Source organism: Dipodomys merriami, unplaced genomic scaffold (assembly GCF_024711535.1).
Source record: "Dipodomys merriami isolate MVZ:Mamm:240054 unplaced genomic scaffold, mDipMer1.0.p SCAF_9, whole genome shotgun sequence".
NCBI lineage: Eukaryota > Metazoa > Chordata > Mammalia > Rodentia > Heteromyidae > Dipodomys > Dipodomys merriami.
Genome location: NW_027206512.1, coordinates 24,292,481 through 24,419,283, shown reverse-complemented (window position 1 = coordinate 24,419,283; position 126,803 = coordinate 24,292,481). Strand labels below are relative to the sequence as shown.

The window sequence follows — 126,803 nt, the reverse complement described above, 5'->3', positions numbered from 1 at the left end:
AGTTCAGGCCCACGACCAACAACAACAAAAAATATGTAGCTGAACAGAATGGTTCACACTTCTAATCCTGGCTTCTCAGGAGTGGAGATCTGGAAGATGGCTGTTGAAAGACCAGATTGAGCAAAAAGCTGATGAGACCTCTGTCCCTAGCTCTCCCCCCCCCATTTCAACAAACAAGCTGGGCATTGTGGTTCCTTTCTGTGTAATCAGGCACAGGGGTGGTTTAGAATGACATGGGCAAAATACTTAGCAAACCCTATCTGAAAAATGAACCTAAAAAGACTGAACTGTGATCCTCAGATCTCAGGGTCCTGAGTTGGTAAGACTGCAAGGATATGGCTTAAATGGTAGAGCATCTCCCTAGCAAGCACTAGCTCCTGAGTTCAAACCCATTACTAATATATATGTATATAAGTTTACATATTTTATTAGTATGTTTAAATTTACATTTATATAAATGTATATAATTTTTTATGTGAGTATGTCATGGTAGTATTCTATGGATGTAATTACAGCACTCAGGAGGCAGCAAGATTATATGGATGAACCGGGCGCCGGTGGCTCACGCCTGTCTGTAATCCTAGCTACTCAGGAGGCTGAGATCTGAGGATCGCGGTTCAAAGCCAGCCCGGGCAGGAAAGACCGTGAGACTCCTATCTCCAATAAACCACCAGAAAACCGGAAGTGGCGCTGTAGCTTAAGTGGTAGAGTGCTCGCCTTGAGCTGAAGAGCTGAAAGACAGCGTCCAGGCCCAGAGTTCAAGCCCCACGACCGACAAAAAAAAAAAAAAAAAGATTATATGGATGTTAGCTGAGCTACACATAAGGACACATAAGTTTCAAAAATAAACATACCAAGAACCCATGGCTCATCTCCTGACATGAGGATCACAGTTCAGAAGTTTTTTGATACTCCTATCTCCAACCAGCAAAAACCAAGCTGGAGGTGTGGCTCAAGTAGCAAGAGCATCAGCTGAGCAGGCAAGTAAATGAGAGTACAAGGTCCTAAGCTCAAACCCTAAAGGCTGGCAAAAGAGAAAAACATAGGTTAATGGTAGGGAGTTTGGCCTGGAGAGGGAGATTGAGTTCAAATTCTGCTCCACAGTAATTGCCAGTTACTATCATTAATCCATTAAAATTTCTTGTGTTAATTTCTCTTTGGTTCTACCATAAAACATTCTAAAATACCTAAGCATCCATTGGTTAAGTTTAAAGTGCAGAGTCTTCCATGCAGCATGTTTTGACTTGGTCTGCTAGTGGTACTCCCAGTGGTCCCTGTTTTAACACAATCCACACTGGGTTTTTGTTTACTATTAGCTTAAAACATTTAAGCTATATGTAAAGGAAATAGGATGTATTACTGTGAAACTACAAAACCTCAAAGGCTGCCCTAGACCCATACAACAGAGCAGACAGAACATTGTAAATATCCATAGGTTCTTGCACTTGCTCAAGCCCAAGATTTTAAGTACAAAATACAATGTCTTTACCCTAAAGCACTGCTTTAGTTGGATAGTGTTAATGTATAGGCCAACAGGTTATTTTTAACATGAGTACAGAGGGAAATAATTTAAACTGAAAATAGCATATTGGTGCCTAGAATAGTCTCTTTTTTTCTTTTAAAAATTTTTATCTTTTTAATGGAATTTTTTTGGGGGGGTCGGTTGTGGGGCTTGAATTCTGGCTGGCTTAATCGAATATTCTTAAGTTTAAGTGACCTCTTGTTTACTATTATATGAGATCAGACTGATGAGGGTTTTTTTTGAAAAGCCAAATAAAGTTCATATTCAGTCCAGCTTTCCAGTATCACTTCTATTCAGGATCTCTGATGATCACGGAATCAAAGAAATTTTGATAATATCTTTAAAAGAAGCAGGGACTGCGAATTATTTAGAGGAATACATTTTGTAACCAGGAGCTGGTGGCTCACTATAATCCTAGCTACATAGGAGGCTGAGATGTGAGGATCATGATTTGAAGCCAACCTGGGAAGTAAGGTCCATTGGACTCTTATCTTCAATAAACTTCTCAGAAATAACCAGAAGTTGTGCTGTGGCTTAAGTGGTAGAGCACTAGAGTCCGAGGACTCAAGGAGGGCAGGGGGGTGGGAAAGGGGGAAAGATTCGTGCATTGTAAAATGGAGAAATTCAAGTATGTCAACTTTGGAAGAAAACATGTTAGTAGAGCAAACATATTACAACTAAAGCTTTAAAAAGATGTTACTGGACGTCAAAAAAGCTATGACCCTCTAGCCTCTAGGTAGAATAAAGTCAGCAAAATCTTGGTAGGAAGAGGTGGAAGGAACAAGTGTGTGTTAAAGTTTAGTTGAAGGCAACAGGTGATACAAAATAAGAAGATAACATGAGACAGGAAGGGACTAGATCATCAAAACCTTAATAGGCAGTTAAAGAGCTCAGGTTATATCCCATATATAGAGAGACCAAAAAAAATTTTTAGTTTTTTAAAAAATTGTTATAAAGATGATGCGTTAGGTGAGGCATTACAGTTACATAAGTGAGGTAATGAGTACATTTTTTTTGTTGTTGTTGTTGGTCCTGGGGCCTGAACTCTGGGCCTGGGTGCTGTCCCTCAGCTCTTCAGCTCAAGGCTAGTGCTCTACCACTTGAGCCACAGCACCACTTCCGGCTTTTTTCTTTTTGCTTATGTGGTGCTGAGGAATTGAACCCAGGACCTCAGGTATGGAAAGCAAGTGCTCTACCACTGAGCCACCTTCCCAGCCCCATGAGTACATTTCTTTTGGGCTGTGGAACCCCTTCTCCATTTTTCCCTCTCATCCCTACCCACAGGTTGTATAGTTTATTTTAACATAGTATCTAGATTACCACTGCTGCATTTGTTCACCCTTTGTTTCTGTGGAGGCCATGATTTTTAAGAAATGGTATGAGGGGCTGAGAAGGTGGCTCAGTGGTAGAGTGCTTACCTTACATACATGAGGCCCTGGGATGGATTGCTCAGCACCACATAAGCAGAAAAGGACTGAAGTGGCGCTGTGGTTCAAGTGGTAGAGCTGAGGGACAGTGCCCAGGCCCAGAATTCAGGCCCCATGGCTAACAAAAAAGAAGAAAAAGAAAAAAAAAAAAAAAAGGAATGGTATGACATTAGATCAGCCAGGTGCTAGTGTCTAACCCAGTAATCCTAGCTTCTCAGACAGATACCTGAGGATTGGGATTAGGAAAGTCCATGAGACTTAGTGCAGCTGTGACTCAAGTAACAGAACTCTAGCCTTTATCAAAAAGCTGAGACAGAACCTAGGTCCTGAGTTCAAGCCCCAGTACTGGCACAAAAAAAGAAACAAGTAAACTTCTGTACTCATTCTGGAACTGCAAGAAAACTGGAATGGATTAAACCAGTAGAGAAATCAGCCATGAAGCCTTTGGCAAAAAGAAATGAAAAATTAAGGCAGAAATGACAGACTAAAGAATGGATTAGAAATCTAGAAGAGAATTTAGAGAACATAAGAATTGAAACAAACAGGACAAAGTCCAAAGGTAAGTAAAAGCAGCTATTCAATAGTTTAACATTTTTAATAAACACTAAATTGAAATTTTGGTAAAGGTCATAGAGGTCAGTCCTCTTGAATTATATTTCATAGGTTTTAAGGAATACAACTTCGTTTTGGTAGATCTTTATTTTTAAAAAAAACAACACCTACTTAAGCTGGAAACCAGTGGTTTATCCCTGTGATCCTAACTACTCAGGAGATTGAGCTCTTAAGATCATGGTTTGAGGCTAGCCCTGGCAAGAGAGTTCGTGTGGCTCATCTCCAATTAACCACCAAAGAATCAGAAGTAGAGCTCTGGCTCAATTAGTAGAGCACTAGCCTTGAGCAAAAAAACTCAGAGAGGGGTTGGGAAGGTGGCTTAGTGGTAGAGTGCTTGCCTTGCATGCATGAGGCCCTGGGTTCGATTCCTCAACACCACATAAGCAGAAAAAGCCAGAAGTGGTGCTATCGTTCAAATGGTAGAGTGCTAGCGTTGAGCTGAAGAGCTTAGGGACAGCACATAGGCCCAGAGTTCAGGCCCCACGACCGACAAGAGAAAGAAAGAAAAAAAAGCTCAGAGACAGTGCTCTGCCTTGAGTTCAAGCCAACGACTGGTACCAAAAGAAAAAAGAAAAAAATCCTGGTCGAAGTAATATGTAAGCTTTTCTTTTTGTGTTTGTTGGTACTGGAGCTTGAACTCATGGCTCAGCACTCTTGCCTGGCTTTTTCTTTTTTTTTTTTTTTTTGTCGGTCATGGGGCTTGAACTCCGGGCCTGGGCGCTGTCCCTCAGCTCTTCAGCTCAAGGCGAGCGCTCTACCACTTGAGCTACAGTGCCACTTCCGGTTTTCTGGTGGTTTATTGGAGATAGGAGTCTCACGGTCTCTCCTGCCCGGGCTGGCTTTGAACCGCGATCCTCAGATCTCAGCCTCCTGAGTAGCTAGGATTACAGGCGTGAGCCACCAGCGCCCGGCTTTGCCTGGCTTTTTCATTCAAGGCTGGTACTCTACCACTTGAGCCATAGTTCTACTTCCAGCTTTTTGCTGGCTTATTGACGATAAGTCTTCACGAGTTGGTTTTGATTCTTAATCCTCAGATCTCAACCTCCTGAATAGATGGGCTTATAGGCATGAACCACCAGAACCCAGGTTCAACATGTTTAACATAAAGTCTTAAGTTGACTACCTTGCTTTCAAATAAGACTTTCAAGTAATACACAATGTAAAGCAAATTATTCAAGAAAACTACTATTTTAGAGTCAGCCTGAAAAAGAATATAACCTTCTCAAGTGATTATTCTTGCTGATTCCTGGCATTGAAAAACATATACAAAAAATACAGTATCAGCTATGACATTAATATCTAAAAGCCTTGTAATAAAATACATTAAATATTATCAAGATCACAAAAAGACAGTTGAGTGCTGTGACTCATACCTGTAATCCTAGCTGAGAACTGTGGATCAATGTTCAAAGCCAGCCTAGGCAGGAAAGTCCTTGAAAAAAAAAAGCCAGAAATGGAGCTGCAGCTTAGTACAGCACTAGACTTGAGCAGGAAAGCTAAGTGATAATATCCAGGCCCTAAGTTTAAGTCTCAGTATATACACACACAGAATCACAAAAACAGTATTTAAAAACCAAACATGGCTGGGCTGGGGTGTGGTCCTTATGGTACAGTGCCTGCCCAGCAAGCATGAATTCAAGCCCTAATACCAGTAAAGATAAACAGAAACAAAATGAGAATAATTAAAACTATATAAAGAGGCAACTTACTTTGTTTCACAAGAATATTAGAAGAGCTAGATTCTTAATTATAGTGCTTAGGTTTTTGTCACTTCAAAATTACAGGAAGATGCTCTATATTTTCAAGAAGGAACAGCATGTTTAAGCTTGTTTGTTTTTTTTATAATCTTGGCTTAATAGCTGAGTCAGCCTATTACGTCACTGAAGCTAATGGGTAGCTGTAATTATATTATTGATCTAAAAGCTAAAAGCATGAGAAACTAGAAACCATGTACCTTTAAAGAGAATTCACAAATAGCCTTGCCTGTCATTTTTTTCTTTTTCTTTTGAGTTCCTTTTTATTTTTTTAAATTGTGAAAATACCATACAGAGGGCTTACATTTACATGAGCAAGGTAATGAGTACATTTCTTATCAAGCATTGTGCCTGTACATTTTAAACGACTGGCATTTCAGCCTATTACTCATTATCCTGCCACTTAATAATAAAACATAGAACCCCTTTTCAAAGTAGAGGGGCATGGTAACCCAATATGCTACAAGATTCCATAGTATGTTTCCATAGCTATCTGGGCCTTAAGAAAGGAGATAGCTGACAGCATTTAACTAGGTAGCATTTCGTATTTTGGCTTATAGTCTACTTACAATGGGGTAAATGTAGATTCTTGCCAAATTTGAATTCTTTTTTGTTTGTTTTATTAGACAGGACCCTCCCTATGTAGACCAGACTGACTTCATGTGATCTTCGTGCCTTAGCTTCTAGAGTGCTAGGATTATAGGCGTATACCCCTGTGTCTGGGCAGATTTTGGGCAAATTCTGGGCAAAAGGAGCCTGACAAGAACATAATGATCCTTGAGAATTTCTGCATGTGAAAATGGATAAAAGGTCCAGTTAAGCATAAGTATTACAGTTCTATGTTGGGCGGAAGGTGGCTCAGTGGTACAGTGTTTGCCTTGCATACATGAGGCCCTGGGTTCGGTTCCTCAGCACCAAATAAATTTTTTTAAAAAGCCGGAAGTGGCACTGTGGCTCAAGTAGAGCGCTAGCCTTGAGCTGTTCAAGCCCCACGACCATCCTAAATGGCAAATAATTTTGTTGAGACACTTTCACAAAAAGATTAAAATAAAGCCTGTCATACGTTGCATACCTATAATCCCAGCAGTAGGATGAATGAAAGTTTGATGACAGCCTAGGCTCCATGCTAAGACTTTGTAAATAATAATAATAATAAATAATAATGATAAAGTCAAAATGTTGCAAGATGTTCAAAAGCTTATTAAAAGACATAATAAGCTTCCCCCAACCTGTCAACCTAGTTTGTTTTTAAATTGTCCAAACCATGAAATCTAATAATTAACCCTGTGAGGGACCATTTTTTTTAAGTCTTGTGTTTTTTAACTCTCACAACATCTCTGAATAAATAATATAATCATTTGACAAAAGAGGACAAATAACTTACTCAAGTAGGACTTGGATCAACAGGTCAGAGGAATGCTAGAAACTTAAGCCTCCTAATAAAATTTCTAAGGTTGCTTGAAGGCAGCTTCTTATAAACATTTTCCTTTTAGATATTACATGTTTAAAAGACTTGGTGAGGGATAGCATTTGGAGTTTTACTCAAGAGTATAGTAATAACAAAAAGATTTCCTTTGCTTTCCAGAGAAGTTTAACTTGGAAGTAGATGGTCAAAATGTTACACAACAGTGATTTTTTTAACTGATTCAACATAGATTCTGTGTCAGCACTTTGCTCCGCATACACAAAGCTCATCAGCTAGGAATCCAGCATAAAATATAGCTGTGGCCTTAGGATATAGCTCCGTGGAAGAGAGCTTGCTTTTGCATGCTCCAGACCCTGGGTTTGCTCCCCAGCTGAACCATGAAAGCAATCATAGTAACTGGTGAGTCTCTGAGAAAGAAATGGGTTACTTTGAGCAATTCTGAGTCCGTGAACACTGAATCAAATATCCGAAATAAAGCCACAAGGGCTGATCACTAACAAAACACAGACGCTGGGAATCTGCAAGCATTCAAGTGTCATCCATCCTACACGTGTTGGCTTAAAATGCGCTCCGGGGGGCCAGTCGGCCGGGGTGGGAGACGCCTGAAACCTCAGAAGCACTCCGAGAGGAGGCGGCAGGAAGAGCGCGGTTCCCGCCAGCCGGCCGGGGCGACACCGGCAGCGGAGGCCCGATCCAAGTGCAGATAGATGAATACCACTTACAACGCCCGGGAAGACCGGGAAACCGGAGCCAAAGCAGACCGGATCTCTACCCCACGCACCCCTCTCCGGCTCGGCGTGGGAAGTGCTCAAGAGTCCAAACCACGAGCGAACCGTTGAAGTCTGTGAATGGCGAGGGGCACAGTTGACTGCGCGGGGAGGGAGGCCCTTTCCACCTCACCAACGCCGGCCTTCCCCACCCCACGTGTCCCCGCGCCTCCGGGCTGCCCGGCGGTTACACCCCAACACGCCGCCGGCCCCGGCCTCCCACCTCTCCAGCACCCCGGGCCCGGCACACCAGTGCGTCCCGCGGGGAGGGAAGGGTCCGGGGTGGGGTCGCCCGGCGCGGGGCCGCGGTAGGTGCGGACGGCGGGGAGGACGCTGCCCCCTAGGGGAGCCGAGCCGCAGGCCCAGGCCCGGCGGGAGGGGCGGGCGCAGGAGGCGGCCGCTGGGAAGGCCGCGCCGTCGGGCGGGGCGGTCCCTCCAGCGGGCCGGGACCCGAGCGGCGGCGGAGGAAGGTGGCGGCGCGGCGGCGACGTCGGCCGGGACCGGACGGGGCGGGGGATCCGTGGCCGTTCCTGGCTGTGACCCTCGGCTCTTCAGCCCAGGCGCGGCGGCCGCGGACGGACCGAGCATGGCCGAGTCCCCGCCGCCGCCCACCGCGGATGCTGAAAGTTGCAGCGGAGAGCTGGCGAGCGGCGGGGAGCGGCGGCCGGAGGAGCCGCCCGGCGCGGCGACCCGAGAGGGCGAGGCGGGGCACTCGGAGCCCGGCTCGCCGGCGGCCGCCCCCTTCTTCCTGCTCTACCCGGGCGATGGAGGCGCTGGCTTCGCGGCGCGCCCGCCGCCGCCGCCACAGCGCGCCTGGAGGACGCCGCCGTCGCCGGGCTCCCCGCTGCCCTTCCTGCTGCTGAGCTACCCGAGCGGCGGCAGCGGCGGCGGCAAGCACCGTGAGTGGCGGGGCGCGGGGGGGGGGGGACGGGGACGCCGGCGGGGATCCGGGCACGGGTCCCGCGGAGCTCCGCCTCCCGCCGGGACTCGGAGCCGGGCGGGCGGACTGGCGCACGGATGCCGAGTGGCGGGTCCAGGCCACGGGCTCCCTCCCTCGGGCCGCGGCGCTCGTGCTCCGCGCCCCCCACGTGCTCGGCCGGGGAGGGGGAACAGGTCGCGCGCGGCCCGCGGGGGTCGCAGGCCCGGGCCGGGCCGCCCCTCAGCGCCGCCCTCGGGGCGGGGGGTGGCGGGGGGTGCGCCGGGAGCCGCGGCGGCTGTGGTAGGTGTGGCTGTGGGGCGCCCCCGCCGCCGCCGCCGCCCGGGCGGCCTCCGCTCTGCTGGGGAATTGATTTTTACGAGCTTTCTCCAGTAAATGACAGCTCCCGTCGCTCTCCTGGGAAGGGAAATCCCGAGCCAGGAGGAAACGGAGGGAGAGGGAAGTGTGGCTCGGGCCGGGCACCTCCCAAGGTGGGGTCTTTTGTCCGGAAGCGGCCTCCCCGTGGGAAGGCCTCTGTCACCCCGAGGTCCCCGGGCGCGGCGCGGCCCAGCCCACCCCGGGCCGGGTCTCCTCCGCCTGGCCGCGCGCGCGCGCCCTGAGCCGGGCCTCGGGCTGGAGAATGCATGAGGACTCTTGGAAGTGTACGCGACCTGGCTTCCAAAGACAAGATGTCGTGTGATGGAAATGTGGCTGGCGACCCTGAGTGGGTTGTACACGCCAGAAACCTTGCTGAAGGAGTTCTGAAAGAGTGAGGAACTTGCCCCGGGGCGGCGGGGGGGGGGGAGGCTCCTCCCCGCACCCCTCTATTTTTAAAGCTGGCCAGTGCCAATCTTTTCACTGCTCTGCCCTGCCAGGAAACTCTGACTTGGCTTTCTCAAAGGCTTGGGTCCAACTCCTAGGCAAAGATAAGACATTGCTGGGTATGTCCTAGGCTGTGTGATTAGCATGCTTAATATGTCTCTGTAGTCCTATTAAATATGGTGCCCTTTTTTTTCAGATGAAGACAGACACCCAGTGATCACATAATGTGTCGTTAGTAACAGTTTAAAAAAAAAAAAGGAATGAAGTGACCCAAATTCCGTATCCACCAAAAGCCAGGTTCCTTAGTCATCATCTTACAGAGGTCCAAACCTTGAGTCAGGTTAACAGTAAATGGCCCCTGGATTCAGCTGCCCATAGTCCAAGGTTCCTTCACTTCACTGCTGACCTAGAGAGTGGACCAAGAGGAGCATTGGCTAAGAAGCTTAGTAAAACAGAAGTCTTTGGGAGTGCTTTGCACTAATCTCCAAATGGGGCTGAGCCTCTAACTCACTCAGAGCTGAAACAAGTCTTTTGAATAGCAGAGAAGACTGGCACATAAGGATATTCTCAATGCTGACTACTTTCCATTTTCTAAGTAATCAGCTTTCTGCTTTAAGCACAACCTTTTTGCTCTCCTTAAAAAAATCTACTTATGGGGGCTGGGAAGGTGGCTCAGTGGTAGAGTGCTTGCCTCCCGTGCATGAGGACCTGGGTTCGATTCCTCAGCACTACATAAGCAGAAAAAAGCCAAAGAGGTGCAGTGGCTCAAGTGGTAGAGCACTAGCCTTGAGCTGAAAGCTGAGGGACAGCTCCCAGGCCCAGAGTTCAGGCCCAAAACCGACATTTCCCCCCCCCCCCAAAAAAAATTCTCTTTCTGTGTAATCTGCTTATTAACCACATCACTATACAATGAAGATACTCCTGTCTGTACTCTGTGCAGCAACTGTGACACAAAATTTGATATAGAAGAATTTTTCAACTATTGGCCAGTATTGGTTGTAGGTACTGTCAAGTATTGTTGGAAATTTGGACCTACATATGATAACAACAGGAATGGAAAACTGTTATAATCTCTTACTGTGACTCAGAAAGTATATGGAGTGATTACTCAGCACCCAAAAGTTTTCTGACTGTAATTTCAGTAGATTTTGGGGGGGGGTTGTTTTGTTTTGGTGATACTGGGGTCTAAACTCAGGGCCCTGCACTTATTTGCTAGTCATGGTTGAGGGTACAACCTCCAGACTTAGCACATGAAAGTTTTAGAATTTTCTCATGATCTTTATTTCTGAAATAGTTGATCAATGTGTAAGTATTCAGAAAAAACAAGATCCATTTCCTCTGCTTTAAAAAAAAACAGTCACGACTCACTACGTATATATACTATATATAGTCACTAAAGACTCACTATATATTTATAATTTTATTGTATTTATATAATTGACTTAAAGTACTTCTTGTTTGGAACATTGAATTTTTTATCTTATATGATATCTTTTGTAATTTATAACATACCTAAAAAGGAATACTCTAGAGGGTATCCTGCTGTCCTCTCGTATTTCTTTCTATAATGTACCTGAGGTCTTCAGACTTTCCATTTATTTATTTTGAAGCAGGATGTTATGATGTAGCCCAAGCTGGTCTCAAACTCAATTCTCTTGCCTCAGCCTCCCTGGTGCTGGGATTACAGGCATGCACTCAAAGATTTCTCACTTTAATTACCAAGACACTTCTTGAATTCAAATCCAACACCAAATGAGAGCTGAGGATCACAATTCAAATCCAGCCCAGGGAGGGAAAGGCCATGAGACCCTTAATCTCCAATTAACCACTAGAAAGCCGGAAGTGGCACTGTGGCTCAAGTGGTAGAGCACTCGCCTTGAGCTGAAGAACTCAGGGACAGACCCAGGCCCAGAGTTCAAGCCCCATGACCGACAAAAAAAAAAGAGTTACACATAGGTCTCTTCTCATTGCTTAGGAGCTTTATAATATAAAGGTACATTGTACAAAGTACTTTCTTTGTGAACCCCAGTCCCACCATGCTCACTTGTTCCTAATAGGAATCTTCAAGAGGCTGGGAAGGTGGCTCAGTGGTAGAGCGCCTGCCTTACATGCATGAGGCCCTGGGTTCGATTCCTCAGCACCACCTAAGCAAAAAGAAAAAAGCCGGAAGTGGCGCTGTGGCTCAAGTGGTAGAGCGCTAGCCTTGAGCTGAAGAGCTGAGGGACAGCGCCCAGGCCCAGAGTTCAAGCCCCAAAACCGGACCCCCCCCCAAAAAAATAGGAATCTTCAAGTGCCATGAATTCAAATTCACAAACACAAAATTGTATTATTTTGTGGTGCCTTTTACCTCTTGGTATATGACCTTCCATGCCAGTTTCTCATCAACTATCTAAAAATTAGCTAATTGCATGCCATCATGCCATATTTTAATAACTTTCTTTCCCATCTAACATTTGAAATCTGCTTGTGAATGGACAGATGAACAAACAGTGCTTAACTTAGTGTTGGATGGAAGAGACATTCCTGCTCTTTGCCTGGTTCACAGCTTCCATTTACAGTTACTCTCCTTCCAACTCCTAGAGCACTATTTGTGTTCAAGCCAGTGCCATGCAAATAGTCCACATTTCAGCTTTTGTCTTTTCTCTTCCAGTTGCAGCAGTGTACAGAAAGTATCCACTTACAAAGAAGGAGCTTTCTTACTCTATTTGTGTGCTTTGCAATGGGAAGGGGATAGAAAGAGGAATAGGAAAAACAAAAAAAAAGACTAGTTAGTTGTGTTACTATGACTACCCAGTCCGGAGTATACTAAGCAGTGAAAGCTATGGTTGACTCCTAGGTAGTAGTATATTGAAAAGGATGTGAGTGACTGTCACACATGCCCTTGAAGAATACATCATATGGGGCAGGAACTCCGAATTTACCTATAAACCCAGGACTGAGTGTTTACAGGAAGAAAACTGTTTCTGCATTTACAGTTTTATGTTTGTATATCTTTTGTATTTATTTGTTTGTAGTTTGACTTAACTGTAGTTACATTTGAATAATTGTGAAAAGGCCCAAAATCTTCTGAAAACTCCCAGGACTGCTGGCCAAGGTGGTGTTCTTCTTGGAAAAGCCATTTAATAACTGCGTGGATACAAACTTGAATGCTATTCTTACCAGAAAGCCAATGCAGCTAATCAACCTTGATCTGGTATCTAGCCAGAAAGTAATTCAGGCAACATGCTAATGCAGTGAAAGTGACTGGAAAGTTGAAATATACTTTGAATAGACTGAAAGCACTCTTGTTTTGCGTAAGAATTGCAGTGTTCAATGGAGAGTGGAAGAGGCTCACTGAATTACATTAGATCCAGGTTTACTGCCCTGCGTGGGTAAGTTAAAGGCATGTTGTTAGAAATATTTGTTGCCCCACCTTAGGCTAAAGAAAAGCCTATCTATCATTCATCATTAAGTGAATAGAGTTCTCAAACCCATTCTTGTGACACTCAAGACCTTGGGGAGGGGGGGGGCAACCTAAGACTGGCTGAAAGTTTATTATCAGTATTCTCTGAGTCCTTTTTATCTTTCTCCATTTCAGGTTTCTTTGACATTTTCCCTGTGCGTATGGCTAGCTGTCAACAGTACTCGGTGGACAGGATACTCAGCATGAGTGTGGGGAAGGGAGGTGGATGGAGCAGAGATGGGAACATTGTACGAAAGAGTTGTCAGGATTAGACAGCAAAGCGGCACACAGCAGTTTTTAGCACATCTCCTTTTAGAAGATGTTCCTTTCTTCTAACCTCACAGTCTGCTTTGGGATTCTCCATATTTGTTTACCTTCTTCTGTTGTCTTTTTTATGAATTTAAGAAATCTTGTAATCTAGTTTGAATATTTGGCTTGGCAAAATCCCAACTCTTCTTGCTCACAAACTGAGAAACAAGTTTTTTATTTGTTCAGCTATCCTTTTAACTTTTCCGTCAGTCTCATAGCATTAGTCTTTGTAGACTTCCAGGTAATTACAGTCATGTTTTTTGTGTTTCTAGAACTCTGAAAAGCAGAAGCCTGTATCACATCTCTGCACTTGGGGGAGGATGAGGGTAGGAGGATTGTGAGTTTTAGGCCAGCTTGGACTGTGTAGCAATACCCTGCCTCAAACCGAAGACAAGGGGGAAAAAAGCTTCTGTCAGTATTACTTTTGGTTTTTTATTTGTTTTTGAGAAAAGGGCTCACTCTGTAGTTTAGGCTGGCTTCAGACTCAAAATCCTCCACTTTCCAAGTGCTGGGATTACAGGCATATACTACCATGCTCAGCAGAAAGACCTTGATTGAGACATTAATACAGTTGGATTTGGTAGAACTGAATTTTTTATGGCTTATTTTTTATGGTTTTTGAGGTTGAAATCAGAGAGTGGGAATATAACAGTACAACAGTATAGAATGTTGTAGAGTTATCTCTCTGTACTAATGAACGTCTGTTAAGTCTTACATTTGGTAGGTACTCTTTTATAAGTGGTGTGCAGAATGCACAAAATGTTCCCATGGCAGCTATATTCTTTGTGAAGCTAGTTTTTTAGTTTCATTTTACAACTGAATAAATCGAGGTAAGAGGAAGATAAATTTCTCATGGTCATCTAGTAAATTGATAGCTTTGCTTCTGTAAATCATTGCTTATTACCATTGAACCATGAAATCAGATTTACTCTTTTCTTGTCTTATGTCAGTTATTTTTAAAAATTGAAAGAGGATGGATTGTAGTATTCCTAATGTTTGGTTTCTAACAAAAACTCAGCTTTTCGAGTGTTAATCATTTCATAGCTACTTTATGGTTATCTGGAGTCAGTATCTGTAGAGTGATACTGAGCCTCCCAAGTGTGTAACTCCAAATTAGAGAACTCTCAGAATCAGAAATAGACACAATGGATTTTGGTTCTGTGTGAGGAAAGGTGGCAGAGGGAAGAAAAGAAGTACTGTGATACACAGGAACATCATCTGGGAAATAGAGGAAAACAGTGGACTAGCAAAGACATAAATGACATGGACCTTTTCCCTCAAACCTGGTGAAAAGAAGTATGCCTGAAAAAAAAATCTGTTTCTGAAAATTAACTAAAAATATCATTTAAAGTGGAAAAAAAGGAAATGAATGTCTTATATACATGAGATGGAATGTAACTCCTCTCTCTCATATATATATATATATATATATATATATATATATATATATATGTTGCAGATACTAAAAGGGGGAAAACTACAGCATGAATGAGTCTTAGAAAATGCACTATTGAGTAAAAGGCTTACAAGTTTTTGTGTGTATCATGAAACCCTTATAATGTTCAAAACACTGAAATAAAATATGTCGTGTAGGCATTCACATATTGGTATGTGTGTATACACACATGCATACACACACATATATACAGAGCCTCTCTCACTCAACTTCTGTTCAAGGCTGGGGCTCTGCCAGTGGAGCCATACCTCCAAGCTAACATTTGTAAAGTAAGATAATGATCTCCATCAATTTAGAAGAGGTTACTTTAAAAGGGAAGGCAGACGAGAAACACAATTTTTAAGTTGTTGGTGCAGTTCTCCAGTGAAACACTGGTCTCGTGAATAATGGTTAAATCTTTAAGGAATTAAAATTATACATTGAGTTTTATCTCTAAAGAAGTCTGCAATGAGTCATTTTAGAAAATGAGTCTACCTTTCTTTTTTTCTACTTACAAGTTTATCAAGTGTTTGTGCTGGTCCTGAGGCTTGAACTCAAGGCCTGGGCTCTGTCCCTGAGCTTTTTTACCACTTGAGCTACAGCTCCACTTCTGACTTTTTGGTGATTAATTGGAGATAAGAGTTTCATGGACTTTCCTGCTAGGGCTGACTTTGAACTGTGGTCCTCCCATCTTAGTCTCCTGGGATAGCTAGGATTGTAAGCCTGAGCCACCAGCACTCAGCTGTATCAAGTATTCTTAGTGCTGAAGTCTAACCTGGTAAGTAATTGGTAACCATTTCACTGAGATAAATGTCCTTTTAGCTTTGTCTCTAAAGTCGTAGTAGAGTGAACCAAATCATAGTATCCTTCCTGCTATCTGGGAAATACTTTCTTTACCATTTGCTACCATATCACAGGAACAATCTGCAATGAGCTATTCATTCCTCAGAAAATTCCACTTAGGAAAAGCCTGAACTACATGTGTAAGTCAGGGTGCTAAGTGGAAGGTATGATTTGTGAAGCATTAGGCACAAAATATAAAACTGATCAAAAAGTCTTCAAATCAATTAATCTATCTCTCTATCATCTGTGTGGTACTAGAATTTGAACTCGGGGCCTTATACTTGTAGACAGGCGCTCTGCTCTTTGAATCCCTTAATGATTTAGTTATTTTTCAGCCAGGGCAAGCTTAGACCACAATCCTCCTAGGTACATGCCACTGTACTCTGCATTGGTTGACATGGGATCTGGAACACTTTTTGGTCAGGCTGGCCTTGAACCTCTCATCTCTTGATCTCTCAGCCTCCTTTTAGCTAGGATTACAGCTGTAAGTTAAATTCATGTTTAGGAGCTTTTATGTTGATTTGCTTTGATCATTTTTATTTCCTTTGAGTGATGTTTGATTTGAAGAAATAATTGGGGTGGAGTGCTCAAGATACAGAAGAAAATGGACTAGACAGAAGAATAACAGATCTGACTGCTAACCATGTGTTCCTGAGCCAGTTATGTGGCTCCTTGGGATTCCTTGTAAGAATAGGTATTAATATCTACTTTATTGTGTACTTGTAAGGATTTGAACTGATATTTATAAAACACCTAACATTAAATAGAAGTTCAATAAATGACAATTGAATAATTATTCCACACCAGATAACTTGAACTTAAGCTTGACAAACCAGTCATTGTTTTCTAATAATTGCAATTTACCATCATTGTCCTTTGAGAGCAATATAACCTCTTATCTTGAAATATTTTTTTTACTTTGAATCAACTGTAATGTAGAAAAACCAAGCTGTATAAGTAGATAAAACACAGTTCATAGTATATGGTTTATTATTTATTAAACTACATAGGCTTATTAATTCTATTTTAAGATCACAGACTATACCTTGTCTTTCTCACAGCCATCTTTAAAATATGTGCCGTTGAGCCTGGTATCAGTGGCTCTGTCTGTAATCCTAGCTGCTCAGGAGGCTGAGATCTGAGGACTGCGGTTCAAAGCCAGCCTGTGCAGAAAAGTCTGTGAGTCTCTTATCTCCAGTAAATCACCAGAAAACTAGAAATGGCACTGTGGCTCAAGTGGTAGAGTGCTTGCCTTGAGCTGAAAAGCTGAGGGACAACACCCAGGCCCAGAGTTCAAGCCCCACAACCGACAAAAAAAAAAAAGTGCCATTATTGATAAATGAGTTAAGATGAAAAAACGTCAAGGTCTGTATGTCTTACTGAAAGCTTACTATTATCTTTATGTGCAAAGCTAATAAGTTTATTTAGTGAAGCCTCAAATGTAAAAACAGTAGCAATATTTACAATTATATGAATGTAGTTTTTTTTTTTTTTTTTTCCGGTCGTGGGGCCTGAACTCTGGGCCTGGGCGCTGTCCTTCAGCTCTTCAGCTCAAGGCTAGCACTCTACCACTTGAGCCACAGCGCCACTTCCGGCTTTTTTCTTTTTGCTTATGTGGGGCTGAGGAATCGAACCCAGAGCCTCGAGCATGCAAGGCAAGCGCTCTACCACTGAGCCACCTTCCCAGCCCCATTAATGTAGTTATTTTTATTAATCTTCTACAGACAGTTTTGTTATCCTCAAAAATCCATTGTTTATGAACCAAGTGAATAACTGTACTGAATACAGTAAGTGTTGTTTATCTGAAGATCATGTATACCTCTTACATAATGAAGTACAGCTTTTCTTACGTATCCACAGTCCTTATTTCTGAAATCACTACCTATCTTGCGGGTAGATAAGAGAAGCTGAAGGGTAACCAGTTTTTGGCTTCTTCCCAGAGTTTTAGTTGCTTTGTGTCTCTGTGTCTGCAGCTCTGCTCACTGTCTGGTTCTCCTCTGTCCTTCTGGAGAGGGGTTGGGAAGGATCTTTAGAAGGGATGTTAGCCAAGTTTCTTTCTTAATAATCTAGATATTCCTGTTGTGCTAGTGTGCTGTAATCAATCCTGTTCTTCTATTCATGGTAGTAAATACTGAGTAATTGGTGGGAAAATTGCTTGTTGTGGTTTATGTCAACAGTGAATTCAAGTAAAGTAGTCCTCCCTTAATCTGTGATATTACTTTCAATGTTTTCATTTACCTCTTATCTTAAAACACCAAATGGAAAAAATTCCAAAATTGACAATTCATAAGTTGGATTTTGTTATTTTGGATGGGAGATATGTACTGAGGTTTTGAACTCAGGATCTCTTTCTTGTTAGCCAGGCATATTTCTACCCTAGCCATTGCCTCTAGCCCTTTGTGCTCTGCTCATTTGTTTTGTGCTGGTTCTGAGGCTTAAACTCAACCTGGTCACTGTCCCTTAGCCTTTTTGCTCAGGCTGGCACTCTACCACTTGAGCTATAGCTCTACTTCTGGCTTTTTGGTGGTTAATTGGAGATAAGAGCTTCACGGGCTTTCCTGCCTGAGTCCAAACAGCAGTCTTCAGATTTCAGCCTCCTGTGTAGCTAAGATTACAGGCTTCAGCTACTGACACACTGATTGTTCTGGTTATTGTCAGCTATGGGGCTTGAACTCAGGGCTGAACTGAGCCCTTTTGTGCTCAAGGCTAGCATTCTACCGCTTTGAGCCATAGTGCCACTTCCGGTTTTCTGGTGGTTAATTGGAGATAAGAAGATCTCATGGGAACTTTTCTGCCCTGGATGGCTTTGAACCTCAATCCACAGATCTCATCCTCCTGAGTAGCTAGGATTATGGTTGTGAGCCACCCGCACCTGGCTTGAGGTAGAGTCTCAGTTATTGCCCAGGCCAATCATGGCTAAGGTGGCTGGCATGAATGAATTTTTTTTCTGTTGAGTTGGGGATCTCACAAGCATTTTTTTTTTGTTCCAGCTGACCTTGAACTGCCACCCTCCACCCCCAATGTCGTTTCCCAACTAGCTAGCATTATAACAGTATACCACTGCATCTAGCAACAGTTCATAAGTTTTAAATTGTATACTACCTTAAGTAATTCATTGAACTCTTGTGCCTTCCTACTCTGTCCTGCTTGACACATGAGTCATTTTCTTTGTTAAATATATATATATATATATATATATATATATATATATATATATATATATATACTGTAGGTGTTGCCTCCCCCCCACCCCCCATTGGCAGACCAGTCATCCTGCTACTACAAAGCTGGTACTCAAGCAATTTTTACATAGTAGCCTAACAGCGTCACACTTCCTCCATCGCTCCCTCACTAGTCTTTGTAGCATGACACATCATCACAAAGAGAAATGTGAGTTCAGTGCACTAGGATATTTTCAAACAAAGATCACATTCACATAGCTTTTACTGTAGATATAGTGATTTTTTTTACTATTATTATTGTTCATCTCTTTTGTGTGTGTATGCATGCATACGCAGGCACGTGTGTGTGTGTGTGTGTGTGTGTCTGTGTCTGTGTCTGTGTGTCTGTGTCTGTGTGTGTGTGTCTGTGTGTGTCTGCTTGCTGGTCCCTGAGATTTGAACTGGGTACTGTCACTGAACTTTTGTGCTCAAGGCTAGCACTCTACCACTTAAGTCACAGTTCCACTTCCAACTTTTTTGGTAGTTAATTGGAAATAAGAATCTCCAAGACTTTCCTATCCTGCCTGGTTTTAAACCATGGATCTTAGATCTTAGCCTTCTGGGTAGTTAGGATTACAGGAGTGAGCCATTGATGCCCAAATTGTTTATCTCTTACTATCTTAGTTTATAAATAAGTTATCATAGGTATGTATGTACAGTATAGGGGGAAAATAGTACATAGAGCTCATTTGAAACTCACCTCAAACATCCGTTGAAAACTTGGCCCATCTTCTCTACTGATTTTGGGGAGCTATTCAGTATTCTTTGTTGTATACTTTAAGAATATATCCATGATCTAAGCTGGATGCTGGTGGCTCACGCCTATAATCCTAGCTACTCAGGAGGCTGAGATTTGAGGATAGTGGTTCAAAGCCAGCTCGGGCAGGAAAAGTCCATGAGACTCTTATCTCCAGTAAACCACCAGAAAACCAGAGGTGGCGCTGTGGCTCAAGTGGTAGAGCACTAGCCTTGAGCTGAAGAGCTAAGGGACAGTGTCCAGGCCCAGAGTTCAGGACCCACGACCATCACCACCAACAACAAAAGAATATATCTGTGATCTGGAGTCTTCTTTGTGTGTTTACCAGTACTGGGGCTTGAACTCAGGGCCTCTCACTTGGTGTTTGTTTTTTTTTTCTCAAGGCTGGTGCTCTACCACCTGAGTCACCCCTCCATTTCCAGTGACCAACAGTGTTGATCTCACAGATAGCCAGGGCTATTTAAAATTCGGATTCTAGGAACAATATTCTTTGTAATTTAAAAGTTTTAGGGTCTGGGAAGGTGGCTCAGTGGTAGAGTACTTGCCTTGCTTGCATGAGGCCCTGGGTTCAAATCCTTAGCACCACATAAGCAGAAAAAGCTGGAAGTGGCTCTGTGGCTCAAGTGGTAAACTGCTCGCCTTGAGCTGAAGACCTCAGGGACAGCACCCAGACCCAGAGTTCAGGCCCCACAACCTAAAAAAAATAAATAAATTTTTAATGGCAGGTTTTATGTTTTGAAGTACTAGATGGTATAAATTATAAACCATTTCCTTATATGGTTTTTTCCTTCCTACTGTACTGGGGATTAATCTTAGGGCTTTACACTTGCTAGGTAGGTGCTTTACCACTCTAACCATACTTCTAGCTTCAGTTTGCCTGGGTTATTTTTGAGGTAGTGTTTCACTGTATACCTAGGTCCTCCTATTTATGCTTTCCATGTCACTGTGGATGACAGGTGTGCTCAGTTGAGATGGAGTCCAGAAATTTTATGTCTGGGTTGATCCTGACCCATGATTCCCCAGGCCCTTCCTCCCAAATAGCTAGTATTATAGGCTTGAACAACCACCTAGGCCACCTTTGTGTTTTAATGCACAAATTGGAAATGTATTTGAATAAAAGGGAACTCTATATATAATTAAATATGAAGCCGGGCACCGGTGGCTCCTGCCCTAGCTACTCAGGAGGCTGAGATCTGAGGATCACAGTTCATAGCCATTCCGGGCAGGAAAGTCTGTGAGACTCTTTTTTTGGGGGGGTGGGGGTGGGTCCAGTCGTGGGGCCTGAACTCTAGGCCTGGGCGCTGTTCCTCAGCTCTTCAGCTCAAGGCTAGCACTCCACCACTTGAGCCACAGCCCCACTTCTGGCTTTTTTCTTTTTGCTTATGTGGTGCTGAGGAATCGAACCCAGGGCATCAGGCATGCAAGGCAAGCGCTCTACCACTGAGCCACCTTCCCAGCCCAGTCTGTGAGACTCTTATCTCCCATAAACCACTAGAAAACTGGAAGTGGCGCTGTGGCTCAAGTGATAGAGAGCTCACCTTGAGCCGAAGAGTGCAGGGACAGTGCCCAAGCCCAGAGTTCAAGCCCCACAACCGACCAAAAAAAAAAATAAATAAAATAAATATGAATATGTTACATGAAGAATTTTGTCTGCATTTGGGTCTCTAAACTCTGCGGTGAATCAGGCTTTTATTTTTTATTTTATTTTTTATTTTTATTTATTTATTTTTTGGGGGCCCGGTCGTGGGGCCTGAACTCTGGGCCTGGGTGCTGTCCCTCAGCTCTTCAGCTCAAGGCTAGCACTCTACCACTTGAGCCACAGCGCCACTTCCGGCTTTTTTCTTTTTGTTTATGTGGTGCTGAGGAATCAAATCCAGGGCCTCATGCATGCAAGGCAAGCGCTCTACCACTGAGCCACCTTCCCAGCCCCCAACTCAGGCTTTTAATTTAGCTAATTGGGAGGCAAAGATAGGGAGCCAAGGATGTTAGTTCAAGCCTGTCCAGACATAAAAGTTTGCAAAAACATAAAAGTTTCATGTCATCACAGCTACAGGAGAAATAGAGTGACTGAGTGGTCATCCCGTGACATGGTGAAGCACGGGGAGGATTGCAGTCCAGCGTGGTACAAAACCATCAAGTAAAATCCTCCCTCTGAAAATTACCAGTGCCAAGGGCTGAAGCTACGGCTAAAGTGGTAGAGCCACTTTCTAGCAAGCTCAAGGCTCTGAATCAACCCCCAGTACAGAAGAAAGAGGAAGAGGATGAGGACGAGGAGGAAGAAAAGGAAAAAGGGGAAGGAGGTTGGGGGGGGGGGGCGGGAAGAAAGACACTGCATCAGCATACCTAGTGCCTGGATCAACAACTAGCATCTGGAGAAACTGTCAGTGAATATTTTGTGAATGAGTAGTTCTCACTCCCAATGTGGGATAATACTGGGGAGACTGAAATAGGAATAAATGAAGCACTAGTATTTTATTTTCCTTAGTAACATGCTGGTTTTCTTCCCAATTATAAATAATCATATATATATATATATATATATATATATATATGCATAGATATATATAGAGAGAGAGAAAGAGAGAGTGTCCCTGATTTACAATTTTTTGACATTACAGTGGTTTGGGAGTGATACATGTTTGGCAGAAATTGCATGTTGAGTTTCAAAGTTCAGTCTTTTCCCAATCTAGCCATAAGCAGTGAGTTGCAGCCCCTAATCAGCCCCATAGTAATGAGGGTAAACAACGAATACTCCACAGAGTGCTAGTACTCCTTGGCTTAGGATGAGGCTACATCACATAAACCCATCGTAAGTTGAAAGTACCTAAGTATATTTAAAGATGGGAGTATATAGCTCAGTGGTAAAGCATGTTCTTAACATGTAAAAACTCTTTTTGTTCTTACTAAGGTGATGTACAGAGGGGTTACTGTTTCATAAATCAGGTAATGAGTACATTTCTTTTGGGGGCAAGTCTTCCTTTGTTCTCTTTTAGTTCCTGCCTCCTGGTCCCCTGCCCACAATTTGTCTAAGTTCATTTTCAACATAGAGTTGACTGAGTACCACTGCTGCATTGGTGCTTAACATTTTGGGGGCTCAGCATTCAACCTGTAGCACCCCCTAAAAATGGATATAGTAAGCCTAAGCTATTAAATAGCTAGCACTGAGCTGTGGCTCAGTGGTAGAGTGCTAACTTTGAATAAAAGGGCTCAGAAGCAGCGCCCAAGCACTGGGACTAGCAAAAATATTACACCGTAGAATATCAGTCATGTCCATTGGTGATCATGTGCATGGCAGAACTGTGACTCATCACTGCTGCCTAGCACATCAAAAAAGCATTCATATAACATACAACCAGCTCAGGAAAGATCAAAATTTGAAATATAGTTTCAACCAAACATATATTGCTTTTGTCTATCATAAAACTGTACATTAAGCCATCATAACTCAAAAATTGCATTGTGTTCCTGGGCCATGATACTTTGGCAGGTTAGATATATTAATTGCATTTTGACTTAAACTATTTTCTACTGAGGATGGGTTTATTAGAACATAGCCTCATTAAAAATCAACAGAATAAATCAGAGTATATGCAGTTTTATGTTACACTATTCTACCTTCGCAGGGCTGGGAAGGTGGCTCAGTGGTAGAGCGCTTGCCTTGCATTCATGAGGCCCTGGGTTCAATTCCTCAGTACCACATAAGCAAAAAAAGAAAAAAAAAAGATTTACTATTCTACCTTCGCTTTCACAACACAAAAGTGCTTTTTCAGTCTCAAATTACAATTAATCATTGATTTAAATTTTAATATTTAGGGGATTTTTTTCTTAGTTTTTAGAAATTTAAGTAAATTAAGGTATCTTTGGTAGGAGTCCTTAGAAGTGAGTAGTCTTGGAATTTCCTTCCTTCCTTCCTTTCTTTTTCTCTTTCTTTCCTTCCTTTCTTTCCTTCTTTCTTTCCTTCCTTTCTTTCCTTCTTTCTTTCCTTCCTTTCTTTCCTTCCTTTCTTTCCTTCCTTTCTTTCCTTCCTTTCTTTCCTTCCTTTCTTTCCTTCCTTCCTTCCTTCCTTCCTTTCTTTCTTTCTTTCTTTCTTTCTTTCTTTCTTTCTTTCTTTCTTTCTTTCTTTCTTTCTTTCTTTCTTTCTTTCTTTCTTTCTTTCTTTCTTTCTTTCTTTCTTTCTTTCTTTCTTTCTTTCGTCATGGGGCTTGAACTCTGGGCCTGGGCGCTGTCCCTGAGCTCTTCAGCTCAAGGTGAGCATTCTACCACTTGAGCCACAGCAACATTTCCCATTTTCTGGTGGTTAGTTGGAGATAAGAGTCTCAGGGACTGCCTGGGCTGGCTTTGAACCTCAATCCTCAGATCTCAGCCTCCTGTGTAGCTAGGATTACAGGCGCGATTCCCCAACAACCGACTGGGATTTATTTCTTGATATTATATGTTTCTCCTTGGAACTGAATCCCTGAAGTTGAGAGAAAAAAGGTTTCTTTCAATTATCAAATGCATTTTCAATGAATGTCATTAGTATTCCTCTCGTTACCATTGTGTAGCTGAGACAACCCATACGTGTTTGCACTTTTGCTATCAAGGTATAAATACCTCATTGGAAAATGTAAGTCCTCTGTGTATATGTTGGTTCTTTGTTCTTCGATCTAGATAATTTGGCTTCACTACATTCCAAGATGGGAAGATTTCTTAAATACGACAGTTTTATCTTCTGCTTAGAAATATATTTCATGCGTCCTTCAGAAACATACATATATATGTATATATATGTGTATGTGTATATATATATATATATATATATATATATAAGCAGTATACAGCAGTATCAAAAGGGAGGAGACTGCCATTAATCAGGAAAGTTCAGTCTTTTATTACATTTCTGCCAAGTCTTAAAAGTCAATTCTTTATATCTTGGAGAAACAAATCATAAATACTTCAGAATAAGATACCTATACTAAAAATCTGCTTTAGTTTTTTTAAAAATATCTCTAGTATCTAAAATGATTTTAATAGCTATGTAACTAAAGATAGAAGTGAATTATGAGCTTGGTAGGTTAGTCTAATTGCCTTTTGTATGATCTTTGCTGAGGAGTACTATCTGGTATTAATTGCCTTCCTATTATTCAGCTCTTCTATGTCACAGTGAGAGAAATTGATGAGAATATGTGCATTGTGTTATGTCTGATCAAGGTTTGACTAGCACAGTCTGGAAGTGGGTTGTGCAGGATGAGAGAGCAGCCTAATTGCTCTTCCCGCATCAGCAGCATCTATAAAGCATCCTGGGAATTGCTTGCCCTGCGCTCAGAGCAGCTGGTCACATGAGCCTGAATTTTCAGTTCAGTTCATTAGTCAGCCATTTTGGTCAACACCCTGCTTACTGCGCACAACCAATCCTGTTAGAACTCAGCATCCTGGCTCATCTCAGCAGATCCTGGAAGTGCTTTCTGCAGTTCAAGATTTTTTTTAAGCAAAATTGAAAATACAAATTTATTTTTCATTCATTTTTCTCCTTTTGTACTTTTTTTTCTGCACAAAGAAGGAGGAATTTTTCTTTCTTTCTTTTTTTTTACTTAATTGTGCTGAGGCCAGTTTCTTTAAAGGCAACATTGACTGGTTGTGCAGGGTTTAAAGCCTGAGGGAAAAAGGGGTAGAGAAAGAAGATAAAAGGAGAGGACGCTGGGAGAAGACAAACATCATTTTATTTTGCTACGTGGTAGGAGCTATCCATAAGAAAAGATAAGTGTACACTTACTTACTTTGATTAGTTGGTTCCATAAGGTATTTTTTCCTTGTTTTTGTTTTTCAAAGCTTCCCCTCCACCCCTTTTCCCTGAACGCTTTGTTTCAAAGCTTCAGATCTGGGATTTTTGTTGAGAGGATTTTATTTATTTTGTGTGTGTGTGTGTGTGTGTGTGTGTGTGTGTGTGTGTGTGTGTATTGTGGTCCCAGCTGAGTCATCATGTCCGCTCTGACACCTCCGACCGATATGCCAACCCCCACCACTGACAAGATCACACAGGCTGCCATGGAGACCATCTACCTTTGCAAATTCCGAGTGTCCATGGATGGAGAATGGCTCTGCTTGCGAGAGCTGGACGACATCTCACTTACACCTGACCCAGAGCCTACACATGAAGGTATGGTCAGATCCTCTCCCCACCGCCAGTGTCTCCAGCATCCTCATTGTTGTAGGGGAGGGAGGATAAGGAGAGGTCGGAAGAACCTACATGCTAATTGTTAGCAATATTGAAAACATTTCATCCTCACTTACCACTCTGTTCCCCCTCTCTTGCTTACTGAGGGGAAGAAAAAATTCCTACTCCTGAGGTCTCCTTTCAGAAAGATACTTGTGCTCCTTTAGAGTTCTTTGTCTTTAAGGCTCTAAAAAGAACATCTGAGACCACTTGTCACATCTGATCCTAACCCAAAGTGAACAAGCTATCAACTTTGCACCTATGTTAAAATAGTATAGTAATTGTAGTTTTTCTTAATAGTAAGTTAGACAGTAAGACTATGATTATAGGATACTGCATGATGAATACAGCAGCAACACAAGATCTCTAGAATATAATAGTCCTTTCATCAGGATATTATGTTAAGCAGGCTGTGCCATCTAAAAGATATTTGAAAAAGCATTCTCTTGTTTAATAATATGTATTAAGTTAAATGAAAATGCACTTTATATTCAATACTCATTTCATGAATATAGAATAAAAAAATTCATGTCTTAAAAAGGCTATCCATGAACGCTGTTGATGATTATTTTTCACAAGTTATTCTTTCATATTTACTACTATGACTCATTTGAAATTTCACTGTCTTCAGTATTTTTGTGGTCTCTTGACTTACTTTCTTCCAGAACTGTTCCTAAATTGTGTGGTGTTTTCAGCTCCTACTCTTTAATTTTCTTAATGCCATGCTGAAAATTGATTTGTTTTTAAAACAGTGGCTTCTCATCTTATGTCTATTCTCTACCCTTAATTAATAAAGGTAAAAAATGCTTGTATGTAAGGAGAAATTTAGGCATATCTATAGCACAGAGAGACCATAAAGTAACATAACCAATTGAGTCAGGGAAAGTGATTCCTTGCCCTTGACCTTATGTTGCAATTTTATCATGACCCAGATTTCACCCACTAGGTTTGATAAGGATTTTTTCTCCCCAGACTTAACCTTAAGAAATTTTTAGAGATTACCAACATCACTGAACACCAAACAGTCAAGTATATGACTTAAAAACAAGGTTTCAGTCATTTTTCTTAACACCTTTTACATCTGTTGGATTTAATAAAGTTGGTTTTTCAATCAGCAATATCCTTCAGCCATGTTTCTCAGAATATCCCAGGGGTCAGAAATTATCATCTAAAATTCCATACAAGGCCAATACTGTCTAAAACAGGCTAAGGCTTTAATAATTTTTAGGAAAGGAAAATGAGATTGAAAGTTACCAAGAAGGCTTTTAGCAAGTGCATGTTTACATATTTTATTTGAGAAAAATCCCCATCCATTTTGAAAGTCATACAATGTAAAATATTCCTTTCATTATAAAACCCAGGGCTGGGAAGGTAGCTCAGTGGTAGAGTGCTTGCCTTGCATGCATGCGGCCCTGGGTTCAATTCTTCAGTACCACATAAGCTGAAAAAAACAAAAGTGGCGCTCTGGCTCAAGTGTAGAGTGTTAGCCTTGAGCTGAAGAGCTGTGGGACAGTGCCCAGACCCAGAGTTCAGGCCTCACTACTGACAAAAATAAATAAATAAAAATAAAAAATTATAAAACCCAGTTTCTCAATGTCTCAAAAAATAATTCGTAGTAGTTTTATTTATTTATTATTTTTTCCAGTCCTGGGGCTTGAACTCAGGGCCTGGGCACTGTCGCTGAACTGCTTTTCTCAAGGCTAGCACTCTACCACTTGAGCCACAGCGCCACTTCCAGCTTTTTCTGTTTATGTGGTACTGAGGGATCCAACCCAGGGCATCATGCACGCAAGGCCAGCACCCATTCCCAAGGTGAGCCACAGTCCCAGCCCACTAGTAGTAGTTTTGGTACAAGAGTCCTATGGGTTAGCAAAAAGAAGCAATTTGGTCCATATAAACATTTGTAATGGTGCTATGTGAATGCTTTATTGTTGCCATAGATTAAAATACAGAAATGTTGAAAAATGTAGAGAACTACAGATTAAGATGTAATTGTCATAGCTTTGATGAAGGAAGTCAGAAAGGTTTCCATGGCCTTAAATCAATTGTAGAGGATGTGGAAGAAAATAGAGAAAAGCTGATTTTGGAGATTTTGCCTGAAGTTAGTCAAAAAAAGGAGTTATATCAAATGATTAGAAATGGAAAAGCACAAGGCCATAAAAGCATATGTAACTATAATAATCTAGGAAGTGCTTGGCAGTACTTGGGAGCAGGGGTGTATTTTTTTGCTCTATTGGCAAACTGAGTATCTATAAATAATCATTTGGAGCCAAGAAATATCTATTTTAACATTGATACCAGTGATAATAGATTTAACTTAGCTGTAAGTATTTAAGTACTGGTAAGTGATTATGTGAATACCATAAAATGGAACTCCTGATGCCTAAACCCACAGAAGTATGTAGGCCACTTTTTGACTGATTCATAGAGAAAAAGTTGGAACAGTCATATAGGAGGGGCACCTGTCTGCCTAGGCAATGTTATTATCCCATTTACAAAAGAGGAAATTGACATTTTGGGATGTAGTTAATGGTTATAACTAGGAATAAAATCTTCGGCTAAGGGGCTGGGAAGGTGGCTCAGTGGTAAAGCGCTTGCCTTGCATGCTTGAGGCCCTGGGTTTGATTCCTCAGCACCCATAAGCAAAAAAAAAAAAAAAAAAAAAAAAAAAAAGCCAGAAGTGGCGCTGTGGCTCAAGTGGTAGAGCGCTAGCCTTGAGCTGAAGAGCTGAGGGGCAGCGCCCAGGCTCAGAGTTCAGGCCCACGACCGGACCCAAAATAAAACAAAACAAAAACCTTTGGCTAAGACTCAACCCATTCTCAGCACTCTGACTCCAGAAGTCAATAATAATAATAATAGTCCAAAAATAGACTTGCATGCAATAAGGAATGTCTTCCTGCTCTCTTTAGACCCCTTTCTGACATACCATTATGAGCTGAAATTTTGGCCTCCACACGAGACCAAAAGCATGCCATTTGAAACATTCTTGTTTATTGTCATCAATTAAATGGGAGTATAGCCACCTGAACCTTTTATCCACTCATTCTCTTTCTACTCATTTCTGTAAAGTACTCAAAAATACATCTGTGTAGATATTGCTGAACAGAAAAAATGGCACACTGCTAAAACTGACCTGGTTTTCAGGCAGCACTTCTATAGGCTAAGTTGAAAATGTTTCTGATAAGACTGTATAAAAGTCATGTGAAAAGCTATGGGAACAGGAATGTTTATGATTATCGGTTGTCTGGAGGAATAGTAACGTTGAGTTTACTTTAGCCAAGCATTTCTGTGCTTTGCTTCTAGTGATTTTATTTATCTAATGTATTTATACATCCTTTTAATATACTTACTATTCCAACACCCATTTTGCTGTTACACTGTGATGAGATTCTTCATGCCAATGTTCGATCTAGAAAACTACTGTCCCCCTTTTCTACAGATCTTATCTCAAACTGGCACCCTTCCTTTCCTAAATCACTGGATATTATCTGTATCACTTATTTAAATACGCTCAGAATCTTTCAGGTATTTATTTATTTTATTTTGTCAGTCATGGGGCTTGAACTCAGGGCCTAGGTGCTGTCCCTGAGTTCTTTTGCTCAAGGCTAGTGCTCTACCATTTTGACCCACAGCACCACTTAGGGTTTTCTGGTGGTTAGTTGGAGTCTCACAGACTTTTTCTGCCCTGCTGGCTTCAAACCATGATCTTAAGATCTCAGCCTAGGATTACAGGTTCGAGACACCTAGCAATAACTTATTTTAAAGGAAAGGATTATTGGAATACCTTCCCTCTTTTTTTTTTTTGGTCGGCCGTGGGGCTTAAACTCAGGGCCTGGGCGCTGTCCCTCAGCTCCTCAGCTCAAGGCGAGCGCTCTACCACTTGAGCTACAGCGCCACTTCCGGTTTTCTGGTGGTTTATTGGAGATAGGAGTCTCACGGTCTCTCCTGCCCGGGCTGGCTTTGAACCGCAATCCTCAGATCTCAGCCTCCTGAGTAGCTAGGATTACAGGCGTGAGCCACCAGCGCCCCGCTTACCTTCCCTCTTTTGCACACAATTTAATTCATGGTATCTTGTTTTCTTATTTGTTTCGTATTGTAGACATATCTATTTGGATTACTATAATATATAGCTTCTTATTGTTGTTGGGTTATTGGGGTTCTTTGTTGTTGTTTTTTCTTCTTCCAGTCTTAGGGCTTGAACTCAGGGTCTGAGTGCTGTCCCTGGACTCCTTTTGCTCAGGGCTAGCACTCTACCGCTTGAGCCACAGCACCACTTCTGGCTTTTTCTGGCAATTAACTGGAGATAGGAGTCTCACGGACTTATCTGCCTGGGCTTGCTTCAAACCTCGATCCTCAGATCTCAGCCACTTGAGTAACTAGGATTATAGGTCACTAGCGCTTTTATTGTTTTTAAATATATGCATTAACAATACTCAGGGCTAATGGGCATATGTAAAGACGACTTTGGGCTCTGCCAGTAGGAGGACTTATTAGAAATCACTTTATCAATATAAATCAAGGATGTATTCTTAGGAAAGTAGTTCCCAAAGACCAAATGTGATATCTATCCAAAGACGAGGAATGGAGGCACTGGCAAAACATTTGCATATGTTTATTTATTACAGTGTTCTAACAGCAAAACCTCAAAAGCTACTTAAATAGACTGAAAATTGTTCAATAAATTGTAAAATATCTATACAAACTCGAAACCTATTGTAAAAGAATACTTTTTGGCATAAACTTCAGAATATATTATTTTTAAAGCTGTCTCAAGCCTCCTGTGCATTATGCCCACAATTTTTAAGTGAAAATACATATAAATACAACTAAAAGAAAAGGTATCAAAATGTGAAAAGGTTATTTTTATATTCTTAATACTTCTTTATGTCTTCCAAATAGTCTACAAGCATGTGCATTATTCTGATCAGAAAAAGGCTAATCAGAAGTCCTAACTAATGTTCTGTCTTCATTAATCCATCTGCCTTCCATGACAAAAGTTTCATACATCTCTAAACAGAAACATTCACATGAGAGTGGAGCTGCTACTTTGGATTCAATTTCCAATCTTAACTCTTTACATTAATATTAGATATATTTGAATGTCATAGGCCTGTGTGTATTTCAAGTATGCTTTGTTCTCACAGCTTTTGAAAATACTGTATTCAGTACTTAGGTGACCCACAGTTGTCTAAATTTAGAAGCGTTCAGTACAGCCTTGGATATATTCTTTTCCTAAGTGGTCAGAAAAGAAAACTTGAATCAAGATTGATTTTACAGATTGAATTTGTTATTCTTTGCTGCAGCTGTGATTCTCCCCAATTTTGTAATCATACTTTGGTGAAGTTAAATATCTGTTGCCTCAGACTTACATTGTCAAGTTCTCAAAGTTGTAGTCACATGTGCACAAGGCTATTTTGTAATTTTTCAACAGGCAAAGGCTATACAGTATCAGAAGCCTCAGGGCAGAGGCAAAGTTCTTTGGACAAAGTTCCTATTTTCTGGTTGCTCTTCCCTGAGAACAACCTGTCTAGTCACCTTTTCAGGATTAAGTTTTACCCACCTAGCCTCTACGATTTTATAAAATCCTCAGTGTGGGTGAGAAGTTATTAGTAGATTTGTACGTGTACCCCAGTCCCTATTCAAAACACAGATGAGTTGCATGGAGCCTCTGAGCTGACTGACATGCTGTGTATAAGATCAGGTTTGACCTTCCAATTTCAGTTTCTTCCTGACTCTGATACACTTGCACTGCTATCTGCTTTAGAGCACCTGCTGTTTACAGTACTTTACAGTCTTTGCTCGTTAGTGGTAAGCTTTTTCAAAGCCTTTCTACTTTGATCTTTTAAGTTCCTTTTTTTAAAATAATGTTATTGTTATTATTAAGGTATTGTACATTAAGGCATTTCATAAGTCAGGTAATGAATTCATTTTATTTTTGGATGATGTCACACCTTCCTTTACTTCCCCTACCATTCCTGCCCACAAGTTACATAGGTCATTATCCATAGAGTATACCAAATAGCATCATTGCATTTGTTTATCCTTCTTCCCTTCCTTTCTGTACCCCTTCCCTTTACTCACCCACCCCCAGAAGAAAAAAAAAAGCAAAACAAACACCACTACAAGGAACAACAACAACAACAAAAAAAACCACCATGTTTCCATTTCCTGCCATTTATTTCCATAAACAATATTTAAAAGGTTCAGAGAAGTTACACCTGACTGTGTGGATGCCTTAGAGTCTGTATAGATTGTCATGTCCAGTTATAGTTTAGATCTAGCTTCTATATATGAGAGAAAACATGCACCCAATTGCCTCTCTGAGCTTGGTTTACCTCACTTGGCATGAAATTGTACTTTCTTAATCAAGTTCATATGAACTCTTTTTGGGGGTGTCAGTTTCTAAAAATGACCTGAAAGCTATCTGCCCTAATCACTGAATTATGAACACTTGCCAAATATATCAGGTTAGATAACTGTTGTACAGTAGAGTTCAGAATGAGATTCAGAAATGATCATTTTGTGTAGAACTACTGGATAAATGGTCAAGGAAATCTGCTTTAAGGCAATGATATGTAAGCCAAGCTCCTTAAAGTTGAAAAATAGCCTGCTTTGAACTAATAAAATTAATTTAGGTAAAACTGCTTCTAGGAAAATGAAAGATTTGGGTAATTTTATTTTTATTTATTTATTTATTTTTGGGTCCGGTCGTGGGGCCTGAACTCTGGGCCTGGGTGCTGTCCCTCAGCTCTTCAGCTTAAGGCTAGCGCTCTACCACTTGAGCCACAGCGCCACTTCCAGCTTTTTTTTTTTTTTTTTTTGCTTATGTGGTGCTGAGGAATCGAACTCAGGGCTTCATGCATGCAAGGCAAGTGCTCTACCACTGACCCACCTTCCCAGCCCCAGGTAATTAAAAAAAAAAAAAAAAGAAAAACAAATATCAGATTACATCTGGTTTCAATTACTGTGAGATTTGTCTAAAATTTTGGTTTGGAAGTTAGAATGCTGATGTCACAGTTTGAATATAAATATACCTGATGTGTTGAACACTCAGTCCCCCACTAGTGGCACTATTTGGGGAAATTCTAGAAGTATTAGGAGGTGGGAGGTGGGGTCTGGCTGGAGCGGGTCACTGGGGCAAGCTTTTGACCTGTCTGCTATGAGATGAGAAGTCTCTTCCACCACCCGCTTCTACTTCCATCCTGCCCAAGCACACAAAGCCCATATGTGAGCTGAGCACTCGAAAACCATTAGATGAAATAAATCTTGGCTCCTTTCAACCTTTTTTTATTGGGGGGGTGCAGGGGAGAGAGCTAGTCCTGAGACTTGAACTCAGGGCCTGGGCACTGTCCTTGAGCTTCTTTGTGCTCAAGGCAAGCACTCTACCATTTGAGCCACACCACTTCTGGCTTTTCTGTTTATGTGGTACTGAGGAACCGAACCCAGGGCTTCATGCATGCTAGGCAAGCACTATACTATTAAGTCACATTACCAGCCCTTTCAAGCATTTATGTCAGATATTTTGATTATTGATACAGCCCATAAGCATAAACTAATTCATAGTTTATGTAAAAATGGTATAAGACTATCTGAGCCACTCTATAAGGGTAAAATGTATTTTTATCATTTTTAGTCAGAATGGATTGGGCCACAAAAATTGAGGGACAAAGGGTGAACAAATGCAGCAGTGTTCTCACTAGACACTATGTTGAAAATTATACAACTTGTGGGTGGGGACAGGAGGGAAAAACTGGGAGAGATCAAGGAAAGGGGTGACATTATCAAAAAAAAAAAAAAAAAAAAAAATCCGGAGCTGGGAAGGTGGCTCAGTGGTAGAATGCTTGCCTTGCATGCCTGAGGCCCTGGGTTCGATTCCTCAGCACCATATAAGCAAAAAGCCGGAAGTAGTGCTGTGGCTCAAGTGGTAGAGCACTAGCCTTGAGCTGAAGAGCTGAGGGACAGTGCCCAGGCCCAGAGTTCAGGCCCCACGACCAGACCCCCCCCAAAAAAAATCCGTATTACCTGACTTAAGTAACTAACTCTTCTGTACATTACCTTTATAGTAACAATAAAAATAATGAATTTAGCTAACCAAATTAAGTCATCCTTTATCCAACAACAACGACAACAAAGGACCTGGATGAAGGTGATTCATACCTGTAATCCTCACTATGTAGGAGGCTAAGATCTGGAAGATCTGGGTTTGAGTCCAGTTGAGAACATAGCTCTTAGAATCCATCTCAAATTAATCAGCAAAAAACTGGACTGGACATGGCTTAAATAGTAGAATGACAGCCAAGCAAATATGAGATTCTGAGTTCAAACATCAGTACCAGCAGAGAGGAAAAATTAACATCCAGCCTAGTGCCAGGGCTCACAACTGTATTCCTAACTACTTAGGAGACTGAGATCTGAAGATTTGTGGTTCGAAGCCAGCCTGGGCAGGAAAGTCCATGAGATTCTTATCTCTAATTAATCACAGAAAAAGGTGAAAGTGGTGCTGTGGTTCAAAATGGTAGAGTGCCAGCATTCGGTGAAAAAGCCCAGGGACAGCATCAGGCTCTGAGTTCAAGCTCCACACACTGACAAAAAAAAAATCCAGATTGATTGTCAGAGTCCCTAAGCCTGAATACCAGGCTCTGGCTGGAAAGAGGACAAGTAATATGACAATATCCACTGTACCCTCTACTTTTCAGGTGATGATGTTTTTGGTTTTTTTATGGGGGTTTTCTTTGAAGTGGGGTAGGAGTCTTGCTGGTATCAGGGTTAAATTTATATCCTTAACTCTCATTCAGCTTACTTGTTTGGCTGGCACTCTACTGTTTGAGCCATGGCTCCAGCTCTACTTGTTGCTGGTTGTTTTGAAGATGGAGTCTCATAGTCTTTTCTCTTCCAGCTGAGGCTGAGCTTCCATTCTCCAGACCTCAGCCCTTTGAGTGGTTAAGATTACAGGGGTGAGCTGCTTGCACCTTGTTCCTTTGATGAGATTTTACCCGTTTTGGGGTTTTTGTTTGTTTTAAAGACAGTGTCTTTCTGTGTTGCCTGTCTGGCCTCAGACTTGGAATTCTTCTGCCTGCTTTCTGAGTAGTTGGGCTAAATGCTTTTGATTTTGAGTGCAGGACAGTAAATTCTAAAATGTGTTCCTTTGTAAATTTAAATTTTTCCAGAAAACAAAATGGATTTAATGAGCATAGAAACACTTGTGTATTTGAACAGTGAAATAGACTTGTTTCTAGACAGCTCTTTAGTAATTTTTTCATCATAATTATTTGTCATGAGATTTTTTTGTATTTTTTATATTATATTTAAGTACAAAGGAGATACTCTCTTTGAAGTGTTAAAAGCACTTCTTTGAAGAGAAAGAACTTCAGTCTCTCTTCAAGAGAATAACCTAATCATGTAGGAGCCATGGCCATGTTGAAGTGTAGTGCCTTGAATCCCAGCTGTGTATAAACATCACTGACAGCGCCCCTCTGCCAGACCACACTATCACTCTTGAGTTACCATGTACCTTAAGAGCAAATTGGTTACTGTGCCACCCGATTAAATATCTCCAGAGCTACACAGACTGTTGTTTTATTGTCCTTCGACCTGAAACAAAATGATAGCCAAGAAAGATAGTTAAGAAAACCTTATCTGAATTATGCTTAGATAAGGAACCCTGTACAGTTCCAGTTTTGTCTCTTATCTCTTGACTAAGAAAAGTTATATTGCATATGCACCTTAAAAATAAGATTACGAGCCGGGCGCTGGTGGCTCACGCCTGTAATCCTAGCTACTCTGGAGGCTGAGATATGAGGATTGCGGTTCAAAGCCAGCCCAGGCAGGAGAGACCGTGAGACTCCTATCTCCAATAAACCACCAGAAAACCGGAAGTGGCGCTGTAGCTCAAGTGATAGAGCGCTCACCTTGAGCTGAAGAGCTGAGGGACAGCGCCCAGGCCCAGAGTTCAAGCCCCACGGCCGACCAAAAAATAAATAAATAAGATTACGAAATTCTGTTAGGAGTACTTTTTCTTTAGAAAACATTAGCTGTGTAAAGGAGGTTTTATTGTGATATTTCTATACGTACATGCTGTGTTTCCTGACCAAACTCACCTCTATATATCTCCCTTACTCCCCATTCTCAAACAATTTCAGTTTATTTCAATGTTCTGTTTTTTATGCATAAAAAAACTACTATAGCTGTATTCATCCTGTTCTTCTCCTTCTCCATTAGCCCTTTCCTTTCCCTCTGGTATCCACATACCCCAAAGAGCCTATTTTACTTTCCTATCATTCTTTTTTTTAATTAGTATTCATTAATTTTATCAAGAGATTTCACCATGATATTTCAGATAGCATATATATTTTAATCAGAATAAAGTTTTTGCTTGTACTGGGGTTTGAACTCAGGGCTTCATACTTGCTAACTAGTCAGGTGTACTACCACTTGAACCACATCCCTGTCCCTTTTTTTGTTTTAGTTTTTGGATAGGGTTTCATGTTTTTCCTAACTTGTTCTAGATCAGGAGTGATGATTCCCTAATCTCTGCTGTGATTTTTAGGCTTGAGCTACAACATCCAGTCTAAATGCACTGTTTTCAACTACTGAATCCAGGTGTTTGAAGGAGGGTGGTAGTCACAATTTTTCATTCTAGTCACAAGGCACGGGAGTACTTCTTTCCTTGTGAGCCAGTATTCTAAGTGGAACCAAGACTTCTAACCTAACTAACTTTGGAAATTACCCTTTACTACTTAAATATTTATAAGATACTTTGTACTTTAGTATTTATAGGACACACACACATATGTGTGTGTGTGTGTGTGTGTCTGTGTGTCTGTGTGTATGTGTACATACATCACAATTCTGTTTTGTACAATTAGGAATTATCAACAACAAAATATTTAGCAAGCTCTGTGTACAGTCTCATCTAGCATGCCTACAAATGTCAATGGTTAATAAGAACATTCCTATGGATCTATATAGTTTATATTATGGATCATAATATAAACTGATAGCATTGTCACGAGAAATTAACAAGTTAGTGAAGATATATATAGTTTATATTATGAGTCATAATATAAACTGGTAGCATTGGCACTAGAGAAATTAACAGGTTAGTGAAGATTCCTTAATAAGAGAAAGTGAGAAATTCTCAACTCAGCTACCCAGTTTTTTTTGTTTTGTGGGGTTTTTTTTTGTCGGTTGTGGGGCTTGAACTCTGGGCTTGGGCACTGTCCCTGCGCTCTTCAGCTCAAGGTGAGCGCTCTACTGCTTAAGCCACAGCACCACTTCTGGTTTTCTCACGTTTAATCTGAGGTAAGTATCTCATGGACTTTCCTGCCTGGGCTGGCTTTGAACCATGATTCTCAGATCTCAGCCTCCTGAGTAGCTAGGATTACAGGCGTGAACCACCAGCACCCGGCAGCTACCCAGTTTTTATGGAACTTGATTTCCCAGGAACTTGAAATGCATTGTAAATAGCATTTTGAGATTGTATCACCAGAAAGGAAAACTCACAAAATGGTAGTTTAACAAAGGTTTATTTGGTAGAGTGGGGAGAAATAGAAAGGAAGGTTCACTTCCAATGTGTTCCAGTCAGTCTCACCTTTAATCATTTTTCTAAGTTCCTGTTTTGTTATCACCCAAATGTGGAAATAGTAATAGTTTAGGGTGACTTTATTGTTACCCAAATATAGAATCAATGAGTTTACTGATTCATGAATGTCTGTTTTGTGATCTTGAGCATTACTTTCTGATCAAAGAATTAATTCACCAGGGATACCTTCTATTCTGAGGTCATATTACTCATTTAAAGAGATTGAGACTCACTGGATATCTAAAAGAAAGATGTGTGATGGACACATGCATTCCCTTAAAAGCGTTTAACTTTTGATGCTCTTAAAGATTAGTGACCGTCTTAATCATTTAGGTTTGGCTTCTTATTTTTTGTGGTTGTTTTGTTGGTCTAGAGCTTAGAATGCTGGGCAAAGGGGGAGGAAGCAAAAGTTGTTCTACCAAGGACAGCTCCCAATGGACTGGCCACCATTATAGTGTAACATTTTATTCATAGAAAATATTTAAATATTTTATTGATGTTAGTCTTAGTTCCTGAGTCTCATTTACTTCCAGATGTTCTCTGATTTCCCTGTCATCTTTTCCTATCCTATTTCAGCATATTGTCAAAGGGTACCTGAAGACAACATATACAAATATGTCTGTATATAATCTATTTAACACCAACTTACTGTAAAATAGTACCCAACATTTGTAGTAAGCTGTTTGTATGCAAAATGCTTTCTGGGAATCAAAAGCATTTTTTGTACATTTGCCTGGACTCCTTTGGTGATAAAAACATGCTTTGAATCTACTTGAATCTGTTTTTAAGACTTCATCTTATTTAATTTGCATATTCACTCATGTCCTGCAAAAATATCAATGTGCTTGATTGTGGGTTGCTGCACCATATTTTCCTTTTCTTTTGCAGTCAACACCTGGCTTTATTGAATTTTAAGTTACTTATTTGTATACCTCAAGGCAACATCCTTTCCTTTACATTTTTGGCAGGAAAGGACAGTATGGATTATGTTCAGATTTTTTTCATTCATTTGTATAATGAGATTTTTTTTCATCTATAAAAAATATTCAACTGTTTTTCAGCTTCACTGAAGTGGTCAAAATGAATGTTGAATGAAGACAATATATACACTGAAAAATACAGGCTGTAGTTCGGTTTTTAATTGAAAAACAATCTGTTACTTTCTTAATGAAATATTCATCTTTGTTTCTTTTTATTAGAAAGTTTGAAATAACTAATCTTAGCTTTGAAACATGTTTATTAGTCCTACTTGATACCACTGCTTACTTGGTTGTATTCCCAGCCCTTTTCACTGGTAATCTCTATGTTAAAGGAAGAGAATCTGGGCTGGGAAGGTGGCTCAGTGGTAGAGCGCTTGCCTTGCATGCATGAGGCCCTGGGTTTGATTCCTCAGCACCACATAACCAAAAAGAAAAAAAGCTGGAAGTGGCTCAAGTGGTAGAGCACTAGCCTTGAGCTGAAGAGCTGAGGGACAGTACCCAAGCCCAGAGTTCAGGCCCTACGACGGGACCCAAAAAACAAAACAAAACAAAACAAAAAAAAAGGAAGAGAATCTTAAGAACCTCCCTTTCAGTTATTCTTTGGAAATCTTATTTTTAATAGCACTTTTCTTTCTTGGCTTTGCATGACATATTATCTTTCTTTTCCTTTCTTTTTGCCGTTTGCAAAGACTCTTGGGAGGATTTGACAGATTTGGTGGAGCAAATGCGTGATGATACAGAAGGTGCGTGCCACACCAACATCTTTCAGCTTTTTTTTTTCTTTCTTTTTTGAAAAATTTCTAACCATCTTTTAATTGTTTTCCATAAGAAGAAATGCCAGATTGTGGGTTTATTTCCCCTGGCAATAACTGAGAAATTCTTATGCTAGTTCCAAGTATAATAGTATTGTATATTTACACTATTCCTTTCAGATATATATTAAATAGCATGTTTAAAAGAGGTATTATTTCAAGATCACATCAAGTTTTTGTGGCTTGTTTTTCATTTATTGGTTGATACATCTGTGAACTTCTTCAGTTAAAACAGATCCCAGGAATATGAAGGGTTTAGACTGGAATATTGTTTGACTTGTAAATTGCCATACCTGGGCAGTGCCTTGGTACTGCCATAATATGAAACACTGAGCCTCATCATATGATAACACTTCTTTCTGATGGCATTATTTTGATGGCATTATTTTGAAAAGTAACATATATGTTTTAATATGTGAATATCTCCTAGGAACTGCCTCCTATGTAATCATAGCACCTAACTTTAGGGAGCTTATTCAGAATAATTTATACTAAAAATTGGAAATGGAGTTTCAGCTCCATTTTACGATATTATTTTACATGACTGTCTTTGCCCAGGGAACTAAAGGTGTCTCCAAGCTTTGGCACAGGCTCCCCTAGCACATGCATCCACTAATCTACCCAGACAGGCCTCTTCACTGCCCTCCCCTGAACTGCCCCAGGGTTCTCTCCTGCTTTGTACACGTGATCTCTCAGAATATTTTCTCCTTCCACACATTCCACCTACTCAGTGGTAAGAGGTCCACAAAGTACTTTGACTGTTTTGGCCCACATTCATTTCTCCATTCATTTATCTCTTTCAGTACTCAAAGGTTAATAAGACTTGTGTGTTCTTTAGCTTGACAATCAGAGCTTGTCTTAATCTTTTTTTTGGGTCCGGTTGTGGGGCCTGAACTCTGGGCCTGGGTGCTGTCCCTCAGCTCTTCAGCTCAAGGCTAGCGCTCTACCACCTGAGCCACAGCACCACTTCTGGCTTTTTTCTTTTTGCTTATGTGGTGCTAAGGAATTGAACCCAGGGTCTCACGCATACAAGTCAAGCACTCTACCACTGAGCCACCTTCCTAGCCCCTGTCTTAATCTTTTTGATACCCTTATCAGACCTGTAACAAGACTTTCCTCAGTAATTCTTAAACAAAACCAAGCAGATTCTTCTCTGTAGTAATCTACCCACAACTGAACTGAATTTCCTTCTGTATTTTCCTTTCCTTGTGTGTTTCCATCATTCCTATCTAATCCTTAGAATATTTTCATTGTCCTAAAAAGAGACATCCATAGCCATTAGCAGCAATTTCCTAGTCTACTTTCTCTCTCTGTAGATTTAACTATTCTGGATATTTCATATATACTAAAATATATCCATTCATCAGTAGGGAAACATTTGTCTTGTTTCTACTTGGCCTAATCATGAAAAATGCTAGTATCAGCATGATCACATAGATTTTTGTGTGGACAAATTTCTTTTTTTTTTTTATTGTGAAAATATTGTACAGAGGGGTTACAATTACATGGGCAAGATAACAAGTACATTTCTTATCAAGCATTGTAGCCTCCTCCTTTGTTTCTCCTTCCCATCCCTTCCCATCCTCTCCCTGTGTGGACAAATTTCTATTGGGAGTATCTACGAGTGGCATTGATTGATAAAATGGTAGCTCTATGTTAAACTGGAGAACTGCCTGACTGTTTTACAAGTCAACTTACACCATTTTACATTCCTGCCTCAATGGAGGTTTAGAATTTCTCCTTATCCTTGACGTACATTTTTCTTTCTTCTTAAAAAACTTATTTTTTATTATTGTCATCCTAATGAGAGAGATGTAGATCTCATTGCAGTTTTGATTTCATTTCTCTAGAAAGCATCTTTTCATGTGCTTTCTGTCAACTCGTATATTGTCATTGGATAAATACTTTTTTTAAGTCCTTTGTCATATTATTTTTTTAACTGAGTTATTTGCCTTTTGTTAAATTGTAAGAATTTAATCACTTACCTGTGACATACACCTGTAATTATAGCTACTCAGGGAGCTGAGATATAGAGGATCAAGGTTCAAAACCAGCCTGAACAGTAGTCTTCAAGACTCTATAAAATGACCAGCAAAAAAAAACCAACAAAAAACGAGTTTGGATTAGGAAGGATAATATAACATTTGCAAGGAAATGGATGGACTTAAATCATGTTCAGTGAGATAAGCTAAGGTCAGAGAGACAAACAGTGCATATTTTTTCATATGCAGAAGCTAAATCTAGCTAGATGTAAAAACCAAGACATGATAAATTATACAGGACTCTATGCATTCACACACAGAGAGACTAAAGGAGGGCACACTTAGGACAGAAACCCAAAGGTACAGGGCTGGGAAGGTGGCTCAGTGGTAGAGTGCTTGCCTTGCATGCCTGAGTCCCTGAGTTCGATTCCTCAGCACTACATAAGCAGAAAATAAAAAAGCCGGAAGTGCTGCTATGGCTCAAGTGGTAATGTGCTAGCCTTGAGCTGAAGAGGTGAGGGACAGCACCCAGGCCCAGAGTTCAGGCCCCACGACCGGACCCCCCCCCAAAAAAAAAAAAAAAAACCCAAAGGTACAATGCCTCTGTGCCTCTGAACATTTTAAATATATATGGAAATGAATTCCAGAAAAGAAACAAGGATTTTGCTATTGTTGCTGCTATTTAAAAAAACAAAACACAACAACAACAAGAAAACAAGCTGGAGGTGTGGTAAACCAAGCAAGCTTGGGCCTTGAGTTCAAACCTTGGTACTAGCAAGCAATAGACAAACACATATTACAAGACTTTTTTGTGTACTCAAGCCTTAGTACTGGCAAATAATAAATAAATATTGTAGGAACTCATATATTCTGAGTAGTTCTTCTGATTTATAAATATATTCTCTCATTCTGTGACTTGTCTTTTCAATTTCTTGATGGATAACATTGAAGCACAAGTGCAGTTTTTTGGTTTTTGGGTTTTTTTTTTTTACTTTGTTGAAGTTGAACATAAACAATTTTTGGTTTTGCTTCTAGTGTCTTTGGTATGTCTAAGAAACCATTGTCAATCCCTTGGACACAAATATTTAGACCTCTGTTTCTTCTGAGAGTTTTATAATTTTAGCTCTCAACACTTTGGCCTCTGGTCCATTTTGATTTAATTTTAAATACATGTTTTCATGTTGATATCCAGTTGTCATAGCACCATTTGGTGAAAATAAAAATCTTTCCTAATTAAACTGTCTTGGCATCTTTTCAAAAATCAGTTGGTCGTAAGTGTATAGAATTGTACAATGACTACCAATTCTGTTTCATTAATGTATAGTTTTACATGGCTATGATTACTCTTTTCTCTGTAATGAGCTTTGAAATTTAAAAAAGGGGAGCCCTCTAACATTATTCATTTTCAGTATTATTTTGGCTCTTCTGAATCCCATTTATTTATTTATTTATTTATTTATTTATTTATTTATTTATTTATTTAATTTAGGTCAGTCGTAGGGCCTGAACTCTATGCCTGGGCAATGTCTGTTAGTTCTTTTTTCTGTCAGCGCCACTTCTGGCATTTTCTGCTTATGTGGTGTTGAGGAATCAAACCCAGGGCCTCATAAACTCTACCACTGAGCCACTTTCCTAGCCCCAATCCCCTTCATTTCTATACATACTGTAGGAGAAGTCCACCGACTTATCTCTAATTAACTACCAGAAAACCCCAAGTGGCTCTGTGGCTCAAGCAGTAGAGCACTCACCTTGAGCTGCAGAGTGCCCAAGCTCAGAGTTCAAACCCCAAGACCAACAAAAAAAAAACAAACCCACAGGTAGAAATTTGATAGAGATTTTTTTTTTATTGTGAAAATACTGTATAGAGGGGTTACAATTACATGGGCAAGATAATGAGTACATTTCTTATCAAGCATTGTAGCCTCCTCCTTTGTTTCCCCTTCCCATCCCTTCCCATCCTTCCCCCCACCCCATTCGTCCCTGCCCCCCCCCATAGAGATTTTTAAAAATATTTTATTTTATTGTCAGGGTGATATCAGAGGCAATACAGTTACACAAGTAAGATAATGAATACTTTTCTTGTCAAACAGTGTTACCCTTCCCCTCATTTTCTCCCACTTCCTCTCCCGGCATTCCCCCCCCCACCACACACACACACACCAAGTTGTAAAGCTCATTTCCAACATAGTGTCTTGTGAGTATCACTGTTGCATTGGTTCACCCTTTGTCCTTTTTCTCACCATTTTGTTATTCCCTTTCCCTTCCCTAAATCAGGTAAACATATACAGGATACAGAATACCAAAGTCAAAAAAAGTGAAAACAGGATAAACCAAAGGGGGGAAAAAGAACTTTACAAAGTACATTTAAAACAAAAACAAAGAAACATAAATTCATAAGGAAATGGAAAGTCTTAGAAAAAATCATATTAAGTAAAGTAAGCCAGACCAAAGAAACATAGGTTCCGTGGTTTTCCTCATTTGTAATAATTAGTATATGTCTAGGATAGTCCTAGCTGAAGATCACAGTAGCTCAGTAGCTATGTACATTTGACATTATACAATGATGCGAATCGAAATGAACTCTCAAGATACGGAAACTAGAGATTGCTTTGAATGTGTATTGATTTGAGAAGTGTTGCCACCTTACCATTGGCTACGTGTTTGTTTGCTTGTTTGTGGCAGTACTGGGGTTTGAACTTAGGGCCTCATTCTTGCTAAGCAGGTTATTCTACCTCTTGAGGCACTCCATCAGCCCATTTCCTTATTTTAATTTTTTCTTTTTTTTTTTTTTTTTGGTCGGTCATGGGCCTGAACTCTGGGCCTGGGCACTGTCCCTCAGCTCTTCAGCTCAAGGCTAGTGCTCTACCACTTGAGCCACAGCGCCACTTCCACCTTTTTTTTTGCTTATGTGGTGCTGAGGAATCGAACCCAGGGCCTCAAGTATGCAAGTCAAGCACTCTACTACTGAGCCACCTTCCTAGACCCTTATTTTTAATTTTTAAATTATCTTTTAAGTAGTTGGAATTACCTCTTAAGTCTTTGTCATCAATGGTATTGCTGTTTTGAGAACCATTGTTGAGTTATTTTGGTCTAAATGTTCTATCTACTGGTGAGAATGGGACATTGAGGTGACCTATTATATGCCTTTGTTTTCTTGATTGTCCTGGTTAGGCCCACCCACAGTGTTGATTAGAAGTAGCCACAGTGGACTTTATTTTTTTGTTCCTTATCTTTGGGAAAGCCTTTGTCTTTCACCATTCACTGTTTCCTTAGGTGTGAATTGTTTGTAGGTTCCTTATGTCAGGTTGAAGAAATTCTCTTTTCTTCCTAGTTTTTTGTGTTAAATTAAAGAGTATCAGATATGTCAAATACTTTGCCTGTTTATATTGAAGTGATCATATGGCATTGGTTCTTTAGTCTGTTCATTTGGAGTATTATATTGATTTTTTTTTTTAATTCTCAAACACTTTGTAGTCTTCACAATGATAGTCATCATTATCTCAATCAATATTGTTTATGAACTCTATGACCTTCAACAATACAACTAATTTTTTTTACAAATCGAGTGATATGTACATTTCTTTCCTTTTGCTTAGTAACAGCTGTTCCCTCTTTCCCTCTCATTCCCTCCCTCCCATCACCGCCCTTGAGTTGCCTAGTTTGCTTTCATCAGTGTCCTTAATTGATTTTTGTATGTTAGACACACTTTACATCTGATACAAATCCCACTTCCATTTTTGCATGTTGCTAGTTGGTTTGCCATTATTTTGTTGAGGATTTTTGTATTTACAGTCATAAGGAATATCACTGTTTATGTCTCTCTTTGATTTTGGTCTCCAGAAAATACTGATCTCACTGAGAGTTCCTTCCTCTTCTATTCTTTTGAATAGTTTATGAAGGGTTTAACTGTTCATTATTGAAGTGATTGATAGATGTCTGTACATAAGCCATCTATTCCTACTCTATTCTGTGAAGATTCTTTGTGTGAGAATCTTGATCCTCAGACCTCAGCCTTCTCTGTAGCTAGAATTATAGGCATAAGCCACTAGCACCCAGCTTAAAATTCAGATTTTATACCTTATATTAAAATCTTCAGTAATTTAAGAGTAAAATCTAGATTCCATACCATCACCAGGGCTCATACCTGTAATCCTAGTTACTCAGGAGGCTGAAATATTAGGATCTTGGTTCAGTGCTATCCTTTGTAGGAAAATCTGTGAGACCCTTATTTCTATGTAACCAGCAAAAGACCAAACTTGGAGCTGTGGCTCAAAGGGCAGAGCACTAGCCTTGAGCAAAAAAGATACAGGAGAGTACTCAGGCCCTAAATTCTAGCCCCAGTGTGGGAGGGGCTAGCCTCATTAAGAAAGTTCCTTAACAATCTATCCCTTTCCTTGTCTTATCACATTCTCAGCTTTTACCTATGTGCGTCATAACCTCTTGGCAGCTTTCAGTTCTGTTTTTCTGAATATGTTCTTTCATAGTTCTGTACCTTTACCAAATCTATTTGTCCTTTTTATGACTCTACTTTTACCCCTTCTTTCTCTAACTAATGTATTTTTGTTCTTCAAGATTGAATTCAAAAGTCTGATACTCTGAGAACTCACAGATATACACCTGACTGAAGGAAAACTAAGGAGTTAGGTTGATACTTTACTCCTGTGTATAGTTGCATAGTATGCTGTGTATAGGCATTCTTACTGCAATATATTAGAAGTGCATCTCAAACTTTCCCATAGAAGCACCCAATGGGAGAACAAATTGTACTATATTCATAGGCTTCCTGAAAGCGTAAGTTGATGTAATGTCTACCCTCTTAGCCTTCAAAATAAGGGGAATTTGATTCCATAGAATGTGTATATTTCATCTAATGTAAAAAATATTTATTGCTGATCCTGGGGCTTGAACTCAGGGCCTAGGCACTGTCCCTGAGCCTCTTTGTGCTCAGTGCTAGTGCTCTACCACTTGAGCCACAGCTCCACATCTGGCTTTTTCTGAATAGTTTATTGGACATAAGAGTCTCATGGACTTTTCGGCCTGGACTGGCTTCAAACCATAATCCTCAGATCTCAGCCTCCTGAGGAGCTAGGATTATAGGCGTGACCACTGGTGCCTGGCATACAAACAATCTATGTCATATGAAATAAATCATAAAATTAATATATACAAAAAAGAAAAATTAATTATTTGCCTTGGAATAAAATTATCTTTGTCCAAGATTACAAAGTTTATCCTGAATTTTAAATGTTCACTGTGTATTGCCCCATTCTGTTCTCCTGAATTCCTTATTAGCCAAATTGGATAGATAGTAAGCATTTTGATGGCAAAACTTATATTTATTACCTCTAGAGCTAGCATGTTAATGTTTGATCTTCTACTGAAAAGAAAACTGAATGAAAGGTCAGTATTAATAGATGGTAAATGTTAGAACTATGAAAATTTTAAACAATCTTTTTTTTCCTTAGAAAAAGATATGGGTAATGATGTATAAATTGTGTGTTTTTTTATATAGAGACTGGCAATAGCACTCAGGGCATTATACATGTTAGGCAATTACTCTACTCACTGAACTATACCCTTAGATGGAAATTTATGTTTCCTAAAATCACTTTCTAGGTTATAAAGTATAATACTTTTTAAAACTTTTTGTAGTTAAATAGCCAAAGTACAGAGAAATGATTACACGTTGTAAGTGTCAGGCTCAGTACATTTTTATACACTACACACTCAAATAACCAACATCCAAATTTACACCAAAGTGGCATAAGACTTTACCTTCTTCTTATCACATCACAGCCCTTTGCACACTGTGATACCATTTTATACTCGAATTTCAGGACAAATAACAAACTGAGAAGAAAAGAGCACTTGCTTAGCAAGTATTGGGACCTAATTTCAAACCTTGTACCATAAGAAAAGAAAAAAAAGGAAAAAATTATCTTAGTCTATAACAAATCAGGTGAATGATCTAATATTTATAATATTCATTTTTGTAACCTATACTTTTCACTATGTAGTGAAAAAAGTAATTTAAGTACTAGTCATAGTCTACATTAAATCTTTACTTTAATTATCATTGAGAAGTTCACTTTTGTTTTTAACTTCTTACGAGCAGTAGTCAAATTACCCTACTTTTTGTTTGGCTTAGTTGACTCTCAACAAGGAAGAAGCTTGCTTTTTCTTCATGGGATATTTGGTGATATCCAACTTGGTATGCCTTTCCTGGAGGATGTTACTGACATCTAGTGGATAAAAAAATGTAAATAAATAAGAATTATCTAGATTAAAATGTCCTTAGTTCCAAGGTTGACAAAAATATTTTCTGAAAATGAATACTTGTTTATATTTGTTACAAGTAAGTCTAAATAAGTTATAGCATCACATTAATGAAATTTAAGGTGGCAGAAGTTTTATTCTAATAGACACTAATTTATCTTTCTCATGTATGTTGGTCCCTAATTGGAAGTCTTGAACATTTTTGCTACCAATTCCAAGAACAAAATCAGATAATGTACAGTAGATAGCTTAGTTAGTAAAAGTCCATCACCACTTCTGGGAAAATATTATGATGTTTCTACTTAATCTAGTTCTTCCTCTGGGACTAGTTCTCAGTAGGATGGAATCAGGTTGTAATCTCTGAATAATAGCCTTGCTTACTTTCGTTACTGCTTCCTGAATTTATGGTCTTCAAACTTGAAGCAGCAAATGTTAGATACAGGTAGTTTAACTTCAGTCAAAGTCTCCTGCCATTTACTTTTCAGTTTTAGGGAGATTCCAGTCTCTATAAACATTCATATCTACAGTCTCAAGAAAAAAAATGCCGAAGCCACATACACTGGCAAATTCCTGGAGTGTATAGTGAGACATTATCTGAAAAGTAATTGTTTAATAAAGTAATTAAGTAAAATATTGCCTAAAAATGACAATACTACAAATTAAGATTTGTATAGTTACAGCTGTCTCTAAGCTTAATTACTAGTTTAGAATGTGATTAGTTTAGAAATTATTCTTTTAACTGCTCATCCAGCTGTGACAGCTATATAAATGAAAACATGAAAAAATTACTTGGTATGAATTTCATAAAATAGTCTCAGTTTTGTAGTAACTTGTTTATTTGTAATATGGAAGCATATTTTTATTAGTGTCTTGGTCTTCTAAGAGGAGGTTAGATCTAGACCTTTTGTAGTTTCTAACAGAAATTTGATATATTTGATGTTTGGCATAATGGAAAGAACAACAGCTTTCATATCAAATTCAAGTCCAAATGCTCTTGAACAGTTGAAAGTTAGAATACCTAACTCTCACTAACGTACCTAAAAGAAGGATAATTCAGTGGCAATAAGTATAGCTAGATGTATAGCACTGAAGGAAGATAAGGCAGGACTACAAAGCAACACCCTGTCTCAAAAAGGAAAAATATAAGATAAAAATAAGGTAACTACGTAAAAAAAAAATGGCAAGGAGAAGGAAAGGATAAGCAAAACTGAAGAGTCTTTAATTCATTTGTAAGTAGATTATAGTGGTCAGGCACAGAGTTTGGAGTTGGGCGTGCGGGATCTGGTCTGTGGCTGTCATTGATCACTGGCTGTATCATGGGTCGGCTACAATAATCTGATAGGCATAGGATAGAATGTGACTTGTCCAAAGTCACAGAAGGAGTTAAAGCTTTCTTCTCATATTTTTCTTCTCATATTTTCGTCTCATATTTTAACTGCAGAGCAGTTAAAGCTTTCTTATATTTTTCTTCCCTGTAAAATGATTATATTGTTGACTGTTGCATTGCTTCTTATAAGAAGCCATTAAGGTAGCAATAAGAAGGGCCCAAACTTTTTTGAGTTCTATCAGATTAAATGCAATATTTCTTTTCCTCAAATATTGTATATCTGTGGGTGGGAATGCTACATGCTATGCTGAATCTTAAAAACTTGGGAGTAGCTGGGCACCAGTGACTCACAATAATTCTAACTGCTAAGGAGACTTGAGATTTGAAGATCAAGGTTTGGAGTCAGCTAGAACAGACAAATCTGTGAAAGTCTTATCTCCAATTAATCAGCAAAAAGCCAGAAGTAGAGGTATAGTTTAAATGGTAGATTGTCAGCCTTGAGTGAAAAAGCTCAGCAAGATCTAAAGTTCAAGCCCTTATAGCAGCACACAAAAAAAATCCCACAACAACAAAATAAACAGAACTTGGGAGTTAGCTTTGGATGTAGTGGCGTGCACCCATAGTCCCTTCTGCATTTGAGAGTCTGAGGCAGGAGAGTCATGAGTTTAAGGCCAGCTTGGGTTACATGGTGAGACCTGTTAAAAAAAAACAAAAAAGAGATGGAAGGGAATTAAAGTCTGGTACTGCATATACATTATGAATGCTTAGTAAGAATGGTATTGAGTACAAATTAAGTAAGGAAATTGTATGCCTAGACTAGTTTGTTTAAGCACTTTATCCTTTTTCCGGCAAACTGACTTTGTTTTAAGCACCATAAACTGAAGAGTACAAAGGGGTAGACAGGAGTGGAAGCAGAGAGGCCTGTGTGCGAGGGGCACTGTAGGTGACTGATGGATGCCCAGATAGGGTGGCGGCAGGAGTGGTGGTGAGAATATTAAAAGACTGTTTTTAAGACTTAAGAGTTGATAAAATAATTAATTTTTACTACTTTATCAAAGATAATTCTTAAGGGAAAGTGACTTTTTTTTTTACAGTGAACATGTGGTCAAGCAGAACATAGTAGTAATAGTATAGTGCCACTTCCTTGGTTAATCACAAGAAATCAATGACTTCACCTTTATATGAATTGCTTTATATGATCCATGCAAGTATCGGCATGGTGAACTTAAACTCCATTTGACCATGTACTGTTTCCAGTAACCAGGCTTCCTCCTCTCCCCCTTTGAATGTAGATCCTAATTATCTCATGGCTAACGAACGCATGAACCTGATGAACATGGCCAAGCTGAGTATCAAAGGCTTGATTGAATCAGCTCTGAACCTGGGAAGGACTCTGGACTCTGACTATGCACCCCTCCAGCAATTTTTCGTGGTGATGGAGCACTGTCTAAAGCATGGTTTAAAAGGTAGGATATAGCCTCAAAAACTACAAATGTGCATGCAGCAGGATCCTAGCAACCGATAGTCAAAAGAGAAAGCACTCCTTGTAGAGCCAAAGAGTAAGAATCTTGAGTTAGTAATGTTAATCCATAGGAATGCAACCTATATGTTAAAGGTTGCATGTGGTTGGCTTAAAGGACTTTCAAGGCTTTAATAAATACAGATCATTACATGTATTGGGGAGGGCTATTACAGTTAAATCTAGTATGACAGTTCCACCTAATTGACAGGATAGTTATGCCTAGAATGGAACATGACTTGCCTGGGGTCACATAAGTGAATCTGGAAAGAGCAGGCGCAGTGTTTCATGACTTGCTTCAGAGTTCTTTTCACTTAACCATTAGCTTTTGAGGCAAGACCTTGTCTTTCAAAGCTTTGCTTGTTCCTTCCTCTCTTCCAATAGTCAGGTTGGAAAACAGTCTGGTTTTTTTTGTTGTTTTTTTTTTTCACTGATACATCATGGGGTTTTTTCTGTTGTTTTTGTTTTGTTGTGTATGTGTATGCTGGTGCTGGGGCTTGAACTCAGGACCTAGGCACTATCCCTGAGCTGGTTTTGCTCAAGGCTAGAGCTCTCCCACTTGAACCACAATGTCAGATTTTTCTGAGTAGTTTATTAGAGATAAGTCTCGGATTTTTCTGCCTAGGCTGGCTTTGAACCATGATTCTCAGAACTCAGCCTCCTGAGTAGCCAAAATTACAGCCATGAGCCACCAGTACCCAGTCCTCATGGTTTTAAGTACTAAATTGTTAAAATGTTTTATTATATTACAGGGCTAATTTTTCCTAAAAGAGGGAAGGATTGAGTCTTGGAAGGAAATTTATATTTTCATATCTGTTCTGAAAGCATGAATAATTTTAAAACTAGCTAAGGACCTAGGATTAGATCCTGAAAAGAATATTGACTAGATGGCAGGGTGTGTGTGTGTGTGTGTGTGTGTGTGTGTGTGTGTGTGTGTGTGTGTGTGTGTGTGTGTGTGTGTGTGTGTGTGTGTGTGTGTGTGTGTGTGTGTGTGTGTGTGTGTGTGTGTGTGTGTGTGTGTGTGTGTGTGTGTGTGTGTGTGTGTGTGTGTGTGTGTAGCATTTATAGTATAAAGAATATTGAAATACTACTTTGTTTTTGTTTTTCTTGCCTTTAGCAAAGAAAACTTTCCTTGGACAAAATAAATCCTTCTGGGGACCTCTCGAACTTGTGGAAAAACTTGTTCCAGAAGCTGGAGAAATAACTGCAAGTGTTAAAGATCTTCCAGGACTTAAGTAGGTCTCAAGTTGAATTCTTCCTCTCAAGAAAAATATTCTTATTAATTTTTTGAAATAATAAGACACTAAAGATAATGCTATAATAATTTTATAACAATCCAAATCTACAATGTTGTTTTGAGTAATGTTATAAGAGAATTGTTATAATTTTCAAAATGTATGCCCTTCATGGATAATTATTAATCTAAGTGAGGTTGTCTTAATGTTAAAATACCAAACATTTCCTTTTTATTTAAAATACTTGTGAGAATCATTTAGTACTAAGTCTCAAGAAATTTGATCTAAAGCGGTATCATGCCTAACATGACTTTAGGAGAAAAATGGGGGTTGAGAGCCACAATTAAAACAGCTGCCAAGTCCTGTAATCCTAGCTACTCAGGAGGCTGAAATCTGAGAATCACAGTTAGAAGCCAGCCCAGACAGGAAAATCCATGAGATTCTTATCTCCAATTAACCACCCGAAAACCAGAAAGTGGAGCTGTGGCTCAGTGGTAGAGCACTAGCTTTGAGCAAAAAGAGCTCTGGAACATAGCCCGGGCCCTGAGTTCAAGCCCTGCAAATAATATAAGTAAATAAACAAACAAACAAAGGCCATATTCTCAGACATGAGGAAGAAAAACAACAGCTGCCAAGTGCATTTTCAGAAGTAATATCTACAACCTGTCTTTACTTAATAAAAGTGTGCTGATCACCCGCCCACATAAAACTAGTTTAACCAGAGGCCTAAATTGTCTGTGTATATACTCATGTTTAAGTACTTTTTATTCATACCAACTGATGATTTTTTTTATTTATTTTTTTGGGGGGCGTCCGGTTGTGGGGCTTGAACTCTGGGTCTGGGTGCTGTCCCTCAGCTCTTCAGCTCAAGGCTAGCGCTCTACCACTTGAGCCAAAAGCGCCACTTCCGGCTTTTTTCTTTTTGCTTATGTGGTGCTGAGGAATGGAACCCAGGGCCTCAGGCATGCAAGGCAAGCGCTCTACCACTGAGCCACCTTCCCAGCCCTGATGTTTTATTTATTAGTACTAAATTAATGAAACATTTCCAATTGGACCTCACAGGGGTCTTATCTTCCATTCGTCATCATATTTACTAATAAGTTCCTTGCAAAAGCATTTTCTAACTCACCTCTGGGTCTTGTTATCCCACACAGAATTCCTTGCAGGAGTGTAAGGTGGCAGGGGTTGCAAGGAGCACTTTAGTATGCTCCTTACCCTGGGAAAACATTAGCAAGAGCAGGTGACTCTGTTCCCCTTGTATTCTTAATGGTTTGGTTTCTGTGTTCTTGTAGGACCCCAGTAGGCAGAGGAAGAGCCTGGCTTCGATTGGCATTAATGCAAAAGAAACTTTCAGAATATATGAAAGCTTTGATCAATAAGAAGGAACTTCTCAGGTATGAACAGTTTCATGAACTTTCTTCTTTCTTTGGTCTGTTCTCTACCGTAGATGAAAATTAAACCATATAAAGTTACTATTCCTTTTTTTTTTTTTTTTTGATCCGGTTGTGGGGCCTGAACTCTGGGCCTGGGTGCTGTCCCTCAGCTCTTCAGCTCAAGGCTAGCGCTCTACCACTTGAGCCACAGCACCACTTGCAGCTTTTTTCTTTTTGCTTGTGTGGTGCTGAGGAATCGAACCCAGGGCCTCATGCATGCAAGGCAAGCACTCTACCACTGAGCCACCTTCCCAGCCCTAAAGTTACTATTTCTATGTCAAAATCAGGTGACTCCCAACCTTTTCAATACTTTCTACTTAACTCACAAACATATCCCAAGTGGATGTGACTGTGGTATATGTAGCCCTGTGCAGGAAGGGCCCAAATTTTAATACCTCCAGAAAACAGGGGCGACTTTTGATATCTTAGCGTATGTCCAGGCTCAGTAAGATAAGAAGTTGATATGTAGCATATGAGGGTGGATATTAAGGCTGTGCACAGCGCCTCACACTTGCTAGGGAAGTACTCGACCACCTGAGCCACATCCCAGCTATTTCTCCGTATTCATATAGACAACATAATGAAACACCAAATGCTGTTTGAAAAGTGTGTGTGTGTGTGTGTGTGTGTGTGTGTGTGTGTGTGTGTGTGTGTGTGTGTGTGTGTGTGTGTGTGTGTGTGTGTGTGTGTGTGTGTGTGTGTGTGTGTGTGTGTGTGTGCGCGTGCGTGTGTGCTGGCCCTAGGGCTTAAAATCAGGGCCTCCCTGAGCTTTTTTTCTCCATCACAGCTCCACTTCCAGGTTTTTAGTGGTTAATTGAGGTAAGAGTCTCATGGACTTTACCACCCAGGCTGGCTTTGAACCATGATGTTCAGATCTTAGCCTCCTAAGTTGTTAGGATTACATGCATGAGTCACCCTCACTTGGCTGTGATATTCTTTTCAGAACTTTTGTTGTTTTACTCATTTGTTAACTGGATTGTTTGTTCTGTGTTTACTTTTTGTAGCTCTCTATATATTGAGTGTTAATCCTTTATTCGTGAATAGCTGTCAATTATTTTCTCCCATTTTATATTAATTATGGAAATTATATTTCCTTTGTTATGTAGCTTTTTAATTTGACATAATATCATTTATCAATTTTTGTTATTGCCTGAGCAAATGTAGTCCTATTCAGAAAGGTGCTGTATCTTCAGAAGTTTTCTCTGTATCTTCCTTTAAGACTTTTCAAGTATCAGATCTTACATTTAGTTCTTTGATCTTTTATTTTTCTTTCTTTCTTTCTTTTTTTTTGCTTGTGGGGCCTGATCTCTGGGCCTGGGAGCTGCCCCTCAGCTCTTTAGCTCAAGGCTAGCATTCTACTACTTGAGCCACAGCATTACTTCTGGCTTTTTCTGCTTATGTGGTACTGAGGAGTCGAACCCAAGGCCTCATGCATGCAAGGCAAGCACTCTAACACTGAGTCACCTTCCCAGCCCCCTGTCATCTATTTTGAATCGACATTTTTGTTGTTTTTTTTGTGGGTTATGAGACTTGAACTCAGGTCTGGTTGCTCAATGCTAGCATTCTACCACTTTGAGCCACAGTGGCATTTCCAGTTTTCTAGTGGTTAATTGGAGATAAGAATCTCACAGACTTTCCTGCCAGGGCTGGCTTCAAACAGGGATCCGTAGATCACAGCATCCTGAGTAGCTGGGATTACAGGTATGAGCCACCAGCGCCCAACTTTGAATTGAATTTTGCACTGAGTGGGATACAGGATTTTAGTTTCAGTCTTGTACATGGAATGTCCAGTTTTCCCATCACCCTTTGTTGAAAAAACTCCTTTTTCTAAAATGTTTGTGGTGCCCTTGTTGAGATAAAGCAGCTGTATTTGTGGATTTTTTTTCTGTATATGTAGACTTATTTTTGGTTCTTCTATTCTAGTCCATTGTTCTATATGTCTGTTTTTTGTGTCGCTACTGTGCTGTTTTTGCTACTATGATTGTGTAGTATAATTTTAAAAGGTATTATATCTCCAATATAGCTCTTTTTGCTTAAGATTGTTTCAGCTTTTGTTTTATGCTTTTATATGTATTTTATGGAGGATTTTTTTGTTGTTGGAAAGGACATTGGAATCTTTATGGGAATTGAATCTGTAGATTGATTTTGGTTGTGCACAATATTTTGCCAATCTATAAACATAGAAGATCTTTCCTTCATCTCATGGCTTCTTCAATTCCAGAAGAAAAGTTTTTTATGGCAGTTTTAGATTCATAGCACTATTGAGCACAAAGTACAGAGATTTCTTAACACAACCACTAACCCTACATATACTTAGCCTCCTTTATTATCAACTTCCCACATCAGAATGAAACATTTGCTGTAATTGATGAACCTGTATTGACACATCATAGTTCACTTTAGCTTTCACTTTTGGGATTATACATCCTGTATATAGGTTTTGAAAAAATGTATAACAGTATGCATCAGTGTCATTATAGTATCACAAATAATCCTTGTACTGCTCTAAAATTCCTCTAGGGCCTCCCTGCCTTACGTAACTCGTGGCCACACTGTTCCTTCTACTATGTCTGTGATTTTTGTCTTTTTCAGAATGGCACATAGTTCTAATTATATAATGTATGACCTCTTCAACTGCATTTAAAGTTCCACCACATCTTTTCTTGGTTTTCTTCATTTTTTAGTGTTGGATAATATTCCTAGAACTATATGTAGCACAGATTATTTATTCACTATTGAATGGTATCTTAGTTGATTCCATGTTTTGGGAATTATGAACAAATATGCTATAATAAAAATCAGCTGTGGCCCTAGCACGCAGGGGGCTAAGATTGGAGAATTATGGTTCAAAGCCAGCCCAGGCAGGAAAGCCCATGAGATTCTTATTTCCCATTAACCTCCCCCCCCCCCCACACCCATAAGTAGAGATGTGTAGAGTGCTAACCTTGAGCAAAAAAGCTCAGGCTTTGAGTTCAAGCTCCAGGAATGGTATCAAAAAGAAAAAAAATGCAACTTTTGAGTGGACATTAAATTTTAGTACTTATGGATAAGTACCAATAAGCATGATTGTTAGATCATACTTAATTGGGTTTCACTGAAATTTTGGCATGTGTATTGGCCACCATAAGCAACATTTGTCCAACAGCTAATCATCTGTGGGTCATCAAAAATTTTTATCTGTTGAGAATTTTGAAGTATATTACTTCTTGGCTTTTTATTTCTTTTTGTTGTTGTTGTTGCTGTTTGCTTATTTCAAACCAGTAATAGTAATTTATTATCATTATGAAACATTATGTACTATATACAATTATATGTGCTATATTTTTGCATAACTGGTGGCACAGTGGGTTTGTTTATACCAGCCTCACAGTACACCTGCAAGTAAAGTATTAAACTATGACTGACAGCTACTGGCTTTTTTATTTCTATTTTTAGGCTATCATCACATGCCCTATGGGATTCTGTGGGATTGGTTGTAGTAAAAGACCAAAACAGGGGCTGGGAAGGTGGCTCAGTGGTAGAGCGCTTGCCTTGCATGCATGAGGCCCTGGGTTCAATTACTCAGCACCACATAAGCAAAAAGAAAAAAAAAAAAAAAAGAGACCAAAATAACTAATCCCAGAAGAATCTCAGGGCTGAAGAAAATGAATTTTTGGCTAAACAAATATATAATGCATCCATGTAGGGGCAAGCCCTTTGATGTGCTTGCTTAGTAGATATATGGACATGGGTTCCATCTCCAGCACAACATACATACAAACATATATACGTATGTACTGTATGCACATAAATGGAAACAAAGCTGGGCATGGTGGCACACCTCTGTAATCCCATCACTCAGGAGACTGAGCCAGGAAGATATTATATTGTAGACCAACCAGCACAGTCCAGGGAGAAGCTGTCTCCAAAAACAGTATAGTTATTTAATAAAAGTTTTATTTATTGAAATAGACACTAATAAAAACTTATTTATTGAAATAGATACTGTTGAGCCCAAGACAAATCTCAAGTTAAACAAAATGGTACAGTCTCTTTAGTATCCCTCAAGGAAACATGTATGTCCCTCATGTCTGAAAGGTCATGTACTTTTTTTATACTAAGTTCTTAACAAATCAACAGCAGAAAAAATTGTATGGTTTCTTATGTGTATCTTTTGCTTGCTTCAATGTTTTGTTTTTTCTGCAGTGAAAACCGATTTTACTTAATAATGAAAGAAAATGATCCCTTAGAAGAGTTTTAAGTTGGGGGCTGGGAAGGTGGCTCAGTGGTAGAGCGCTTGCCTTGCATGCCTGAGGCCCTGGGTTCGATTCCTCAGCACCACATAAGCAAAAAGAAAAAAGCTGGAAGTGCTGCTGTGGCTCAAGTGGTAGAGCGCTAGCCTTGAGCTGAAGAGCTGAGGGACAGGGCCCAGGCCCAGAGTTCAAGCCCCACAACTGACAAAAAGAAAAAAGAAAAGTTTTAAATCATTTTCAAATTATTGTGCCTGTTGCTTATTAGACAACTTTTAATAATTAGTCAAAAATAAGTATGGGTATGGCCCAATGGTAGAATGTTTGCCTAGTATTCATAAGGGTCTGAGTTCAATATCTAACACTACCCCCAAAAAAATATATATATATATTAAATATAATATGTGTAGATGTAATTCAACAGTTTATATGTTTTAAGATGTTTATTCAGGGGCTGGGAAGTTGGCTCAGTGGTAGAGCGCTTGCCTTGCATGCCTGAGGCCCTGGGTTCTATTCCTCAGCACCACATAAGCAAAAAGAAAAAAAAAGCCGGAAGTGGCGCTGTGGCTCAAGTGGTAGAGCTCTAGCTTTGAGCTGAAGAGCTGAGGGACAGTGCTCAGGCCCAGAGTTCAGGCCCCACAACCAGACCAAAAAAAAAAAAAAGATGTTTATTCATTTCATTGAATGAATTTTTTGCTAAAATAGAATATAAAGACATTTTAACAAACAAGCCAAACAAAATTTTACATACATAAAAGATAACAAATTTATCCCACAGTACATGTAAAAGTCACAAAGTCTGATTGCTTACTTCAAGCACACGGTCATTCTGAGTACACCTGTTTTTTTTTTTGTCTGTCCTGGGGCTTGAAATCTGGCCCTGGGTGCTGTCCCTGAGCTCTTTAGCTCAAGGCAAGCACTCTACCACTGGAGCCACAGTGCCACTTCCCATTTTCTGGTGGTTTATTGGAGATAAGAGTCTCACAGACTTCCCTGCCCAGGCTGGCTTTGAACTGTGATCCTCAGATTTCAGCCTCCTGAGTAGCTAGGATTACAGGTGTAAACCACCAGCATCCAGCTTGAGTATATCTTTTTAAGCCAGAGCATCTCATGATCTAGAATATTCTTGTGCCTGTTACCTAATTTTTTTTTCTTTTTTAATTCCATTGTCATGGATGTCCATGTGAAACCATGAGGTGGGATTTTTCTCACCTTACTTCATGATTGTATCACCAGATTTTGAAGTTGTATTGAAGAGTTTTCTGTGAATGTCATTACAGTGAATTCTATGAGCCCAATGCTCTCATGATGGAGGAGGAAGGAGCCATAATTGCTGGTTTGTTGGTGGGTTTGAATGTCATCGACGCCAATTTCTGTATGAAAGGAGAAGATCTGGACTCTCAGGTACAGGAAACATAATCATTTAGCACTCTGAGGATTTGATTTGATTAGGTTTTGTTAGTCAAGTTAGAGGAGATTCTGTGAGTCATAAATCCATTTACTTTCATTTCAATAGGGATATAAAAAATTAGATTTTGTTTTGCTGAATTTTCAAATTCTCAACTTGGCTGTCACCTCTGTGACTAAAAAGTTAGCATTTAGTTGTGAAAGCTCAGAAGCCAACTCTTAGTTTCGAATTCTTTATTTTCTACCTAGATACTGTCATTACTCAGTGTTTGTATGTGTGTGCTTTTAGATTACTTGATTTAACATATAGATTTTTTTAAAAGCATTTAGGATTATTATGGGTAATTAAGGAGTAGTAAATGTAATTCACTTAAAACTGAAACTTATATATGTAGTAATTGTTCAATATATAAAGAGCCTGCTTTCATTATGACTATTTCTTGTCCCTTGTATATGAAATACCATGATGATTTTGTTACATAGTTTAGTATGATTTGGGTTTTTTTTTAAGTACATCACAAAACGATAGTCTTGGGAAAATAAACATATATACATCAAAAGACTAGACACAAATGCTAGCAGAGGTCATCTTGGGATAGTTGAGACTATGCATAAAGTCACTCCTAAAGGTAAATATAAATTCAGTAGCAGAATGCCTGAAGTAAGTAAAAGTAAGTAAAAGTAAGCCATGATCTGGTCTTCTAGCCCTATTAACTTAATCTTGATTCTTATTAACTTGTCAAATTTTGACTATTCACAGTAAAACATTAAATTTTTATCATAAATTCTTGGTAATTGTATTTCCATATTATTATTATAAGTGCTTTGGGAAAAGTCTATAGTCTTATATTAAATTCTGAAAATTTTCTGTAGGTTGGAGTTATAGATTTTTCCATGTATCTCAAGGATGGGAACAGCAGTAAAGGTAGTGAAGGGTATGTAAAACAAAATTTTTTTTCTCTAATACTATTTCCTTTCCTTTTAGTAGTGTTTAAAGTTTATGTCAATATTGATTTAACAGACTTGCCAAAAGAAGTCTTTATGTGGGCTGGGAAGGTGGCTCAGTGGTAGAGCTCTTGCTTTGCATGCATGAGGCCCTGGGTTCGATTCTTCAGCACCACATAAGCAAAAAGAAAAAAGCCAGAAGTGGCGCTGTGGCTCAAGTGGTAGAGCACTAGCCTTGAGCTGAAGAGATGAGGGACAGCGTCCAGGCCCAGAGTTCAGGCCCCACGACCGGACCCCAAAAAAAAAAAAAAAAAAAAGAAGAAGAAGTCTTTATGTTGTCATTGGTAAAACCTTGCCAAAAATTCTTCTTACTACTAAATGCTAAATGATTTTTAGTTGAATGATTTCCTAGTTACCTGGTTCAGGGCAAAAGTTTTTAAGGAAATTCAGTTCTCAAACTGGGCATGTTCTCATAATACTACACAACACAATACTACACAACATTCAAGAGACTGAAGCAGGAAGATCAAAATTCCAGGACCAGCTTGGACTAGAAGAAAAGAACACAACTCCTCATCTCTTAGTTTTTCAAAACATAGATAGGCTGAGTAAGGTGAGATATACTGCCATACTAGCACTTATGAGGCTGAGATAGAAGGTTCTCAAATTTGAGGTCATCTTGTCATGACCAAACCCTGCCTTCAAAAAAAAAAAAATATTCATTATGGTGCTTGGTGATTATGGATCAGAAATGCATCTTATAATCTTTACATATTTAACAATTGAAAGCATTATTACTCTTAATAGGGTCTTCCTTCCCTCCCTCCCTCCCTCCCTCCCTCCCTCCCTCCCTTCCTCCCTTCCTTCCTTCCTTCCTTCCTTCCTTTTTCTTTTTTTTGAGACTCTGGGTCTTTCTATATTTCCCAAGCTGACCTGAAACTGATGGGCCTCCTGTCTCAGCCTCCTGAGTGCTGAGAATAACAGTTGTTTCCAGTGAGTCTGATGTTCTTAACCCTAAACATCAAGCTGATTGTATCACTTGTTCTTCTGGAATTTGTATAGGCATGTAGAATTAATTTAGACTTGCAGCTAAAGAATTAGTTTAGCTTGTATATATTATAGATTAGTTGGTCCTACAAGCAAACCTCTTTTTTTCACACATCATTTTCTCATACATTTGATCTTTTTGAATGCTTTTAATACCATTCACTTTCAATGTAAATAGCACTTAAAGGTAAACCTATAGCCTTTGTGAATATCTGTTACACCACTGTGAATTTAATTTGATTCCTATGACAAATGTAAATTGTTGCTATAAATACAGCTGCAAAATGTGTTCCTATGACAAGAAAATTTTAATCTTTAAGTGTGTGTAAATAGAAAACATTTACCTATATCCTAAGTTATTATTAAGGTCCATAAGCTGTAACAGAACTTTGTTTTTTGGTTTCTTGAGACAGAATAGCTTAGCAAGGCTGGCCTAAAAACCTTGACCTCCTACCTCAGCCTCTCAAGTACTAGGATTGCATATATGTACTGTGTGTGGTTGGCCCTAAAATGGCTTTATTAATGTAGATTTTCTTTTCTTTTTTTTTGGGGGGGGGTGGGGTCAGTCATGGGACTTGAACTCCGGGCCTGAACGCTGTCCCACAGTTTTTCAGCTCAAGTTTAGTGCTCTATCACTTGAGCCACTGCAGCACTTCTGGTTTTCTGAGTGGTTTATTGGAGATAAGAGTCTCATGGACTTTTCCTGCCCGAGCTGGCTTTGAACCACTATCCTCAAATCTCAGCCTCCTGAGTAGCTAGGATTACAGGCATAAGACACCAGTGCCTGTCTACTTTTCTTTCTATTAGTGTGTGTGTGTGCGCGCGCGTGTGCATGCGTGTGTATGTTTCTTTCTATTAGTGTGTGTGCCCGCGTGCGTGCATGTGTGTTTCTTTCTATTGTGTGTGTGCGCGTGTGCGTGCGTGCGTGCGTGTGTGTGTTTCTATTAGTGTGTGTGTGCGTGTGTGCGTGTGTGCGTGCGTGTGTGTGTGTGTGTGTGTGTGTGTGTGTGTGTGTGTGTGTGTGTGTGTGTTATGAGTTTTAAACTCCCAGGGCCTCATTCTGGCTTGCTCTCATTCTGGCTTGCTAAACAAATTGTCTACCACATGAAAACCAGCCCTCTTTTGCTTTAGCTTTGTTTTGGGGTTTGTTATTTAGACTCTTTGCCCAGGACAGCCTTGTCCTATTATTCTACTAATGCTTCCTGCCAAGTTAGGATTGCTATAGTAAACCACAATACTCAGCTTGTTTTGCTGAGATGGAGTCTCTTTTACTTTTTGCTTGGGTTGGCCTTGAACTGTGATCCACCTAACCTCTCCCTCTCAAGTAGCTTGGTTTCAAGCACAAGCCACTGCATTTGGCTATTTTACTTCATTTCGTTCTATTAGGGGTGGGACAGTCTTGGAGTTTAAACTGAGGCCCTGAGTACTGTCCCTGAGTTTTTGCTCAAGGATAGTGCTCTACCCCTTGAGCCACATCTCCACTTCTGGGTTTTTGGTGGTTAATTGGAGACAAGAGTGTCATAGACTTTCCTGCCTGGGCTGGCTTCAAACCACAATACTGATATCTCATTACAGGCCATTAGTACTTGGTTTCTATTCTATTTTTAAGCTTTTGAGTCTCTTGTTGATTTGTCCAAGTAGTGATACATCAAATCTATTTTCTGGCGCAGTATATTAATATCCCAGTTTTCTTGTCATGTTTTATAAAAAATTAGGACAAAAGAAATCTTAATATATCTTCTGTCATTTATTACATTTCTATTTTCTTTCTCCTCTAGGGATGGTCAGATTACTGCAATTCTGGACCAGAAGAACTACGTAGAAGAACTCAACAGACATTTGAAGTAAAGAATGAATAAGTATTCTTTTACTGGAGATTCATTGTAGAAGAGGGGAAATGTAAAACAGTGATCAACAAAGAAAAATTCAGCTAATGTTTGGCAAATATGTGTATAAATCCTGCTTGCCAATCATAGAATTAAACACTGGATGAATAAGACTTCCCTATTTTGGTGACCTTTAGTGAAAGGCAGTACAAGATTATTATGAAATTATAGTTCTTGTAGTTAAATAAATACATTCAATCAAGAATTTAAAAACAAATGACTTACAGAAGTTAAACCCCTACACTGCAGGACTGGTCTTGGGTAACTCACTCATTCATCAGTGTAGTTATTCTAGATTCGTCATATCACTTGCTACCTTACATTTCTCTCTTAACACATTGAATTGATAGCATTAAATTCACCCCCTCTTCATCATCACTTCTATTTATCAAGTGCTGAGTATTTTTAGTATACTCTAAAACATGAAGTTTCCTCTGTATTAAAGAGAGCAATTCAAATGCTAATGATAGCTAGGTATGTAGTTCAAGTGGCAAAGCACCTTCCTAGCAAACATGAAGCTCTGACTTCAATCTCCAGTACTGAAGCCCTTTATGTCCTTGTTATTCTAAAGACTATTCAGAAGAATTATTAATATATCCATTAATGGTTAACTTGTTTATAGGTTGTAGAATTTACATGTTCCATTATAAATGCCATTTTTAATAAGACTTATAATGTGATTACATGAGTATTAATACAAATTTTGATTAATCTTAGTTCTAGCTAACAAACACAAGAACAGTTTGAGTTAGTTTTCTCTGGGAACCACGAACTAATAATGATAATGAAAGCTCAGCCAAGCAAAGACACACCCACAATTGACAATGAAACATAAATCTGACACTACTATTTACTTTTTGCATGTTTTTGTACTAGGGATACCTAACACATTAGGTGTTGAAATGAGCAAATGAAACATACAAGTAAAATAATTTTTAAGAGTTATTGGTACACTTAAATAGTCTATGTAGCCTCTTATTGTCATATATAGGTAAACCTTAAAATTTACAGTGTAGTATATTAGCTTTTCTTCTATTGAACAAATAGTGAATATAATTTTTTTCTTTTTTCTTTTGGTCAGCTGTGGGGCTTGATCTCTGAGCCTGGGCACTGTCCCTGAGCTCTTCAGCTCTACCACTTGAGCCACAGTGCCACTAACAGTTTTCTGGTGGTTAATTGGAGATAAGAGTCTCACGGACTTTTCTGCCCAGGCTGGCTTTGAACCTTGATCCTCAGATCTCAGACTCCTGAGTAGCTAGGATTATAGGCGTGAGCCACCAGTGCCCGGCTGTGAATATAATTTCTAGTACTGAAGACTTACTCATTAAGTTAAGGCCAGCGCATCCCTTTGTATACTACCTTAGTGCCTACAAGTTTACCCAGAATTATAGACATTAGAAAATGAATGGTAAGCACGATATATGTATTTAAAAAGGAAAATATGGTATTGTTCTTTAAAAGAGATCATATTGGGGATTTTCTTCTCTTTGTAGTGCTACTGTAAACAACCTTCAGACAAAAGTAGACACATTAGAAAAAGCAAACACTAAACTGACTGAAGAGGTAAGTATATGGGAAATTCTTAATATAAAATTGAAGAATGTCCAATAGTAGAACCTGTGAAACACTGGAAATGATTTTATTGTTCAGATAATGTGTACTTCAGTATATAATTCCTTGTCCTAATAGACCAGTTGGCTTATCCTAGATTCTCATTTTCTTAGTTGGACTACACAGGCATATTAACCTGGCTAATCAAGTACCTTTTATGTGAAAATTTTGTCTGGGCAAGTCAGCAGTAAGTACTTAGCAGATAGCATGACACTCATTGTTTATTCCTTCAACAAACATTTTAAGCATCATTTATGTACTATGTGTTCTAGACTGGCAAGCTCTGGGCCCTCTGTTATTTTTTCCTTGCAAAAGGTAAGCAGTACTGGTCAGATTACTGACTTCTGCTTACATGCCATGTGACTTACATGTGCTCCTGACTAAGTCAGTCACCTGACCTATAAGATGCAGCGTTTCCTCACTGGCACACGAGGGTGCTGATACTTCCCCATTCAGTCTCATAATTATTCTGAACGTCTGATATGAATGTAAATGTGAAAACCTTTAGAAAAGTCCCTGAAATAAGAAGAGAAAAGAAATAACCTCAAGACTTCATGCTGTCTTGCTTGGCTTCTTCCATCAAAGCTGGCACCATACCTCTACTTCCAGCCTCATGGAGTTTTTTGGGTTTTTGCTTTTGTTGTTCTTGTTGTTGTTGCCTGTGGGGCTTGAACTCTAGGCCTGGGCACTGTCCCTGAACTCTTCAGCTCAACGCCTGTGCTCTACCACTTGAGCCACAGTGCCACTTCCGGTGGCACTGAGGAATTGAACCCAAGGCCTCATGCATATGAGGCAAGCACTCTACTGCTGAGCCACCTTCCTAGCCCCCTTCATGTTTTTTTTTTTTTTTTTTTTTTTTTGTCGGTCGTGGGGCTTGAACTCTGGGCCTGGGAGCTGTCCCTCAGCTCTTCAGCTCAAGGCGAGCGCTCTACCACTTGAGCTACAGCGCCACTTCCGGTTTTCTGGTGGTTTATTGGAGATAGGAGTCTCACGGTCTCTCCTGCCCGGGCTGGCTTTGAACCGCGATCCTCAGATCTCAGCCTCCTGAGTAGCTAGGATTACAGGCGTGAGCCACCAGCGCCCGGCTCCCCTTCATGTTTTATCTGATTAGTAAAAGCAATTTTTCCTCAAAGAAGGTTAAGTTAGCTGGGCACTGGTGGCTCACGCTAGTCCTAGCTCCTCAAGAAGTTGAGATCTGAGGATCCCAAGTCAAAGCCAGACAGGGCAGGAAGGTAAGTGAGACTCTAATCTCCAGTTAACCACGAGCAAACTGGAAGTGAGCTGTGGCTCAAAGTGATAAGAGTACTAACCTTGAGCAAAAGAGCTGAGGAACAGCTTCCAGGCCCTGAGTTCAATCCCTTAGAACAACAAAAAAAAAAAGGTTATGCTGTCAGCAGATTAGATTGTTTAGAATCTTAAGTAAAATTATCCAGGTTTCAAAGACTGTACTTTCTCTTTTTCTAATTATAATGGTCCCATTAGGTACAGTCAGATTTTTTTTTTTTTAAGGGAAAGGGAGGGGGGGGTCAGTCCTGGCGCTTGAACTCAGGGCCTGAGTGCTGTTCCTGAGCTTCTTTTGCTCAAGACTAGCTCTTTATCACTTGAGCCACAGCTTCACTTGCAACTTTTTTGGTAGTTAATTGGAGATAAGAATCTTACAGACTTTACTGCCTGGGCTGGCTTTGACCCACCATCCTCAGATCTTAGCCCCCTGAGTAGCTAGGATTACAGGTATGAGCCACTGGTGCCCAGTTGAGGAATCATATTCAGAATGTCTTATGGAGGATTCACAATGGTATGAAATAGCTTCTTTATTAAATATTTTAGAAATAGTTATTCTTACTCAACAATAATCTGTTAACATCTAGCCATAGAAAAGATATTTCATGGGGCTGGGAAGGTGGCTCAGTGATAGAGCGCTTGCCTTGCATGCCTGAGGCCCTGGGTTTGATTCCTCAGCACCACATAAGCAAAAAGAAAAAAGCTGGAAGTGGTTCTGTGGCTCAAGTGGTAGAGTGCTAGCCTTGAGCTGAAGAGCTGAGGGACAGGGCCCAGGCCCAGAGTTCAGGCCCCATGACTGGACTCCCCCTACCCCCCCCCCCCCAAAAAAAAAGAAAAGAAAAGAAATTTCACAATAAATCACTAATAGAGCCAGGCATGGTGACAGAAGGCTGAGGCAGAAGGAATGAGCATGAAAGTGATGGCTAACAAACCAAAAGCTATTTCCTACTCAGTTAATAAAAGAATAAAGTATCATTTAAAATTGATATCAACAAAACTTTTATCAACAGCTTGCTGTTGCAAACAACAGAATCATTACCCTACAAGAAGAAATGGAACGTGTTAAAGAAGAAAGCTCATACATACTAGAATCCAATCGCAAGGTGAGTCTTCACTGGGTTCATAACATATTCACAGAGAGCAGGTGAGCAATAGGAAGGAATCTCTAGAGGGGCCACAGACGTTTGCACACATCACTCACACTGTCTCTTCCTAGCCTCCATATGCAACTGGGGTTTGGGGGAGCTATGTTCCCTCACCTTCAACATGTTCCACTTCCCTGCCACTTACATGTTTAGACCTCAGTAAAGACTAGTTCTTGTTTTTATGTACTAATGATTTTCATTGCATCCAGCAGTAATACAGAGAATTATTTTCACATTATGCTACTGTTTTTCAGAAGTGGTACCCCTACACCCAGCCACTATGCTTTCCCATAGGATCTCTGCCTTCCAAATAGCCAGGATACAGGCTTAAGAGTAATAGACTGGACTTGAGTTTTGTTTTGTTTTTTATTGTCCTAATTCATTTTTATGTCTGCTTAGTTATCACCATTTTTCTTTACTAAATAGCAATACTAGTATCTGCTACTAATTTTATATCAGTTATTTAAATGCATCATTTATTTAAATTATTTAAATATGCACTATTTTACTTGTTTTCAAGGGTCCTAAACCAGACAGAACTACAGAAGGACAAGCACTAAGTGAAGCAAGAAAGCACTTAAAGGAGGAGACACAATTACGGCTGGTAAACTCTGCTTAAGTTCTCATAGCTCAGAAAAACATGGAAAGGTACTAGCCAACTCAGAGGTGGAAAGGTACTAGCCTGCTTAGAGAAGTCACCTGACAGGCAGTGATTGGAAACATCATAGCATTTTACTGCATTTTTTACAAAGTTTATAAAAATTTTCCTGGCTCTTTTCAACCAGCATTCCCTGAATGTCCACAACAGCAGTAAGATTTTCCAGGCTTCTTTTTTTGGTTTTAAAACTATACAATCCCCACTCTGGCCACAATCCTCATCTCTGCAGTAATCCTGATGTGTCCCTCGGGAGGAGGCAGCTGCTCCTCCCATACTAAGAATCATAAATAGAGAATTATATGCTTATTTTTAGCTTTTACTTCTAAATTTATTCTTTTTTTCTAAATATATATTTTTTTATTGTAAAGAAACTGTACAGAGGGGTTAAGGGTTGCAAGGTAATGAGTATATTTCCTATCCAGCATTATTACCCCCTCCTTTGTTTTTCCCCTACCATCCCTTCCCTCCCTACCTCCCAACTCCTCCCTCCCCCTCCCTCTAAATTTATTCTTGATCTTAGATGTAAATAAGTAAGTTTATCATCCAGTATTACTCTTATGTGTTGTTTTATAAATTAAAATATACATATAAATATATATATGTTTATAAGACATTATGATTTATAAAAGGGTAACTCATAGTACCACTAAGAATGAGGAAAATCATGATGAAAGCCCCCTCCATTATACATCAATATAAGTACACAATTAAAAAATAAATGGGGAAAAGTTTGATAATCTAGGGTGTTTTAATTTTACTAAAAAGTTATTGCAGGGGCTGGGAAGGTGGCTCAGTGGTAGAGCGCTTAACTTGCATGGTTAGGCCCTGGGTTCGATTCCCCAGCACCACATAAGCAAAAAGAAAAAAAAAGCCGGAAGTGGCGCTGTGGCTCAAGTGGTAGAGCGCTAACCTTGAGCTGAAGAGCTGAGGGACAGCGCCCAGGCCCAGAGTTCAGGCCCCATGACCGGACCCAAAAGAAAAAGTTATTTTAGATTAACAATATATAACAGAAGTTCGGGTTTCCTGAAAACACAAGTTGGTTATCTTAATATCTTTAAAAGAATTACTATTTACTATCTTGTGTTAGTAAATCAGATCCTAAAGTATGTTTTTAGAGGTTTCCTAGTTAAAAAAAAAAATGTTAGGGCTGGGAAGGTGGCTCAGTGGTAGAGCGCTTGCCTTGCATGCCTGAGGCCCTGGGTTCGATTCCTCAGCACCACATAAGCAAAAAGAAAAAAGCCGGAAGTGGTGCTGTGACAGCTCAAGTGGTAGAGCACTAGCCTTGAGCTGAAGAGCTGAGGGACAGCTCCCAGGCCCAGAGTTCAGGCCCCACAACCAGACCCAAAAAAAAAAAAAAAGTATTGTGAGAAGTAGTATGGTAATTTTTCGCCATAATCATATGAAAACTGTCTCAGTTAAATGGAACATAACACAAATTTATATTTTTTTATATTTCTCTATCCCACTAAGATAAATATTAAGAAGGCAAGAAACTAAGAAACTAGGCAAGTTCCAACATATACACTCAGTACAACATGAACACAGAAGAAACTCAGTCTTTTTTTTTTTTTTTTGGTTGGCATGGGGCTTGAATTCTGGGCCTGGGTGCTATCCCCCAGCTCTTCAGCTCAAGGTGAGCGCTCTACCACTTAAGCCACAGCGCCCCTTCTGGTTTTCTAGTGGTTTATTGGAGCTAAGAGTCTCACAGACTTTCCTTGCTCGGGCTGGCTTTGAAACGTGATCCTCAGATCTCAGCCTCCTGAGTAGCTAGGATTACAGGCTGAGCCACTGGGGCCCAGCTGAAACTCAGTCTTTTGTGTCTTTTTTTATCTAAATAATGTTGTAGTATTAATGGTTGAACAAAAAGAGTTTCATCTTAAGTGGACCTAAAAGTTCAGTTAGCCATGTTGACCTGGAGATGTTACCTTAGGAACCCAGAGTGACTTATGAATCCCTGGGCTCTTGAATGTATCACCACCATTCAGTTTTGGTACAGTTTTCAGTTTTATTCAGTCCTGAATGTTTTAACAGTTTTTAGATATTCTGGTAATGAGACTTACTAGTTATCTTAATATCTGTTAAAGTGTGTAATTACATTCCTTGGCCTGGCAAGTTTTTCAGGTTTGTATGCTTTGGTCAAATGTTAAAAGTCCTACCCTATATATTATTCTTGTTGTCATTGTCTCTGGAAATGGATGATGGTTTCTGACTTTATTGCCAGAATATTCAGACCAGAGGGTTTGGGTCAGCCTTTTCCTATGAAATGTTATGATTTGTACCTAGTTAAGGAAAGAGTGTAAGCAGTGTTATTTATCTTTGGGGACAGGATGTTGAAAAAGAACTGGAAATCCAGATCAGCATGAGACAGGAGATGGAACTTGCTATGAAGATGCTGGAGAAAGATGTCTGTGAGAAACAAGATGCCCTGGTGTCTCTGAGGCAGCAACTTGATGATCTCAGGGCTCTCAAGCATGAATTGGCCTTTAAGCTACAGGTAGAGGAAATATGATGAATAGATACATGGTCATTCTGAAATCTTAGAGCTTCCCTTCAGCCCTTCTTGTTTTATAAATGTAAGAGTCACATGTTATTTTGAGGCCAGATGCCAATAAACTACCTTTTAAGAATCTATTAAGTCAGGTGCTAGTGACTCACATCCATAATCCTAGCTACTCAGGAGGCTGAGATCTGAGGATAAGGTTCAAAGGCAGCCTGGGCAAAAATGTCCACGAGAGGGCTGGGAAGGTGGCTCAGTGGTAGAGCGCTTGCCTTGCATGCATGAGGCCCTGGGTTCGAATCCCCAGCACCACATAAGCAAAAAGAAAGCCGGAAGTGGTGCTGTGGCTCAAGTGGTAGAGCGCTAGCCTTGAGCTGAAGAGCTGAGGGACAGCACCCAGGCCCAGAGTTCAGGCCCCATGACCGGACCCCAAAAAAAAAAAAAAATGTCCACGAGACTCTCATCTCCAATTAAATACCAAAAAATTCCGAAGTAGAGCTGTGGCTAAAGTGGTAGAGTGTTTTCCTTGAGCAAAAAAGCTCAGGAACAACATCCAGGCTCTGAGGTCAAGCCCCAGGACCTACAAAAAAAATCAAGACCATTTTTCATACAAAAGATCTTTTATTCTATGGCATTGTGTCTATTCTCTAGCCTAACAAATAGCTGGTGTTATAATAAGGACGTATATTAACAATATTAGTTTTTAACTAATTTTTTCCATTGTGAATTTCCCACTAATCATTAAGTTAAAAGCATATGTTTTATATATCTTTTCCATACAGAGTTCAGACTTAGGAGTAAAACAGAAAAGTGAACTAAACAGTCGTTTGGAAGAGAAGACTAATCAGATGGCTGCTACCATTAAACAACTGGAACAAAGGTAAAAGTGCTGTTTCTTTTCATTAACACGGAGCTAGGAATGAGAAGGTGCTATATATTCAGCAAAAAAAAAAATGAAACTCTTCTAGCCTAAATCAGATGTGCTGATAGAAAGAAAACGAAATTCTACCCTATTATTCTAAGATGTTGTTAAAACATTGTCAGCCTGTGTTGGTTTGTCTTGGCTATTCTGAACATTAGAAATGAAAGCTTAATCAATTTCGCTCTTGTGTATAACAAGTTGACTTGCAAGGCTGAAAGAAGTTTGAAATGTGTGTACGTAATCATGTTGTTTATTGTTTATAACTAAACCCTTTGAATACTACCACACTACATGATGTAGGGATTCTAAAAGGTATCCTCCAAGGATCTATACTGGTTCTTTCTCTCCCTTCTTTAGCCCTTTTCTGTCATGTCTCCTATGTCCCTTTTCTCTCTTCTTTTTCCTGAATAGTTATCTCACTTCCACTGACAACCTGGTGTGTGCCTCCACTGTGCTTCTCTGACTAGCTCTCTCCCACCAGTACTTATTTTTTTTTTTTGTTTTTTGGGGTTTTTTTGGGGGGTCCGGTCGTGGGGCCTGAACTCTGGGCCTGGGCGCTCTCCTTCAGCTCTTCAGCTCAAGGCCAGCATTCTACCACTTGAGCCACAGCGCCACTTCCGGCTTTTTTTCTTTTTGCTTATGTGGTGCTGAGGAATCGAACCCAGGGCCTCAGGCATGCAAGGCAAGCGCTCTACCACTGAGCCACCTTCCCAGCCCCCTGTTTCCACTTTTTTTTTTTTGGGGGGGGGGTCCAGTCGTGGGCCTGAACTCTGGGCCTGGGCGCTGTCCCTCAGCTCTTCAGCTCAAGGCTAGCACTCTACCATTTGAGCCACAGCGCCACTTCTGGCTTTTTTCTTTTTGCTTATGTGGTGCTGAGGAATCGAACCCAGGGCCTCATGCATGCAAGGCAAGTGCTCTACCACTGAGCCACCTTCCCAGCCCAAAGGATGTATTTCTTTCTGAACTCTGGGCCTGGGCGCTGTCCCTCAGCTCTTCAGCTCAAGGCTAGTGCTCTACCACTTGAGCCACAGTGCCACTTCCGGCTTTTTTCTTTTTGCTTATGTGGTGCTGAGGAATTGAACCCAGGGCCTCAGGCATGCAAAGCAAGCACCCTACCACTGAGCCACCTTCCCAGCCCTGTTTCCACTTTTATTACCAACTTATCACCTCTCTTGAACTGGAGCAGACTGTACAGAACTGGAGCAGTCTTTGGACATGCTTTCCATTTTCCTATCCATCACCCTTCTCTGATAGTTGCACCAATTAGAAATGTCCTTCCCCTTCTCACTTCCTTTTTCTTCAGAAACATTTTTATACAAAGGCTGAAATGCCAGCCTTCCTCCCAAAGCTTTTTCTGATACCTCTTCCTGGCTAGAAATAGAGCCCTGCCACTGGATTTGTCACACACTACCTCAAATGTAGAAGGTAGACATTCTGTATATTTGTGAATGAATGGGTGAATGGGCAACTTTCTTTATTTTGATGATTCGCAACCTAAACAGGGAAGGTTCTAACAGCTGCTAGCTGTATTCATCAATGAATGTTAAACCTCTGGTATGGATGACAAATATAAAGATATTTATGTAGGAAAATCACCTAAGTAATTTCTTGCTCATAAGCAATTAGAAGTTTATGGTTTAACAAATAATTTTGGGGGGAAGAAAATATTAATGGTATGACAAATATGATTTGGGTGTCTGTAAGTTATGCTTTTGAAATGTATCAAATGATTTCTCTGTGACTTTTGACTTGGCATTTAAAGCCAAGATTTGAAATAATGACTTACCTGAGTATTAAGCTAACTTATTCTCTTGCTGTCTTTGTGTTTCCCATTTATCCATTTTCTCAACCCTTTTCCACTTCATTATCATTTTTATTTTATTTAGTGAAAAAGATTTGGTGAAACAGGCAAAAACCTTAAATAGTGCGGCAAATAAACTGATCCCCAAACAACATTAGGCATTTTACAGTTGGTCACCTCACAAGTCTGCAGTCACAAATTAATTGGAAAAAGAAGAAATCCAAAAGTTATTTAACCTATATAAACTCTCACCAAAAATTGACTTTGAATTTGTTGGACTTTAAAAACAAACCAATTGGATATTGGTTGGGTTTTGTATTATTATTTTCTCCCAGAATTAGAAAATTTGGTATAAGCTCTGATTAAACACTAAAAAAGAAAACTTTAAGAAAATATTTCTAAATTGACTGGCAAATAAAAACACCACTGAAAAAAACCTAGGGAATCAAAGCTCTGTATATATATTAATGATGCCTTTATAACCTAGTCATTAATAATATCAGATTCTAGGTGTGTTGTTCATGTCTGCATTAGCAAGCCTGTTCTGCCATTGCAGTGAGTGTCATGATCTAGAGGTGACTACCATGTGAAACCTGGACTCTTCTAAAGTAGTTGTGTATCTCTTAGGCTGGTACCCCTTTTCACTTTCGTTACATAGTTTTAATCTCCAAGCCAAGGATAAGTACATAGTCTTTCAGTACAGTTCTACGTAACCAAGATTGCTTATAGTGTTTGGTTGGTTTTTGTTTGGGGTTTTTTTGTTTTGTTTTGTTTTGTTTTTGCCTTATGACTTTGGATGAAAAGGAAAGTCGCATCCTTATATTTCTTTAAAGTACATAGAGATAAAGTTAGTAATTAGGTAACTTAGAATATCATAATGTGGAAGCTTGAGAAAACCCTCCTAATATTTATCATCTCTACCTCTGCCACTTTTCTGCAATTCTACTTCCTACTTAGATAGCTCAGAAAGAATAATTTTAATTAAAAAAAATACTCCTCTCCTAGTTAAAATAAATGCACTATACATTTTTCAGATCTATTCTGCTTTTCCTACTGGAGTAAAAAGGACAAAGTTCAGGCATGAGTAATGATTTCCTGCCTGTCATTCCTTATCAACAAACATTTGCTTAAAAGTTTCTGCTACTTTTTGTTTGGATGGGGATTTGTTAAAGGTTCTTGGGATGGGGATTTGTTAAAGGTTCTTGGAAACTAATAATTGGTCATTAGGAAATAATTTCAAAATAAGAAATATATAAACAATAAATTGACATTCTGTGTTATTATTTAGTAAAACTAAAATTCCTAGTAGATGTCCACAAGCAATATTAGTAGGGCCTCATTTTCTAAGTGACCACAGATCTAACCCTTTCTAGGCTTTACATTGTAAATAATCGTATAAATACTTCAATTTTTTTTAATGACCCTATGATTTCGGGAGACAGGATTTTTACACAAGCCTTTACTCCTTCAAAAGGTCTTGACCAGATATTTGAGGGTTTTTTTTGCTTTTTTTTTTTTCATTTAATATAATTTGCAGCATTTCAGCTGCGAAGGTGGGGCACCAAACCCCTTTGCTTCCAGCTCTTGAAATTCTCTACCATCTTCTTGACAAAACCAGAATAAGAAAGTAAGATCAATTTTATGTGTGTTTTGGGTCCTTTTACTGACATAGTCAAAGAGCATTTGTTAGAAACAACTTCATGGAAGATCCCGTGCTCTTGAACTTATTTTAGATCTTATAATTTTGCACCTGTATAAATAAAGAAAGCTTTTATTGCATTCTTATCTTCATTAACCTTTTGTGGTGATAAGTGGCCTTTTCTATGAGCATTTGGAAGGAATAATCATTAAAACTTTAAAGACAACACATAGCATGCTTCTAAGTTACATTATATAAAGCCCTAAATGTTTCACTTTCAAAAACATATAGGTGCAAAGTTAGCAAGATGTTTAGAAGAAAACATCTATTAGAACCTTCCAAAGATATGGTCAGTAGTCTTATGAGCCCCAGTTCTTTGCTTGGTCACACCACTTGGTAGGAATGGACAGGGACAAGACAGCCCTCTGATAAAGGCTTTTCCCTATGTAATAATCTTAGACCTGGGTACAAGTTGATATATTATGTACTATGAGTTAATAACATGTGATTTAGGAAATGGACCAGAAAAATACTATAATTCTCCATATAAGAAGGTAGTTACCCTTTTGCAAGCTCCAATTGTGTGTGAAAAACAGAAATATAAAGTACCAAACATATTAGGAAATAACATACGAAAAAAGTAGATTAAATTTAATTACTACGTACTTGAGGTTGGCTCTGGATATGGATTTTCTAATAAAAAGTGATGTTTTATTGTTTATCATCTAATGGCTGTAAACTGTAGTACTAGAATAAAAAAAAAGTGAAAAATCAGCTTTTCCTCTGCCTGGTTCACCTTCATCTTACTTTTTTCTAGAATTTACTTCTTTGCCATCTTTTTTTTTTCTTCCCATAATTTCTTCCCCTGTGTCTTACAAAGTTTTTTTTTTTTTTTGTTTTCCCCTTCATACCTTCTTCTTTGGGTTATTTTGTGTTGTGAACATGGTCTTCCTCCCCACTGTGGCTTTTGTTTTTTATCACAAGTTCATATGGCTCACACCCAGATTGCGCCAGGCTGAGCGAGGCCGACAGTCTGCTGAGTTGGACAACCGGCTCTTCAAACAGGACTTTGGAGACAAGATCAACAGCCTACAGCTGGAAGTGGAGGAGCTCACGAGGCAGCGGTGAACAGAGGGCAACTTGAGCTGACTGGGTGGTCATGGGTAATGCTAATGCTAGACAGAGGGACCTCAGTTCCTAACAACCATCTCAACTCTGTCTTTTCAATGTCGCCTCCCTGGGCCTGGAATCAGAAAGCTTCCCTTCTATCAACATTCCCAAGATCCTGATTAAAGAATTAATAATCAGCCCAGCCATGGTAGTGGTTCATGTCTGTCATGCCTGTAATTAATACTAGCTACTCAGGAAAAGACATCGGGAAGATGTTAGATCAAAGCCAACATGGGCAAAAAATTTTCTAGACTCTATCTACAAAAATAACCAGTAAAATGCAAGGATGTAGTCATGGCTCAAGTAGTAAGAGTGCTAGCCAAGCCTGCAAGTCAAGCAAGTTCAAAGTCCTGAGTTCAAACTCCAGTACTGCCAAAAAAAAAAAAATTGTGAGAATTAGGAATTTGATGCTATGCAAGGTGGCAAACACATAAGCATATTAAAGAGGCTGAGACAGGAAAATCTTGAGTTCAAAGCTAGCCTAGGGTACATAGTAAGACCTTGACTGAAAAAAAAAAAGAAAGAAAGGGAATTAGATCCCAAAGTTCCAGATACAGTTACTAATACGGAACTCTTCACTTACTGTCACTTCTAATGTCTTTGCATTAACCCTTTGAATAGGTGATACTTTCAGATGGAATGAAAGCTTAGAAATTCTGACTATATCCCAGCTCTCACAATTAAGTTGCAACATTATTACTTAAAAATCACTTTGACTCCAGCCTGTAAATACTTTTCCATATTATCTCTCAAATGTCACTCATTTCTGTTCTGAAGCCATTGCCTTCACATAGTATTATGTTGGATATATAAGAACTAGTGGTTGAGAGTGTGAATGGAAATTCAGTACATAACTATAAAGAAAGACTAGCTTATGAAATAGAACCCCATATTTGTTACTGTATCTAGCTGAAAACATGTAAAGATGATCAAGTTTGGCAAATACTAGTTGTCACTCAGATTATTATAACTATTCATAATGTTGAACCTCTGGCACTGGCTGATCCTAAATTTTATTCTTAATTCAAGAAAATTTAAGCATGTTTTATGTTTCTCGGCATTATTGGTTTTATTGTATTACCATATGCTCTGGTAACTTTTTATTCATCAAGTATTTAAACTTAATTGCTGGACTTTAAGAAAAGGATTTAGGGAAGTGCCGCTGTGGCTCAAGTGGTAGAGTGCTCGCCTTGAGCTGAAGAGCATAAGGACAGCGCCCAAGCCCAGAGTTCAAGCCCCACAACCAACAACAACAACAACAACAACAAAAGGATTTAGCTATTTTCAGAAAATAATGTACACAGAAATAAAACTTCATTCTTTCCCTCTCCAATTTATCCCAGGAACCAGCTTGAGTTAGAATTAAAACAAGAAAAGGAAAGAAGGTTACAAATCAACAAGAGCATCCCAGGAAAGGGATCACAGAAGCCAGAACACAAGACGGTAATGTTTATTTTTCTCTTACTCATTTACTTTATTGAAACTTTTAGAGGCTACTTTAATGGACCTGTCAGTTTTCATTCATATTTCTGCAGCCTTGAGAATACAGACAGCAAACTTGAAACATGGCTAGTATTTTTTAATAAAACCATATAATCATCCCAACCCTGAATTTCACTTTAAAAGAATTTTTTTCAAATGTGGATTTGCTTCTTTATACCTTTTCTCTAAAACTAACACAAAAATAAATACTAAAGGAGCTTCTTGTTTGGGTTCCTGGGCTTCAACTGGGTCTGAGCGCTATCCCTTAGCTTTATCACTCAAGGTTAGCACTCTACCACCTAAAGTATAGCTCCACTTCTAGTTTTTTTGGTGGCTAGAGATAAGAATATCACTGGCTTTTCAAACTGCGATTCTCAGACCTCAGCTGCCTGAGAAGCAAGAATTACAGGCAGGAGTCAGTAACTCCAGCTTATGTAGAATGGTTCAGAGCAGAAATTGAAATATCTATACCATAGCCTTGAAAAGAGAGAACTATAGCACATGTGGTGGTGAAAAAGCTAAACTTTAGTAGGAAGGGAAAATGAACAATAATAACCCAATCTCTTCTAATAACGAAGTCTGTCAAATATAAACACAGAAATTGCTTCTTTTATATAATTACACATAACAAAGCAGGACTACTTATAAGCTCCTAATTTAAATCCCAGAGTATAGTGCTAATTAGATGAGTATAAAGGGGAATCCTAAATATAGATTTGTTGTATAGTTCCCATTACCATTTAAAATGTCCAAAAATTTATTCATTTCGGGAATATGAGGTTTAATTAAAATCTTGACCTCTCTTCCTTTATTTTTCCAAAAATTTTTTTTAAGTTTTTCAATACTGAATTGTTCTGTAATCAGGCATTTAGGAGGTTATTTATAAGCCTCTCTTTCTTGATATATGAGTGGTCTAAGAACAGTCTACTTTTGAACACAGATGGACAGAAGTTCAATTAGGCAAGTTTGTTTGTATGCACCACTGGAAGACTTCAGTCCTAAAAGCTGCCCAGGTAGGGATTAACAGCAATGGTAGAAGTGCACTGGAACTTCATGTTGGATTTTCAGAGTAGAGCATTTCCTGAATTACTTAGGTTATATATGTCACCAGGACACTGGGGCATCTACTTGATTGAATGCCTAGAGGATCACAAAGTCAGCTGGATGTCATGCTTCATTTTACCAGCCTTTCAGAGTTCAGTCAGGAAATATGTATATTTCTCCTCAGAACTGTTATCCTGAACCTACTTTATGAGTAAATAGGCTATATTCTGAATTTTGTTTGAATTTCACAAACAAAATATCAACTCTAAAAATAACATTGTAAACTCTATCAGAATAGTTAAGAAATTATTTGGAGGGCTGGGAAGGTGGCTCAGTGGTAGAGCGCTTGCCTTGCATGCTCGAGGCCCTGGGTTCGATTCCTCAGCACCACATAAGCAAAAAGAAAAAAGCCGGAAGTGGCGCTGTGGCTCATAGTGGTAGAGCACTAGCCTTGAGCTGAAGAGCTGAGGGACAGCGCCCAGGCCCAGAGTTCAGGCCCCACGACCGGACCCAAAAAAAAAAAAAAGAAATTATTTGGAGCAGAGGATGGGAAAACGTGTGAAAGTTAGATCTGCTCCCTAATGAAAAAGCTCCTCAGCTTTCTACTAAGTTGTTCTACAAGAAAATACCTGCAATATCTTCATAGTGTAATACCCTGAGTAATTAATAAATTGGGTCGTTTTCTTTTGGCAGGATGGAAAGCACAAAATTCAAGAGGAAAATGTTAAGTGCCTAGAAGAAGGCCACAGGTGCTTCTTAATGAACTGTTAATTATTCTATGAAGTCTGTTAGGGACAGAGTTTGGAAACAGGGAGCTTTTTAAAAAAAAATTATTGTAAAGGTGATGTACAGAGGGGTTACAGTTACACAAGTCAGGTAGTGAGTACATTTCTTTTTGAATATTATCACCCCCTCCCTCATTTTCTCCCACTTTTTCCCCTTCCAATCAACTCTCTCCCTCAAGTTGTATAGTTCATTTCCAACATAGTGTCTAGTGAAGAGGGAGCTTTTGATATACAGACCAGACTCTTGATTGATAACATAGAGACTTGGGGGTGGGAGGGGGCAGTTGTGAGGCTTAAACTCAGGGCCCGGTGCTGTCCCTGAGCTCTTTTGCTCGAGGCTAACACTCTACTACTTTGAGCTACAGCTCCACTTCCAGTTTTTGAGTGGTTAATTGGAGATAAGAGTTTCATGGGAACTTTTTTGCTTGGGGTGGCTTTGAACCATCATCCTCAGTCTCCTGTGTAGCTAGGATTATAGATGCAAGCCACCAGCACCTAGCTCCAGAGAGACATTTTAAAGGGAAAGTAAATAAATAGTGGGGGATAGAGTAAGTAAATAGTGGTGTGGGGAAACTACTGTACATGATACTGTGTGGTGGAAACACATAAATATACATTCAGGACATCAATATGTGATGAGTTGTAACAAATGCACTACTCTGCCGTGCACCTGTGGCCCATGCCTGTAATCCTAGCTACTGAGGAGGCTGAGATCTGAGGATCACAGTTCAAAGCCAGCCAGGGCAGGAAAGTCCTTTAGACTCTTATCTCCAACTAACCACCAGAAAACCAGAAGTGACGCTGTGGCTCAAGTGGTAGAGCACTAGCCTTGAGCTGAAGAGCTCAGGGTGAGCACCCAGGCCCAGAGTTGAAGCCCCATAACCGACCAAAAAACAAAACAAATGTACCACTTTGGTGCAGCATGTTGGTAAGAGCAGGCGGGGAGGGGGCTGCAGGGATATATGGGAAAATCTATACTTTGTATTCACTTTTGCTGTGAACTTAAAACTGCTCTAAAATTAAGTATTTTAGAGGGGGAGAATAGTGATGAGAAGAGATGCCAGAAGAGTTTTGAGAGAACTGTACAGTGTCATCCACTTTGGGCATGTGTCTCTGTCTAGGCTTGACACCTTCAATATGTAATATGTCACATTTGCTCTATCCAGAGCAAAGTTAGTTATTGATGAAGTAAACTACACAGTCCAACATTAGGCTGATTATGTGGGTCCTTATTCTTTATACCCTCTTGATTCCAAGGCCAGAATGTGTTCAATGTTTTTTTATTTTGCTTTCAAAAACATTGCTATACGTGCCCAGAAGTAATATGAGTTTGAGACCAGCCTGGGCTATGTAACAAAACCATGTATCAAGGGCTGGGAAGGTGGCTCATTGGTAGAGCGCTTGCCTTGCATGCCTGAGGCCCTTGGTTCGATTCCTCAGCACCACATAAGAAAAAAGAAAAAAGCCAAAGTGGCGCTGGGGCTCAAGTGGTAGAGCACTAGCCTTGAGCTGAAGAGCTGAGGGACAACGCCCAGCCCAGAGTTCAGGCCCCACGACCAGACCCCCCCCCAACCCCCCCCAAAAAAACCATGTATCAAGAAAAAAAATAAGACTTAATCCAGGACCAAACTTAAACATCTAACTGTAGGTCACATAGGAAGGGAGTTAGAAATGCTCTATTAAACCATTCAGGGAGGCTGGGAAGGTGGCTCAGTGGTAGAGTGCTTGCCTTGCATGCATGAGGCCCTGGGTTCGATTCCCCAGCACCACAGAAGCAAAAAAAAAAAAAAAAAAAAATATGCCGGAAGTGGCGCTATGGCTCAAGTGGTAGAGCGCTAGCCTTGAGCTGAAGAGCTAAGGGACAGCACCCAGGCCCGGAGTTCAGGCCCCACTACCGGACCCAAATAAACCATTCAGGTGCTTTTCATGATCAGCTTAGTTCCAGAATAAAATGAGTCCTTTACTGGAACAGTCCGACTGTCTGTCTATATTCAATGTCAAGTTCTGGGAATAAGTGACATTTCTTGTTCTATCTGTATTGTGCTGCTCTGAAGTTTAGAACATGTAACATTCACTCCTTATAAATTTAATTCTTACAAAAGTAAAAGCAATGTGGTGGCTTACACCTGGTAGAAAAAGCTATTAAAATATAAGGAAAAAAGCCACTGTAGTTTTACATGTTCGGAAACAAATACTGCTGCCTTGGTAGTAAAAAAGAAGCATAAATTTTAATTTCAAGTGTATTTAAATGGGAACCATAATGTAGACCAAGGATCAGATTTTAGTAAAATTGTAACAGCCAAAGTTTCCAAGATCTGTGGGCACCAGTGGCTCATGCCTGTAATCCTAGCTACTCAGGAGGCTGAGATCTGAGGATCATGGTTCAAAGCCAGCAAGGGCAAGAAATCTGTGAGACTCTTATCTCCAATTTAAGGGGTGGAGGGGCTCAGAAAAAGCCAGAAGTGGTGGAGGTGTGGCTCAAGTGGTAGAGCACTAGTCTTCAACACAAACAGGCTCAGGGTGTTGCTTGACAGTTTTTGTCTTCCGGGCACTTACTGACATATGTTACTATTATTTCTCCTTTATAGGCTACACTCACTCCCTACAGATGAACAGCAGGTAACTTGTGTATAAATTAACAAGTTGGTGTCCTGAGCTTAGGCACTATGTGAGACAGCATGGGAGGAGTATGACAAAGACAAGTATAGTATAAGAAAGACAAGCTACTGTGTCTGGTTCATCTCTGTAACTTACCTATTAGAAAATGAAACATGCCTGGTGTTCTTACCATTCTCAAAGGCAAAGTGAGATGAGAGATGGAGTAGGTTTTAAAATCCACTCCCTCTTCCCCCAGCCCCCACTTGACTCAGCCTCAAGCTTTTTCTGCATGGATTACTTTTGAGATAGCGTCTTGCTTCTTCTTTGCATGTACTCCTGGACTGTAACTCATCCATTTTAGGTTTCTTGTTATAGCTGTGGTGACACATGCACACCACCACACACACATCTTTTCCTGAGATAGCCTGGAGAATTTTCTGCCCAGCCTGGCCTGACACCTCCTCCCAATGTCAGCCTCCTTAGTATAGCTAAGATTACAGGCATGAGCCACCAGATTCTGGCAAACATTTTCCTTTTTACTTCTGTATGCTTAGATTTTCCTTTTAGAAATAAAACCATATTAATTTTATTCTTCAAGCTTTTATTTTTTTATTTTTTTTTTTGGGGGGGGTCCAGTTGTAGGGCCTGAACTCTAGGCCTGGGCGCTGTCCCTCAGCTCTTCAGCTCAAGGCTAGTGCTCTACCACTTGAGCCACAGCGCCACTTCCGGCTTTTTTCTTTTTGCTTATGTGGTGCTGAGGAATCGAACCCAGGGTCTCATGCATGCAAGGCAAGTGCTCTACCACTGAGCTACCTTCCCAGCCCCTAGCTTTTAGTTTTTATGATATTACAGTTACAAGTAATAAGGTGTTAGGACTATCTGTAATTTGTTTCTCCATTACAAATAGTAAGTATAATAGTTAATTAAAAAAAAAAAAAAAAAAACAACTATCACAGGGCACTGGTGGCTTACACCTGTAATTCTAGCCACTCAGGAGTTCTGAGATCTGAGGATCATGATTGATAGCCAACCTGGACAGGAAAGGCATAGACTTTTTATTTCCAACTAACCACCAGAAAACCGGAAGTGGCGCTGTGGTTCAATGTGGTAGAGTGCTAGCCTTGAGCAAAAAAAAAGCTTAGACAATGCTAGGGCCCTGAGTGCAAGCCCCATGACCGACATAAATAAATAAATAAAAGTATCTTAAAGTGCATAGTCTAAAAGCATTCATGTTTCTGGCACTAAAGGAAACTAAACTGGATCGTTGTGTGGTTTAGGATTTGCTAATGCCCTCTGAAAAGCCACAGATGTGTCAACTGTGCCAAGAAGATGGCAGTCTAACAAAGGTAACTGATGAGAAATGAGCAGATTCTTCATAGGATGTGCACTGCACCAGGCACTGACATAAGAGCATGAAGGACAGAAAGTGGGGTGGAAGGCCAAGGGAACCAAGCATTTACTGTGACTTTTTCAGTCACAGTAATTCACATCAGCAAATCCCCATTAAAACAATTAGACACACACACACACACACACAGTGTATCATGTGGCATTCCATGTACTGGAGAAGAGTGATAAAGTAGCCAAACTCCCCTTTTTTTATTGTGAAAATACCATACAGAGGGGTTACAATTACATGGGCAAGGTAATGAGTACATTTCTTATCAAGCATTGTGGCCTCCTCCTGTTTCCCCTTCCCATCCCATCCCATCTCCCACCCCATCCCCCAACCCCCCTCCCCCCACCCCCGCCAAAGTTGTAAAGGTAATTTTTCGACATAACGTCTTGTACATCTCATTGTTGCAATGGGTCCACCTGTATCCCTATTTAAACAATCCAAACTCCCTCTCTTGTGAGCCTGTACCACCATTTAATAGATGGCCATTTTCCAGCTTTCAGCCCTTGTTCCTTCTAGTATTTCATCCTGCTCAGAACAGACGGACATGAACCCTTCACGCTACAGGATCTGTTTTCCTCAGTGTCCTCCAGGGTCTCTGCCTGAGTACTTTCCCAGAGTGTTACCATAGAGTAGACAGAGCCAAGAAAGTATTCAGAAAGAAACAGTGCCCTCCATAGCTGGCACTGTCTTATTGATGCTAATACCCCCCCCCCAGTGCCTGCATGGTGCCCATTTCTTATATTGTATACAAATAAGTAAAAGTGCTTAGACATGTATACAGATTCTGGATCAGAACTTCACATCACCATTTCTGATCATGCTGAATTTTGACAATCAAAATATGACCTAATCTTTAGATACGTGAACTGCCTTAATATATTTGAAAGCTAAAATCACATAAATATGTTCTAAAATAGAATAAAATACTAATCTACTTCCTACTTTACTCCTCTCAGTCATGAAGAACAATTTCCAAAACAACTTCACTGTTGCCAGAGGAAGTCTTTGGCTTTTCCAAGTAACACTGTTCCCCTATGATCCTCTTAAGACTAAAACAAGAGGATCTCCAGTTTGAGGCCAGCCTGGGTTACATAGTGAGACCCTGTTTTAAAAGAAAAACTGTGACACTCCCCTCCCCCCACCATTCACAGGGGAAATAATTCTTCACACCATTGCTGCCTTGCCAGTCACTGGTGGCGCTGACCATGACACACAGTGGTTTGTTTGTTTGATTTTTGTCGGTCGTGGGGCTTGAACTCTGGGCCTGGGCGCTGTCCCTCAGCTCTTCAGCTCAAGGCGAGCGCTCTACCACTTGAGCTACTGCGCCACTTCCGGTTTTCTGGTGGTTTATTGGAGATAGGAGTCTCACGGTCTCTCCTGCCCGGGCTGGCTTTGAACCGCGATCCTCAGATCTCAGCCTCCTGAGTAGCTAGGATTACAGGCATGAGCCACCAGCGCCCGGCACAGTGAGTTATAAAGAGGCTAGTCTCCCTGTAAATGTAGAAAAACAAATGGGATCCTGGGAGTATTTATCATATGCCTCCTATACGATGCTTCTTATATCTTACTGTTTCCCTCTTACCTCTACTTTTTCTTGTAGAATGTGTGTAAGAACTGCAGAGGAACATTCTGTAATGCCTGCTCAACAAATGAATTGCCTCTTCCTTCCAGTATCAAGCCTGAAAGAGTTTGCAACCCCTGTCACACACAGCTGATGAAGCAGTATTCCACCAGCCCAGCCTAAGTCTGGAGGCCAAGACCTGGACCAAACCATTCATGCAGGACTAACCTCTACCTTTGTTAACTATCAAGACTCTCAAAAGCCCAGTCCTTAGAATCAAATGGAGTTTATAGGAAATAAACCTATTAACTTAAAGGAAGTTGATTTAAGTAAACCAGGTCCAGGGAGAAAAGGCAGGGTTGTGAGTGCTGGAAAGTTCACTCATTTTTCTTAATGACTGTAAATAAAAGTTACTTGGTTGAGCCTTTCTTTTCTAAATCAAGCCCAATTTGAAGGGTTCATTTTATGGTCTATCATGACCAGTGATAATGACATAATAGTAAAGAGTCACAGAAGATAATAAAAAGGGGCTGAAGTTGTAGCTCAGTGGTAGAGCACTTGCCTTGCATGCATAAGGCCCCAAGTACAATCTCCAGCATCACACAAAAGAAAAAAAAAAATCATCTCCCTCTACTATATCTGCAGCTTTAAAAGGTAGGAAGATAAAAATGACAAATGTTATCTATTTATCCAGGTGCTGCTAGACATAAAGATTGCTTCCTCTTTATTCCCATTAACTACCTCTTTAAAATCTCTCTACCAAACTGTGAACCTACACTCAGGGAAAAAAAATTAAAATAGAGCCTGAATGTATTAAAAACAATATTGTAATATATTGTAATTTCAGGACCAGCATTTTCTGATCTAGGCTTGCAAGTGTACTCACCATTTGAATAAGTATGAATGAACATTTGGTTATTTTGCCATTTAATGACTTGAAAATACTCCCCTCTTCAAAAAAGAGCCATCTCTCTTCCCAGTCCCTCCATATCATAAAAGCAGAAGGGTTTGTCTTTTGCAAACAGATATAAATTAAAGCAGGTTTAATTTGTTGATGGCTAAGAACAGCTCAATATTTATTAAAGTGTTTCTTTAATAAGGAAATTTTTCTTGAAACCAAAGATCAGAACTGGTAGGTAAGTTATTAAGTTCTATATGAAAGGATATTCTGTGGAAAAAGTAGAGAATACATTCAGCAAAGGAAGGAAAAAAATGGCAAGCTCTTTTGATTATGTTCTATGTCTAAATTAAAATTCCAATTAAGAGCTGAGAAGATTCTGTGACTGGTTAGAATTCTGGGGTAGAAACCTCCTGGAACCATGTTATTTGATAAATTCTGTCTCCTACAAAAAGCCTTGGAAACAGTTGTTCTTCCATGAGCCTGGCCTGTTAGTTGGTTAAGTTTTAAGAGTACTTGGGGAAAATAAAAGTAATAATCCAAGTCAGTTTGTTGACTTTTCCTTTAAGTTCAGAGTTTCATTGCTTTTGGCTCCTACATGAACAAGTACTGTTTCGTATATAATGGAGCTGAGAGATGGCAAAATAGGGATTATCCCAAATTGGCAAAAGTTACTAGTTTTAAGTTAAAGTGAAAAGAGGCATCTCTGTAACATGCTATAAAACTACAGTAAGTGAAACATAATGTAGACCTGAAGGAATATCTTACACTGTAGTCAAGTGATTTTGGACACAGTGTCAATACCACTGTGGGGGGAAGGTGCCCTCCTTAACAAACGTCAGAAAAATGGGATATCCACATAAATAAAACTGAAGGAACTGGAGGTGTGGCTAAGTTGGTAAAGTGCCTGGCTTGAGAGAAAAAATGCCAAGCAAGAGTCTAAAATGCTGAGTTCAAGCTCCAGTATCAGAATGACAACAAAATCTTGTACTCGTGAACTGACATGTTGAATAATTACCCCTCTGTACAACTTTTTAAGTATAATTTTAAAAAAGAAAATAGCTAGGTGCTGGTGGTTCACGCCTATAAATCCTAGCTACCTCAGGAGGCTGAGATCTGAGTGAGGATCACAGTATGAAACCAACACAGGAAGTTTTTGAAACTCTACCAATTAATTGCCAAAATGCCAGGAGTAGCATTTTGTCTAGCCTTGAGGGGTAAAAAAAAGGGGAACTAAAGTTCAACATTTATAACAAATACAAAATGTGAGATAGATCAAAAACCTAAATGGAAGTACTAGAATCCCGAAACTTTTTATTATTATTATTATTATTATTTTTTGCCAGTCCTGGGGCTTGAACTCAGGGCCTGGACACTGTCCCTGAGCTGCTTTTGCTCAAGGCTACCAGTCTACCACTTGGGTTACAGCGCCACTTCCAGCTTTTTCTGTGTATGTGGTACTTAGGAATGGAACCCAGGGCCTCATGCATGCGAGGCAAGCACTCTACCACTGAGCCACCTCCCCAGCCCGAGAATGATGAAACTCTTAAAGATGAGAAAAAGAGCTGGCAGAATGGGTCAAGTGGTAAAGTGCCTGCCTAGCAAATGGAGGGCCCTGAGTATCCAACTACATACAGTACTGAAAAAGGGGAGAGAGGTTTAAAAGCTTCAAGACATTGGATCTGGTAATGATTTCTTGGACATGTCACCAAAAATATAAACAAGAAAACTGAAAAATATTTTCAGTAAAGAGCTGGGTACCAGCAGCTCATGCCTATAATCCTAAACAACTCTCAGGAGGCTGAGATGTGAGGAACATGGTTCGAAGCCAGCCTGGACAGGAAAGTCAGTGAGACTCATCTCCAATTAACCAGAAAAGTAGTAGTGGTGCTGTGGCTCAAAGTGGTAGAGCACTAGCCTTGAGCAAAAGAGCTGAGCGAAAGTGCCCAAGCCCTGAGTTCGAGCCTGACAATGGACAGAAAAAAAAGTAAAAACTTGTGCAAATGGTAGTACTTGGGATATGAAGACAAAGCTTAAGACCAGGCTGGGCTATCTCAAACATAAGAAAAATTTTAAAAACAAAACTTGTTCATCAAGTTTTGATGATCAACAATGAAAAGGCAACCCAAGAATTTTAAGTTTTAAAACTGCTAAAGAATAGCGCATATATCACAAAGGACACATACTTTAAAAATTCAATGAGAAGGGGCTGGAAAGGTGGCTCGGTGGTAGAGCGCTTGCCTTGCATGCATGAGGCCCTGGGTTCGATTCCTCAGCACCACATAAGCAAAAAGAAAAAAGCCGGAAGTGGCGCTGTGGCTCAAGTGGTAGAGCGCTAGCCTTGAGCTGAAGAGCTGAGGGACAGCACCCAGGCCCAGAGTTCAGACCCCACAACAGGACCAAAAAATAAATTAAAAAAAAAAATTCAGTGAGAAAAGCAAAGTGCTTGACAACTATCACAGAAAAACAGAAATTCCACACGCATAAGCTAAACACCAGTAATCTCATTAAAGTGTACATCAAAACCACAATAAAATTCTATTGTATACATTAGAATGGTGGTTATTCAAAAACAAAATCAATTCATAAAATACAAACTGGAACCTCAATATGCTGTTGGTGGGAATGGAAATAGAGAGCTTTTTTGCTTTTGAGACAGGGTCTTGCTTTGTCGCTCTGGCTGGTATAGAATTCACACTGTAGCCCAGGCTGGTCTCAAATGTATAATTCTGCCTCCCAAGTGCTACAATTTTAAGCCATGATACCCAGCTCACTGGCAACTTCTTAAAAAAAAAAAAAAATACAGAATAACCAGCAAAACAGTGTAAAGCATCAAGGCACTAGTGACTGGCCCCTGTCATCCTTGCTAATGATGGTTGAAACCTGGACAAAGTTCAAAGTCAGACCAGCAGAAATGGCTGCAATTCTGTCTCCAATTAACCAGCAAAAAGCTGGGCTAGAAGAAAGGCTCAAATGGTAGAACATCTATCTACCTATAAATATAAGGCCTTGTGTTCAAACTCCATACCACTCCTGGTTCACACCTATAATCCTAGCTTCAAGAGGCTGCCTAGAGCAGGAAAGTCGATGACTCATGTCCAATTAACCACCAAAAAGCCAGAAGTGCAGCTGTGGTTCAAATAGTAGAGCACTAGCTCTACTAAAACAATAACGAAAAAACACTATTGAAACAAACAGCTCAACAGATGTATCAATTGTGAGGGAAAGCAAAAGCACAAAATATCACATAAGGCTGAAATTACAGACACATCAAATGTTACAGGCATATTTGGAACTCTGGGAATGTGAAACAGGGCGACATTTTTGGTAATAAAATTTAAAATATGTCAGCTTACAACTCAGGATGGTCTACTCCTAAGTTCTGAAAGAAATTAAAATGTTAAGTGCGCAAAAAGGATTGCAATAATTCATAGCAACTTTATTCAGGCCCAGCAATTGTTCTGGCATACTCATACAGTGAATTTTACTCAAGGACTAAAGAAAACAAAGGACATTTGGATGAATCTCAAACATGCTGAATGAAAGAATATATATCTTATAAGTCCATTAAATTTTAGAACAGGCAAAACTAATTAAAGGTCTACAAAATCCTAACAGTGGTTGTCTGCAAGGGAAGAAGAGAAGGGATAGGAGAGGTGCAGGAATTTTGACTAGACAAAGTTAGCTTTCTGATGTAATAGAACCATGCCATAGCTTCCTTGAGGGGTTAGATTACAGGGCTGTGACATCTAAACTCATCAAAAGATACATTAACATTTGTGTGTGTGTCTTACTCTAAATTTTCCTTTGAGAAAAAAACCTCTAGTCATGACACGTATGCCAGAAACTTTAGAGCCAAGAATATATGCCTACACCTTCCACATAGAAGACAGTATAATGTGTGGACAGGTACATGAGATAATATGGCCAAACATTACTTACAGAACATAAGTGATGAATAAAAGGCTTAGTGATTATTCAAATTTTACATGTATTTTTTTATTTTAAAAAAATGTCTCAGGAGAATACCTATTTTAGTACACAATTGCAATGTAAAAGATTTGGATCCTGAGTTAAAGAAAAAATTTTTAACTTGAGATTTCAGATAATTGGTTACAAGAAATAGTTTTAGGAAACAATATTTTAAAGTACTTTTTTTAAAAAGATGTACACTGAAATACTTAATAATGAAATAATGCTATTTAAGATTTGCTTTAAAACAGGTAGGTATGATGGCATGCACCTATACACCCAGCTACTTGGGCGGCTGACACACAATCATGTTAGCCCAGGAGTTAGGAGACGGCAAGAAAGTGAAGTTCAACCTCGTCTCTTGCTTTGCTTATTTTTCAGACAGGGTCTTCATAGAATAGACCAGACTGGCCTTGAACTTGTGACCTTCCCACCATAGCCTCCCAAGTACTGGGATTACAGACACGGTTCACTATAGGCAATAGACACTGTCTTTTAAAAAAGAAAATTAGGAAGAGTTAAGACAAAGATTAAAGATGAAACAAAGCTCATCATATATTGACAACTGATTAAATGGGAGGTATATTATGCTCTTTTGTTTTTGTGTTTCCATAATAGTTTTTTTAAGAAAGAGAAAAATGGAAGAGGATAAGACAGTTCACAGAAAAAGAAGTTCAAATGTTCTTAACTATGAAGAAATACCACCTCATAAGATAACTAAATTTGGGAGTAATCTTTTTTAACTTGTCATACTGGCAGAGAACAGACTGCTAATCCACTGTTGGTGAGACTATGGGAAACGGACAATTGCACTGCTAGTGCAAACTATGAAATAACTTTAGATATAAATTTAATTTTAGATATAAATACAAGTGCACGTCACCATTTATCCCACAGAGAAATTCATGTATATACAACATGTTATAAGTTTATACAAGGTAACTCACAGCAAGAATAGAAGCAATTTACATGTTCATCGGGAAGGGACAATTTATATCTCATACATCCACACTATACAATAATTAAAAGAGATTAAAAGAGATTAAAGAGATTAAATGAGAATGAGTATTTCATATACTGATACAAAATAATCTTTAGGTTAAGGGAAAAAATAGAATGGAATTGGAAATTCTAATATTTGCTTATAAATACAGTAAAAATCACTATATGATGACAGAAAATGATGTTAGGGATGCCTGAGAACTGAGTAGCTACAGTGTAGAATGGGAGGGAGCATATTCACTGAATATACATCAAACCCTCTGTTCCTTCAAAAAACAAAATACGGGGTAGGAAGGTGGCTCAGTGGTAGACTGCCTTGTATGCATGAGGTCCTGGGTTCCATTCCTCAGCACCACATAAGCAGAAAAGGCCAGAAGTGGTGCTGTGGCTCAAGTTGTAGAGTGCTAGCTTTGAGCTGAAGAGCTGAGGGACAGCGCCTAGGCCTAGAGTTGAGGCCCCAAGACCACCAAAAATTTTTTTTAAACTAAAAATAATTAAAAAGAACAGCCACTATTCTCTTTATTGTCATATGCTCAAGGACTAAGACAGACTGAATCCTCCCTTATATATCCCCTTTCTAAAACTTAGTAATTAAGTATATGAAAAGGTACTTGAAGACTCTTTATGGAACTAGAAATTAAAACACAAGGCCCCTACTTAGCTAAAATCAAAGCACTGACGGAGAGGGAGGAACAGGGACTCTCATTCACTCATTGCTGGTAGGAATGTAAAATAGTACAGCTACTTGGAAGACAGCAGTTTTCTACAAAAAAAAAAAAAAAAAAAAAAACTTTTTCTATATAGCCCAGCAGCCATACTCCCAAAGAAACTGAAAATATGTCCACATAAAAACCTTCATATAAATGTTCATGGAAGCATTTTCCCCTTCTAGAAATTTCAGAGATTATTTTCTAATCTGCTAGACTTAGAGGAGTACAACAGTCTTACTTTGTCAAAGCCCTCAGAACATGGACCTCTAATAATTTTGGTCCTACCAATTTGAAGTGCTTTTATGTAACTTATGGGAAATTCTTGAAACAGAACATTTTAAATTTTAAAATAAACATTGTGCAGAAGAAAAATTAGTCTCCAAATAAAATTTATTAAGGACAGTTTGTTTAGGGCAGAGGATGCCATAAGGACAGGCTGGCTAACAAGCAAGATCACTGCACACTATGTCACCTATGTGGAAGTCCGTTTCTTAAGCTTCCTCCCCACAGTGTTACAATTTTGAAGAAGCACATATACTCAATCTCCCTTCCCACATGGCAAAAGCTTCAGCCACTAATTATGCAACTCTGCTTTATTTTGTACATTGGATCACAACCTTCAGGAATTTTGTCCTTGGTATTTCTTGTATTCCTTACCAAAATTGTTTTCCCTTGCAGTTCCTCTACTAGGCCATAGCAGAATATGGGTACTCTGACCCCATATCCCAACCCACTACACTTTTAGATAACATTTACAGCAAAGACTGTAAAGATATACAGCCTTCAAATTCAAGAAGGAAATTCCTTGTCACTGCATTCTTCAATAGCAAATCACGACAGTTTTCACAAATTTTGGTATGTAGAAATACATCTTTGGATAGAAATAAATATTAGTCACTTATTCACTAACCTAAATTGTAACAAAAAAACAAGAAGTGAGTAGAATATATATGAGTTCATGTGATGACTTCCCAATAATGGACCTGTTTTGTACGGAGAACTCCACCTGTACTGAGGCAAGAAGATATATCCCTTCGAGCTTACCTAAAACAAAATGTTTTAATGCTTTGGCTCTTTCTCTTCCCAGAAATATGCAATGACACTCATTAACTGAAAATCAAGTACTTACAAATGAATTCTCCCAAACCCCAGTTCCAACAGAAGCTGCAGCTATCTCCCACAACAAATTAATACCAACTGTAAAAGAAAAATGATCCCACCATAACAGATCATATAACTCTGAATATCAGTTCTCATAACTCAGTACATTCAACCACATATGAAACATTTTCATCTAAGTAGTACAAGTGTTAAGCTGACTAAGTCATATTCTAGTAAGATTTTTTAAAAATAAAACTGATACGTATCCATTTCTTATATTAATATACGAGGACTAGATGTAATAAAAAATATATTCAGTTGAGTCACACATTCCAATAATAAATACTTTTATGTAATCTTTAGCCTGAAACAAGCCTTCATTTATTCACTACTTACAGTACAGTGATTTCTTATTTTAGCTGGTAATCAAAGATGGTTTTATATTAAGAGAAGACATAATCTCTCTTCCAGGTATCACTTCTCTGAAATCTCAGAAAATTCAATGTTTAGAACTAGAATTGCATCTTCTGGTGGCAGCTGTCACCCTGAGAACAGGAACAAGGCAAGGAAAGCATACAGGACTTTGATTCTCCTACACAGGTGCACATGAAGTTAAGTTTATTAATGACTACATTTTGAAGCCAGCCATATGTCCAATATTTAAATAACAAGCTGTTTAATATTAAAGCAGAAGGCACTGCCACAGTGTGACAGAAATACAGCTTTGTCCATAACCCTTCATACAAGTATACAGTATTATTTTTTAAGCAAGTCACCTCTACTTGTTCTAAAATATGGGATGTACTACCCACTGGAAAAGCAAATGAGGAGATTAGATTTTTTTTCTTATCTAGAGCTGGTTTAAATTCAAGTGAAGCCATTTATGTTCTTATCAGGCTGTACTGCCTTGACATATCACTTTACACAATTCCTAGTCTAATAAAACACCCTTAAAATTCACCCCAAACCAAAAGGAGGTTACTCAGACAACTTCTGAGACTAGACTTCCTCCTTAAGTAGATAGGCACCAATGTTAAATGCCTTTAGCATAAGGCTTAGAAAGACAAAACTCTAAAAACATAACTGCCAAGTTGCTATATATAAGCACTCAATAACCCATGTTTTTTGGTTTTTTTTTAACATTTTTACCCCTATTTATGCAATCAAATACAGCTAAAACGAAAACTATTTTGTTTAAAGATCTGAAACCTTCTCTTATGTTGGTCTTGGTTATAATAAACCATCATTATACATGAGAAGTTTTATATTGGAGCTCTCAATTCATAGGCAAAAAAAAAAAAACTTTGAAGAAAAAAAAACTTTGAATAGATTAACTTTTGAAATGGGAGGAAAAAGACCTTCAAGTATAGTGCTGAATATATAGTCTTTACAACTGGTAGCAAATACTCAAGAAAAAAAACTTTAATTATGTAAAATAAAGACCATATTTTCTTAATCAGATCCTGGATAGTTTAAATGGAAATTTTGTGGTCTATTTCATAATTTCAAACTATCTTTCTAAACAATCCATCATGAATTTTTCTTATAAGCAATAAATCCAAAATCTAAAAATCCTTTCTCTAGTAGTTGATACCAGTAAACTGGAACTTAATATCCCATGTCCAAGGACGATGTGCAAATGAAATGCTTCTTGCTTCACTCTGAAAATAAGACAAAACAGAAACCGTTCCACATTTACCATTTAAAATTACAAATCCAAAAAATGTTTTTCTAATTTCGTTTAAGTTACTGACAAACAGTTAAAGTACAGAAAATTAGTTGGAGATTGGTATATGTAGCTGGTATGAAGAAAAACTCAGAATTAAGCACAGAATATATTTTACATATGGAGTTGGACAAAATAAATATTTAACATCATGGAATTGCAGGAACTGATATCCAAAAGTAGCCTATAACACATCTATAGGAACAGAATAACCTATTTGCACTCAAAAAACTCATTACAGCTAAATGTCTCAAAATTTGTCGGGGCGAGGAATGTGGTCTAATGGTAGTGCTTGCCTACCATGCATGAAGCACCGGGTTCGATTCCTCAGTACCACATAAAACAGAAAAGGCCCGAAGTGGCGCTGTGGCTCAAATGGTATAGTGCTAGCCTTGAGCAAAAGAAGCTCAAGGACAGTGCCCAGGTCCTGAGTTCAGGACTGGCAAAAAAAAAAAAAGAAATTATCACTACAAGTAAACAAATAATACAATATATTAAAATACAGGAAAGGAACTGTACCTCACCAAGGCATATTTCTAAATATATTTCCAAATATGTCTAAGTTAAGGCTATAAGTCATGTACTTCTTAAGAAAATAAAATCATTTTCATAACTTCTTTGTTTGTCATGAGGTTTGTTTTTGTTTTTTGTTTTTTGTTTTTTTTTTGGTCCAGTCGTGGGGCCTGAACTCTGGGCCTGGGTGCTGTCCCTCAGCTCTTCAGCTCAAGGTTAGTGCTCTACCACTTGAGCCACAGTGCCACTTCCGGCTTTTTTCTTTTGCTTATGTGGTGCTGAGAAATCGAACCCAGGGCCTCATGCATGCAAGTCAAGTGCTCTACCACTGAGCCACCTTCCCAGCCCCTGTCATGAGGTTTGAACTCAGGGCCTGGAGGCTATCTCTGAGCTCTTTTGCTCAATGCTAGTGAGCACTTTGAGCCACAACTCCACTTCCAGTTGATTGGCAGTTAACTGGAGAGAAAAGTCTTACAGACTTTCCTGCCCAGGTTGGCTTCAAACTGTAATCCTCAGATCTCAGCCTCCGGAGTAGCTAGGATTACAGGTATGAACCACCAGCACCTGGCTTTGTAACACTTCTTAATACAAGGGCTGAAAAAGCCTAACTCAAGTGGTAGAAAATACAAGGTACTGAGTTACTGCCAATTTACCTTATTATATGAAGTCCATGGAAGTCTTATTTTCCTTTTGGACATGAATTTAGGAACAGCTCAATATATCTATGCTCTGAAAACAATAGAAAAAAATGGGTTAGTTCTGAAAAGCTGAAATGCAAAAAAAATATTGAACCTACTTTTCTTATTAGTTCAGCCAACAATCCAAATCCTTTGGCCTTTCCCTATTTAAAAGCAAGGCTGAAAGGAGATACAACAAAATAAACAGGACTCGAGAAACAAAGGACCTCCACTCATCTTGTCATATCATTACTAAATGACCCCATGTTGTTGACCACATATATGCTATATATATGAACACATCTGAGGGAAATTAGGAGGAGGACACAGAATCAGAGGGAAAACAGAAACAGGGAAAAAACATACAACAGAGGGGCCCATCAGCTGCACTGGACATTGATGAAATGAACTAAGCAAGTCAAGGGCAGTGATGGGAGTAAGGGAATGAGAGGGAAAGAGGGAACAGCTAACAGCAAAAGGAAAGAAATGTACCTACCACCCAATGTGGAACAAATAGCTGTATTGTCAAAGCTCAGAGAATTCACAAACTTTATAGACCATGATAATGACAATTTGCCTCATGAAAGTTAGAATGTGTTTGTGACTTCAAGTATCACTATCTCACAATACTGTGAAATTTATGTAATCAATCACAATAAAAAATTAAAATTAAAAAAATTTTTAAAATAAAAGCAAGGCTGAGCCAGGCACTGGTGGCTCACACCTATAATCCTAGCCATTCAGGAGGCTGACATCTGAGGATCATAGTTCAAAGCCAGCCCAGGAAGGAAAGACCATGATACTCTTATCTCCAATAAAGTACTAGAAAAAAGCCCAAGTACAGCTCAAGTGGTAGAGCACTAGCCTTATGCAAAAAAGCTTAGATACAGAGCCCAGGCCCTGAGTTCAAGCCCCAGAACTGGCACCAAAAAAAAAAAAGAAAGAAAGAAAAAAATAAAAACAAGGCTGAGTGCAATAGTACACAACTACAGTTCCTGTTACCCATATGCTCAGATGTAATCATTGCTTGAGCCCCTTCCAGCCTCATCAACAAAAGGAGACTTCCATCTCAAAATTCAATAGCCAAGTTCTAGGGGTTCACACCTAGAATCCTCTAGACTTCTATATACAATAAACCAGCAAGAAGCTGGAACTGGAGGTATAGCTCAAGTGGTAGAGCAACAGTCATGAGTGAAAAAGTAGAGCTAGAGTTCAAAGCCGTGAACTCAAACCCCAGTATTAGCAGAAAGCAAATTCAACACAATAAAAATAAAAAACTCTACCACTCTGTGGTAGAGTGCTACCCTCACATGCATGAGGCCTTGGGTTCAATTCCTCAGTATCACATAAGCAGAAACAAGCCGGAAGTGGTGCTGTGGCTCAAGTGGTAGGGCGCTAGCCTTAAGCTGAAGAGCTGAGGGACAGTGCCCAGGCCCAGAGCTCAGCCCCCATGACCAACCAAAAATAAAATAGAAAACTTAGCCAGGTGCCAATGGCTCACACTGGATTCTAGCTACTCAGGAGGCTGAGAACTAAGGATCACAGTTCAAAGCCAGCCCAGGCAGGAAAGTCTGTAAGACTCTTATCTCCAATTAACCAACTAGAGTAAACCTAGAGTGGCGCTGTGCTCAAATGATAGAGTGCTCACCTTGGGCTGAAGACCTCAGGGACAATGCTCAGGCCCAGAGTTCAAGCCCCATCACCAATAAAAAAAAATAAACAAATAACATCTAAAGCAACAGGGAAAGCATTGGTAGTACTTACAAAGACAAACATCTAAAGCAACAAGGAAAGCATGGGTAGTACTTACGAACATGGGAACGATCCTTGAGCATAGCTGCAACAGCATCCTCATGGGTATCAAAGTGCACATCTGCTTCTCCAGTGGCCTTCCCACTGGAGCTGTATTCCATGGTGATTCTTACAGGCTTCAGTGGAGCAAAAAACTAAACAACAAACACAACCAAAGAACATATTAAACTAGGCCAAGACCAGCCACCAGTGGTTCATGCTATAATCCTAGCTACTCAGGAGTCTGAGATCTGATGACCCAGGTATGGAGCCCAGACAGGAAAATCCATGAAACAAAAAAGCCAGAAGTGGAGATGTGGCTCAAGTGGTAGAGATAGCCTTAAGCAAAAAGTGCTCAGTGACAGCATTCAGACCCTGACTTCAATCTCCATGACTGACAATAATAAGAATCCAGCAAGGAAGGATAAAGCAAGCCTATAATTACAGCTATTCAGGAGTAGGAACCAGGAGTGAGTTGACTGTTAGCCTGGGAAAAGTTAGCAAAACCCAATCTCAAAACGTGAGAGAAAGAGAAAGAGAGAGAGAGAGAGAGAGAGAGAGAGAGAGAGAGAGAGAGAGAGAGAGAGAGAGAGAGAATTTAAGAAGTTTAGCTTAAGTGGAAGAGCACTTGCCTAGCATGCTCAAGATCCTATGTTCAACCCAGTTAAAAAAAAAAAAAAAAAAAGAAACAAGTCTGGAAAAAATGGTAACTCTGAGGCTTCACTAACTAAAGATTCTATGACTGAATCTATAGTTTATCTAGTACAGAGTCAAGGGCTTCATATTTTTCCCTTTTTAAAAATTTTACGAAGTATCTATTACAAAATAAGATTTATGTACCCAATATTCAATAGTGTACTGTGTTGCCAAGCTGTAATGCTCAACAGATTAGGTGTACTGAACACATTTCCAACCTCTGATGGGATTATCAGGGCATAATCACATAGTTCAGAAAAGAAACACTGATTTACACCTTTGCTGTGATCATGTACCTAAGTGTTTTTCTGTTTTTTTTTTTCAATTAATTTTATTTTTCTGGCATATATTAAGGGGTTTCATTATGCTAGTTTCATAATTTTTTTTCCTAAGGTTAAAAAATGAATGTTGATGGGCAAGGTTAGTGACAAACAGCACTCTGAAGACCAAGGTCAGAGAACAATGAATTCAAAGACAACATGGCTACACAGCAAAATTCTGCCTTAAAAAAAAAAAAAATCAAGCTGGGCGCTGGTGGCTCACACCTGTAATGCTAGCTACTCAGGAGGCTGAGATCTGAGGATCACGGTTCAAAGCCAGTCCTGAGGATCACGGTTCAAAGCCAGTCCAGGCAATAAACCACTAGAAAACTGGAGGTGGCGCTGTGGATTAAGCGGTACAGTACTCACCTTGAGCTGAAGAGCTCAGGGATAGTGCCCAGGCCCAGTTCAAGCCCCATGACCAACCAAAAAAAAAAATCAAACCCATGTACAATGGGTTGAATCAATTTATTCTAGACTTCTTTGCTCTGGTGACTAAATCTATGCCATATTATTTTGTATCTACAAATCCTCTTGTCTGGCATTGGTGGTTCATGCCTGTAATTCTAGTTACTCAGGAGACTGAGATAAGGGATTGTGGGTCAAAGCCAGCACAGGCAGTAAAGTCCCTAAGACTCTGGAAGAGAATCAAGGCTAATGCTCAAAGCACTAGCCTTGAGCAAAAGAGCTCCGGGACATGCCTAGGCCCCTAGTTCAAGCCCCATGACCAACAAAACAAAAAGAAAAAAATGATGCTATCTGTTTGACTGTTTTCAGTTTAAAGTTAGTAAAAAGCCAACTTTAAGTGACAGTCTATGCTGCCAACACTAGATTTAAACACCCAAGTACAAGTAATCCTCCAGCCTCAACATCCTATTTGCTGGGAGTGTAGGTGCACTCACTGTGCCTAACTATACCATACTTTTCAGGTATAGAAATGATGAGGGGGATGCTATCTTACTGCCCAAAGACTAATACATTTCCTCTCCTCCTTTCCCAAATGAATGCAAGTTCAATTTTAGGTTTTTATGTTGTTGTTGTTGTTTGGGGGGGTAGGTTTGGAGTTTGTTGTTGTTGTTATTGTTGTTTTTTTTGCCAGTCCTGGGCTTGAACTCAGGGCCTGGGCACTGTTCCTGAGCTTCTTTTGCTCAACACTAGCACTCTACCACTTGAGCCACAGCATCACTTCTGGCCTTTTCTGTGTACGTGGTACTAAGGAATTGAACCCAGAGCTTCATGCATGCCAGGCAAGACTCTACCACTGAGCCACATTCTCAGCCTTGATTTTTGTTTTTGTTGGCCAGTTCTGGGACTTGAACTCTGGGCCTGGACACTGTCCCTGAGCTTTTGTGCCCAAGGCTAGTGCTCTACCACTTGAGCTCCAGCTCCAGCTTTTTTTTGGTAGTTTTAGTGGAGATAAGAGTCTCACAGACTTTCCTACTTGGGCTGGCTTTGAACTATGATCCTCACAGCTCAGCCTTCTGAGTAGCGAGGAATACAGGCATCAGCCACCAGCACCTGGCCAATTTTAGATTTTTGTCCAACTTTACTGACTTGGATATCTTACTGCCACACACATTTATAATGTCCTGTGCATTGGCTTGGAAAGGCAATCCTCTCATGTGGACAAAATGCACTGAAGGCGTAGTTCCAAAATCCACAGCCTCTGGAAGCTTTTCTGACATCTCTTTTGGCAATTCTGAGAGGTGGAACAAAAACATTGTTAAAGAAATAAAAGCTTCAAATCTATGAACATAATATAATCAGATATGACCTTAAGTCAAAAACCTTCAACTCTCCTTGAACCAGTACCGAATTTCAACTCCCCTGGCTTAACAAGTATTATGTGAACACCCACACACATTCAGTGCCTCACAACATTACCAAATCAAAAACTTATCTTTTTGCAACAAGAGGGAAAGTTAAATGGTCTTGAATTAAAACTATAAAGCAGGGATGGGAAGGTGGCTCAGTGGTAGAGTGCTTGCCTTGCATGCATGAGGCCCTGGATTCCATTCGTCAGCACCACAGAAACAGAAAAGCCGGGAGTGGCTCTGTGGCTCAAGTGGTAGAGTGTTAGCCTTGAGCTGAAGAGCTCAGGGACAGTGCCCAGGCCCAGAGTTCAGGCCCCATGACCGACAAAAAAAAAAAACTATAAAGCAAGGGAAACTTTCTAAACTATTACTGGAACAAACAACAAAACAAAAGCCACAACTTGGATAATGGGAAATCCCCATAGTACTATTTTTAAAGGTATTTATGCAATTTCAAAGATCCTAAATGTTGCTCTGGAATTAGGAAACAGAGAAAACATTAATTCAGAAACAAATCTTTAGCCAGTATTCTGGCTCTGTATTGAAATGCTTCCCTACTTATTTTCAATGGTGATTTTATTTCCTTTTTTTTCCCCTACCTTTTTAATGTAGAAAAAATTTAAAAGCCTAACATGTTGATGCAAATGGCTGCCTATAATCCTAGTTACTGAAGAGGCTGAAAACTGAAAATTGTAGTTCAAAGCCAGCCCAGAGAGGAAAGTCCATGAGACTCTTATCTCCAATTAACCAGCAAAAGGCCAGAAGTGAAGCTGTAGCTCAAATGGTAGAACACAAGCCTTAAGCAAAAAGTTCACGTCTAAGCCCTAAGTTCAAGCCCCAGCTTCAGCACAAACAAAAAACCAAATACCTAACAGAATAGCTAAGCCCTTCTTCAAATACAATCATTCCATGTACATTCTATACTCAAAGACATAAAATACTTCCCAATTCTTTTGTCCTGCAATCTCAGTTTCAGAAAACATGACAACACAAAAAGTTGACCACCACCAAAAATATACAAGGTATATGCCAAGGGATATTGAGAAGAGGCAAGACCTTACCTATCTCCTTCTCACTTTCAAAGGCTGTCACGGGTCGCATATCCTCATTTACTTCATGCTCTTCAAATACCATTTCTGGCTCAGTTATGTACTTAGTAGTAGGAGAAGATGCCATTTTCTTTCCCTTATGAGAGCCAACATGCGTTCGAACTTCATTCCTTCTGCTTGGAAATATCTCTATGTATCTGTCAAAGCAAAAATGACTAGGCACAATTGTTGCTAGGTAACTTTACACTGAACTCTTCAAAAATAATCAGGTATATATTGTTTTAAAATAACCAGGTATTTATATCCACAGCTTATGAAACCCAAAAATAACAGGTAGTAGGAAAATTAAAATTGGACATAGATTTAAAGACATGAAAGAGTACTCTCAACAGATCAATAAATTAATCTTTTTTGCCTTAAGGCTTTACCTCAGGTAAGTTTGCTTAACACATTTTTTTTGACAGTACTAGGGTTTGAACTCAAGGCCTTGAGTTTACTGAGCTTGTTGCTCAGCTGGTGCTCTAAGTCATGCCTCAAGCCCAGTTTTTTGCCAGTTATTTTGGAGATGGAGTCTCTTAGACTTTTCTGTCTGGACTGGCAACAAATTTCAATCCTGACAATCTCAGTCCCTTGAGTAGCTAGGATGATAGGTATGAGCTACAGGTATCCAATCTATTTTATGCATATATACTTTCAACAATATTTTTTATTGTTTTGCTTCAAAAAAACAACTATGCTAATGTTAATTGTGGGTATAACATTCTAGTAACACAGTTGTGTTGTTTGTCCTCAAGATTTTCTGTTTCAAATAAAGTCCCTAGAGTGACTGTACTGGGAGGTTCTGAGGAACCTTAAGAGATGGGTCTTACCATGGGAAAGAAATATTCATCTCTTGAAATCAGCACAGGCCAGTAAATTCTCACTCTGATCTCTGAGACACTCTGCTTTCAGTTCTATACTATGCTTTTTTTTTTGTTTGTACCAGGGTTTAAACTCAAAAGTTTGTTCCAGCTTCTTGTTTTCTGGCACACTACCAGTTCTGCCATGCCTCCAGCTCAGCCCTTTTTTGCTGGCTACATTTCTGTAGTTGGAGTCTCATGGGTTTTTCTGCCAGATCTCAGCCCACTGAGTAGCTAGGATTACAGACTTGAGGCAATTTTTGTTTTTTGTTTTTTTTTGGTTAGTTGTGGGGTTTGAACTCTGGGCCTGGGCACTGTCCCTGCGCTCTTCACCTTAAGGCGAGCACTCTTACTGCTTGAGCCACAGCACCACTTTTGCTTTTCTAGTGGTTTATTAGAGATAAAAGTCTCACAGACTTTCCTGCCGAGGCTGGCTTTGAACCGCAATCCTCAGATCTCAGCCTCCTGAGTAGCCAGGATTACAGGCGTGAGCCACCGGCGCCCGGTTTACCTGAGGCAATTTTGCCCAGCCCTGAGATGTGATTTTTATTCCCATGCTCGAAACCTGCATTTTGCCAAACTCTGCACCACATTGTCTGGACTTTCAAAAATAAATCAATTTCTTCATAAATAGCCTGGCCCAAGCATTGTTACACCAAAATAAATAAATACAGATTAATATGGTTAATTAACATTCTTTCGAAGATTTGCATACATTGTAAGTGTGACTCCAGTCTGGGCTACACAGTGAGACCCTGCCTCAAAAACAAAAAAAAACTAAGTTTTAATTCTAACTAACTTGTCAAGATACTGTAGTGGCAGTGGGACTATTTATCAAACCCAAGCTTCTTTTTCTCATTACTAGTTTTCCAAAGGTGATTAAGTGTGAGCTGTAAAAATCATCCATATTGGGCTGGGAAGGTGGCTCAGTGGTAGAGTGCTTGAGTTGCATGCATGAGGCCCTGGGTTCCATTCCTCAGCACCATAAGCAGAAAAAAAGCCAGAAGTGGCACTGTGGCTCAAGTGGTAGAGTGCTAGCTGAAGAGCTGAGGGACAGCGCCCAGGCCCAGAGTTCAAGCCCCACGACTGGCAAAAAAAAATAAAAAAATAAAAAATCATCCATATTTACAAACCTTAAAAAGATCAAAGCTCCATACAGAGTACTTTGCCTACCATGCAAGGCTCAAAATTCAATCTCCCAAACCCCAAAGGGAAGAGGGGGAATAAATGCTAATGAGCACTACTTCTTTAAAAACATGTTTGAGTACAGGGGAGTGGTGGTACCTATAATCCTGGCACTAGGGAGGCAAAGGCAGAAATATTACAAATTGGAGGCCAGCCTGCACTGCAATCCTGTAAGCAGATGCTGCTGAAATACATTAGTTTTAGAATGGTTTGCTTGTTTTTGTTGTTTTTAATTCCAAAGGAACTGAGTAAAAAAGATTGAAAGTGACAAAAACAATAATTTAAAATAGGACCACTTTTTCTCTTATCTCCCAAATTGAGATCAAGACATGAATCACCTACATCATAATGTGCATTGTAATTCGAACAGGAGACACAGTGTAAGACAACTGACCCAATTCTCCCAAAGCCAACTGTATTTAAGAAGAGAGAAAACAAGAAAACAAAGGAGAAATGCTCTAGTTTAATAGGATTAGAGACATATCAAATGGAAAATGTGGTTTGTCTAGATTCTCATTCAATAAACCAACTACTAAACAGCCATTTTTGGTATACTTAAGAAAATGTGGCTAAGCCGGGCGCCGGTGGCTCACGCCTGTAATCCTAGCTACTCGGTGGCTCATGCCTGTAATCCTAGCTACTCAGGAGGCTGAGATCTGAGGATCATGGTTCAAAGTCAGCCCGAGCAGGAGAGACCGTGAGACTCCTATCTCCAATAAACCACCAGAAAACCGGAAGTGTCGCTGTAGCTCAAGTGGTAGAGCGCTAGCCTTGAGCTGAAGAGCTGAGGGACAGCGCCCAGGCCCAGAGTTCAAGCCCCACCACCGACAAAAAAAAAAAACAAAAAAACAAGAAAATGTGGCTATAAGTTTACTAGATAATAAAAATATTGTTAACTTTAGTAGATGTGATAACATTTTGACTATGTAAGATAATGTATTCTTTTAGATACATACAGGGCCAGGGATCAGTGGCTAATTTATAATCCTAGCTATTCAAGAGGCTGAGATATAAGGATGGAGGTTTGAAGCCAGCCCAGGCAGACAAATCTAAGAGATCCTTTTATTTTTTTGGTAGGTCGTGGGGCTTGAACTCTAGTCTTGGGCGCTGTCCCTGCACTTTTCAGCTCAAAGCGAGCACTCTACCACTTGAGCCACAGCGCCACTTCCGGATTTCGAGTGGTTAATTGGAGATAAGAGTCTCACAGACTTTTCTGCCCCAGCTGGCTTTGAACTGTGATCCTCAAATTTCAGCCTCCTGAGTAGCTAGGATTACAGGCGTAAGCCAGCTGCGCCCAGCTTCTAAGAGATTCTTATCTCCAATTAACCAGCAAAAAGTCAGAAAGGATGGTATGGCTCAAGTGGTAGAACACTAGTCATGAGTGAAAAAAGCCAAGTAAGAGGTCTAAAACCTCGAGTTCGAGCCCTAGTACTAACAACAACAACAACAAAAATACATACAAAATTGGGAAATAGCACAAGTGGTAGAGCACCTGCCTAGCCATGCAAAGATCCAAGTACTGCTCCCTCTTAAAAGGCACATACAGAAAAAAAAAAAAGAAATATAAAATGTTAATTTATTAATCCAAGTGTTAGGCAATTGGGGGCTTAGTATACATTTTCTCTACTTTCCTATGTTTGGATAATTTTCCAGTCTTATTACAATGCATGCATCAAGTTGACCTGAAGTGTAATACCCTGCCATCACTAGTATCTGCTTCACTCACCGGTTACCAATTTCTTCCCTGTGTTTCAAAAGAGCTTGGCTGGCCATTTCTGGTTCTTCAAACTGTACATAGGCTTCCCCTGTTTTCCTTCTCCCTCTATAGTCCATTACAAAAGTAATGTCTACTATATTCAGTCCTAGGATGAAAAAAATTATTACAAATTTGTGCTGCTCATAGGAGGTTTGAAATTAACACATTCACTCATGTACTAATAAAATTTGTATGCTGTTTGGCCAATTCCAAAGCTAGACCCATGCTTAAAAGAGGAGACAGCTTTTAGGCAGCCAAAAATTAGCAACACTTTCTACTTGGGATTTCCAGGATGTTTAGAGTCCATACAACTCTTTCTCTCGAGGTTTTATTTTGTCCAGGGTATTTTGTTTTGTTTTATTACCCATTATAATACTGTTTCAGGGACAACAGGCATTTAGACTAACATTATTACTATTAGTGCATATTTGGCTAGGGACCCATGACATATAGTATAGTCCTAGCTACTCAAGAGGCCAAGACCTAGAGAATCTCAATAAAAGCCAGCCCAAGCAGAAATGTCTGTAATACTCTATCTCCAAACCAACAAAAAGCAAGGCCAGAGGTATGGCTCAAGTCATAGAAAACCAGCATAAGCAAGAAAAGCAGAGCAATAGCTGGAAGCCCTGAGTTCAAGCCCCAGTACCAGTACAAAAGGAAAAAAAAAAAGGTGTTTATTTCACAGCTAGCAATTGAGTAATACTGTGGAGGGTGGGGGAAGACTTCAACTCAGAGACTGGATGCTGTCACTGAGCAGGCTTTTTTGTTTTGCTCAAGGCTAATGCTCTATCACTTGAGCCACATCTCGACGTCCAGTTTTTGGTGGTTACTTGGAGATAAGTCTCACAGACTTTCCTGACCAGGGTGGCTTTGAACCATGATCCCCAGATTTCAGCCTCCTGAGTTGCTAGGATTAAGACAGGTGTGAGCCACTGGCACCCGGCCTAGTATTTTTAAATCATACACACTGTCCTAGAAAAATATGGCCACTATTCTAAAAAGCTGTATTTTTCAGCAGTTAAAACCTTATGAGTTATTTTGAATCGGACATCCCAAGGTTTACTTGAAAGACCAAAACATTTCTAAGGTATAAAAGGAAGAGATAATAAACTGGGAGATGGATATTAGACCCTAAATATCAAATAACAAAGCACCTGCAAAGAAGTCTACAATGTCTTTTTCATTGCAACTGTAAGGAAGTCCTCTCAAACGAACCACGCCGTCATTTACTGCAGGTGATGATTTGACCTGCAGGCTCTTCATTAAGGCATCTACATCTTCATTATTTATCTCATAGACTACAAAGGAAAGCACATAACAGATGTAAAATTTACATTACAAAAGAAGAAAGAATTTTAAAGATTCAAATATATTATACCATGGGTAATATTATCCAAGAATTTGAACACTAGTAGCTCTAATCTATATACTCTTCTCTCAAGAAAATACCAAATAACATCTATTTAATAAGTATGAGTGTTACATACAACCCATTTAATCCTCACAACTTTTAAGATAAACTTAGTCATTACGATTTATAGGTAAGAAACAGGTCAGGCACATGTGGTTCATAGCTATGATCCTAGTTACACAGGAGGCTAAGATTTGAAGACAGGGATTCAGAGCCAGCCCAGGCAGAAAAATCAGTGAGACCTTTATTTCCAATTAACTAGCAAAAAAAAAAAAAAAAAACAAAGAGGAGCTCTGGCTCAAGTGGTAAAGTGCCAACCTTGAATACGTCAATCAAGGTCTCAAAGCCCTGAGTTCAAACCCCAGTACCAGCACTAAAAATAAAAATAAAACATTATCTCTGTGTCTCATCTCTCACAAATCATACAATGTTATTACAACTACCTTACTATTGTTAAAAATCAAATAAAAACTGCCTTGATATAAAATCTAATGTAACATCTCAAAAAGCCAGACTAATTTTACATACCTTCCACATACCGCTGGCCCATGTACATCCGGTGCTTTTCTAAGGCTTTCTGCACATCCTGCTCTGACTCCATTTCAATTAAGGCATCTCCCCTTCGCTTCCCATCTCTGTTTAAGAGGAAATGTATTCCATTCTCACTATTTCGGATTCTGCAGTCTAAAGGCATATGAATAAAGTCAATCAAAAACAAATCAAACTCATAGCTCAATTATGCAAGTCACTAGATTACAATTTTCCAACAATGCAGGAACTAAAATGTTTATCACACATGAGTGAAAGGAGACTCAACAGTGGGAAGCAGTGGGAGATAAAAAGATTATAACGGGGCTGGGAAGATGGCTCAGTGGTAGAGCGCTTGCCTTGCATGCCTGAGGCCCTGGGTTCGATTCCTCAGCACCACATAAGCAAAAAGAAAAAAGCTGGAAGTGGTGCTGTGGCTCATGTGGTAGAGCACTAGCCTTGAGCTGAAGAGCTGAGGGACAGTGCCCAGGCCCAGAGTTCAGGCCCCACAACCGGACCCAAAAATAAATTAAAAAAAAAAAAAAAAGATTATAACGATAATCAAAGTACATTGTATGTGTACATATATGTATGAAAACACCATAACAAAACCTGCTAATAACTTTAAAAAGTGGGGGGACAAAGGCAGGGAGTTAAGAATAATATAGATAGCTGAGTCTGATTCAGAATACATTATCAAAACGTGTAAATATCACAATGCCTTTGTATAATTACTTTATACTAATAAAAAGAATTGTCTATCATTCTTTTTACACAAATTCCTAGTTACTGAAGTCATCCAAACACTAATGAGGTGATCGTATCTAAAATATTCCTAGTATAATACACAAGCAAACTTTAGGACAGATGCTTATCCCAACCATTAAACCGCAAGTCAAACTAGGCTCAATACAAAGTGAATTTGTCCAACCCAATGTTCCAACATCAGTTTCAAATGACTTAACAAAATGAAGTATGGTTGAACTTATTCCTAAATTTAAAATCATATTCTTAAAATAGCTCCTATACAAAAAACTTTGCTGATGGGTGAGGTGGCTCAGCCTGTACTCCTAGCTACTCAGGAGGCAAGAGATTAGAGGATTAAGGTTAAATACTAGCCTGGAGTACTATAAAAGTTCAAGAATTTCTATCAGGACTGGGAAGGTGGCCAGTGGTAGAGCACTTGCCTTGCATGCATGAGACCCTGGGTTCGATTCCTCAGCACCACATAAGAAAAAAGAAAAAAGCCGGAAGTAGCACTGTGGCTCAAGTGGTACAGCGCTAGCCTTGGGCTGAAGAGCTGAGGGACAGCGCCCAAGCCCAGAGTTCAGCCCCAAGACCAGACCCCCCCCCCCAAAAAAGAATTTCTATCAAATCAAAGGCTGGGCACAGTGGTACATGTTTTGTTATCCCATCTTTGGGGGAAGCACAAATATGAGGATTGAAGCCTAAGGACACTAAGGATACTTAGGCTTCAATTAAGATCCTCCCTCAAAACTAGCCAACACAAAATGGAGGAGGCATGGCTCAAGTGGTAGAGCACCTGCCTAGCAAGATAGAGACCGTGAATTCAATCCCCAGTACTACCAAAAAAAAGTTTGCTGCAATAATTTAATTTTTCTCTCTTTTCATTACGTGACATGTCTATATTGTGTATTTCTTATAATGCAAGTCAAAGACATAAACTGCAAATGGCTTTACACAATGCTTAACTCACACTGTGAGTTAATATACACATATACTGTGTATATTTAAGGCACCCACTCAGTTGTATCCTTTAAAAACCTTTAAAGAGGAAAATTTAAATATCATAGACAAAAGCCAGGTTCTGGCTGCTCATGTCTATAAATCCTAGCTACTCAGGATGATGAGATCTGAGGACTGAAGTCCGAAATCAGCCTAGGTAGGAAAGTCCTTGACAGTCTTATCTCCAATTAATCGCCAAAAGGCTAGAAAGTTGAGTTGTGGCTCAAGTAGTACAGCAATAGCCTTGAACAGAAAAAAGGTCATAGACAGTACCCCGGCCCTGAGTTCAAGCCTCACAGCCAGCACCAAAAAAGAAGAAAAAGAGAAAAACAGAAAGAAAAAAAAAAAACCACATCACAAATACAAAAACTAAAAGATTAACCACAATATTATTTATTTGTGCAAGTAATCTTTCATTCTAAATGTGTAGATTACATAGACACTATCTTAATTCCTTATTTCCACTAATAGTAAGTTTGAATTTTTCTTATGCATGCATTAAAACTTCAGAGAAAATTGACTTCATATCCTGCATTTTACATTAATTTTGTTATATTCAATCTTTAAATCTATATGTACATGTATGTACATGTATGTACAGGTCATATGTCACATGGTATGAATATATAACTAACCAAAATGAGATAATTCTAACCATCAAAAATGGTACCTCCTTAATTTCAGTTTCACAGAACTACCTTTCACTCATATGAAATTATATATTTAAAACACAAGTAATATATACCTGAGAAAAAGTTAAGTACATCTTCCACAGTGCATGACCAAGGCAATCCTTGAGCTCGAATGAGATAAACATCATCCACTTCCTCCCCTAACTTAGATGAGCTCAATTCGTACTCAGGCAGTGGTGGAAGGTCTTCCAGATAGGTAGTTTTGGATTCCTTTCAAGAAAAAAAGTAATGTAAAAATACTTTTTGACCATTTACTCAGAAAATGTTTATTTCTACAAATAAATGCTTTAGATGTTCTATTATTTCAGAATTGAAAAAAAAACTTCATAGCTAACATGTCATATTTTGGCATAAATTGAATATACTAACGCAAGTAAGCATAATGTAGCAGTTTGGCAGACATAAATTTTACTGAGCTTATTTTTAAATTCATCAACTCCAAATTTTACCTAATAATGACTTTTTTGTTTATTACAGGGCCCTGCTCCATAGCCCAACCATCCTCCTCGCCTCAGCTTCAATAATCCTGGAAATAAGTATTTTAGTTAAGGCAATACAAGAAGGGTCCTTACAACTTAATAAATGAGTGCATGCTACCCAAATTGCACTACCATACTAAATCCCCATCCCAAAGAGCTTAGTCTCTTCAATGAGTATGCAAGCCAATATATTGCAAGGGCTATAATTAAGATACCCAAAATACTATAGGAATCTAAAACAGAACACTAACAGAAAAAGAATCAATACATGACATGAGATGAGCTCTGAAGGAAAATAAAGCCATTCCAGAAGTAAGGGGAGGGCTGGGAATATGGCTCAGTGGTAGCATGTTATCCTTGAGCAAAAGAAGTTCAGGAACAGTGCCCAAGCCCTGCATTCAAGCCCAGGACTGGCAAAAAAATAAATTTAAAGAAAAAAAGAAGTGAGGGGAAAAGGCAGTATGAACAAAGGCATAGTTTAAAAACGGTAATTAATCCTACTTTTCTTCAAAATAAAAACAAGAGCCAAAGATGATGACTGGCAAAAGGAACTTGGTACCACATAGCAGGAAGGTCTTAAGTGTGGGATTCAATGTGTGTCCTTAACTTGGTAGGCAAAAGGAAGTTAATAAAATGCACTAATGAGTGGGAAAATCAACAAGGCATCAGGAGGCCTTGGAAAGATCAATCTGTCAGACTAACTAAACGAGGGAAACATAAAAAGTCAATGGCCTCAGTGTGAGGTTAACAGGAGCCTGAGATGTACCTAGAGTACTCTATTTTATGACTAAGCCAAAATGGTAATGCAGTAAGTAGTAAGAGTCCAACAAGCACTACATCCATAGCCTGAGAAAACAAGGCTCTAGTACTTAAAATATGCAGGACTAAGGATAGACTATCTGTGCTCTATTCACGTGTTCATACAGAACTGTCATTTTAAGGACTCAAGGATGAATGCAAGCACAATGTCTAATACTTCCTGGATAACTGAATAGGTCTTGTGAATTTGGGGGGGGGGAGGGGAACCAGTCGTTCGTTTTAAAGCAACTTTCCTCATTTTCCCAGATTCTGTAAGCATCACAAGCTTTTGACAGAGAAGGACAGCAGAGAGGTATTGGGCCAGGATTCAAATCAATTAGCTCAGCTACTGGCAAGACAGAAACCCTGCTGATTAACCTTCCCGTTTCCACAAATTCAAGGAGAAGCACAAATTGAATAAAATAAAATAAATAAACAAACACGACCCATCAGGGGAAGTGAGGCATGGAAAAGTGAGCAGACACTTCCCAGGTGCCACGTAACAAGCAGAGGATGCATCCCATGCAAAGGCACAAAACATTTGCAACCTGAGCTCTTAACACGTCTTTAGAATATATATATATGGAAAGTAACAGAAAATCACAGTGACAACTGAGGCCCCCAAATCGTTGCCCCCCACCCCGAACGCCCCCACGCCACACACCTCCTCCCCCAACATCCAATAGCCGCCCCAACTAATCTCACAACCGGCGGCGACCCGATCCTGAAGAACCTTACGTCGAAGGCAGTGGAGGTGCAAAGGTGACCTTCAGTCATCTGGGGTAACCCGCCTTTCCCGAGGACCCGAGCCCCGGCGCGCGGGGGCGAGCCCGCGCCGCCGCGTGCGTGACCCGGGCCGCCGGGCCTAGCGCCGCGGCTGCCCGGGGAACTCCCCCACCCTCCCACCCGCGGGTGCAGAGCGAGAGGGATGCGGGGCGGGGGGCGTCCGCAACCCCGCAAAACCTACCATGGGCCCGGCGGCAAACAAGGCCTCAACATTCACCCCAGCCACACTTACACTGCCGACCCAACTGGACAGGGGAAGAACAAAACCAGGAGAGAACCCGAGGCCTTGAGACCGCGTCCCCGGTCCCCGTGTCCAATGGGAGGACGGAGGGAGGCGGGTGTGCGGCGCGGGTGGCCGATCCTCGGGCGCGCGCACGCGCGCGCGACGCACGCGGAGGGACACGCACCCGAGGAGGGTCCCCCGACGCGGCGCCCACGTACCTGGCAATAACCCCGCGCCGGGCCCGCGGCCGCGGCCAGCGCCTGCGGCAGCAGAGGGGCGCGCAGGGCCGCGTAGGAGGCGGCCGCCGGCGGAGGGCCCGCCAGCCTCCCGGCGGGCGCAGGCCCCGAGTGAAGGCCTCGCGTCTGGGAGGCGGCGGCCGCGGCGGCCCCGAGCAGCAGCAGCAGGCGGCGCCGGCCCGACACGCCCGAGGGGAAGGAGCCGGCCGCCGAGTAAAAGGGTAGACACGCGGCGCCCGTGCGCCGGCAGCTGCTGCAGTTACAGCCGCAGCCCCGGAGCAGCGCCCCGAGGACCCAGCGCGTCCCGGCCATGGACTCCGAAGGCGACTCGGGGCCTGAAAGCGGCGACTGCCGCGGCCGCGCGGGCGCTGGGGAAGCGGAATCCGGGGCCGTGGAGCTGGGACCGGCACATGCGCCGCGGGCGCGGGGGCAGCGGAGCGCGCGCAGCCCCTCCCTGGCCACGCCCCCGGGGCGGGGCCTGGGCGGAGCTGTCAGAGGGGGAGAGGGGGACGGGCGGGGCGAAGGACCCGGGTCAGGTAGGAACTTTTGCTATCTTGCTTTGTTTTACAGTGCAATTCTTGCTTCGTGAGGATAGTGCGTGTTACAAAAGATTCACCCTTCCCTCATGGTTCCTGGTAGTCCCAAGTGCACAGGTGTGTGCACTTTTCCTCCTGTGGCCAGAACCTGTCAGAGACCAGCATAATAAAGATAAAGGCTAAGGGAAATAGTTTATTAGAAAAAAAAAATCTCGGAGGAAACATTGTGAAGATTTAATTTTTATATCAATAACCACCTTGAACCAAAAACTCAGGGTCAGCGCCTAGGCCCTGAGTTCAAAAAAAAAAAATTTAAAAATAAACTAAGTTAAAAAGTCAAGGTTCTTCAGAAATGGAGCTGTGACTCAAATGGTAGAGCAGTAGACTTGAGCAAAGAAGCTCAGGGACAGTGCCCCGGGCCTGAGTTCAAGCCCCAGGGCCGGTACAAAATATATATACATAAAATGAAATAAAAACCCAAATAGTTTTAAAAATGGTAAAAAGTCAGTCTTCTTCCTACACCTGAAGAACTTTAAAAAAATCACAAAATATGTATAAAACTTCTTGGGGAACTATTATAAAATTTTATTAAAAGACATTGAAAAAAATAGACTGAATATTGATTGAAATACTACCAAAAAAGTTCCAGTTTTTACAAATACAAATGTAAACTTATAGAATTAATACTATTTTCAACTCAAGTGTAAATTGCCCTTAATTCTCAACATTCTTAACATTTAAGAATGCTAGTTATTTAACTTTTTATTATAGAAGTAAAAAGACTTACTCGAAAAAAAATATTGACTGTTTTCAACTAGAATAGTAGCAATGGAGATGAAGGGGAAGGGGAAGATTTGAGAAATGTTCTCCAACTATAGAGTCAGGATTCGAGGCTTGAATAAGGAGAATTCTATTGTTTTGTTGTTACTGTATTTGAAATTTCAATAAGAGAGATGACCTTTCACCTCTGAAAAAGCTTCAAGTTAAATATATATTACAGACTTAAATGTCAAATTCACTTTGTGTCAAGCCTGTGCAATCTGATCTCAAACTATTTTTTTGAGGGTTGAGCTGCTGATGTGGATAAGATTGCCTAGGACCAAGTTTACAGTGAGATGAAGAGACCTAGAAACAAGACTTGGGCTATTGGGATATCTAATATCCTATAGAAGAAAACCTGGAAGGAGAAAGAGAAGAGGAACAACAAGAAAGGTAAGAGCATCCAGGAATGAAAGGGAATTTATTCAAGAAGTAAATGTTGCTGGTCATGGAAGTATATACCTGTAATCCCAGCACTCAGGAGGCTGAGGCAGAAGGACATGAGGTCAAAGGCTGCATAGACTCTCTCAACTCACTTCTTCTCCCTGTCACCCACACAAAAAGTGTCAGATCCTTGCTAAAATCAACACTTACTCATCTAGTGAGATGAGCACATAAAATTTTTTTTAAGTCTTAAATTTAACGATGTGGAAGATTTCAACAACCTTACCTACTTTTTTTGGGGGGGGGACCAGTACTGGACTTGAACTTAGGGCACAGTACATTGTCCTGTCTCTTTTTTGCTTGCAGCTAGTGCTCTGCCACTTGAGCCATAGCTCCAGGCTTTCTCATGGTTAACTGAAGAGTCTCACTGACTTTTCTGCCTGGACTGGCTTCAAACCTAGATCCTCAGATTGCAAGGTTCGGAATAGCTAGGATTACAGCATGAGCCAACAGTGCCTGGCTTCCATAATTATTTGAGGTAGTGATGGCAAAGACCAGACAAAGTAGAGGTGAAGAAAAGAATGTGGAAGTGCCAAAAAACGAAGTTGACTTTGTAGGTGAAGATAGGAATAAGGGAGTAAAGGAAATATAGGTCAAACGTGGGTTTCATTCTGTTTGGGTTAAGTGTGAAGAAATTAGAGCGTGCTGAACAGATGATGGGAAGGATTTAGCTGAAAAAGACTAAGTAGCCATAAACACATTGAATTGATGTGTACATCCCAAGACAAGTAAAAGAAGGCACCAAAGCTCCAGTGCAAGCATTAGCTTTAAACAGATATAGTTTTGCCACCTTTTCTATAAACCATAAGTCATACTGTGGCTGGGAAGGTTGCTCAGTGGTAGAGTGCTTGCCTTGCATGCACGAGGCCCTGGGTTCGATTCCTCAGCACCACATAAGCAAAAAGAAAAAAGCCAGAAGTGGCGCTGTGGCTCAAGTGGTAGAGCACTAGCCTTGAGCTGAAGAACTGAGGGACATCGTCCAGGCCCAGAGTTCAGGCCCCACAACCGGACCCCCCCCCCCCCATAAGTCATACTGTTTTCTGGTATGGTTACTTAACACTTATGATAGTAATCTATACCACGTGGCACTGACAGGTTACCATTCTACTGCTTTGAGGGTTTCAAGAAGTAGAGCTAGTTTAAAATTGGAAGAACAGACTTGATTTAGGGGAGAACAAGGAGAAAGGAGAAAACAATCATTTCTAGGAAAGTATTCAAAAGAAATCCTCATAGCTGTAAAGAGTACTTTATAATGAGCTGGGAGAGAAGATAGCAGGGAGTAATTGTTCTGGTTACTAATAAAGACGTGAAGGAATTCACTTTATTATCTGTGCCCTTCAATTCTTAGAGGTGAACATGCTTTTCTTCTGATATGCAAGGAAGCTGAGTTCATCTCAAAGGGTCCCACAGAACAACCTTCTTTGCACTTGAAAGGAGCTAAAAATCATGAACCGTGGATGTCAACAAGCCTAGGGCAGCAAAAGGAAAAGGAATGAAAGTCATCTTGTACCATAAAGAAATAGAGCCCATTTGTGTAACCTGTGATTAAAGAGCTATTCATCATTAGAGATTAAAGGAAGTTTATTAGGTTGAGTATATTCAAGAGATTGGAGAATTGAGGTTACCAGTTATTTTCAAGAGAAGACAAAGAAACGCATTTTATAACCACTCTCATTGCCTTACTCTTCTTTCTGACAAGAAAAATATCTACTGGGTCCACAAACTCAAAGAACTGCTCTGACCTCATTCAGTTATATGTTCCTTAGATTGGCTTTGTCAGTAGCTTATATTCATTATTATCAAGCCCATACTACACAAGTTTTTTGTCTATTATATAGGGTTTTTTTTTTTTTTTCTGTGACGAAATAAAACACACGTACTTAGGACTGACACCTAACCAACCCATGCAACCTAAAACACTGTTTCTTAGATTATTCACTTGTTGAAGTTAAAATAGAGCTCTGGGAAAGATGACTAGTTGACTTGTTATCTAAATGAAATAATCCATCAAGAAATAGAAAAATTCCTGGGGTGGAGAGAGAATGGTGAAAGGGGTTACTCTAATTGAGATGTATTGTACACATAAATTGACCTATTAAACTGAAAACTCTTCTTACAACTGTTCAAAGTGAAGAATTTTAAGAGAGAGGAAGGAAGGAAAGAAGGGTTCAAAATTGCAAAATAAAAATGAATGTATTGATTTCAATTGAGATATCCTCTTGTTTATATTTTTCTTCTTGAGAACGTTATGCAGGCTAGCCACATGCTCTGGGTCTCAAACAATCCTCCTGCCTCAACTTCCTGACAGCTGTGACTACAGGCAAAATGCCATCACATCTGCTAAAGAATATTTTATATTAAAAGTTCACTTCTTCCAGGTGCTGGTAGCTCACGCCTATAATCTCGCTACTCAGGAGACTAAGATCTGATGATCAAGGTTCTAAGCCAGCATAGCAGAAAAGTCACTAAGACTTTTATCTCCAATTAACCAGCAAGTGGAGATGTGACTCAAGTGCCAGAGCACAAGCCTTGAGCTAAAAAGCCAAACAGTAGCATGAGGCCCTGAATTCAAACCTTTGTACCAGCACATACACACACACACACACACACACACACACACACACACACACACACACACACACACACACACTTCTTCCCTAGCAAATATTTACCCCTGAACTACTAAATATGTAAATTGTATTTCTGAGGAATTCCTAAGAATAATGTCAGCTAATTATTATAAGATAGATGAAGCAATGACAAAACAGATTTATCTATGAATAGTAAGGCAGTGCTACTATGTGAAGCTCAGTCTTTGGATAGTTAGAGGTGGAATGATAGCGAATAGCCATATTTACAAAGATGAGGTGATAAGAGCCTTTTGCAGTCCAGCTACTGAATAGTTATAACAACTACATTTTTCCTGGCAAGTCAAAAGCTAGTAGTGTGCAACCAGAGCCCAAGATGCTGAGCATCAAGTGAAATGAGCTATGAAGCATGTGAAATCTTGGTGAATAGGCATCATCTGAATAATCATCTCTTTTTTTAAGAGGTAATACATAAACTTAGCATAAAAAGTCAAAGTATGCAAGATTATATATATAATTATTGTATATACTGTATACATATTGTATGTATATATATCTATACTATATATGTAAGTGGGTAGATGCATAGAGTTTGCCTGTAACCACTGTATACTAGTCATCCAGTTATCAAAGATACATACTATTAGCTGTTATTTGGGCATCCTTTCAAAGATGATTTGTGCAGTGTTTTGTCACTTTTTAAATTTGATGAGTCCAATGGATTCTGGCAGCCCAGGCCTGTAATACTAACTATATCTCAGGTGGCTGGGATCTGAGGATCTCGGTTCAAAGCCGGGCCAGGCAGAAAATTCTGTGAGACTCTTACTCCAGTTAACCACCAAAAAAGCTGAAAATGGAACTATGGCTCAAATGATTAAGCACTAACCTTGAGCAAAAAAGCTCAAGGACAGCCCCCAGACCCTGAGTTCAGAGTGTGTATATGTGTGTGTGCATGTGCACATATGAATTGATGAGTCCTCTGTACTTGAGATGTTGACAGTTTTCTATCTGCTATGAACGCATGTTCTGAGGTCAATGATTCTAAATTGAGAGGGAAAGGAAAAGGAAACAGAATAGAGAAATGAGACTTTGTATCTCAAAAACAAAAGACACTAGAGGAACAAAAAGGCATGAAAGGAAAAGAAGAATCTACTATGATATTTTGAAGAACAATTAATTCCCCCTCTAAAACATAGTTTAGTTAGAAATTAACTTTAAGCTTCATGTTTTCTTTTTCCATATATTTCTTCCCAAGGGAAAAAAAAAGCATACATAAATCTTTTAAAGTCCCAAGAACGATTATAAATAAGCATATAGTAACATGGAATTGGAAAGAAGCAGATCAAAATATAACACAAGACTTCAGAGTCAGGCAGTTAATAAAATCTTAGGAGGGAGGGTGAAGGAGGGAGCAATGGAGGATTCCAAGTACTTTCTAGATTTCCCTTTGTCTTTATTTTCACTCTCTTCCTAAAATTAATCTCAGTACAGTAATAGATTATTTGTATATAGGAGAGAATTTGTGACTTGATATAAGGATGCTATTCCCTAACTAGTCATGTGTAGGGCCAGGAAGCAAAGATTCTCTTCCTTCAACCACCCTACCCCAAGCTATCATAGAGTCCCACCATTAGCATTTCTGAAGAAAGAGTACATCAAACTAAATCGCATGAGGGTGTTAATGACATATCAAATAGATTTCATCCTGGCATTGGGACCCTTTAGCAAAAGAAAAGAGCACTAAAAGCAGAGAAGAGGAGGCAGACTCCTTTTAGACAAGGTGAAGCAGAGGTTCCACAGAGAGGCTTGCCTTACTGCAAAATGACCTGGAATCCATTCAAAATACTATTGCTAGGATTCTACTCCATTTCTAGGATTCATCTGCATCGCTCTGAGGTGGCTTTCTGGGAGACTGAAAATAGCTAAGTTTAGAATAGGAACTGTTTACTGTGAAGTCACATCAACAAACAAATGACTCTCCCCTCACATAAATACACAGAATAGTCAGGCACTGGTGGCTCACGCCTGTAATCCTAGCTACTCAGGAGACTGAGATCTGAGAATCACGGTTCAAAGCCAGCCCCAGCAGGAAAGTCCATGAAACTCTTATCTCCAATAAACCAATAGAAAACCAGAAGTAGCGTTGTGGCTCAAGCAGTAGAGCACTCGCCTTGAGCTGAAGAGCGCAAGGACAGCACCCAAGCCCAGAGTTCAAGCCCCAGGACCAACCAAAAAAAAAAAAAAAAAAAGATAAATATACAGAATAAAGATTCTCTACATGTGGTCATCTCGGTCTGTTTATAGAAAGGCTCTGATGCTGAAATTGCTAAGGGAAAAACAGTGGCACCTTAGGGACCTGATGAATTATGACAGTTCATTTCCCCCTTTTTTCTTAGACATAATATTGCTAAAGGTTTTCATATTAGTTGAGCAGTGAGCAGCTGTATCACTGAGCAAATTAATATAAGGTAATAAGCCCTGTGTTAGACATACACAGACCATGTAGCAACTAACAAGAAACTGGTGGCTCACACCTATAATTCTAGCTATGCAGGAGGCTGAGATCTGAAGATTGTGTTTCAAAGACACCCAGGGCAGAAAAGCCATGAGACTCTTCTCTCCAAATGACCACAAGATAAATAAATAATCAAAAAGTGAAGCTGTGGCTCAAGTGATAGAGCTAGCCTTGAGCACAAAATTTCAGGAATAGCACCAGGCCCTGAGTTCAAGCTCCAGAACTTACACCAAAAAATAAAATAAAATAAAATAAAGTAAGAGGGAAATTAGACAGCCTATGTTTCTTTGGGTCTGGCTCACTTCACTTAATATGAAGTTTTTTCCCAAGTCTTTCCATTTCCTAACAAATGGGGCAATGTCATTCTTTCTGATGGAAGCATATAATTCTGTTGTGTATAAGTACCATATTTGCTTGATCCATTCCACTGAGGGGCATCTGGGTTGATTCCATATCTCGGCTATGGTAAATAATTCTTCAGTGAACATAGTTGTGCTGGTAGCTTTAGTGTGGCCTTGTTTGTGAACATTTGGGTAAATGCCCAGGAATGGGATTGCTGATTATAGGGGAGCTCTATATTTAGAGGAACCTCCATACTGCTTTCCAGAGTGGTTGAACAAGTTTGCATTCCCATCAACAGTGCAGTAGCATTCCCTTTGGTCCACATTCCATCCAGCATCTGTTATGATTAGTTTTCTTTTTTTTTTTTTTGTCAGTTGAGGGGCCTGAACTCTGGGCCTGGGTGCTGTCCCTCAGCTCTTCAGCTCAAGGTTAACGCTCTATCACTTGAGCCACAGTGCCACTTTTGGTTTTTTCTGCTTTATGTGGTGCTGAGGAATCGAACCCAGAGCCTCGTACATGCAAGGCCAGCACTCTACCACTGAGCCACCTTCCCAGGCCTATTATTTTTCTTGATAACTAACTCAGATGAGGAGGAATCTCAATGTAGTTTTCATTTGCATTTTTTCTTATGGCCAGAAAGGTTGACATTTCTTCATGTGTCTATTGGCCATTCTTCTTCAGAGAATTGGCCATTTCCTCTTCAGAAAAGTCTCTAGCCCATTTATTAATGGGGTGGTTGCTTCTTCGAGGATTTGGTTTTGCGTGGTTTATACTTCTAGAATAGTTCCAGCAGGGGATCACAATGGCTCAATAGCTATGCACATATGACCATATACATGATGCTAATCAAAATAAACTCCAAGAAATGGGAACAAGAGGGTTTTTTTCTTCTTCTTTTTTCTAGTGTACTTTTTGCAGTTAATTCTTTTTTTTTCTTTCAGTTTCTCCCTTTGGTTTATCCCCTGTTGTCGGTACCTTTTGTCTTGTATACAAATTTATCTAATCTGGGGATGGGAAGGAGAATCACAGAAATGGTGAGACAAAGGACAAAGGGTGAACCAGTACAACAGTGATACTCACAAGACACTGTTAAAAATGATCTTTACAACTTTTGGGGGGAATGGAGGGGAGGGATAGTGTGAGGAAATGAGGATGTGGGTAACAATGTTCAACAAGAATCCTTACTTATGTAACTATAACCTCTCTCTGTATATCACCTTTACAATAAAAAGGGGGGAAAAAAGAAAGTAACTGCCTCAGCTATGCCTTGAATGTGCTAACTTGAATGTAAGAAAGTAAAGAAAGACCTCCAGCAGACAATATTTGAATACTTAATATTTTGTGCAATGGAACAAAAAAAGTAGACTTTAAAATTTTTACTTTCCTTTTGGAAATGAAAATTCCTGAATAAGCTGCAGAGGTAGATAAATGCTATAAAACATACAGAAGTTTGTGTAAATCACTGATGTGGCTAGAGCAGTCTTCTCAGTTGAATCTTGATAACTATTGCAGCCTTTGCTTTTCACCTGGTCACAGAAGGCATTTCTAACTAATTTTCCAGTCACAGTAACTTTGTGTTCAGCAAGCAGCTCAGATACACATCACTCCTTGACGGGTAGGATGAACTAAGCCTTCATTTCTGAAGAGTCTGGGTCTCTAGCAGTAGTCCTAACTGGACTGTTATGGTGGTTTCGCCTTTGTTCTCCAGTTTCTCCCAATTCCAGGAGGGGAGCTCCAGAAGCATTACAGGACTCTCCTACATTCCAGGCATACTTTTCCTCATCTCCCTGGTGGGGAAACACAATTTCCCCTAGTAGTCAAGATCAATCATTCCAGCAAGTCCAGGAACCCCCTGCTTTGTCTGTTCATTCTTTGGGAGTTCCGAGGGAAGAGATAGACTGCAAACCTCAACTTCTATGGTGTTGTATCCTCTGGTGGAAGCATCTCTTCCTCTGGAATCAAGATCATCAGGAATAGGAAACAAAAAGCTTCCTAGTGGATGGACACACACACACACACACACACACACACACACACGCACACACACACTATTTCTATACTTTCACTCCCTTTAATCCCATACCCGTGAATCATGGCTAGAAACTAAAGAGCCTGCCTATATTATTGTAATTTAGAATATATGTCAAATTGTAGAGGATACCACCTCAGCCAGGTATGCCTGTGTTGCAAGGTAAATCATTCCAGAAGCCACATTTTAAAATATAGAATATTGGAGTCTTTATTATACAGTTAACAGGCTGTAGGCAGCCAGTTGTTACAAAGGCCTGCAGCACACAAATATACAACACAGCTAGGAAACATGCTAAAGAGGAAAGGAATAACAAAAAGAATACCAACAAGCTGTCCAATGGAGAGCTGAATTGGGATGCCATGATGACTGGAGATAAGCCAGGAGACAGGACACAGGACATGATCACACAGACACATGTGGCATGGAGTCCAGCGGCTAGGCTGGTCTGGGCCTAAATAGGTCAGTGAAGGGGACAGATCCTCAGGAAATTCCCAGTCCCAGGCAGTGGACTGACAGATTCAGTAACCTATCAGCCAAATGCCTGCTCCTGCCTCCAGAGGTCCGGACACTCCCATTACCTGGGAGGCAGGTGATGCGGGCAGGTGGGGGCAGAGGGGGGGGCTTCCTTTTCTCAGCATGAAGACAATATACCAGACCCTACCATCCACCATGTGGCCAATATGGTGCCGGCCAGACCTGACCTCCTCATTCATGGGTACCACCCAGCTAGTCCTGTCATTGACTTTCCAAAAATCCATTCCACAGCTGGCACCAGTGGCTCATACCTGTAATCTTATCTATTCAGGAGGTTGAGATTTGGAGGACTGTGGTTCAGAGTCTATGATTCTCCATCTCCAAAATAACCAGGAAAAAGCTGGGCTGGAGATGTGGCTCAAGTGGCAGAGTGCCAGCAGAGCAAACAGAGTAAACCCAGGGCTCTCAATTCAAACCCTGGTACCCAAAGGGTGAAAGAAAGAAAAAAGAGAGAGAGGGAGAGGGAAGGAAGGAAAGAAGGAAGGAAGGAAGGAAGGAAGGAAGGAAGGAAGGAAGGAAGGAAGGAAGGAAGGAAGGAAGGAAAGGAAGGAAGGAAAGAAGGGAAAGAAGGAAGGAGCCAGACACCAGTGGCTCATACATGTAATCCTAGTTACTCAGGAAACTGAAATCTGAGGATTGCCATTCAAATGCAGCTGGGGCAGGAAAGCTGGAGATACTCTTATCTCCAATTAACTACAAAACAAAAACAAAAACTGGACTGAGAAGGTGGCTCAGTGGTAGAGCGCTTGCCTTGCATGCATGAGGCCCTGGGTTCCATTCCTCAGCACACATAAGCAGAAAAGGCTGAAAGTGGCACTGTGGCTCAAGTGGTAGACCGCTAGCCTTGAGCTGAAGAGCTCAACAGCACCCAGGCCCAGAGTTCAGGCCTCACGATCGACAAAAAAACAAAAAAACCTGGAAGTGGAGCTGAGACTCAAGTAGTAGAGTGCTAATCTTGAGCAAAAAAAAAAAGTTCATGAACAGCACCCAGGACCTGAATTCAAGCCCCAGCCTCCTCCATCCCCTCCAAAAAAGCCATTCTACCAATTCCTTAGGATAAAGGCTTTTGAGTAAAGGGAGCAGGATAAAACAGGCCAATTGTACAAGCATGGTCACTTAGCTGTTCTTCCTTTCTATACAAAAATACCATTGAACTGAGCAAGGATTTTTTAGGCAAGACCCCAAAAGCAAGGAAACAATCTTCAAAGTGAAGAAATAATCTACAGACTAGGAAAAAGTATTTAATAAATTATGTATCTGACAAAAGGTTGCTATCTAGAATATAAGGAACTACAAATCTCAACAGCCAAACATGACAAAAACAAACTGATTTTTAAATGGGTAACAAACCTAAATAGACATTTTTCAAAAGAAGGCATATAAATGGATAACACGTTTGTGAAAGAAATCTTACCCATAATAATCAAGGAAATGCAAATCAAAACCACTACAACAAATCATTGCATCCCATTTGGGGGGTCCAGTCGTGGAGCCTGAACTCTGGGCCTGGGCGCTGTCCCTCAGCTCCTCAGCTCAAGGCTAGTGCTCTACCACTTGAGCCAAAGCGCCACTTCCAGCTTTTTTCTTTTTGCTTATGTGGTGCTGAGGAATCGAACCCAGGGCCTCAGGCATGCAAGGCAAGCACTCTACCACGGAGCCACCATCCCAGCCCCTGCATCCTATTATTATCAAGGTGACACATGAACTGTGGTGAGCCAGAAGTCAGTGGGGAGATACAGCAAGCAGATTCTGCCTCACACCAAGGAGGTAAGCCAGCAGAATGAAGTATAACAACACAGTATCCCTGAACTTACCATCTGACAGAAAACCATATAACCACTGCTTCCCTCCTGCCTTCCAAATCTCAGCATTCTAAGAATATTTGTGTGAGAGAGAATTCTGACAAACATGGTTCAACCTAGCCAAGCTGACATACTATAATATATAAACCACTAAAGTGCTATGGAGCAAAGCAATAGTACAGGGCAGGAGAGATAAGGGCTAGGATTGGATTTTGGCTTTAGTCAGGAGGTAAACATTATGAGGTTTAGAGAACAAAAAAGAGTATCATTGCTGCAATGGGTCATCCTGTGTCCTTAGTTCAACATTTTGTTATTCCCTTTCCCCTCCCCAAATGAGACAAATGTATATACAAGATGCAGGGTACCAAAATCAAATACAGTGACAACGGGATATACCATAGGGGAAGAACATACAAAAGAAACAAAAACAACAGAATCACAGGGACACAGGATGACCCTTTGCAACAATGATACTCAAAAGACACTATGTTGGAATGAACTTTACAGCTTCACGGGGGAGGGGGAAAGGGGAGAGGGAAGAGATAGTAGGAGAAAAACAAAGGAGGGGGTAACAATGTTTGACAAGAAATGTACTCATTACCTTACTCATGTAACTGTAACCCCTCTGCACAGCATCTTTATAATAAAATAAATTTTTAATTAAAAAGAGGAGAAAAAAAAGATAACCTTGTATAGATGCCTGGGGAAAGAGCATTCTAAGTACAGACAAAGAACTTTTGCTCCAGGTTCTGCATTTGTAAATGCAGATAATAAATCTCTCCTGGGATTAAGAAGATAAAAAGTTTCTACACATCAAGCATTTAAAAATGTTTAGAAAAGCTGGGTGCTGGTGGCTCATGCCTGTAATCTTAGCTACTAAGGAGGCTGAGATCTGAGGATCAGGGTTCAAAGCCAGCCATGGGACTCTTATCTCCAATTAACCACTCAAAAACTGGAAGTGATGTTGAGTCTCAAGTAGTAGAGAGCTAATCTTGAGCACAAAGAGGCTCAGGGACAGCATGTAGGTCCCAAGCCCCACAAGTGACCAAAGTCTAGAACATTTTTAAAAAAGTGTTAAAATATTCCAAATATTCAATGGTTATGGAGAGTTTTCATAAAATGCTATTTTATCTATTCAGTGCTATAAATTTTTTTTATTCTTTTTTTTGGGGGGGGGTGGGGTCCGGTCGTGAGGCCTGAACTCTGGGTCTGGGCACTGTCCCTCAGCTCTTCAGCTCAAGGCTAGCACTCTATTACTTGAGCCACAGTGCCACTTCCGGCTTTTTTTTTTCTTTTTGCTTATGTGGTGCTGAGGAATCGAACCCTGGGCCTCATGCATGCAAGGCAAGCACTCTACCACTGAGCCACCTTCCCAGCCCTCAGTGCTATAAATTTTATAAAAACTCTTGAATTCAAATGTGAATCTGGTAAATGGTCACAACTCATATTCATATTATTATCATTTCATTCTCACCAAATCTAAACTAGCCAATGATTCTATAGAGTTACTCAAATTCTGCTAGGTCATGAAACCTTAAGTCTTCAAAATACACTGTACAGTTCTGTAACTGCAACTCTTCTCCATAACTCGATTTAAATACTTGCTGTTTTCCTATTATGTATTTAAACATAAGGTACAAGATATTACATTAATGTGGTGGTCAATTTTGACATCCTTTTTCATAGGTAATGTGTTTTCTACAGTGATAAAAGATAAAATGTACCATACCATTCATTGTATTCTAGGCAAAGATATTTAACTTTGAAGCTATGTAAACTTTGGCTTTTATTTGTTTATTTGAGGTACTGGAGATCAAATCTGAGACCTTCTGATTGGTTAAGCAATGCTCTACCACTGAGCTCATTCCCTAACCTCTCTGCAAGCCATTAAATTAAGCATTACGTTTACAGGAAATTTAGGGGTTAAAAACAACCTAAGGCTGGTAGTAGTGGTAGAATGCTTGCCTAGCATGCATAAGGCTCGGGTTCAACTCCTCAAAATTAATAATAAAAGGAAGAAAAACAAACTTAATCATCTCATGATAAAGCCAGTGGAGCAGTTTATATAGGATGGTTGATTCCTTCAGCTGTTCAGTGCACTGAGGAGGGCTGAGCTGGAACAAATCCTGATTCAAAGAGTATATCAAATATTGCTTCTTTACTATCTCAAAATGGTCTTTGGCCCCTTCTTACTTAGAACAAGAAACTAGTTGCAGACAGCTGTTGGGAGAAGTTTTATGTGAGCACCTAAATAAGTACCATATAGTAAGTACCACATGGGTCCAGCCATAATGGTAGTTCATCCTATGCAGATGCTTTACAACTTGTCTGCTGTTTACAGTTTTCCTGTCATGATGAGGCATGAAATTCTTTGGTCTACTGAATGCCCATGCATTTGTAACCCAGAAATAAGAAGTAATGACTCACAGTACAAATCTTTGACTAATAGGAAATAAGTACCGAGAAATAGATACATTGCTTCCCCACCTCCCAGCTCCACTGCCACCACCATGGGCTTTTCTGAAACATATTTGTTCATCCAATCTCCCAGAAGATGGCCCCACAGGAACAAAAAATCAATCACCCTTGATCAAAGTCTTGGTCAGTTTGGCACAGTCCATCTTCCTAGTTTCCTTGTCTCCACTTCTCTTTCCTCTCACTCCTTTTTTTAAATATATATTTTTATTGTAAAGACACTGTAGAGAAGGGGTATAGTTACATGAGCACTGTTTTACCTCCTCCTTTGTTATTCCCCTACCATCCCTTCCCTCTCCACCTCCCCAACTTTCCCCTCACTCCTGCTGAAGCTAGAATCAGCCCTCATAAAGATTGGGTTTAAGGTCTGCTTTCTAGCTAAGACAAACAGACACAGGGGCATGACTACCATATATGTAGCCTCCTTTAAAAAAAAAAACATTTTGATGTATATCACTGACAAAACAACATTTTAATAAAGTGGGATCAACCAAGACTTTAGTCTCAAGATGTTTATAGCCTTTCTTAAATTGCAGATTTTTTGCTTTGTTGTTATTGTTGTTTGTGCTTGTCCTGGGACTTGAACTTACGGTCTAGGCACTGTCCTTTAGCTTTTTTGCGCAAGGATGGTGTTCTACTCTTATTAGACCATTTATCTTTGAACTATTAGGTGAAAGAGAAACAAAGTTTCTCCTTCAGTATTTATTTATTTACTGTAGTATTTATTTATTTATTTTTTGCCAATCCTGAGGCTTGAACTCAGTGCTGTGGGTGATGTCCCTGAACCCTTTTTATGCTCAAGACTAGTGCTTTAACACTTGAGCCACCACTTCACTTCCAGCTCTTTTGGTAGTTAATTGGTGATAAAAGTCTCATGGACTTTTTTGCCCTGTTTGGCTTCAAATGGTCATTCTCAGAACTCAGCCTCCTGAGTAGCTACAATTACAGGCATGAGCCACCAGCGCCTACCCCCCAGGACATTGTATTTTCAGATCTTTTATTATTATATATTTAGACTGACAATAATTAAAATATCCAGAGCATATGAAGACTGAAGTCAAATGTTTAAGCATTTTCATTGCTTGGATGTATCTTTCTTCTAAAACTATTTCTTATTTACATATGAGTATCTATGCTACCACTAAGGGCTTTGTGGGACATCATCTTTGTATCACTAGAGGAGTATAGAAGTAACTAATAAAGCCGGGTGCCGGTGGCTCACGCCTGTAATCCTAGCTACTCAGGAGGCTGAGATCTGAGGATGGTGGTTCAAAGCCAGCCCGGGCAGGAGAGACCGGGAGACTCCTATCTCCAATAAACCACTAGAAAACCGGAAGTGGCACTGTAGCTCAAGTGGTAGAGCGCTCGCCTTGAGCTGAAGAGCTGAGAGACAAGCGCCCAGGCCCAGAGTTCAAGCCCCACAACCGCCAAAAAAAAAAGAAGTAACTAATAAATATGTCCAAGGAACTTTGGGCCTCCCTTAGATTTTTCTGTGCATATCTTTCCAAGGCTTACAACTTGGACTTACTAAGCCATGCATGTATCATTTCTTTCAAAAGAGAAAGTTTAGTATACAGAGAGACCACTGGCTTGCTTGAGATTGTGTGGCAAAGAGAGACATAAGCCAGGAAAAATGCCTGCTCTGCCCTGCTCTGCTGCTTTTGCTTGCATACTCTCTCAATATTCAGTCTCTGGGAATGAAAACAAAGCCATTATCATGTCATCCACAAATAGATGATATGTGTAATCTCTTCCAGTCTCTGATCTCTTCCATTCTTCTTGGTCATCTAGTTGCTAGGAGTTAGTATTTTTAGAATTCTGCTGTTTTCTACTTGAAATTTAGTTTCATTTGCCCAAAATAGAATAAAATGGAGAGTAGAACTGCAGAAATGTTGATGTGATTTCTTAATACAATATAGGTGTAGTGTTTGAGAGACACCTTGACATTAACTACTAGTTATGTCATTCCATTAAAAGAAAAATTAAAGTGGTGTTTTTCATTGTAGTTAA

The 126,803-nt window shown here is 39.9% G+C and overlaps 2 protein-coding genes across 20 annotated transcripts; one reads left to right on the top strand and one right to left on the bottom strand.

The window, feature by feature from the left end:
• Positions 1–7,984: 7,984 nt before the first annotated feature.
• Rufy3 (RUN and FYVE domain containing 3) lies at positions 7,985–85,158 on the top strand. Of its 17 annotated transcripts, XM_070012704.1 has the most exons (19): positions 24,585–25,389; positions 38,697–38,750; positions 49,697–49,870; positions 51,041–51,158; positions 52,451–52,552; positions 58,101–58,224; positions 59,101–59,162; positions 61,998–62,063; positions 63,599–63,668; positions 66,008–66,100; positions 66,663–66,746; positions 69,127–69,294; positions 70,080–70,177; positions 74,664–74,783; positions 76,173–76,272; positions 78,049–78,104; positions 80,729–80,759; positions 82,016–82,084; positions 83,738–85,157. In XM_070012704.1, the coding sequence occupies exons 1-19, from the start codon at positions 25,212–25,214 to the stop codon at positions 83,879–83,881; spliced, it is 1,911 nt and encodes a 636-aa protein (XP_069868805.1). In that variant the 5' UTR covers positions 24,585–25,211; the 3' UTR covers positions 83,882–85,157. The 17 variants fall into 17 exon arrangements, 15 of the variants coding, with proteins under 15 accessions (XP_069868803.1, XP_069868804.1, XP_069868810.1 ...); XM_070012702.1 differs by lacking the exons at positions 24,585–25,389; positions 38,697–38,750 and adding an exon at positions 7,985–8,407 and having other exon boundaries at positions 83,738–85,158; XM_070012707.1 differs by lacking the exon at positions 38,697–38,750 and having other exon boundaries at positions 24,587–25,389.
• Positions 85,159–89,453: 4,295 nt separating this feature from the next.
• Grsf1 (G-rich RNA sequence binding factor 1) lies at positions 89,454–111,078 on the bottom strand. Of its 3 annotated transcripts, none has more exons than XM_070012718.1 (10): positions 110,689–111,078; positions 108,238–108,394; positions 105,747–105,902; positions 104,962–105,105; positions 103,778–103,913; positions 99,980–100,164; positions 98,682–98,803; positions 96,108–96,243; positions 94,274–94,349; positions 89,454–93,042 (listed from the first exon to the last, which is right to left on the bottom strand). In XM_070012718.1, the coding sequence occupies exons 1-9, from the start codon at positions 111,016–111,018 to the stop codon at positions 94,300–94,302; spliced, it is 1,416 nt and encodes a 471-aa protein (XP_069868819.1). In that variant the 5' UTR covers positions 111,019–111,078; the 3' UTR covers positions 89,454–93,042; positions 94,274–94,299. The 3 variants fall into 3 exon arrangements, with proteins under 3 accessions (XP_069868819.1, XP_069868820.1, XP_069868821.1); XM_070012719.1 differs by lacking the exon at positions 110,689–111,078 and adding an exon at positions 110,200–110,269; XM_070012720.1 differs by lacking the exons at positions 89,454–93,042; positions 110,689–111,078 and adding an exon at positions 110,429–110,550 and having other exon boundaries at positions 94,273–94,349.
• Positions 111,079–126,803: the final 15,725 nt, after the last annotated feature.

What these genes read in the sequence shown, in the direction of transcription:
- Grsf1 (XM_070012718.1), bottom strand. Translation starts at nt 111,018, where the DNA reads ATGGCCGGGACGCGCTGGGTCCTCGGGGCGCTGCTCCGGGGCTGCGGC. An exon ending in GGGCCAGCGGTATGTGGAAG is followed by an intron (nt 105,106 to 105,746) that starts GTATGTAAAATT and finishes TTTCCTTTGTAG; the next exon opens with TCTATGAGATAAATAATGAA. An exon ending in TGAAAGTGAGAAGGAGATAG is followed by an intron (nt 98,804 to 99,979) that starts GTAAGGTCTTGC and finishes TCCACCTCTCAG; the next exon opens with AATTGCCAAAAGAGATGTCA.
- Rufy3 (XM_070012702.1), top strand. Translation starts at nt 8,095, where the DNA reads ATGGCCGAGTCCCCGCCGCCGCCCACCGCGGATGCTGAAAGTTGCAGC. An exon ending in AAAGATCTTCCAGGACTTAA is followed by an intron (nt 51,159 to 52,450) that starts GTAGGTCTCAAG and finishes GTGTTCTTGTAG; the next exon opens with GACCCCAGTAGGCAGAGGAA. An exon ending in GAGGAGCTCACGAGGCAGCG is followed by an intron (nt 74,784 to 76,172) that starts GTGAACAGAGGG and finishes AATTTATCCCAG; the next exon opens with GAACCAGCTTGAGTTAGAAT.